At 40.6% G+C, this 144,179-nt stretch overlaps 1 protein-coding gene across 1 annotated transcript; it reads left to right on the forward strand.

Moving 5' to 3' along the window:
• Positions 1–22,504: 22,504 nt before the first annotated feature.
• Positions 22,505–118,569, forward strand: ABHD10 (abhydrolase domain containing 10, depalmitoylase). The gene is made up of 5 exons (XM_053706819.1): positions 22,505–22,635; positions 34,754–34,937; positions 60,827–60,938; positions 92,121–92,258; positions 117,952–118,569. The coding sequence occupies exons 1-5, from the start codon at positions 22,551–22,553 to the stop codon at positions 118,291–118,293; spliced, it is 861 nt and encodes a 286-aa protein (XP_053562794.1). The 5' UTR covers positions 22,505–22,550; the 3' UTR covers positions 118,294–118,569.
• Positions 118,570–144,179: the final 25,610 nt, after the last annotated feature.

The following is a 144,179-nucleotide window of genomic DNA, read 5'->3' on the forward strand; positions in this document are numbered from 1 at the left end:
ATAGATGATAAAGAACACAAACATCTCTTTTGATGGCTGTCTCGTTGAATAAACGAATGAAAGCAATATGTTTTCCTACATAAGATATTTTGTGGCAAGTGCAAATCCATGAATATTGTCCATCTTGTTTAATATGTTTGTCAACAATATTTTCCTTTTTAGAAATAATGACTGTGTTGTGTTTAATTTTCTACATATCTAATTCCTAAAGATGCGCTATTGTATTTGAATCAAGTAATCAATATGCATTGAACTTTATCATATGATAAATATATGAGATGCCTACTTATTCTAGATGTTATGTCTTGGTATTTTTTATTAAAGGGACATTATACACTCATTTTTTCAACACATATATGTTTTTTCTATCTATTTCTATATTCCTTAAATTTATAATGAATGTATAGTTTTGCTTATGTTTAAATAACATTGCTGTGATTTTCTGACTCCTACCCAAGCATCAAAGTTTGATGTGAGTACCATCAGCTACCTTCTCCAGCTTGCTCCTGTTTGTGTAAAGAGTCTTTTCATATGCAAAGGAAGGGGGATTGTCTTATTTCCCACTTGTAATGGGCTTTCAAGCTAACTTTTCAACATAGCTAAACAGATTTTCTAAGTAAGTCTTTAAACCATCTTTATGGATTTTGATATGTGGTGATCTTGTTCTTATAGTAGTGTCTATTGCATGCAGTTCTCTGAAAATGATTGTATACTGTCCCTTTAATGTAAATGCTCAGTATTGTTTCATGCATGAGTTCCACATTGTTTAATCTCCAAATATATTAGTCAGCATATATTTCTAAAGTAACTCGCAAAAGGACCTGAAACTATATTCCTTCTAAATGAAATGTCTTTCTTAAATAATTCAAACACAATAATGTCTCTTTAAAAAATTAGACTTTATTTAACACGTCAATAGAAATATGGCATACAGGCTTAGTATCCTATTCCAATATTTTCTTGTTTGAACAAGTACATGTAGATATACCAACAATCCCTAAGGATTAGTATATGTTAGCATATGTTCTTGTTTAAAGGGATAGTCAAGTCAAGAAAAACAGTAATGATTTTAATGTCCAAAAATGCAATTTTTCCAAAAATATATCTCAAGCATTTATCACCAATTTATCTTGTTATTCATAGTTGATAGCTAAACCTAGGAGGTCCATCTGCTCATTTCTTAGCGCTTGAAAAATGCATCTAATCTGAATTCATTTTGACCACTACAGGGAGTGCAGAATTATTAGGCAAATGAGTATTTTGACCACATCATCCTCTTTATGCATGTTGTCTTACTCCAAGCTGTATAGGCTCGAAAGCCTACTACCAATTAAGCATATTAGGTGATTTGCATCTCTGTAATGAGAAGGGGTGTGGTCTAATGACATCAACACCCTATATCAAGTGTGCATAATTATTAGGCAACTTCCTTTCCTTTGGCAAAATGGGTCAAAAGAAGGACTTGACAGGCTCAGAAAAGTCAAAAATAGTGAGATATCTTGCAGAGGGATGCAGCACTCTTAAAATTGCAAAGCTTCTGAAGCGTGATCATCGAACAATCAAGCGTTTCATTCAAAATAGTCAACAGGGTCGCAAGAAGCGTGTGGAAAAACCAAGGCGCAAAATAACTGCCCATGAACTGAGAAAAGTCAAGCATGCAGCTGCCAAGATGCCACTTGCCACCAGTTTGGCCATATTTCAGAGCTGCAACATCACTGGAGTGCCCAAAAGCACAAGGTGTGCAATACTCAGAGACATGGCCAAGGTAAGAAAGGCTGAAAGACGACCACCACTGAACAAGACACACAAGCTGAAACGTCAAGACTGGGCCAAGAAATATTTCAAGACTGATTTTTCTAAGGTTTTATGGACTGATGAAATGAGAGTGAGTCTTGATGGGCCAGATGGATGGGCCCGTGGCTGGATTGGTAAAGGGCAGAGAGCTCCAGTCCGACTCAGACGCCAGCAAGGTGGAGGTGGAGTACTGGTTTGGGCTGCTATCATCAAAGATGAGCTTGTGGGGCCTTTTCGGGTTGAGGATGGAGTCAAGCTCAACTCCCAGTCCTACTGCCAGTTTCTGGAAGACACCTTCTTCAAGCAGTGGTACAGGAAGAAGTCTGCATCCTTCAAGAAAAACATGATTTTCATGCAGGACAATGCTCCATCACACGCGTCCAAGTACTCCACAGCGTGGCTGGCAAGAATGGGTATAAAAGAAGAAAATCTAATGACATGGCCTCCTTGTTCACCTGATCTGAACCCCATTGAGAACCTGTGGTCCATCATCAAATGTGAGATTTACAAGGAGGGAAAACATTACACCTCTCTGAACAGTGTCTGGGAGGCTGTGGTTGCTGCTGCACGCAATGTTGATGGTGAACAGATCAAAACACTGACAGAATCCATGGATGGCAGGCTTTTGAGTGTCCTTGCAAAGAAAGGTGGCTATATTGGTCACTGATTTGTTTTTGTTTTGTTTTTGAATGTCAGAAATGTATATTTGTGAATGTTGAGATGTTATATTGGTTTCACTGGTAAAAATAAATAATTGAAATGGGTATATATTTGTTTTTTGTTAAGTTGCCTAATAATTATGCACAGTAATAGTCACCTGCACACACAGATATCTCCCTAAAATAGCTATAACTAAAAACAAACTAAAAACTACTTCCAAAACTATTCAGCTTTGATATTAATGAGTTTTTTGGGTTCATTGAGAACATGGTTGTTGTTCAATAATAAAATTAATCCTCAAAAATACAACTTGCCTAATAATTCTGCACTCCCTGTATAGGGCATTTTTTTTGCATTTTCATATAGAAAACATTGAGCTCATGCAGTATAGGTACCCTGGATTGATCAGTGATTAGTTGAAATGGCGGTCTGTCAAAAGAACATAAATAAGTGGCATAGATACAAGGTTAATCACAGAAGTAAAATATGTATTTCTCTAAGTGTTGTTTTTCCAAACTTGATAATGCGTAATAAAGTGTTTTCATTGTAAACAACAATAATGTTATGACTGTCCCTTTAAGCTGTGTTGTTGGCATTCAAACAGTGATATGCCATCATGTATAATTGTAATGTAAAATAGCCCCTCTGATTGTAGCAGATGGACTGTCATATGTTTCCTCCAATGCACCGCTATCACCTTGAATCCTGCAATCTCTGTATGCAGTCTGTTTTTTAGCTCCAAGAAATCTTTAGAGCGAGTAAAGGGCAAAGCGGGTTTTTCGGAAACAGAGGTAATGTTCAATGTCCAATGTCTAAAAAACAGACTGCATACAGAGATCGCAGGATTCAAGGTGATAGCGGTGCATTGGAGGAAACATATGACAGTCCATCTGCTACAATCAGAGGGGCTATTTTACAGGCGTATTTTACTATATAAGAGTAGGGGGCGCCCTAAATTGCAATTATAACAATGGTAAGATATAATTCTATTGTATACAGATTTCTAGCAATCAGATCAGAACAATCAAATGTGAGATACAATAAAAAATAATAAAAAATAAAATAAAATATAATGCCACAAAATATAATGTAACAATTTATACAGCAAGTGAGAGACACTTGATATTAGTTGTAACAGTTCAGATTACTTAATAAAAAGTCACTGTGAGGAGGACAGAAATTATAGAGGCAGCAATCTGTAGAGAATCCGGCCGGGATCCTAAGAAGATGATCTAAAAAACATAAGAGAGACAGATGCGCCACATGGCCCAATATTGTTTGTTCAGCGGGGTAGATATATTCTAGTGGTACCAATATTAACTCACAATCTAGGAAGCACTCCAGTTAGTGCAGCAGGAGCAGTCTGGGATTAGTCACAGTCACCCAGCAGACCGACCTCTAGGGCAGAGTGGTATGTTTCTGTGATGGAAATACAAGCAAACACAAACGTGCCTATATGGCCTAGTACTGTTTGAACCAGAGGATGATGTTGTGTATATTTGAAAATATACTCACAATTTGTATAGCATCTTCATTGATGCTAATCAGGCAGGAAGGGGTCAATACAGTCACCCAACAGACTATGGCAGGTTCTCACAGCAGGCAGAGCAGCAGAGATCCCAGGGATCAGATTAGGTCCAAATGATACACAATAGCAAGTGTTTAAATAAAAGGTTGATACTTTACTTGATAAAACAAATAAAAACAAGCGACGCGTTTCTCAGCACACAGGCTGTTTCCTCAGGCTTATAAAATGTAACTAAAACACTTGCTATTTATAACAAACAATTGTAACAACCTAATTAAGCACACATGTTTGGGGGAGTGACAGAGAGCAAATCCCTATGGTAACATCCTATCACAATTCACTATGATGAGTGGTAAATACGATACAGTAAATAACTAACTTAGCATAACCTTCTAATACAAAAAAATCCTCAGAGATCGTACATGTTTTGTCTCTTATGAATATATCAAACTCACACAAATTAGGAGATCCTATTGGGCACCAATTAACCCAGTGGCGATTTTTTGATTCCCTATGCGATTTTAATAATGTTACTTATATAAGTTCATTTTATTAGGCCGTGTAAGCTAAGAGAATTTGTATTTACCATTAGGATATATTACCTTGATCTTGTATAAATACAGATGTTTGTTTGTATTTAATTCCTTTTCGGCGTTCCCTAATGGAGTCTGCGCATGCGTATGCGCTCATCTATCGGTCATTGCATGGCAGGAGCGCATGCGTGTAATGGAGTCAGACACATTGGGTCTAGCCAATGAGATAGAATCCAACCTCGGGCCAATCAAATGGTGGATATCCCATCATGTGATATGCCCGATTCAGTCCTTAGAATATATATTATAGATCGGAGCAGCGGATAGCAGGTCCAATCCAAGACAATAGAGGCGGAACTGTTAAAGACAGTCTGTCAGAAACTAATTAACACTAAAGTCCGTGCATTCATATAGGGCTAAGATGTACAGATCAGAGATATATAATTCGTGATAGTCAGTTACTACTATATTTATTGAGTCACTGATCACATGACCAACTCATAATAACAACCAGTCAGCGGTGGGTATTGTAGCCTATCAAATTGATAAATGACCATGGTGTGTCAGTAGGGAACAAAGTCTGTAAAGATGTGTCAAATGTTGTTGGTATGAATGTTGGAGAGCGACACACGCTCTCCGAGAGGCTCCAGATTGTTGAGCTTAATACAGTAATAAATTAAGGTGTTTGTTCCTAGCCATCAAACTCGATAACAGCATTGGTGACAATTTAATTTTTTGAAGTCAGAATGCTATTAAACTATAATGTAAACATAAAAGTGAAATGAGATATATAATGAATGTTTATAACAAGTGAAAATTGTAACTCAAATAACAATTCCTAAATAAATGCAAGTCATGCAAGGATTACCTAATAGCCTGCTATTAGATGATAAATTTAGTAAGCCACATCTTTGAAAATTATATAAGACATGTTGGAAAAGAGTTGTTTAAATAGCAGGTATAAACATATTATAAAAAATGGATTATTCCTAATAAATATTAGGAACACTTAAGTGATAATAGTGACTAATGTGGACCATATAGATTCTCATGGTGCCATGGTGTAGGAACATTACTAATAAGTGGTGGGGACTAGTGTATATAAATGTAACTAGAGTTGGTGATAGTAACTATAGTTAAGTGTTCGAAGTAATATAGGTAAGCTTTTAGGCTAATATGTGTTAAGTGTTAATATTTTGTTAACACCCTTCTTGTGAATACTATAATGCATAGATATAAATGCACAATCAGTCAATTTTATACATAATAATTTGTGAAAAACATAATAATAAGTAAGAACATATGTGAATTGTGTGTCAAAAATGAACCGTAGTAGTGAAGAAATAAAGAATAAAAAAAGATAGGATAGAAATGACCCTATTAGATTAATTTGTAGGTTGATATATAGAAATCTAATGGCCAGGGTTATCAGACTTACAGTAATAGAGAAGAAATCAGTCCTATTTGGGCAGTTCAAGCTGTATCTTGAGCCTGAATGGATTACTGGGTTCACATAGTCAGATATTAAATGCAGCTAAATCTACACATTCGTTAAGCCCATCTGGTGCCAACGTGTGTAATTTATGTATCCAGTAGGTCTCTCTACGACGCAAACTGAGGAATGGATTATGACTATTTCGAGAGATTTGCTCAATAGGTATTATTGATAGTGTTTTTGCACTACCTTTATGTGCAAAAGCACAATGTCTCGAAAGGCTGTGTTTCAGATATTTTCTCTTAATGTTGTAAGTGTGTTCACTCCAGTGTTTCTTAATAGCGCGACTCGTACGCCCTACATATTGAGCCCCACATAGGCAACTCACCAAATAAATGACATAGGTTGATTCACAAGATAGCCTCTTGTTAATTTTGAAATGTTCTCCTGTCTGATGAGAGGAGAAAAGATTAGTACCACTTTTAACAATTTTGCACATATTACATTTGCGCTTCATGCACTTGAAAATTCCATTTTGAGGGACAAAATTGCCCAAAAAGGTCTTTCTTTGGCCTATTCGATGATTGGAGAAGACAGCCTTATCTCTTACGATCTTGCTAGGGGCTAGTTTGTTTTTGAGGGTGGGTGCCCTTCTATAGACTATCCTAGGCTTAGACGGGATGAGTTTTCTAAGATGTGGATCATCACAAATGATGGGCCAATGTCTTATTATGATTTTCTGAATCTCGCGATAGTTACTGTTGAAACCAGTAATAAGCCTGAGGAAACAGCCTGTGTGCTGAGAAACGCGTCGCTTGTTTTTATTTGTTTTATCAAGTAAAGTATCAACCTTTTATTTAAACACTTGCTATTGTGTATCATTTGGACCTAATCTGATCCCTGGGATCTCTGCTGCTCTGCCTGCTGTGAGAACCTGCCATAGTCTGTTGGGTGACTGTATTGATCCCTTCCTGCCTGATTAGCATCAATGAAGATGCTATACAAATTGTGAGTATATTTTCAAATATACACAACATCATCCTCTGGTTCAAACAGTACTAGGCCATATAGGCACGTTTGTGTTTGCTTGTATTTCCATCACAGAAACATACCACTCTGCCCTAGAGGTCGGTCTGCTGGGTGACTGTGACTAATCCCAGACTGCTCCTGCTGCACTAACTGGAGTGCTTCCTAGATTGTGAGTTAATATTGGTACCACTAGAATATATCTACCCCGCTGAACAAACAATATTGGGCCATGTGGCGCATCTGTCTCTCTTATGTTTTTTACAGGCGTATTTTAACCATAATCTTGTAAGTGCATATTGTGTAAGCGCTTATATGTGTTATTAAAATTCTTTCACTTGAATCGGAGGATGCGCTTTTTCTTTTTTTCTTAGATTACATTACTCTTCATCTGGAGCACAAGAGGCAACAGATTAAAAAGCAGCACCCGGCACAAGTTTGCATAAAATAGGAAATCTGCCTGCAGCGTCTAGTATCTCCTTGAGATCCACTAACAAGGAAAGGAAATGAACTCAAGTGAGCTGTGATAAAACATAATAATATCAATCTGGACAGACCCACCTTTTTTATTTCAGGTTGTATATCTTCATATTAATTAAGGAATATTATATACAGTATAGAATTTTTTATATGTGTATACATATTGGTTTATATATGAGCCTAATCTTATTCAAGTGTCAATAAGTTGCTCATTATACCTTTGAGCTTTATATAAGTAACAATTATTCTTACTTACTGTATACATCTAATTGTATATTATTTGGGATTATCTGTGTGACCTACGTAGAGCGCCTATATATTTATCTTGTATTATGTATAATTGTAATGGTCATTTTGTTTGAGATTAGGGAAACAGTTTGGACATAACATCACAGAAACCAAATAAATGTGTTAAGTATACAGAAAAACCACTTGCACACTCACCCAAACCAACTCTCGCTCACTACCGCTCTCTCACTATCTCACACTACCACTAACTCACTATCTCACACTAACACTAACACTAACTCACACTACCACTAACTCACACTAACACACACTACCACTAACTAACTCTCACAATAGCACTAACTCACTCTCTCACAATAACACTAACTCACACTACCACTAACTAACTCACACTAACACACAATACCACTAACTCTCACAATAACACTAACTCACTCTCTCACAATAACACTAACTCACACTACCACTAACTAACTCACACTAACACACATTACCACTAACTAACTCTCACAATAACACTAACTCACTCTCTCACAATAACAGTAACTCACACTAACACTAACTCTCACAATAACACACTAAATCTCTCTCCTCTCTAATGTCCCAAAACCCTCCAGCAACATAGTCAAAGAACCCATGCTTGTGGCGTGCTTATATACCCTATGTAAATGTTTAATGATGTACCGGTTTGCATGGTAAATTATGTCCAGGTGTGCTTTGTTAGTAATTAGTATGTGTGCAATGTGTATTAGTTATGTGAATTTGCGCATGCTCATATTGAGTTAGTATTTGTGGAATGTGTATAATGCAATGATGTCATAGTGATCGTTTTGCATAACATTGTCCAAAAGTATTACGTGTAAATATAAATGTTGATTTGTGATTGTGTCGTATTTGTGAAGTGTTGTAAATGTTTGTTTGTACTGATATTCCGTAATGTTAAATGTTTTGTTTGTGTATGAGTGTGCAATTGTTTTTTCGTGTTGTTTTGTTCAGTGTTGCAGGATCATAAGGTATATCTGTATTCCTCGTTTAGTGTAATTTTTTAAAAAAATATTTATTTCCGATTGTGAATGTGTAATGCATCTGTGCTATGTTGCGTGATTGTTGTTAGTACATTTGCTGAGTGTTTTTGTTGTGCATTATGTGGTATACGTAATATGACAGAGCAGTGCGTATTTCTCGCGAGATTGAGTGTTAGCTGAAAAATGCGTGGTTCTTTGATTTCTCATTGATCTCTATGGGAGACTGTTTAACGCAGGCGTTAATACGCGTATAAAATAAATGCGGTAGTCGTGTTACCGTGACGCGTTAGGAGGTTGTTTCGAGACTCATAATACCTATGTTAAGAAAAGTGCGCTAAGGAAATAAAAGACGCGTAACTAACGCACCCCTTCTAACGCAAAACTCGTAATCTAGGCGAAAAGTAGTAAAAACAGTTGAGGGACAGATGGTCTATACCTTTTCCCTTAGAGTGGCTGTATATCCCCATTGCTCCCCCCTTTTTACAGTCTATACCCGATACCAGCATTGAAAGTGACAGAACATACAGTTTATTAGAAATTTGCGCTCAAAGTGGTTGTGCTCAGTTACACATAGCACACGTTAAACTCTGCAATCAGGAATCAGACGACCCATGTAAAGGGGAATACCTGTCTGTAGCTACATAAACAGGCCAAGACTTTATTGAAGAGCTAGTAAGGACAACTTACACTCAAGGGTCATCGGAAGCTAAAACAAGTGTCATTTCCCCGCATATCGCCAAAATGGCGGTGAGAAATAAACCCAAAGGGGATAAAACCACAAAGACAGTAGACCCTGGAGGGAACAAACTTAATGCCTTTTTAAAACCCATGAAGGAGTAAATGCTGGTATCATGGATACAACTATGCCGGATAGTGCAGACAGATTAGACTGCATCCTACAAAGTGCAGAAGATCAGGTTACACCAGTCAATAAAGCAGACCTCAGTTCCCTGCCCACAAAAGATGATCTCACTTATTTCCTGGCTTAAGTTAATAAAGCTATAAAGGATGGATTAGCAGAAGTGAAACATGAGGTTAATGCATTGGGACATAGAGTACTCCAGCTACAAGAGCAGGTTGAAGAGACGTCTAAAACCTCAGACAACATGGCAATGGCGATAGAACAGCAGAACACTGCTATACTGCAATTGCAAGCGCAAGTTGAAGACCTCAACAATAGAGGTCGTCATCAAAATCTGCGCATCAGGGGTGTACCTTAAACTATCCAACCTGCCCAGATACCGACATATCTTCAAAATCTGTTTAAACACCTTCTAGAACTGAAAACAGATGACAACATACTGATAGACAGGGCCCACAGAGCTTTAAGATATAAACCTTCCCCGTCAGCCCCTCCCAGAGATTGTCCTATGCTGTCATAAAATCTCGGATAAAGAAAAGATACTGCAAGCAGCGAGAAAGAAGTCGCTTAATGTTAGCAAAGCGCAAAGAGGCATGATATCTAACCCTCCATCTCTCAGAGCTGGACATCCCATACAGATCGGGGTTACCATTTGCTATAAAAGTTATAAAGGAGGACAAAACTTAAACTTACAGGGACTCTGAGGACTTGGAAGTCTTTTGCAAGCAGTTAGAAATACCTCAGCCATCACTCCCATCACTGAAAGACAACACTAAAAGTGGTAGAAACCAAAAGAACCTCCCACCTAAACCACAATGTCCAGAATGGTCATCAGTCCCTAAGAGAAGAAAGAACACAACAACATCTACTTCAAACCAAAAGGGAGGTGATGTTTGGCCATTCACAAGTGAACTGCTGCCTGAGAGGGCACAAGAACTCATTATGTGTTACAGGTTCAAGTTTGTATTTAGTATGTAGTTTATAGTATTCGATGTGGTATTGTATTGTTTTGTTATATAGCTAATATGATACCCCCCCCCCCCGACATGATTCGTCCCCGAGGCGAGGCTGGTTGGTATCCGGCCAGATGCTTGACAACTCCATACCTGTAGTATTAAGGTTACTTGTACTCTTATTTCCAGGGTTGCAACACATCTCAATTTTTTAACTAAGATGGAACAAACAGTGGTTGCTGTAATTACCCGGAAAACTGTTTTAATTATGTTTTGTCTAGTGGTTAATTTTGTTTTTCTATTTGTCATCATTGTTACATCAATTAAAGCATTGCCATGTCATCTCATCTCTTGTCTTCCTCCCTGTTTTCTACCTTTCTCCTGGTTTCCTTGTAGGGGCATATAACACTCTCGTCTGCTCATCAACATTGGGTAAGATCCATGCTACATATGCAACTTATACACCCACACACTCACTTATGACTGAGACAACACTTAGTGTCACAAAACACGAAAGGACTTAATTCGCCCACAAAGCGATCAATAGCTCTTCACAGCTTTGCTAAACATAACAATTCAAATATCTTTGTACACGAAACTCATTTATTAATGACGGCTGAACCAAAATTTTCTTCCAAGATTCACCCCTTTAGTTTCTTTAACTCCCACACCACCTAAAAAAATGGAGTGGGCATTCTCATACATAAAAAATATTCACTTTAATCTGCAGAATAAAATAACAGACGAGGACGGAAGAATAGGCACCCTAATAGTCCAATTACCCTGGTGAATGTCTATGCCCCAAACAACAATAAATCTAGATTTTTCCTACAATTATTCAAACTGGTTTCTGACAACAAAAAAGGAACACTGATACGTAATATGACAGAGCAGTGTGTATTTCTCGCGAGATTGAGTGTTAGCTGAAAAATGCGTGGTTCTTTGATTTCTCATTGATCTCTATGGGAGACTGTTTAACGCAGGCGTTAATACGCGTATAAAATAAACGCGGTAGTCGTGTTACCGTGACGCGTTAGGAGGTTGTTTCGAGACTCATAATACCTATGTTAAGAAAAGTGCGCTAAGGAAATAAAAGACGCGTAACTAACGCACCCCTTCTAACGCTCCCCTTCTAACGCAAAACTCGTAATCTAGGCGAAAAGTAGTAAAAACAGTTGAGGGACAGATGGTCTATACCTTTTCCCTTAGAGTGGCTGTATATCCCCATTGCTCCCCCCTTTTTACAGTCTATACCCTATACCAGCATTGAAAGTGACAGAACATACAGTTTATTAGAAATTTGCGCTCAAAATGGTTGTGCTCAGTTACACATAGCACACGTTAAACTCTGCAATCAGGAATCAGACGACCCATGTAAAGGGGAATACCTGTCTGTAGCTACATAAACAGGCCAAGACTTTATTGAAGAGCTAGTAAGGACAACTTACACTCAAGGGTCATCGGAAGCTAAAACAAGTGTCATTTCCCCGCATATCGCCAAAATGGCGGTGAGAAATAAACCCAAAGGGGATAAAACCACAAAGACAGTAGACCCTGGAGGGAACAAACTTAATGCCTTTTTAAAACCCATGAAGGAGTAAATGCTGGTATCATGGATACAACTATGCCGGATAGTGCAGACAGATTAGATTGCATCCTACAAAGTGCAGAAGATCAGGTTACACCAGTCAATAAAGCAGACCTCAGTTCCCTGCCCACAAAAGATGATCTCACTTATTTCCTGGCTTAAGTTAATAAAGCTATAAAGGATGGATTAGCAGAAGTGAAACATGAGGTTAATGCATTGGGACATAGAGTACTCCAACTACAAGAGCAGGTTGAAGAGACGTCTAAAACCTCAGACAACATGGCAATGGCGATAGAACAGCAGAACACTGCTATACTGCAATTGCAAGCGCAAGTTGAAGACCTCAACAATAGAGGTCGTTATCAAAATCTGCGCATCAGGGGTGTACCTTAAACTATACAACCTGCCCAGATACCGACATATCTTCAAAATCTGTTTAAACACCTTCTAGAACTGAAAACAGATGACAACATACTGATAGACAGGGCCCACAGAGCTTTAAGATATAAACCTTCCCCGTCAGCCCCTCCCAGAGAGATTGTCCTATGCTGTCATAAAATCTCGGATAAAGAGAAGATACTGCAAGCAGCGAGAAAGAAGTCGCCTATCACATTTGGAGAAGATTCAATTCAGGTCTATGCAGATCTCAGCGCCTTAATGTTAGCAAAGCGCAAAGAGGCATGATATCTAACCCTCCATCTCACAGAGCTGGACATCCCATACAGATGGGGGTTACCATTTGCTATAAAAGTTATAAAGGAGGACAAAACTTAAACTTACAGGGACTCTGAGGACTTGGAAGTCTTTTGCAAGCAGTTAGAAATACCTCAGCCATCACTCCCATCACTGAAAGACAACACTAAATGGTAGAAACCAAAAGAACCTCCCACCTAAACCACAATGTCCAGAATGGTCATCAGTCCCTAAGAGAAGAAAGAACACAACAACATCTACTTCAAACCAAAAGGGAGGTGATGTTTGGCCATTCACAAGTGAACTGCTGCCTGAGACGGCACAAGAACTCATTATGTGTTACAGGTTCAAGTTTGTATTTAGTATGTAGTTTATAGTATTCGATGTGGTATTGTATTGTTTTGTTATATAGCTAATATGATACCCCCTCCCCCCCCGACATGATTCGTCCCCGAGGCGAGGCTGGTTGGTATCCGGCCAGATGCTCGACAACTCCATACCTGTAGTATTAAGGTTACTTGTACTCTTATTTCCAGGGTTGCAACACATCTCAATTTTTTAACTAAGATGGAACAAACAGTGGTTGCTGTAATTACCCGGAAAACTGTTTTAATTATGTTTTGTCTAGTGGTTAATTTTGTTTTTCTATTTGTCATCATTGTTACATCAATTAAAGCATTGCCATATCATCTCATCTCTTGTCTTCCTCCCTGTTTTCTACCTTTCTCCTGGTTTCCTTGTAGGGGCATATAACACGCTCGTCTGCTCATCAACATTGGGTAAGATCCGTGCTACATATGCAACTTATACACCCACACACTCACTTATGACTGAGACAACACTTAGTGTCACAAAACACGAAAGGACTTAATTCGCCCACAAAGCGATCGATAGCTCTTCACAGCTTTGCTAAACATAACAATTCAAATATCTTTGTACACGAAACTCATTTATTAATGACGGCTGAACCAAAATTTTCTTCCAAGATTCACCCCTTTAGTTTCTTTAACTCCCACACCACCAAAAAAAATGGAGTGGGCATTCTCATACATAAAAAATATTCACTTTAATCTGCAGAATAAAATAACAGACGAGGACAGAAGAATAGGCACCCTAATAGTCCAATTACCCTGGTGAATGTCTATGCCCCAAACAACAATAAATCTAGATTTTTCCTACAATTATTCAAACTGGTTTCTGACAACAAAAAAGGAACACTGATACTGGGGGGCGACTTAAATATCACTTTAGATCCCAAGCTAGATGCTTCCACAGCTAACCCACTAACACAAACAAGGCCACCAAACGGGGTCCTCAACTGTTTATCACAGTTAGGATTAATAGATATCTGGAGAGTAAAACACACATTACAAAGAAATGACACCTTCTACTCCCACCCATGGTCAGTTTACACATGGATAGACTACCTGATGATAGACACGAACCACCTTTCTTTAGTCAAAGATTCTGATATCCAACTAACCCCTTGTTCTGACCATTCATTAATATGCATTGACTTACAATGGCCCAACCATCCCGTCACTCCATTTATTTGGAGAATGGACGATTCCCTTCTACATTACCCGCCCACTATAGAAGCCCTCACAAAGTCTTTGCAAGAATATTTCCTCATCAATGCCACCCCTGGCACCAACCCAGGCATCATTTGGGAAGCTCATAAAGCGGTCTTGAGAGGGGAATGCATTAAACACTTTGCGTTCAGGAAGAAAACATACAACTGCACAATTGAAGCCCTGACCACTCAGCTTAACAAATACATAAAACTACACCTTCAGACCTCACAACATTAAAAAAATTATTAGGGACCAGGCAAAACCTCAAAAACATATTAGCAAAAGAAGTCCAAAGACGGGCCCTTAGTGTCAGGAAATTATACTCATATGAAGGTAATAGATCAGGTCCCCTCTTAGCCAAGCTCTTAAAAGCTCAAACTTTTAAATCTCAGAAACACAAACTAGCTACAGCAGATAACCAATGCATATATGATAGTAAGCAGATAGCTAACCATTTTAGCACATTTTACTCCAACCTGTATAATCTCAACACAAAGGGCGCATTTGAACAACTGGAACAAATGCGAGAATATATAGGAAAAGCGGACTTACCTAAATTGCAGTCCTCTCAGAGGGATACCTTGGAAACACCAATATCCCTCACTGAAGTGCTTAACGCAATTTCAGGGCTTACCCACAGGTAAAAGATGGCTTTTCAAGCGCATACTACAAATCATTTAGAAGCCTTCTGGCCCCACACCTGTTGCACTTATTCCACGAGTTGGATGACAATTAGTCCCTTACCCAGGAAATGTTAGTGGCACACATTTTGTTAATTCCAAAACCAAACAAGACTACCACAGACCCGGGTAACTACAGACCTATCTCCCTCCTTAATACAGATGTCAAAATCCTGGGCAAGATACTAGCCAACCGAATCAATAAAATACTACAAAGCCTTATCCACACAGACCAAGTTGGCTTTGTCCCTGGAAGGGAGGCAAGGGATAATACCATAAGGGCGATCACCCTGATCTCTTACCTCAAACTTAACAAAATTCCATCAGTCCTTATGGCGACAGATGCAGAAAAAGCATTCAATCGCATAAATTGGAAATTCTTAAAAGAAACTTTACCGTCAGAAGGATTTGGCTCCTAAATGATATCACGCATATTTAGCCTATATGCACATCCCACAGCCAAAGTCAAAGCGAATAAAATGCTGTGTGACTCCTTCCACATGTGAAACGGCACGAGACAGGGTTGCCCCCTGTCACCCATTTTGTTTATCCTTTCCATAGAGGTTTTGGCTGCTCTTGTCAGACAAAATCCTGAGATAGAAGGAATTACCATCGGGCCAAATAATTTCAAAATAGCCATGTATGCGGATGACATACTGTTCACAATTTCAAACCCTCTTTCCTCCATCCCAAAAGTTCGGTAGATTATCAAATTTTTCAGTCAATAAACAAAAATCGGAGATGTTGAATATATCCCTTCCACTAAGTACCTTCCAATCTATTGCAGCCATTTGCCCCTTAAACTTAAAAAAAAACAATCCCTAAAATACTTAGGCATTCAGCTTTCACAGAGCATCCCACAACTCTTTGATGACAGCTACCTCACACTTTCCCATAAGATACAACAGGACTTGCATGCATGGGCGGCCAAACCAATCACATGGTGGGGATGCACAAAGTGTGTAAAAATGACTACTCTGCCCATGATCTTGTACCTGTTTTAAACACTCCCCATCCCTAAATGGTGGATGCGGAATCTGTTGGCGCTCTACAAATAACCGATAATAATAATAATGTAACAACTGCAGAAACACATTCATTTATTTATAGGTGGAAAAATTAGACCAAGGATCTGTAGAGATAGTATGTATAGGGCATACGGAAATAGAGGGTTGGGCTTACCTTGCATAGCAGATTACCTTGATGCAATAACCCTTCAACATTTGTTGTACTGGCATAGATCCAAGGACTCTAAGGCATGGGTAGCGATAGACTCATGTCAGAGAGAGAGAGTGCATATCTGTGAGTCAGATAGCCTGCCCTCAGCATGGCTTACATATAGGTAATACAAGCATATGTTTGGTCTAAACTAAAAGTATTACTAGTGACTACATGATTTTTAAATGTACTGGCCATTTTAATGCATTTTTGTCTATTTCTATTGACGCAAAGATGTAAAGCTGTAATGATAGGGCTGGGGACACTAGCTGATTATATATATATATTTTTATATATTCCTCAGACATACAAAATCAGAAATATTTTGTATGCCTGAGGAAGGGGCTAAACCCCCGAAAACGTTCACATATTTGGAATAAATGTCTGAAAAGTCCTGGCGAGTGCACTCTCTTCTTTGTTCTATATCATATATATATACATAAAAATTTGATTTCATATTGAATTTGAGACTGTGAGAAGCCACACCCAAGACATGCCCCAAGACACACCTTCTCCACCCCCATTTAAAAAGTGTCCAGGAATCTTCTGGGCAAAAGGTGGCAACCCTAATCCCACCCCCTGATCCCTCCCAAACAGCTCTCTTCCCTCCCCCACCCCACAATTGTCCCCAATTGTCTCCCAATATATAAAAAAAAAAGTGTGTGTGTGTTTTATAAAAAAAAAATATATATATATTTTCTGCAGTGTAGGATCCCCCTTACCACCCAACCTCCCTGAGGCCCCCCAAACAGCTCTCTAACCCCCCTCTCACTATTTGGTGCCATTTTGGGTACTGGCAGCTGTCTGCCAGTACCCCCTTTTCAAAATAATGTGCCCATTACTTATATAAATATTTATTTTTCTGTAGTGTAGCTGCCCCCTCAATACCTCCTCCCAGATCCCTTTTTTAAAACATAATTTCCCCCCTCCCTCTCCCTACACCCGCTCCCAACAAGACTTCAAGGCACATAAGTGCAGATCGCAGGTGCACACGCACACACGCATGCACACTCCCGCACGCACTGGGGACTGATCCGACACTGCTGGCCAGAAGTTAGCCAGTGATAGGCCGCCCACCCGCCTCCCTGCAGCTGCTCCTACCCACCAACGAGCTGTCTGCCAGTACCCACTTTTCAAAATAATGTGCCCATTACTTATATAAATATTTATTTTTCTGTAGTGTAGCTGCCCCCCTCAATACCCCCTCCCAGATCCCTTTTTTAAAAAATCAATTCCCCCCTCCCTCTCCCTATACCTGCTCCCAACAAGACTTCAATGCACATAAGTGCAGATCGCGGGTGCGCACACACACACACACGCGCACCCACCCCCATGTGCACTCCCGCACGCACTGGGGACTGATCCAACACTGCTGGCCAGAAGTTAGCCAGCGATGGGCCGCTCACCCGCCTCCCTGTAGCTGCTTCCACCAACGATCGGCACCATCGCTGGCCGATGCAGAGAGGGCCACAGAGTGGCCCTCTCTGCATCGGTGTACCAAAAAAAAGGTATTGCAGTGATGCCTCAATATCGAGGCATCACGGCAATACCTTTAAAGCTGATCACTTCCAGCTGCTTGAAACCCCTGAGGACGTGCCAGGAACATCCTTGGTCGTTAAAGGTATTTTTTTGTAGGACAATTCTGCCACGTCCTCGGTCGCGAAGGGATTAAACAACTTTCTAATTTACTTTTATCATCAAATTTACTATTTTCTTTTGTTATTCTTAGTTGAAGGCTAATACTAGGTAGGCTCATATGCTAATTTCTAAGCCCTTGAAGGCCGCCTCTAATTTGAATGCATTTGACAGTTTTTCACAGTTAGAGGGCATTAGTTCATGTGTTTTTATAGATAACATTGTGCACATGCACATGAAGTTATTTAAGAGTCAACACTAATTGCCTGAAATGCAAGTATGTCAAAAGATCTGAGATAAGGAGGCAGTCAGCAAAAGCTTAGATACAAGGTAATTACAGGGGTAAAAAGTATATTTCTATAACAGTGTTGGTTATGCAAAACTGGGGAATGGTAAATAAAGAGATTATCTATATTTTTAAACAATTACATTTTTGGTGTTTACTATCCCTTTAAGCATAATAAGGATACCTGAAGTAAATATACTAGGAACACTGAATTAGCAGTCTGTGGTACACTGCAGCTGATACTGAAACACAGAATGACCAAATAGGAAAAGAAAAGCACAACAGATATAGGAGGGGTGCAAATCTGTCAGACTCCACACAAAGTCTCTAATCCAAAATATCCAAGTCTAATAAAACAGCAGCACTAACCACTTCTTCATAATCCACGGATTTATTAAGACACCAAGGTGCAAAAAAAGGACAAAGCTTCAAACATGACTAAGGACTAGATGTCCAAAATGTTGTCCCTTTTTTGCACCTTGGTGTCTTAATAAATCTGTGGATTATGAAGAACTGGAACACAGAATGCCAGACCTCAGGACAAAGTCGTAAGACAATGTATCCCAGCTGAGTTAGACAAAAGGCCCACAACAGGGTATCAGTGAATGGAAAGCAAGTTTGAGCTAATACTGTGCATATACCAGAACAACATTATAACCTGTTAGAGATAAACCTAACTCTGTAAGGGTATGCACAAAAATATTGATGATTGGACATTGAAGCAAGAGCAGTCCTTCAAAACAGGGTGCTCAAATGATAAGGGTCCTATATTGGATCTGGAGTCAGAATGATGATATTACACGATACATTGTTTATGGTCCCAACGGGTAATCTAGTGTTCTACTAGTCCCAACAAATTCTAAAGCAGTGTGTACTAAGTAAATAGATAGTTCTAAACAGAAAGGTTTTCAGGCTGCAAATACTGGATATAAAAGTAATGTACTATAAAGGGATAGAAAGGTAAAAAAAAATAAAAATGCAAGGGTGCATTTCAATTTGAAATATAAACATATTTGCATATATTTCTATTAGCAAAATGCTTCTAGTAAAAGTCATTACTGTTTTTCAGGGAGGTTTGTATTTGATATTCTGAGTCAGTGAGTGAAGGTGATGGAAATGTATCTGTATTAACATAGTAGATAAGGTTGAAAAAAAGACTGAAGTCCATCGAGTTCAACCTATACAAATCTAAAATACTTACAAAAAGCTCCAGTTAAGCTTAAATAACCCCATTAAAATGTGACCCATTTAATACTAGCAATCATATCCATGAATTTTGTTTGTATACAGAAACTTATCCAGACTATTTTTAAATGTATCTATGGTATTGGCATTCACTACCTCCTTTGGTAATGAGTTCCACAATTTTATTGCTCTCACAGTGAAAAAACGTTTCCGTTGCAGGAGATTAAATCTCCTTTCCTCCAACCTTAAATTATGACCTCTTGTCAGAAACAATTTTCTTGGAATAAACAGAGCTTCTGCCATCTCTGTATATGGGCCTTGAATATATTTATATAAAGTAATCATGTCACCTCTCAAGCGCCTTTTTTCTAAAGAAAACAGACCCAGTTTGGCTAGCCTCTCCTCATAGGTTAATTTCTCCAATCCCCTTATTAGCTTTGTGGCCCTTCTCTGAACTTTTTCTAGTTCTGCAATATCTTTTTTAGCAATTGGTCCCCAGAACTGCACTCCAAACTCAAGGTGAGGTCTTACCAGGGCTTTATATAATGACAGAATTATGCTTTCCTCCCTTGAATCAATACCTCTTTTAATACATGCTAGTATCTTATTAGCCTTTGAAGCCGCTGCCCTGCATTGTGCACCCATCTTTAGCTTGTTATCTATTACTACTCCCAAATCCCTTTCCTCCTGTGTTTGGCTAAGTCTTGTCCCATTTAAAAAATACGTAGCCTGCTTATTTTTACTTCCAAAATGTAGAACCTTGCATTTTTCCGTATTAAATCTCATTTTCCATTCACTTGCCCATAGTTCTAATTTTAGCAAATCCCTTTGTAAAGACAGTTCGTCCTGCTCTGACCTTATGACCTTACTTAACTTAGTATCATCTGCAAAAATAGAGATGTCGCTATTTAATCCTTGCTCCAAGTTATTTATAAAAATATTAAAAAGAACAGGGCCCAGTACTGATCCCTGGGGGACGCCACTGATTACCTTTGTCCAATCTGAGTATGATCCATTTACTACTACTCGTTGCTCCCTATCTTTTATCCAGTTATTTATCCATGAGCTAACATTTTCAGCTATTCCCAGTCCCTTAATTTTGTGCATTAATCTCTCATGTGGCACTGTATCAAATGCCTTTGCAAAATCTAAGTATATCACATCCACTGATTCCCCTTTATCTATATTTTGACTTACTTCCTCGTAGAATCTAATTAGATTAGTTTGACATGATCTATTTCTCCTAAAGCCATGCTGATTAGAACTCATAATCTTGTTTACACGAATATGCTCATCAATATAATCCCTTATAATCCCTTCAAATATCTTCCCCACTATTGATGTCAGACTAACTGGTCTATAGCTTCCTGGATCATCCCTGCTTCCCTTTTTGAAGAGTGGCACCACATCAGCTTTACGCCAATCCTGGGGTATCATGCCTGAGGATAATGAGTCTTGAAAAATTAAGAGTAAAGGTTTGTCTATAACAGTGCTAAGTTCCCTTAACACCCTTGGGTGTATTCCATCTGGGCCTGGAGTTTTATTTACCTTAATATTTTCCAGTTTTTTCCTGATATCCTCTTAACAAAACCCAGTTAGTGGTATGGACTGGCATGTTCTATTATGTTCAAAAGTATCATTCAATGGTTCTTCTCTTGTGTATACTGAAGAAAAAAAATGGTTTAGTACCTCAGCCTTCTCCCTGTCATTATTTATCATGCTACCCTCCACACATTTTAATGTACCTATATTATCCTTCTTAGATTTTTTGCTATTTATGTACTTAAAGAACCTTTAAGGGTTAGACTTAGAATCCTTAGCAATTAATTTTTCATTTTCAATTTTGGCTAATTTGATTGCTTTTTTGCATGCTTTGTTACATTCCTTATAAATATTGTATGCTGAGTCTGTACTATTTTCTTTTAATAATTTAAATGCCCTACGTTTTTTCCTAATTTCTCTTAACACATTTTTATTTAGCCATAATGGCTTTGTTTTTTTATTTTTACTTTTATAACCATATGGTATGTGTTGATACACATAGGAGAGGGAAGATGGCTAACTCAGGAGGAAACTATAGATCTGATATTTCCCTGGTCGATCCATTCTCTCATTTATCTGGGTATGGTTTAGAGCAGTGTTTTTCAACCAGTGTGCCGTGGCACACTAGTGTGCCTTGAGAGATCCTCAGGTGTGCCACGGCAGACTGACAACAGTGTGACATATTTTTTTAAATTTTGCTTGTGCTTGTTTTTTACTCCCAGTACAGGGGTGTCCTTGAAATATTGGGAGGTATGTGACAGGCATCATTTACAACCATGTCATATTGACATTCATTCACAGACAATCATTATGATTGTTTGTGAATGAATGTCAATGTCACGTATAGTTTTATAGGAGGCATGGCATCACAGCACAATACAATACATACAGTATGTGTGTGTATATATATATATATATATATATATATATATATATATATATATATATATATATATATGCTACAATGTGTGATTTTTTTAAAAAATTTTGGAATGGTAGTGTGCCACAGGATTTTTTTAATGAAAAAAAGTGTGCCACGGCAAAAAAAAAAAGGTTACAAATCACTGGTTTAGAGTTCCATCCTGGATGCTGAGGATCATATTCATTTGGCTTTAAGTGATTGGTAATAACCATACTTTATATTCACTACCTCTTTTTGAAGCAACCTCTGCGTGGCTGAGGAAGTATTCAAAGATTCTCTAGTACGTGTGTATTGTGCGAGAAATTCTTCTACTCTCATGTCTCATCTGCGACTGGCTGCTTGCTACTAATTTTCATCTCTGAAGAACTTGTGGAACTAAAAGTCACCTTGTGAGAGAACGACTACAATTCCCACAGACCTCTGTATGAATGGCCAATCAAATTGCAGATAGATATATGGTTTCTTAATACTAGTTGAAGTCCGTTCTCTCGTTTTGTAAAATACGAAACCGTACAATAGATAGAAGTTATTTATTTTAATACAAAATCAAAATCTGCATTTCCAGCAAAAATGTGATCAGGAGACTAGGCTTTCTTCTCCCTATATTACAGTGGGAAATCATGTGATATGATAGAAACTCAGGTCTCGCGTGGCTTTGCTAGCTGCTTGCTGCTCAACACCCATGGCGACATCAGTATTCAGGCGGCGCAGTATACGGGCGCTCACAGTTACCCTGCACGGTACTAGGATATTGCAAAGCCCTGCTGGTGAGCTACACTGTGAGCTACATATACTTATATACCGGTACTATTTGTACTTTAGAACAACCGCTATTACATAATAGCACAAACCGCGTGAAAAAAAAACAACTTTTTTTGAACCTTGGTTTTACTCTGTAGCGTGTTGTAATGTCATGTAATTAACAATAATTAGTTACCAGAACAATTATTGGTAGACACATTTGTTAAAAGCTTCCACTAACATGTTTTTTTCTATTATCGATTTTCAGTGCCATTACCTAATATTGGAAATACTGTACGTGATCACTAGTGGGTGAACTTGGTTCTACAGTTTTTAAAACATTTTTGTAGTTATCAAGAAATAAGTCACTTTTGCAATGCTTTAGTATTGGTAATGAATAATTGTTGTGTACTAAAGGGCCATAATAATTTAAAAATTAACTACTCTTATTCGTTAGAATAATTAACATAATTTTTACTGTAATTCGTTTTCAGTAACAAAGCTATCATACGCATCTTTTGCGTATCTTGGCCACAGACAACAAGGCTAGGCACTGTCATATAGTATAAAATGCATTATTTCAAACATGTATGCAAAACTGAAGGTGTATTTCTGTCCCTTTAAATGTACACACATACAGTTATTCACTTGCCCAACACACCCAAATTCTTCTAAATTCTTGTTAAATTTATGAAACTAATCTGATTCAGGTGTTTTTTTGTGTAAAGGAGACATGGGTCTGACAGGGGATTACTGTTATTGTACAAAAAAAAAAGGATCTATCCAAAACTTATGAATTTATGTCTAATTTACAGAAACAAGTTACATTTATCATCATAATAGTTTGTATGAAACAGGCAGATGAGAGATACCCCTATTGCTCTCTGTCCTAGCTTGTTCAGTTACACAGAAAAACATACTGACCAGTAAATGTATGGAAATAGACACTTTTTATTTTACAAATAATTGGCTGTTCAAAGTCTGATGCAGCTCCAGCCCGGTAAAGGAAGACGTGGAAAAACATGGATTGTCAGATTCAGATTAAAGTGAATGTCAAGTTTGATGAATCAGTGCCCTGTTTTTAAAAACCATATTAAAAACAGGGGCACTTTCATTCATCAAACTTTACATTTCACTTGTTTTCTTAAAATACCTTTTAATCTTGAAAGCCGCTCCAGCGCTTCCCCTGCCCATCGCAAGCCTCTTCATATATCAAAAATGACGAATCTGGCTTCCTCCAATCACGACGTTGCCTCAGGCAATGATTCCCCTGGGGAGGAAGCCGTGATTGGAGGATGCCTTATTCGTCATTGCTGATGTATGAAGTGACGAGTGGCAGGAGGGGGAATTGCAGGAGCGGCTTTCAAGATTAAAAGGTATTTTAAGAAAACAAGTGAAATAGAATGAAAGTGTCCCTGTTTTTAATAAGGTTTTTAAAAACCGGGCACTGGTTTATCAAACTTGACATTCACTTTAATTTCCTCTGTTTCTAGCATTCTACCAAGTTAAAATCTCTTTGTGGAGTTCCATCCTGTACAGCTGGAACATTTGAGGATACAGCCAGAGACGTTGATTCTGAATTAGGACTATGCAGGTCAATCTTTACATCAAAATCATACAATTTTTAAATAGGAATTTTGAAAGGTTATTGGTTGAATTGAATGTTTTCTCCTGATCTATACCTTGGATTCAAAAGGGCATTTGCAGCTACTTTGAATGCAGGATCTCTAGAATTGTAAAACAGTGTGGGTTTCCTTTTCTGTTCTGAATTATGAAATTATTTATAGATATATATATATATATATATATATATATATATATTTTAAGGTATCTTTACTTTGATTCATTTAGCTGGTCCTGAATTTGCCTTACCGTTGCTAGGATTACCATGCTTTTTTGATTCTCTTTCATGAGTTGTTTTTTTTTTTTGTTTGTTTTTTCAGGTCATTTTGAACCTCCCTTTTTATTCTTTAACAGTATTTTGCATTTCTCGGTCATTTAATTTTTATTTCATTGCCTCTTTAATGGACATTTCTTTCTCGTAAATCGAATCTAGTGTATGGTGTTGCATATTGAATATTGTCTCCTTTCCTGAACTCACTCAAGTAAAAACTACCAACTGGAAAAGTAGTTTGTCTCTGCCATGTTATAACTGCAGATCTTTGTTTGAGTTGTTCCAAGTTGGTAAACATTAGGCATGTGCATACATTTGGAATATGGTCCTGTGCATGCTGAATTTAGTTATTATTACACAGATATTTATGTTTTACACTTTAACACATATATCCTGCAATGAAAATAGCTAAATGCTGCCGCCATATTTGGCATTCATTTGTAAAAGGAATTCCAAATTTCTGCACGTGCCTTATAAACATTGACAGTCTCTACCAAAGCAATGATTTCTGCTACTCTATGCACGAGTTTACTGTTAGGATAGCTATTGCCACAAAGCATCTTGTTTAAAAAAAAAAAAAAAAAAAAAAAATGGGTGGAGGAGCCAGCACTCGAGCCGTTCAGTTGCACCATCACTGAGCTCTAAATTCGTTAAAAGGCCCCAATATAGTTTTAAGGGGAAATACTCATACCCCGCTAATATCCAGCTCAAGAGAACAAGGTAAACCTACCGACACCTTTTTCCCTCTTTAAATTGGGGACGGATCACCTCCCATGGCTGTTGCATGGCGATTGTCGTGGTTAAGGCCTATACACCTTTACGGATCCAGATAATCCAGGCACCTGCATGAAGTCCCACTACAACTGGCTGAATTCCCCAGCTCCTCGTATCTTCTGCTTGCACGTTAAGGTTGCATAACAGTCGTGCGTCATAGCGCAAAGATATTGGCACAACATCTGGGCCCTACATGGTGGAAATACAGACCTCGCCCAAACATCTGATCCAGTTACTGAGGCACTGAGCCTTTGGATACCTCTTGCCTCCTAGGCGAATTACCATCCACAATCTCTTGCACTGCGACGATTACGGTTGAGACCTACACACCATTTCAAGCCTAACTGTTTCAGAGATCCTAAGGAGGTCCTGCTGGAGGGATTGTTTTCCCTTGCCCTCTAAATCCTCCTACCCAACATCTCCTGGGCCCAAAAACTGAGTCCTGCTTTTAAAGGATCGTCATAAAAGAGGTACAGTTGGGGCATAGAGATCACAAGGGCAACGCTAGACATAATTCATTGGGACATTTAAAATAAGCCAAACAAGGAATACCCACGGAATAGGGCTGTTATTCACTTAAGCCAAACTTTTTCACCTTACTTTTTACCACCAACACTGCAGGCCTACTGACATAGGCTTTGCACGCACAGTAAAATGTTAAATTACTCCACATGGAGGAAAACTATCTTTGAACCCTTGAGCGAACGCTAACATGCAGGGCTAAAGTGGCAGTGAGGGGGGATGGTGGGGTGAATTGTTGCAAGCACGGAGCTGCAACTTAATTAAGCAATCTCACTCATAAATTGAAAATCTGTTTGTGTGAACTCCCAACATACATCCTATTGTGGTGCCATACAAATCGCAATTTCTCAATCTCAAAGGAAAAAAGAATAAAGGAGCCAATCAAGTGAAACGTACTGTCATAGATCATTTTAATACCTCCTCTGCTACTTCACTCTTTGCACCTGAAGATGGCACATCTCCACTCTCTAGCCATGAAAATACTCCGTTAACTGAATCCGCAATACATGATCTGCAAACACTGGAACAGAGCTCTGTATCCCCAGCTCTTATCTTAAACTCATTAAAGTCTCTCTTGGACTCCCACCATGCATCCTTTTCTGAAAAACTGACATCTTCCATAGCAGACCTTCGCAAGGATCTCTCTACTACTAGCGAAAGATTGGACACCTTAGAGCGTAAACAGGACGATGTAGTGGTTGATCAGTCGCTCCTTTTTAAGTTACGCTCAGAATTTGGCAGTGCAACTTTCTGACCTTGAGGATAAAATTGCGGACCTCGAAAATAATCCCACTGTAACAATCTAAGAATTAAAGATATACCAGAAGAGGTATCAAACTCAGATCTCCATAACTTTCTTTTGGAATTTTTCACGGCATTGGCACCCCCACACACATAGACTGAAAACCTGATAACAGAGCACACGGGGTTCCTAGGCCAAGAGGCCTTTCTGCAGAAGAACCCAGATATGTGGTGGTTCGACTACATTTTTATACATAAGGAGAGAATACAGAGAGCATGCCTCAAAAGGCGACTTACCTGAGAAATTCAACCACCTAAAAGTCTTTTTTCAGATCTAGCACCCTGAACACTACAACAGAGACAGGCTTTTGGTGAAATAACCCAAACGCTGAGACAACACAATATACGTTACAGATGGGGATTCCCCACAAAATTATTCATCTCCAAAGATGAGCATACTTTTGTCATCTGACATTCCTCAGGGACTAAAGATGTTGCAGACCTTAAATCTTCAACCTCAAGATACTATAGTCTATTGAGTGTGCACACTCCTGAGCTTATCTTTCTGATTTTTATTAAAGGATAACAATAAAAAAATGAAAATTTGATAATAAAAGTAAATTGGAAAGTTGTTTAAAAAGTTATGTTCCACTTGAATCATGAAAGAAAATTTTTGTTTGTGTCCCTTCATTAGCTAATATTAATTAAACCAGTGTTTGCTGCACAAATCATTATGAAATCAATTAACATTACATTATGCAATTAGCTTGCACATTAGATAGCTTAAATAGCATTTTTAAATACAAAAAAATATTTTAATTTTTGTTTTTAAATTGCACTGCCCCCACCTCCATAATGCTTCCTTACTGGCAACATTTTCAGTGGAGAACAGAGTAATGTATGCAAAAGAGATGCTTTAAAATGATTAAAACTTATTTTATTAGCACAGTTTACAGGGTTTTTCAAGATCAGGTATACCCCTCTTGAAAGCAAATTAGATAACAGAAATAGACTAAAACGTTGTTTAAAATTGTATGTTTTATGTCCCTTTAACAAAATTGCTGTTATTGTTTTTCTAATTTGATCAGTTTTGCTAATTCAGATGGTGGCTCTTCAAAAGATTGATTTTGCGTCTATAACTTATTTATGGGTATCTATTGTTTGTTTCAAGGGATGTAGGTTACAAAAATCAGAACATAAAGATGGGAGACTGCACAAAATAATTTAATAATAAATATTCAATGTTATTTATTGATACTCAGATTTGGAGGTTACAACAATCATTTAGCCCCATCTATTGGATGATGATCTGTTTTTTAGAAAGCTAAATCAGGAACACGAGACACAGGTCACTGTTTATGCGACTAGAATATTTTTATTTAATTATTTGCAAAGCTCTGTCAAATTCTGGAGCTCTTGGTACATAATGACACACAAAAAAAGGAAAATACATACGTAATACAGAACAAAGGACATTTAATACCTGCTGGAGTGTATTAAATTGTTTACAAATATTTCCTTTACCCTTATATTGACATTTTGAAATAGTTGATTTAGCCTGTGGTATCCCCACCTATTCTGAAAGTTTCTGGCCTTAGGTCCAAGCTATAGACAATCTGTGTAAACACAGCCAGCAGAAGAAATTATACTCCCAGTGGGGTATAGAACAGATAAGGTAATAAAATGTTATTGGTCTTTTTGGTTTATGGACAGATATAAGATGAAGCACGTATATGTACACAATGTTATAAAGTAATGAGATCTAATTATACCTACAAGCTCAAAACACAAAACCAGCTAATTCATATACACAAACCTTAAAAAGCAAATTTTCATACATTTTTATACTCTGCAGCTGGTAAAAAAAGTAATTAGAAACACATTAAGGGAAAAACAATTTCACAGTATACTGTCCCTTTAAGAGGAGGAGGTCCCTGTATTGAGGGACTTACAACCCTAACAAACTTTGACCCGGTTTCCATTGCTGTTGTACACTGGTGGTAACATAAAACTTTCCCCATAGGGGTCAATTTATCAAATACGATCAGGTTGATTGACGCCCCTGCTAGCGGCTGCGAATCTGCAGGGGGCGCTATTGCTGTCGGCATTTATCGATGTGCAGCAGACATGATACGCTATATCGTATCATGTCCGCTTGCACTATAATAAATTGACCCCCATAGACTTTAGTGGAGATACTTAATTTTACATCCGGTTTACAACAGCAATGGAAACGAGGCCTTTGTTTTTTTTTATATATCCCTCTAGATAAGTTGATGTTTCTGCTCTCTCCAATCACAACATGAATAAGGAATATTATACATAAAACCATGAGCAAAATCGTTATAATTTACATTAAATTGTACACATGTTTATAATGAGCAAAACGCTGATCATAAAAAGGGACATAAAACCCCAAATTTTTCTTTCATGATTCAGATGGAATTTTAAACAACTTTCCAATTTACTGCAGGTAGGTAAGTTCAGGAGTGTGCACGTGTCTGCAGCTGTTTTGCAACAATGTTATACATTGGCAAGAGCACTAGATGGCAGCACTATTTCCTGTCATGTAGTTCTCCAGACATGTGCACGAAACCTATCTAGATATCTCTTCAACAAAGAATAACGAGAGAACAAATTATATTTGATAATAGAAGTAAATTGAAAACTTTTTTTTTAAAATTGTATTCTCTATCTAAATCATGAGAATAATTTTGGGTTTCATGTCCCTCCTTTTAAGAGTACACTTTTCCTCTCAGGTTGGTTCCTCTCATGACCCTTTGCAGAAATATTTTAGAAGAGAGTTGAACGATTCCTGACCAGTCTCTCCTTGGATGATACAAGTTTTTTTTGGGAATATGGTGCCTTCATAAGCATTATGTAAATAGTACAGTTTCCAAGAGCTACATAATAGACATTTATCAGATCTTTCTTCAGGACTCTTTCTGTGACAGGTCCCTTGAAATATAGAGAGAGAAATCTTTTGGAACTTATATATTTGTACTGCTCAGGATCAGGGTGTAAGGTTTTATTGGGTAAATAATACTACTGAGATAGGGCACTGGAGTGGGTTAGGGCAAAAAGTCCAGTAAGTAAACGGCAATAATTAAGTAAATTGGCAGAGAAAAATAGTACTTATAAATTAGCACCCTTGCCTCTAAATAAGAAAAAACATAATTTATGTAAGAACTTACCTGATAAATTCATTTCTTTCATATTAGCAAGAGTCCATGAGCTAGTGACGTATGGGATATACATTCCTACCAAGAGGGGCAAAGTTTCCCAAACCTCAAAATGCCTATAAATACACCCATCACCACAGCCACAAATCAGTTTAACGAATAGCCAAGAAGTGGGGTGATAAGAAAAAAGTGTGAAAGCATAAAAAATAAGGAATTGGAATAATTGTGCTTTATATAAAAAAATCATAACCACCACAAAAAAGGGGGGGGCCTCATGGACTCTTGCTAATATGAAAGAAATGAATTTATCAGGTAAGTTCTTACATACATTATGTTTTCTTTCATGTAATTAGCAAGAGTCCATGAGCTAGTGACGTATGGGATAATGACTACCCAAGACGTGGATCTTTCCACGCAAGAGTCACTAGAGAGGGAGGGATAAAATAAAGACAGCCAATTCCGCTGAAAAATAATCCCATACGTCACTAGCTCATGGACTCTTGCTAATTACATGAAAGAAATGCTATTATGCAAAAATAGTGGCCATAAATAAATAGTCACCCTCGCTGACAAGTAAACTGAAAGCAGACTATGTTGCAATTTAAATTATTTAATTGCCAAGGTTCAAAAATAAATAAAACAAAACAAAATTTGATAATAATGATACAGTACCCCCATAAAGCCTAATTAATATACATGTGACCTAATACGTAGGATAACTCAATTGTTACTCAGAACATCAAAACTCTAATAGAGCTACAACATTAAGAACAAGTCTTAATAGCACAATAGTATCAACGTTCATAGCGATACTTGCTACAAAATTCCTGTAGGTTCACTTGATGAGCTGATGTAAAAAGTTCCTCCATAGAATCATTCAAGCTGGGAAGTCCGGTGCAGTCTGCTTGATGTTATGCTGTGAAGGAGCTTAACAACTTTAACTGAGCAGCTAATAGGAAAACTTCGCTTTTTAAACCTCCCGCCTAGCTCCGTGAGATACTAGACTATGTGGGCCGCCTCTAGACTTATGCTATCTCAGTAGCGGGTTAAACCGCTTGACCGGAGGTAGTTGAGAGGTCGAAGAGCTTCCGATTTGCCCTACTGGACGAGTCCTCCGGGCTATTATGTGGCAGTTAATGAGGTAACCTGGTAGCGTAGTATCCAGAAAGCCTTCAGCATGTCAGTGAGAGTTAAATGCTCCAGAAACGGTTGTTTTTTTCTTCTTACGTGGTCTTGTGTGCCCGGCCAATATTTAGGAAATGTGGGAGTATCCAAAAGCCTATGATCGTTTCACCTGTGCGGCTTCGTCAGGGCATGTTGATTGGCTGATACCTTTCGTCCATAAATAGCAAAACTTTATTGTAAGTTTTTTTTTTCCCAATCTCTTCACTGTACTTAAAAGGGAGGTCGGTTTATATTCTAGTTCTGGACTTGAAACAGCTATAAAATAGGGCTGCAACTAACGATTATTTTCATAATCGATTAGTCAGAAGATTATTATTTGATTAATCGACTAATCGGATAACAAATAAATGTTTCCTATATTTTAAATAAAATCCATATACAGAGTGTTACAAATATAAACTTCAGACTAAAACTTTACATTAACACAACTGTTGGTCTAATTTTTTAATCAGCAGAACAATTTTTTTATAATTAAGCTAAGCAAAACAAAACCACAAACTGTTTGAAAAGAGGTAGAACTAGTAAAAGACTATCACTGTTTAGAACATTCTGTTATTCACTATTTCAGAAACTTTGCATTGAAATGCAAAAAAGTCAACATGTTCACATGTTTCTGGCTGAGGCTGGCTCTCTTTTTTGCAAGCTATTTTGCCTGCAGCAGAGAAGAGGCGCTCACTGGTGTTGAGATGCCGGAGATGCATAAGTAGGGTTTTGCCAATTTCACCAAGGTGGGATATTTATTTTTGTTAGCTCTCCATCAAGGGGCCTCTTAACAAAGTAAGCCTGGACTTCATTCTGACATAAAAATACCATTGCATATAGATATTCAAGAAAAACAACCAGCTATAAGGTTAGGGGGAAAATATCTAGTACACTCTTAAAATAACAGATATATAAGTATAGAGGTTGAAAATTTGGTACATATTCCAATTAAATTAAAAAAAAAAAAAGGCAAGAGGGCTAAAGATTATATATCAATAACAGGACAAAGCCTTACACATTTATCTAGCGAGTACATATTTCAGCAATAGCAAGCTTAACATTGTGCAAACAGTTAATAGTGACATAAATTCATAAAACAAATGCCATCAATCTAGGGCTAGGTTTAAATAAAAAGCTGGGCGCTATATCGTGCAAAGCACAGTCCCATATCACCTGATTTAATATAAACAATACAAATTATGACTTTTATTTCTGGGTTGCACATAAGACAAGAGTAGTTGTAAACTTAAAAATCAAAACTTATAGTTTCCTGAAAAAGTGAAACGTAAAATGTCTGTAGACATCCTTTAGGCTAAGGGCATAACCATAAAACACAATACCATGTGCAGGAGCTCATATGAGTAAAGTAGCTGGTGCTGTGCACAGACCAACTAATTGCAAACCAACTAATCAATTATGAGATTTGTTGACAACTATATTCGTAATCGGTTATTATCAATTATACCGATTAGTTGTTGCAGCTCTACTATAAAACTTTATGAAGGTTTCTCATACCAAAATAGAACCTAATTATTCTGTTGTTATTCTGGAACTAGGTCAGTTCATGACTAATAAGTCTGCATTTCACATTTTGGTATCAAGGGACTGCTTGATGGTGATGGGCCTAATAATGTCTACTCCATAAAGTAATTTTTTTTAATTTTTTTTTATGTAGTATTTCACATGGACTCCAGTGTTCTCCCCAGACCCTTTTTAATGGGTGCACTACCCGGCTGATTTTAGCCAATATTAAGCTAAAATGAACTAATATTAAAATTTCACAATGTTTATTGCTCAAATTATTATTAAATAAATGTATGTTAGTTAAAACCTGCAATCATTTTGTGCTTTGATTAGCAGAAAATGTTATAATAGTATTACACTGCCCCGACCTGGCTACTTTTATTATGCCACCGACTGGCTACATTTCCTGTGGAGAACACTGAACTCTCTAGACATATAACAGAATTCATATCTTCTGTCCTGAGATTAGTAAAACAGTAGTAGGCCAAGAAATGTGTTGCAAATATTGATTTAGTGGATTGGATGTTTTGATATTTTTTTCCTTCTTGTATCTTGCAGTGTAGACACATTCTTTGCATGACCTATTTTTCTTGTAATTTTGCATTATTAACTTGTACTTTTTCTTCTCTTCTCAACCGAAGGGCTAAAAGTGCATTTACCTATACTAAAGTTTATTGCGATTTTCTGTATAAAGGAGAATGCTACATTGTGTTTTGCAGGAATTGCTTACACTAATGCCAATGCTCATTTATTTGTAGCTCCTGATTAGCCATGTTAAAGGAGACACGACGCAAGACTTGACAAGGGTTTTCATAGCGTTAAACAAACTGCAAACCTTGTCTGAAAAATAATTTTATTTTAATTGATTTTAAAACCTTTATTTGTGTGCAGATCTTTCATAACCTTGTGTCTCAACCTGTACCTGGGGGTAACTGGAGTATGGACAAGAAGTACTCGGGGACTTCCCCTTTTTCTTATTTTTTGCCCTGATGTGGCTAAATTTAAAAACTTTAAAAATTTAACAGACTGTATTTCCCTTCCTGGGCTGATAAGCTATTTTCTCATTGTGTGTGTGTTTTGTGGCTGTTTTCTTTGTAAGTTGCTTTCTTTATTATTTGTTGCTCTAGTATTTCTAAAGATATCTGGTATCAACAATTGCCACTTGTTTTTGTAACCTTAATATTAGTCTTACAGTTGGGAGTACTTAGAGTAAAAATAGAAACCTTTAGGGGTATATGATGCAGAAGATGGTGAGAAACAGTGTTTTACAACACATCAGTCAATTTGTGATATACAATTTGAGTAAAAAAAAAATACTATAATTAGAACAGTGGGAGCAAGTAGTGGAAGACACAAATGAGGTGATTAGAGGCACGCAACAGCAACATAGGATTGTATCACAAACCATATTTTTTCCAACTAGTAGGAATGCAAAATAACTTGTAAATAATGTCTGGATATACACTTTTGGGAATCCATTTAGAAAGACACTATAATTTTAAATTTAATAGCAGCAGCTTTTTGTTTCTGGGCGAAGTCACATAATAAAAGATAATTACTATGCGTAGTTTTATTTTCTAATAAAGGTGACAACTCATAGGTATCTTTAGTTTAAGACGAAAGATCTGAATTATTGAATATGCACTTTATTTTAGATGTGTATGCAAAGAACTGCCTATATTACCAGATGTTAAAGTGACATAAATCCAGTGCAAAATAAAGGTTTTAAAATAATTGAACACTGTAATTTTACAAAAATTTGCAGATCAAGAGCTATCCAGTGATACACCCCTTGAAAAGAATGGTGAAATCCATGTTCTGGTCTCCTTTGTTGTGGCTGATTAGTAGATAAGTGCAGAATTCGTTATTCAGATATTCTTTTGTCAAACAAATTCCAAATATGACTCTGTGGTAGCATTTTAGAAAATTGATTGTGGTAGCATATTAGAAAATTGATTGTCCATCCCCCTAACAGTAGCACCTTCTGATCTTTTGTGTGGACCTCTTTGGCAGCCTTTATTAGCACTCTGGATTTTTAAAGTCTATAACTTATCTGATCTACATTTGACTAGATGATGATAACCCCAGTTTCATCTGGTCTTCAAGAGGTAAGAGAGGAGGAGGGGACAGGGAAAATGGAGCTGATGTGAAAGGATAGATGGAGATAAGCATAAAGCTTAAGGGACGGCACAGTCATTTGTTTTCCTTTGTTGCAAGTGGACCAGACATGCGAAATTGCTAATGTATAAGTTTCGACTCTGATGTCTCACATGTTAAAGGTTTATTTACTCTGAACAATTTAAAATGCTCTTTTTCCTTTATTTTTATTTTTTTTATTAGCATGCAGACAAAAGTCATCAATGCAGAATCTCATGCGTCAAGATTTGCCCAAGCTGGCTTACGTGAAGTTAAAAGGCAAAAGTCCAGGAGTCATTTTCTTACCAGGCTTTGCATCAGATATGTCTGGGCAGAAAGCACTAGCACTTGAGGACTTCTGCAAGTCTCTTGGACATTCGTTTATCAGGTAATTTTATTTACATTGTTTTGTACATTTTGGTATGAACCAGTTTATACGTTATTCAGATAGAGCATGCAATTTTTAACAACTTTCCAAATTACTTCTGTTAACAAATTTGCCTTGTTCTTTTTGTATTCTTTATTGAAAACCATACCTAGGGAAACTAAGGAGCAGCAATGCACTACTGTGGATCTATCTGGTGATTGGTGGCTGTATGTAAATGCCTCTTGTCAGTGGCTCACCAGATGCGTTCAATTAGCTCACAGTAGTGCATTGCTTCTTCTTAGCCCACTCCTCAACAAAGTATATTAAAGGGCTTAATAAAGCTGAGGCTGTGAGTATTTTAGATAAAAAGAAAGATTCAAGCACAAGGGGTCATGATCTCAAGCTGAAGGGTAGTAGATTCAGGAGTAATTTGAGGAACACTTCTTTACAGAAAGAGTGATTGATTCATGCAATAAACTTCCACAAGAAATGGAAATGACAAACACTGTGGGGGACTTTAAGAAGCCCTGGAATAAGCATAAGGTTATCCTACAAACTAATAAGTTTATACTTTTATGAAATATGAGGCAGACTTGCTGGGCCTATGGCTACTACCTGCCTTAAAAATCTATGTTTCTATGAATAAGCAAGAAAATTAAGCAAATTTTGATACTAGAAGTAATTTGTTTTAATTTTCAGACTCTATCTGAGTCATGAAAGGTTTAATTTTGACTTTACTTTCCCTTTAACATATGTATTTTATATTTCCTTTAAGAGACAAATAAAATGTTTTGTTGTAAATGTCATCAATTATATTTCTTCACTCGATTCAATAGAATCATTTTAAAAATAAAATTAGCCCTGCCTACTATTTGCTTGACAGAAACAGGGCAACACCCACTCCAGAAGACCTGTACCACCCTGGTTCTCTTATGACTTTCTTGAGTACAAATACAGTGAGTAGTTTGGCTACAGGATATAAGTAAAATCCAATGATTTATTGAAATAAATTTAAAGAAACTGATGGATTTTGTAATTTGTATCAGTGGATTTTCTAGACATCCAGTGCTGCGTTAAAATATGAAGTGGTTGGCTAAAAGTTAGGCTTCTGCTTCCCGAATAGAAGATTCATTTTGGAGATTGCCCCCTAAAGTGAGATTAAAGGGCATATTAGTGCAACAGTAAAATGCTGTAATTGGAGCGTTTTACAGTTGCTCTACTGCATGCCTCTAACTCTGTTTTTACTGGCCAAATAGGGGTTGAATACATAGTTAGTCTGTGTCCAGCTCAGGAGCAAGTTTACTACATTTCTGTAGTGGTTTAAAGAGACAGCCTTCTTGATATTTGTTTGAAAAGATAGATAACACCTTTTACTATCCATTCCCCAGCTTTACATAACCAACATTGTATATTAATATACTTTATGACCTCAAAGACTACCTGTTTCTAAGCCCCTGCTGTCCGCCTCTTATCTCAGTGATTTTTTCAAGATTTTTACAATCTATCTTACACTACTGTCACTTAGTGCTAGTTCATGTGTACCATATAAATAACATTGTGCTCACTCCCATGGAGAATAATGGGTTCACAAGAACCAGCACTAAATGGCTAACATGCAAAATTGTAAAAAGCTTAAAAAATAAATAAGAAGCACTGAGATGAGGGGCAGTATGCAGAGGCTTAGATACAAGGTAATCATAGAGGTAAAAAGTATATCAATATAACCATGTTGGTTATGCAAAACTGGGGAATGGGTAATAAAGGGATTATTTATCTTATGCTGATGGTGTGTATATATAGGTGTTTATACGTGTGTTTTTGTGTTTATATGTGTATATATGTTGGACAAATGGCACAGATAGACTTGCTTAACACAGGATTGCCACAACCTTCAGTTTTGTAGAGCAATATCTGTGAAGCGCAATAAAGTAAAACGCAATAAAATGAGGTATGCCTGTATTTATATGTGTGTGTATATGTATGTATATATATATATATGTGTGTGTGTGTGTGTGTATATGTATGTGTGTATGTATGTGTATATATGTATATGTGTATATATATTTTATTATTTATTTATTTTTAAATCTGTAAATTAGGTACTGGCAGACATTGCAAATAAGGGTTGCAAAATAATTATTTATGAAAAGCCCTAAACTGCATACTAGCAGTCTGTCAGCCAGTATCTAAGATGGTGAGGATGGGAAGTGTCGGGTCGGAGGGTAATCTCTACACTACAGCTAAAATTAACCTTACAAGATTAACCCCATCACTGCCGGGAATAATAGAAGTGTGGTGGGTACATGCAATTAGCGGCCTTCTAATTACCAAAAACCAATGGCAAAGCCATGTATGTCTATTGCTGAACAAAGGGTATCCCAGAGAAGCTTTTACAACCATTTGTGGTATGTAAATAATTTCAGTAAAAAAAAACAAAGTTTGCGAAAAAGTTAATGATTTTTTTTCTTTATGATTTCATTTGGCAGTGAAATGGTGGCATTAAACATACTAAAATGGACCTAGATTAATACCTTGGGTTGACTACATAAAAATAATCTAGAAAAAACTATGTCTCTATTTCTGTTTAAATTGAGTGATAGCAAAAATACAAAAAATTCTCCAGTTTTTTGGGCAAATTCTTTGTTGAAATTCCCGGTAGCTAAGGGGTTAAATAATTTTCCAAGTAGAATCACTGGCTGTGTCTATTAGTCTTTTTCAGTTTACCATAAGTAATTGGGCAGAACAGAGCTTATGAACTGATCATTTGTTTTGCTGGTGGACTTTAGCACCACTTTTTAGACTTGCTCCGTTATTGTGTGTAGCAACAGTGCTCATCAAAATATATTGCAAGAGAAAATGATTTGAATAGGTTTGTGATATTGTTGGCTTGCATAGGCTGTATTTTGTTCAGTTTAGTAGTATCTCTGCTCTCAGTAATATTTTGTATTTATTCTATATTCAGTAATTTAAAAGAGTGCTTTTTATCCTCTATTTTTTGTAATAATGTTTTATTCTGTTGTGCATAACTGCATTATTATTATTATTATTATTTATTTATTTGTATTGTGCCCCAAAACTCTGTAGCCCTGTATTCTAACAAGCTATAGGGTTTTTACTATTGCACATGCTAGCTTTATACAACATGGAAAATGTTGTCTTTAATAGATGTAACACCTTTTCATTTCGTTACATTATATTATACTAGTTGATAAGCCCCCCAAAATAAAAACACCCCCTAATCTAAGAATAAACTACCAATAGCCCTTAAAAGGGCATTTTGTAGGGCTTTGCCCTAAAGAAATCAGCTCTTTTACATTAAAAATAAACAAAGTCCCCCCTAACAGTAAACCCCCCCCACCAAACCCCCCACAATAAAAAAAAAAAAACTAACACTGATAAACCTAAACTACCCCTAAACATTGCCCCTAAATGGGCATTTGTATGGGCATTGCCCTTTAAAGGGCATTCAGCTATTTTTCACTGCCCTTAAAAGGGCATTCAACTCTTTTGCAAATTGCCCAATAAACCCTAATCTAAAAAAGCAACCCCCCCCAAATAAAAAAATAAATAAAGCCCCAAAAAGGTACTCACGGTTTCAGAAGTCCGGCGGAAAAGGTCTTCTTCCAGACGGGTCCATCAGCTTCTTCCACAGTGAAGGTGGAGCGGAGGTCCAAATCGGTCTTCCTAGATGTGGCGATCCTTGGCGGTGGTCATCTGTGGTGGCGTCGGTGGTCCGCTGCATCGTTGGTCTTTGGCAGCATGGAGGCTCTTCGGCAGCATGGAGGCTCTTCATCCGATGTCTGTCGTATACTGAATATTGAATGCAAGGTACCGCAATCAATATGGGGTACCGTGCATTCCTATTGGCTGAATTTTTCAAAACAGCCAATAGGATTAGAGCTACTGAAATCCTATTGTCTGTTCAAATCAGCCAATAAGATTTCAGTAGATCATCCTATTGGCTGATTTTGAAAATTTCAGCCAATAGGAATGCAAGGTACCCCAATAAATATGGGGTACCTTGAATTCAATCTTCAGTGTGCGGTGGACGATCGCATGAAGAGGAACCTCCACGCTGTCACCGAGGATCGCCACTTCTGGGAAGACCACTCCAGACCTCCCGCAACGCCTTCACTGTGAATTAAGATGATGAATCCGCCTGGAAGAAGACCTTCTCCGCCGGACTTCTGAAACCATGAGTACCTATTTGGGGCTTTAGTGTTAGTTTTTATTTTGGGGGGGGGGGTTGTTTTTTTTAGATTAGGGTTTATTGGGCAATTTGCAAAAGAGCTTAATGTCCTTTTAAGGGCAGTGAAAAAGAGCTGAATGCCCATACAAATGCCCCTTTAGGGGCAATAGGTAGTTTAGGTTTATTAGTGTTAGTTTTTTTTATTTTGGGGGGTTTGGTAGGTGGGGGGTTTTACTGTTAGGGGGGACTTTGTTTATTTTTAATGTAAAAGAGCTGATTTCTTTAGGGCAATGCCCTACAAAAAGCCCCATCTTAGATTAGGGGGTGTTTTTATTTTGGGGGGGGGGGCTTTTTTATTTTCTTAGGGATTGGGTTTAATTTTGGATAGTGTTGTTTATTATTTTTTGTAATGTTAGCCTTTTTTATTTTCTGTAATTTTTATATTAATGTAATTTTTTTTTTTTTACATTTTATTTTAATTTTAATGTGTATTTTTTTTTTAAATGTAACTAAGGGGTTAATGTAGGGGGCTTAGCCATTTAAATTAGTTTTTTGTGTTGTGGGGGTTGGCGGTTTAGGGGTTAATAGGTCAATTAGGTTTAATGCGTTGTGGGGGTTGGCGGATTAGGGGTTAATAGATGTATTTGATAGTTTGCGATGTTGTGGTTGGCGGGTTTAGGGGGTTATTTTTGTTTAGTGTTTTTTTTCTTAATACTTTGTGCAGGTGTTTTTTTTTAAATAAAAAAAAAATGTATTACTTTTTGTGGGTGTGTTTTTTGTTTTGTTTTGTAATGCTCGCTTGCCTTCGCTGCATCCCGGTGGATTCCGAAAATGGAAAGAATCCACCTTTTGGTTTATTCTTTCACCACCCTGCCATTTTCGAAATTCACCTGGATGTAAGGGGGAAGTGGGAGAGGTTTTTAAGCCTTTAGCTGGGGTGTCTTTGCCTCCTCCTGGTGGCCAGGTTCAGTATTTCCCTACAGTAAGAAATGATGCTGTGGACTCTCCTCATATAGAAGGAAATGAAATTATCTGGTAAGCAAAATTTGTTTTTTTTGTACCTTTTTTCAACCTTTACATTTCTGTCTCTTTCTAAGCCCCTACAGGCCGCCTTTATCTCAGTGTATTTTTATAGCTTTTCACAGCAAGGCAGTGCTAGGTCATATGCGCCATATGGATAACATTATGCTCACTCCTGTGGAGTTACGCATGAGCCAGCACTGATTGGCTAAAATGCAAGTCTGTAAATAGCACTGAGATAAGGAGGTCAAAAAGTGTAAATATAACAAAACTAAGCACATTTTCTTAATGTGAAAGTTTTTTTGTTTTTTTTTAATTTGCATATTTTATTTAAATCCTGAAAGTTTAATTTTGACTTGAGTGTCCCATTAACTTGCGCAAAGCGGTCAAACACACAGAAGTGCCACTCGGGACCCACAGAGCACTGCTGGTCCTGAGCAGAAGCCGCCTCTGATCAGCAGCACTAGCCGTATGACGTGTAACTAGCACTGCTTATTGGAAATCCATGTGTTTTTATTTCAGTAGACCCAGCTGATTCAAACACTACCATTTTTTTATGTTACTGTATATTTTTGTGAAAATGTTAATTTTCAATGTTGTTGTAAACAATAGTGTGTGTGTTTGTTTGTTTTTTTAACTCTAAAAAAGGGGTCATCATATAAATAAGGGCCTTTTGGTATAATTATGTAATTTTGATATACACACAGGGGGGTTCCCATGAGCCTCTACTCATATAAATGCACATGTATTTGTGCCAGGGGATCACTATTACCATAGTTATCACTTGGCTATTAAAATTTATAAAGGGCTTTATTTTAAAGAGGGTTTCTCCAACATTGATGTGTCCGGTCCACGGTGTCATCCATTACTTGTGGGATATTCTCCTCCCCCACAGGGAAAGGCAAGGAGAGCACACAGCAAGAGCTGTCCATATAGTCCCTCCCAGGCTCCGCCCCCCCAGTCATTCTCCTTGCCGCTCTGAGTCGTCAGACCTCCACCCGGAGGTGTTTGCCCAGTTGACCCAATTATGGGGCATTCCAGACATGGATCTGATGGCGTCTCGTCAGAACTTCAAGGTTCCTTGCTACGGGTCCAGATCCAGGGATCCCAAGGCGACTCTAGTGGATGCATTAGTGGCGCCTTGGACTTTCAACCTAGCTTATGCGTTTCCACCGTTCCTTCTCATCCCCAGGCTGGTAGCCAGGATCAAACAGGAGAAGGCCTCGGTGATTTTGATAGCTCCTGCGTGGCCACGCAGGACTTGGTATGCAGACCTGGTGAATATGTCATCGGCTCCACCATGGAAGCTACCTTTTGAGACAGGATCTTCTAGTACAAGGTCCATTCGAACATCCAAATCTAGTTTCTCTCCAGCTGACTACTTGGAAATTGAACGCTTGATTTTGTCTAAGCGTGAGTTTTCGGATTCTGTGATAGATACTCTGGTACAAGCCAGAAAACCTGTGACTTGAAAGATTACCATAAAATATGGAAAATATATATCTGTTGGTGTGAATCCAAGGGATTCTCATGGAGTAAGATTAAAATTCCTAGGATCCTTTCCTTTCTCCAAGAAGGTTTGGATAAGGGATTATCAGCGAGTTCTCTAAAAGGACAGATTTCTGCTTTATCTGTCTTGTTACACAAACGACTGGCAGCTGTGCCAGATGTTCAAGCTTTTGTTCAGGCTTTGGTCAGGATCAAGCCTGTTTACAGACCCTTGACTCCTCCCTGGAGTCTAAATTTGGTTCTTTCAGTTCTTCAAGGGGTTCTGTTTGAACCCTTACATTCCATAGATATCAAGTTGTTATCTTGGAAAGTTCTGTTTTTGGTTGCTATTCTTCTGCTAGAAGAGTTTCTGCATTATCTGCTCTGCAGTGTAATCCGCCCTATCTGGTGTTCCATTCAGATAAGGTTGTTTTGCGTACTAAACCTGGTTTCCTTCCAAAGGTTGTTTCCAACAAGAATATTAACCAGGAAATAGTTGTGCCTTCTTTGTGTCCGAATCCAGTTTCAAAGAAGGAACGCTTGTTACACAATTTAGATGTAGTCCGTGCTTTAAAGTTCTATTTAGAAGCAACAAAGGATTTCAGACAAACGTCTTCTCTGTTTGTAGTTTATTCTGGCAAGAGGAGAGGTCAAAAAAGCTACTGCTACCTCTCTTTCCTTTTGGCTGAAAAGCATCATACGATTGGCTTACGAGACTGCCGGACAGCTCACTCTACTAGGGCTGTGGCTTCCACATGGGCCTTCAAGAACGAGGCTTCTGTTCATCAGATATGTAAGGCAGCGACCTGGTCTTCTCTGCACACTTTGTCCAAATTCTACAAATTTGATACTTTTGCTTCTTCGGAGGCTATTTTTGGGAGACAGGTTTTGCAAGCCGTGGTGCCTTCTGTTTAGGTAACCTGATTTGCTCCCTCCCTTCATCCGTGTCCTAAAGCTTTGGTATTGGTTCCCACAAGTAATGGATGACACCGTGGACCGGACACACCAATGTTGGAGAAAACAGAATTTATGCTTACCTGATAAATTACTTTCTCCAACGGTGTGTCCGGTCCACGGCCCGCCCTGGTTTTTTAATCAGGTTTGAAGAATTTCTTTCTCTATACACTACAGTCACCACGGCACACTATAGTTTCTTCTTTATTTCTCCTAACCGTCGGTCGAATGACTGGGGGGGCGGAGCCTGGGAGGGACTATATGGACAGCTCTTGCTGTGTGCTCTCCTTGCCTTTCCCTGTGGGGGAGGAGAATATCCCACAAGTAATGGATGACACCATGGACCGGACACACCGTTGGAGAAAGTAATTTATCAGGTAAGCATAAATTCTGTTTTCTGTGCTTTAAAACAAGCAGACATAGGGGTCTCTAGAAAACCCCTCATTTAAAAAATAACAATGTATGGGGTTTCTAAAGCTTAAGGGAGCTGAGATCGAGGGGTTTGAATACCATTATATACAGTACAAATGCATACAACAGCACATGTATAATAAAGGCAATGCAATAGCTCTTACTCTGAATTTGAAATGACTGGTAGATGAATTTATTTTTTTCCTTACAAATTTCAAAATTGACTTCAGTTTGCTGCCCTTTCTGTATCATGTGACAGCCATCAGCTTATTTCACTCATATATGTGTGCACATGCTCAGTAGTAGCTGGTGCCTTTAGAAAGTGTGCATATAAAAAGACTGCACAATTTGATAATGGAAGTAATTTACCAGGCCACTTGGCCACCTTGTATGGTTGGTGTATGGAGGAGCGTAATTTGCTCTAGTGCGGATGACAACCGTGTTGTGCTTAAAGGGACATTCCGGTCAATATTTAAATGTACATAGATTAATTATATCTTTGAATAGAAACATATTTGCAATATACATAGCAATAAGGATAGCTAGATATTCTTAGTGCAACAACAGTTTAAGCACTGCAGCTACTCAGAGCACCAGTGGGGCTTGTATCATGTTGGCAACAAATTGAGCAAGTTTATATGGTACAAGCATGTTAGGTTCTCTGAGCAAGTGCTGTGTTTAGAATGCTGGTGCACGGTGCATACTTAAAGGGACACTGTACCCACATTTTTTCTTTCGCAATTCAGATTGAGCATGACATTTTAAGCAACTTTCTAATTTACCCCTTTTATCAAATTTTCTTCATTCTCTTGGTATCTTTATTTGAAATACAAAAATGTAAGTTTAGATGCCGGCCCATTTTTGTTGAACAACCTGGGTTGTCCTTGCTGATTGGTGGATAAATTCATTCACCAATAAAAAAGTGCTGTCCAGACTACTGAACCCAAAACAAGCGTAGATGCCTTCTTTTTCAAATAAAGATACCAAGAGAACAAAGAAAAATTGATAATAGGAGTAAATTAGAAAATTGCTTAAAATTGCATGTTCTTTCTGAATTACAAAAGGAAAATTTTGGGTCCAGTGTCCCTTTAAATATACTTTTAAAAAGGCTATAGCTTTTATTAGAAACATTTTGCTAATACATGTTCATTACAAAAATGCTTTGTTTCAAAAGTGAAATGCATCCAATTTTGGGTGGAATGTTCTCTTAATCAAACAGTAAAGTCAAAATTAAACTTTCATGATTCAGATAGATCATACAATTTTCCAATTTAATTCTATTATCAATTTTGCTTAGTATCCTTTTCTGAAGAGTACATTTAGGTAGGCTTATAGGGTTTCTATATGGTATCAGTATTCTGCATTGTTGCAAACGCTGCTGCAATAAAGTGCTAAAGATATGTGCAGATAAGTCCTGAGCGTTTATGAGCCTCCTACATTTACGTGATACTAAGAGAACAAACCACATTTAAAAAAAAAAAAAAAGTAAATTGGAAAGTTGTTTTAAAATTGCAAGTTTTAAAACCATGAAAGTTTAATTTGTACTTTTTATGTCCCTTTAATAATAAATGTATCAAATACAAGTATCTAAAGGAACAATGTAGTAGTCACATAAAATATGTGACCAGTATGCAAGGTAAAAAAAAAACACATAACAGTAATATCCAAAAATCATTAGAAAATGTTTTGTCTGTGTGTGTTTATATATTTCAAGGCTCCTCTTTCTGTGTGGGTATAACAAAAAATAATAAATATATATATATATATATATATATATATATATATATAATGCACCAAAATTTCGGCCGAAAATGGCATCCAGTCCACGGGTTCATCCATTACTTGTGGGATATTCTCCTTCCCAACAGGAAGTTGCAAGAGGACACCCACAGCAGAGCTGTCTATATAGCTCCTCCCCTAACTGCCACTCCCAGTCATTCTCTTGCAACTCTCAACAATATAGGAAGTATAAGAGATATGTGGTGACTTAATGTAGTTTTTACCTTCAATCAAGAGTTTGTTATTTTTAAACGGTACCGGCGTCGTACTGTTTTACTCCCAGGCAGAAATTAGAAGAAGAATCTGCCTGGAGGTTGATGATCTTAGCGGTTTGTAACTAAGGTCCATTGCTGTTCTCACGCATAACTGAAGAGTATGGGAAAGACTTCAGTTGGGGGAACGGTCTGCAGATTACCTGCTTTGAGGTATGTTCAGTATATTTATTTCTAGAGAGATGATAAGATCTAGAAAATGCTGACAGAGCCTTGTATAATTGAGGTAAGCCTGATGCAGTGATTTAACAATGACTGGGATCATGCTTACAAAAAAGTGTAATATTCATGTTAATACTCATATTTCTTAGGGACAAAACGTTTACATGTTATATAGAAAGAACGTTTTTTTTCTCTGAGGGTGATAAATCGTTTTTTTGGGGCCTAGTTTCCACATGGCTAGTCAGATACTCCTACTCCTAGGAGTATTTTCTTAAGGCCCTCTGACATCGAGTGCATGGTGGGAGGGGCCTATTTTCGCGCTCTAGATGTACAGTTCATATTCAGACTGAGACATCCAGCTTCCCTAAAGGAGTCCTCTGGCATCTGAGGACCACTATAGAGGGCTTATTTCTTCCCTAAATCGTATTTGAGGGCAAGGTGTTTAACTGTTAACGTTTTTTAACGTTTTTCAAATCCGGTTTGGGGCCTAAAGGGTTAATCATCCATTTGCAAGTGGGTGCAATGCTGCTTTAGTCCCTTATACACACTGTAAAAATTTCGAAGAGTTTACTACTTTTTAACACTGTTTTGCAGTTTATGTCTTAGTTTTTTTCTCTTTAAGGCACAGTACCGTTTTTGTTTTCCAAGCTTGCTGGTCTCATTACTAGTCTGTTAAACATGTCTGACATAGAGGAAACTCCTTGTTCAATATGTTTAGAAGCCATTGTGGAACCCCCTCTTAGAATGTGTACCAAATGTACTGAAATTTCTATAAATTATAAAGACCATATTATGGCATTTAAAGATTTATCACCAGAGGTTTCTCAGACTGACAAAAGGGAGGTTATGCCATCTAGCTCTCCCCACGTGTCAACCTATAACTCCCGCTCAAGTGACGCCAAGTACATCTAGCACGTCCAATGCGTTTACCTTACAAGACATGGCGGCAGTTATGACTAATACCCTCACAGAGGTATTGTCCAAACTGCCAGGGTTACAAGGAAAGCGAGACAGCTCTGGGGCTAGAACAAATACAGAGATTTCTGACGCTTTAGTAGCTATGTCCGATATACCCTCACAATGCTCCGAAGCCGTGGCAAGGGAGTTGCTGTCTGAGGGTGAGATTTCAGATTCAGGGAAGACGTTACTTCAGTCCGAATCTGAAATGGCAGCCTTTACATTTAAGCTTGAACACCTCCGCTTATTGCTCAGGGAGGTTTTAGCGACTGGATGACTGTGACCCCATTGTAGTTCCAGAGAAATTGTGTAAAATGGACAAATACTTTGCAGTGCCTGTTTACACTGATGTTTTTCCAGTCCCTAAGAGGTTTTCGGAAATTATTACTAAGGAATGGGATAGACCAGGTGTGCCGTTCTCTCCCCCTCCTGCTTTTAAAAAGATGTTTCCCATAGATGTCGCTATACGGGACTCGTGGCAGACAGTCCCTAAGGTGGAGGGTGCTGTTTCTACCCTAGCTAAGCGTACAACTATCCCTGTCGAGGACAGTTGTGCTTTCTTAGATCCTATGGATAAAAAATTATTAAGAAAAATTTTATCCATCAAGGTTTTATTCTCCAGCCTCTTGCATGCATTGCCCCAGTTACTGCTGCAGCGGCTTTTTGGTTCAAGTCTCTTGAGGAGGCTCTACAGGTGGAGACCCCGTTAGATGATATTTTAGACAGGATTAAAGCTCTCAAGTTAGCTAATTCCTTTATTTCTGACGCTGTTTTTCATCTAACCAAACTAACGGCTAACACTTCAGGTTTTGCCATTCTGGCGCGCAGGGCGCTATGGCTAAAGTCCTGGTAAGCAGATGTTACTTCAAAGTCTAAGCTTCTTAACATCCCCTTCAAAGGACAGACCCTATTCGGGCCGGGCCTGAAGGAGACATTTCTGATATTACTGGAGGAAAAGGTCACACCTTTCCTCAGGATAGGTCCAATAAATTAAGGACCAAACAGAATAATTTTCGTTCATTTCGAAACTTCAAGAGTGGCACAGCTTCAGCTTCCTCTAATGCAAAACAAGAGGGAAATTTCGCCCAGTCCAAACCAGTCTGGAGACCGAACCAGGCTTGGAACAAGGGGAAGCAGGCTAAAAAACTTGCTGCTGCCTCTAAGACAGCATGAAGGAGTAGCCCCCGATCCAGGACCGGATCTAGTAGGGGGCTGACTTTCTCTCTTCGCCCAGGCTTGGGCAAGAGACGTCCAGGATCCCTGGGCTTTAGAGATTGTTTCCCAGGGATATCTTCTGGACTTCAAAGCTTCATCTCCAAAGGGGAGATTTCATCTCTCACAATTATCTGTAAACCAGATAAAGAGAGAGGCATTCTTACATTGTGTTCAAGACCTACTGGTTATGGAAGTGATCCACCCAGTTCCAAGGGAGGAACAGGGGGCAGGGCTTCTATTCAAATCTGTTTATAGTTCCCAAGAAAGAGGGAACTTTCAGACCAATCTTGGATCTCAAGATCCTAAACAAATTTCTCAGGGTCCCATCTTTCAAGATGGAGACTATCCGAACGATCCTCCCTATGATCCAGGAGGGTCAATATATGACTACCGTGGACTTTAAGGATGCTTATCTCCACATTCCGATTCACAGAGATCATCATCAGTTCCTCAGGTTCGCCTTCTTAGACAGGCATTACCAGTTTGTGGCTCTTCCCTTCGGGTTAGCTACGGCACCATGAATCTTTACGAAGGTTCTAAGGTCCCTACTGGCGGTTCTAAGGCCACGGGGCATAGCGGTGGTTCCTTACCTAGACGACATTCTGATACAGGCGTCGACTTTTCAAATCGCTAAGTCCCATACGGACATTGTTCTGGCCTTTCTGAGGTCTCACGGGTGGAAGGTGAATGAAGAAAAGAGTTCTCTCTCCCCTCTCACAAGAGTTTCCTTCCTAGGAACACTGATAGATTCAGTAGAAATGAATTTTTTTCTGACAGAGGTCAGGTTATCAAAGCTTATAACTTCCTGCCGTGCTCTTCATTCCACTTCTTTGCCGTCAGTGGCTCAGTGTATGGAAGTAATCGGCCTAATGGTAGCGGCAATGGACATAGTTCCGTTTGCCCGCCTACATCTCGGACCACTGCAACTTTGCATGCTTAATCAGTGGAATGGGGACTACACAGATTTGTCCCCTCTGCTAAATCTGGATCAAGAGACCAGGGATTCTCTTCTCTGGTGGTTATCTCGGGTCCATCTGTCCAGGGGAATGAGTTTCCGCAGGCCAGAGTGGACTATAGTGACGACAGATGCCAGCCTTCTGGGCTGGGGCGCAGTCTGGAACTCCCTGAAGGCTCAGGGTTTGTGGACTCAGGAGGAAGCCCTTCTTCCGATAAACATTCTGCAACTGAGAGCGATATTCAATGCTCTTCAGGCTTGGCCTCAACTAGCTACGGTCAGGTTCATCAGATTTCAGTCGGACAATATCATGACTGTAGCCTATATCAACCATCAGGGGGGGAACAAGAAGCCCCCTGGCCATGTTGGAGGTTTCAAAGATAATTCTATGGGCAGAGGTTCACTCTTGCCATCTCACAGCTATCCATATCCCAGGAGTAGAGAACTGGGAGGCAGATTTTCTAAGTCGGCAGACTTTTCATCCGGGGGAGTGGGAGCTCCATCCGGAGGTATTTGCCCAGCTTATTCAACTATGGGGCAAACCAGAACTGGATCTGATGGCGTCTCGTGAGAACGCCAAGCTTCCTTGTTTCGGGGCCAGGTCAAGGGATCCCCAGGCAGCGCTGATAGATGCTCTAGCAGTGCCCTGGTTCTTCAGCCTGGCTTATGTATTCCCACCATTTCCTCTCCTCCCTTGTCTGATTGCCAAGATCAAGCAGGAGAGGGCTTCGGTGATTTTGATAGCACCTGCGTGGCCACGCAGGACTTGGTATGCAGATCTGGTGGACATGTCATCCTTTCCACCATGGACTCTGCCGCTGAGGCAGGACCTTCTACTCCAAGGTCCATTCAAACATCCAAATCTAATTTCTCTGCGACTGACTGCTTGGTGATTGAACGCTTGATTTTATCAAAACGTGGTTTCTCAGAGTCGGTCATTGATACCTTAATTCAGGCTCGAAAGCCTGTCACCAGGAAAATCTATCATAACATATGGTGTAAATATCTTCATTGGTGTGAATCCAAGGGTTACTCGTGGAGTAAGGTCAGGATTCCTAGGATATTATCTTTTCTCCAAGAAGGATTGGTGAAGGGATTGTCTGCTAGTTCCTTAAAGGGACAGATTTCTGCTCTGTCTGTTCTTCTGCACAAGCGTCTGGCAGATGTTCCAGACGTTCAGGCGTTTTGTCAGGCTTTAGTTAGAATCAAGCCTGGGTTTAAACCTGTTGCTCCGCCATGGAGTTTAAATTTAGTTCTTAAAGTTCTTCAAGGGGTTCCGTTTGAACCTCTGCATTCCATAGATGTCAAGCTTTTATCTTGGAAAGTTCTGTTTTTGGTAACTATCTCTTCGGCTCGAAGAGTTTCAGAGTTATCTGCCTTACAGTGTGATTCCCCTTATCTGATCTTCCATGCAGATAAGGTAGTTTTGCGTACCAAACCTGGGTTTCTTCCTAAGGTGGTATCTAATAAGAATATCAATCAGGAGAGTTGTTCCGTCACTGTGTCCTAATCCTTCTTCAAAGAAGGAACGTCTATTACAAAATCTTGACGTGGTTCGTGCTTTAAAGTTTTATTTACAAGCTACTAAGGATTTTCGTCAAACATCTGCATTTGTCGTCTACTCTGGACAGAGGAGAGGCCAAAAGGCTTCGGCATCTTCTCTTTCTTTTTGGCTGAGAAGCATAATCAGTTTAGCTTATGAGACTGCTGGCCAGCAGCCTCCTGAAAGAATTACAGCTCATTCCACTAGAGCGGTAGCTTCCACATGGGCTTTTAAAAAATGAGGCCTCTGTTGAACAGATTTGTAAGGCGGCGACTTGGTCTTTGCTTCATACTTTTTCTAAATTCTACAAATTTGATACTTTTGCTTCCTCGGAGGCTATTTTTGGGAGAAAGGTCTTGCAGGCAGTGGTGCCTTCCGTTTAAGTGCCTGCCTTGTCCCTCCCTTCATCCGTGTCCTAAAGCTTTGGTATTGGTATCCCACAAGTAATGGATGAACCCGTGGACTGGATACACCTTACAAGAGAAAACAAAATTTATGCTTACCTGATAAATTTCTTTCTCTTGTGGTGTATCCAGTCCATGGCCCGCCCTGTCACTTTAAGGCAGGTGTTTTTTATTTTTAAACTACAGTCACCACTGCACCCTATAGTTTCTCCTTTTTTCTTGCTTGTCTTCGGTCGAATGACTGGGAGAGGCAGTTAGGGGAGGAGCTATATAGACAGCTCTGCTGTGGGTGTCCTCTTGCAACTTCCTGTTGGGAAGGCGAATATCCCACAAGTAATGGATGAACCCGTGGACTGGATACACCACAAGAGAAAGAAATTTATCAGGTAAGCATAAATTTTGTTTTTTGGTTATTTCGTTTTTTTTGCCTTTTATTTTCGGTAAAATTATTGTGTAGCCTATTTCAAATTTGATGCCAGCTTAGAGCTGCTATTTGAGTTCACTACTTGACTTACTGTTTTGCATATAATAATAGTTTTCTAGGACTATACTTTATTTTGATAATTGGTAAAAAAAAATAAAAAATGGTTAAATCTGATTCTGTCACACAGAACTAAATAAAGAATAATACTAGCGATGCACCAAAATTTGTGCCGCCAAAAATGTGCAATTCCAATTTCAGCCCAAAGAGGACCAAAATGGCTAAAAATGTACAGCCCTCCCCTGTTCTATTGAGTTAAATATCTATCCTTAGCATAAGGTGAGCAGCACAGCACTGGCATGGTTCACAGAGCACACACATAAGTACTGTTCTGAATACAGTTTTCAAAGGAGGATAAGTAACATGTTTATAAACACTTGATATTATCAGACACAGCCCTAAGCACACACAGTGAATATGTAAGCCTTATATACAGTGCTCATACATCAGCCTCTTGTGCGTAGACATTCTATTCGCCTGAGGCAAATATGCGGGCACACTAAATATGCATAAGCACCAAGCTCGCACACAGTTGGTACAAATTAGCACCCACCAGACAGTGTATACAAAAAAAACCACAGTAACTTTCTATAACCACCTTGTATGTAAGGTCGTAGCTAAGTCCGGTGGTCCTGGTGATAGGTGACAGGCAGACTCCATTTGGGGCTCCAGACATATAGTCTGACGGGTCAGTGGGAGACCCAAACCAGGAACTAGGCGGAGATACGATGAGAGATGATCAGGTGCAGCCACGCCTATCGCACGGCTAACTACACCCAAAAACAAAAAACACATGTCCACCTCGTACTGTTGTCTGGCTATAACCACGCTCTCCCTTGTAGAGCTCCACCAGTTTCACTGCAGATCACGACTTACGGTACAAGTGACCACGCCCATTTGTTGGAGCTTTCCCGCCTACAATCTCAGCTACACACACATTGTAGTTAAAAAAAGAAAAAAATAATTTCTGTTTCGGTTTTCGGTATCTGTTTCGGTCCAGAATGTTCATTTTGGTGCATCCCTAATAAATAAATAAATAAATAAATATATATAATATAATATAAAAAGTCTACACACCCCTGTTAAAATGTCAGGTTTCTGTGATGTAAAAAAAATGAAACAAAGATAAATCATTTCAGAACTTTTTCCGCCTTTTAATGTGACCTATAAACTGTACAACTCTATTGAAAAACAAATTGGAATCTTTTAGGTAAAGGAAAAAAAATAAAAAAAAAATAATATGGTTGCATAATTGTGAACACCCTTAAACTAATACTTTATTAAAGCACCTTTTGATTTTATTACAGCACTCAGTCTTTTTGGGTACGAGTCTATCAGCATGGCACATCTTGACTTGGCAAGATTTGCCCACTCTTCTTTGCAAAAACACTCTAAATCTGTCAGAATGCGAGGGCATCTCCTGTGCACAGCCCTCTTCAGATCACCCCACAGATTTTGAATTGGATTCAGGTCTGGGCTCTGGCTGGGGGCCATCCCAAAACTTTAATCTTCTTCTGGTGAAGCCATTCCTTTGTTGATTTGGATGTATGCTTTGGGTCGTTGTCATGTTGAAAGATTAAGTTCCTCTTCATGTTCAGCTTTCTAGCAGAAGCCTGAAGGTTTTGTGCCAATATTGTCTGGTATTTGGAACTGTTCATTATTCCCTCTACCTTGACTAAGGCCCCAGTTCCAGCTGAAGAAAAACAGCCCCAAAGCATGATGCTGACACCACCATGCTTCACTGTGGGTATGGTGTTCTTTTGGTGATATGCAGTGTTGTTTTTGCGCCAAACATATCTTTTGGAATTATGGCCAAAAAGTTCAACTTTGGTTTCATCAGACCAGGACACCTTTTGCAACATGCTTTTGGGAAACTTCAGATGTGTTTTTGCAAAATTTAGCCGGGCTTGGATGTTTTTTTTGTTGTTGTAAGAAAAGGCTTCCGTCTTGCCACTCTACCCCATAGCCCAGACAAATGAAGAATACGGGCGATTGTTGTCACATGTACCACACAGCCAGTACTTGCCAGATATTCCTGCAGCTCCTTTAATGTTGCTGTAGGCCTCTTGGCAGCCTCCCAGACCAGTTTTCTTCTCGTCTTTTCATCAATTTTGGAGGGACAACCAGTTCTTGGTAATATCACTGTTGCACCATATTTTCTTCACTTGATGATGACCGTCTTCACTGTGTTCCATGGTATATCTAATGCCTTGGAAATTCTTTTGTACCCTTCTCCTGACTGATACCTTTTAACAATGAGATCCCTCTGATGCTTTAGAAGCTCTCTACGGACCATGGCTTTTGCTGTAGGATGCGACTAACAAAATGTCAGGAAAGACCTACTAGAACAGCTGAACTTTATTTGGGTTTAAAGGGCCAGTAACCCCACCAAATAAGGTTATATAACAATGCACACAGTGCAGAATTATATAACATTAGCCAAGCGCCACGTTTCTAAAGCAGAGTATAGCAACGATATTTACCTACGAAAATCTATTTTTCAGAACGGCGCTTCTGGTCTGTTTTTAGCTAAGCACATCAGGCACGCTGTCTAGTCACAGCACACCCGATCGCGCTATTAAACTGAATTTAGCTCGCTCCCGCTCGGGTATGGTAGCGAGAGCGAGCTACAATTAGTTTAATGGCGCGATCGGGCGTGCTGTGACTAGACAGCATGCCTGATGCGCTTAGCTAAAAAACAGACCCGCTCAGTAGAGCCAGATGCGACGTTCTGAAAAATAGATTTTCGTAGGGTAATATCTTTGCTATACTCTGCTTTAGAAACGTGGCGCTAGGCTAATGTTATATAATTCTGCACTGTGTACATTATTATATAACCTTATTTGGTGGGGTTACTGCCCCTTTAATCAGAGGCACTTTAAATGATGACAGGTGTGTACTGACTCCTATTTAACATGATTTTGAATGTGATTGCTTAATTCTGAACACAGCTACATCCCCAGTTATAAAAGGGTGTTCACACTTATGCAACCATATTATTTTAGTTTTTTATTTTTATTTCCCTTTACCTAAAAGATTTCAGTTTATTTTTCAATTGAGTTGTACAGTTTATAGGTCACATTAAAGGTGGAAAAAGTTCTGAAATGATTTATCTGTCTCATTTTTTTACAACACAGAAACCTGACATTTTAAAAGGGGTGTGTAGACTTTTTATATCCACTGGTATATATGTGTATGTGTATGTGTATATATATATATATATATATATATATATATATATATATATATATATATATATATATATATATATATATATATATATATATATATATATATATATATATATATATATATATATATATACACACACACACAATTAAATAGCTACATGAATAGATAAGTGTATATATTTTTAGTGTGTGCGCGTGTGTCGGACCTACTTATAAGGGCACTCTCCCAAAAATGTTTTGGGGCACCCCCGAAGCTAACTCGTTAGTAAGCAACATTAATATACATGCTGCTACTCTGTATAATAATTTGAGGATGGATAGATAGACCTGCACTAATAAAAGGCTCCCATGCATTAGGTGTGTGCAGAATATGTACAATCCTATGTATAGACTGTCTGTCTGCTATGGGCCCCCTCCAGCACGTTCCACTGCACATGCTGCACAAATGGTAGTTCTGCCTCTGTATAGAGAGATATAGATGGACAATAGCTCAGCTCTTCAGAACAAATTGTGTTAATCCAATGTCCGAGAATTTTCTTACTGGTTTTTAAAGGATGCAGTACGAGATTTACAAAATATTACTCCTCCTATCCTTGAAATATAAAGTATTACTACTTTTTATGTATTTATTGTTGATTCCAGTCAGTGAGCAATCAGTCTTTAAAGGGACAGTAAAGTCAAAATTAAACATTCATGATTCAATTGCATGTAATTTTAAATACTTTTCCAATTCTGTTGGCTAATGTTCTTTATTTCTCTTGGTATCCTTTGTTTAAGAATATGTGCACGTGTCTTTAGCACTCTATGGTAGCGGTGTTTGCAACAAAGTTTTTAGTAATGTTATACAAAGCTGCAAACCCTGCCATAGAGTGTTAAAGACACGTTCTTACTCCTGAGGTCCGGTAAGGCCACCTAGGTTTAGGCTTCAACAAAGGATACCAAAAGGGAAAAAAAGGAACTTTGATAAAAGAAGTAAACTGGAAAGTTGTTTTAAATAAAATTGTACGTTTTATCTGAAATAGGAAAGAAAAATGTGACGTTATTATCCCTTTAAGGCCCAGTTATACACAAACATACACTTTCTATTAGCTTCAAAATCAAAAAACGCTTTATCTTAACCTTTTTATGCAAACAATATTTGTAAGCTATGTAAACGTTTTTGTTTCTCCAACATTGGTGTGTCCAGTCCACGGCGTCATCCTTACTTGTGGGAATATCTCTTCCCCAACAGGAAATGGCAAAGAGTCCCAGCAAAAGCTGTCCATATAGTCCCTCCTAGGCTCCGCCCACCCCAGTCATTCTCTTTGCCGTTGCACAGGCAACATCTCCACGGAGATGGTTAAGAGTATGTGGTGTTTAGTTGTAGTTTTTTTTTTATTCTACTATCGAGAGTTTGTTATTTAAAAATAGTGCTGGTATGTACTATTTACTCTGAAACAGAAAAAGATGAAGAGTTCTGTTTGTGAGAGGAAGATGATTTTAGCAGCAGTAACTAAAATCGTTTGCTGTTTCCACATAGGACTGTTGAGATGAAGTAACTTCAGTTGGGGGAAACAGTTAGCAGACTTTTCTGCTTAAGGTATGATTAGACATATTTCTAACAAGACTGTGTAATGCTGGAAGGCTGTCATTTCCCCTCATGGGGACCGGTAAGCCATTTTCTTAGTCTCAAACAGAATAAAGGGCTTAATATGGGCTATAAAACTGGTAGACACTTTTATGGGCAAAATCGATTGCTTTATTTGGGCATTTTATACATGTTTATGTTTGAAATTCACACTTATAAGCTTGGGGAACGTTTTTTAACGTCAGGCACTGAGTTAGACACCTTTCTAGTCAGGAAGGGCCTTCCCAGTTGTTGGCTGAGCCTCATTTTCGCGCCATTACTGCGCAGTTACTTTTGAGAGCAAGACATGCAGATGCATGTGTGTGGATCTGAAAGTAGTTGGAAAGGTTCCTAGAAGGCTTCACTTGGTATCGTATTACCCCCTGGGTTTGGTAAAGTCGCAGCAAAGGCTGTAGCTGGGACTGTAGAGGGGTTAAAACTGTAACCGGTTTCTTTATTTTAAGGGTTAAAGCTCTGAAATTTGGTGTGCAATACTTTTAATACTTTAAGACACTGTGGTGAAAATATGGTAAATTTTGAACAATTCCTTCATACTTTTTCACATATTCAGTAATAAAGTGTGCACTGTTTAAAATTTAAAGAGACAGTAACGTTTTTGTTTTAAAACGGTTTTTGTACTTTATTGACAAGTTTAAGCCTGTTTAACATGACTGTACCTTCAGATAAGCTATGTTCTATATGTATGAAAGTCAATGTGTCTCCCCCTTCAAAATTGTGTGATAATTGTGCCATAGCGTCCAAACAAAGTAAGGACAGTACTGCCACAGATAGTAAAGTTGCCCAAGATGATTCATCAGATGAAGGGAGAAGACATAGTTCTACATCATCTCCTTCTGTGTCTATGCCAGTTTTGCCCACGCAGGAGGCCCCTAGTACTTCTAGCGCGCCAATGCTTATTACTATGCAACAATTAACGGCTGTAATGGATAACTCCATAGCAAATATTTTATCCAAAATGCCTGCATATCAGAGAAAGCGCGATTGCTCTGTTTTAAACACTGAAGAGCAGGAGGGCGCTGATGATAATTGCTCTGTCATACCCTCACACCAATCTGAAGGGGCCATGAGGGAGGTTTTGTCAGATGGGGAAATTTCAGATTCAAGTAGAATTTCTCAACAGGCTGAACCTGATGTTGTGACATTTAAATTAGAGCATCTCCGCGCACTGCTTAAGAAGGTGTTATCTACTCTGGATGATTGTGACAACCTGGTCATTCCAGAAAAATTATGCAAGATGGACAAGTTCCTAGAGGTTCCGGTGCACCCCGACGCTTTTCCTATACCCAAGCGGGTGGCGGACATAGTGAATAAGGAGTGGGAGAAGCCCGGCATACCTTTTGTCCCCCCTCCTATATTTAAGAAATTATTTCCTATGGTCGACCCCAGAAAGGACTTATGGCAGACAGTCCCTAAGGTCGAGGGGGCAGTTTCTACTCTAAACAAGCGCACTACTATTCCTATCGAGGATAATTGTGCTTTCAAAGATCCTATGGATAAAAAATTAGAGGGTTTGCTTAAAAAGATTTAAAAAAAAAAAAAAGTACAGCAAGGTTACCTCCTGCAACCCATTTCTTGCATTGTTCCTTTCACTACAGCAGCGTGGTTCTGGTTCGAGGAACTAGAAAAGTCGCTCAGTAGAGAGACTCCGTATGAGGAGGTTATGGACAGAGTTCACGCACTCAAGTTGGCTAATTCTTTTATTTTAGATGCCGCTTTGCAATTAGCTAGATTAGCGGCGAAAAATTCAGGGTTTGCAATTGTGGCGCGCAGAGCGCTTTGGCTAAAGTCTTGGTCAGCGGATGTATCTTCCAAGACATAATTGCTTAATATCCCCTTCAAGGGTAAAACTCTCTTTGGGCCAGAATTGAAAGAGATTATCTCAGACATCACTGGGGGAAAGGGCCACGCCCTCCCACAAGATAGGCCTTTCAAAGCCAAGAATAAGTCTAATTTTCGTTCCTTTCGCAATTTCAGGAACGGACCGGCCTCCAATTCCGCATCCTCTAAACAAGAGGGTAATGCTTCACAAACCAAACCAGCCTGGAAACCGATGCAAGGCTGGAACAAGGGTAAGCAGGCCAAGAAGCCTGCTGCTGCTAACAAAACAGCATGAAGGAGTAGCCCCCGATCCGGGACTGGATCTAGTAGGGGGCAGACTCTCTCTCTTTGCTCAGGCTTGGGCAAGAGATGTTCAGGATCCCTGGGCACTAGAAATAGTCTCTCAGGGTTATCTTCTGGAATTCAAGGAACTACCCCCAAGGGGAAGGTTCCACATGTCTCTCTTATCCTCAAACCAAATAAAGAGACAGGCATTCTTACATTGTGTAGAAGACCTGTTAAAAATGGGAGTGATACACCCAGTTCCAACGGCGGAACAGGGAATGGGATTTTACTCAAATCTGTTTGTAGTTCCCAAAAAAGAGGGAACTTTCAGACCAATTCTGGATTTAAAGATCCTAAACAAATTTCTCAGAGTTCCATCGTTCAAAATGGAAACCATTCGAACGATTCTACCTACAATCCAGGAAGGTCAATTTATGACTACCGTGGATCTAAAGGATGCGTATCTACATATTCCTATCCACAAGGATCATCATCAGTTCCTAAGGTTCGCCTTTCTGGACAAACATTATCAGTTTGTGGCCCTCCCATTCGGGTTAGCCACTGCTCCAAGGATTTTCACAAAGGTACTCGGGTCCCTTCTAGCGGTTCTAAGACCAAGGGGCATTGCAGTAGTACCTTACTTGGACGACATTCTGATACAAGCGTCGTCTCTCTCAAAGGCAAAGGCTCACACAGACATCGTTCTGGCCTTTCTCAGATCTCACGGATGGAAGGTGAACATAGAAAAGAGTTCCCTGTCTCAGTCGACAAGAGTTCCTTTCTTGGGAACAATAATAGATTCTTTAGAAATGAGGATTTTCCTGACAGAAGTCAGAAAGTCAAAACTTCTAAACGCTTGTCAAGTTCTTCATTCTATTCCACGTCCTTCTGTAGCTCAGTGCATGGAAGTAGTAGGGTTGATGGTTTCAGCAATGGACATAGTTCCTTTTGCGCGAATTCATCTAAGACCATTACAACTGTGCATGCTGAAACAGTGGAATGGGGACTATACAGACTTGTCTCCAGTGATTCAAGTAGATCAGAAGACCAGAGACTCACTCCGTTGGTGGCTAACCCTGGACCACCTGTCCCAGGGAATGAGCTTCCGCAGACCAGAGTGGGTCATCGTCACGACCGACGCCAGTCTAGCAGGCTGGGGCGCGGTCTGGAAATCCCTGAAAGCTCTGGAACTGAGAGCGATATTCAATGCTCTCAGGGCTTGGCCTCAACTAGCAAAGGCCAGATTTATAAGATTCCAATCAGACAACATGACGACTGTTGCTTATATCAATCATCAGGGGGGAACAAGGAGTTCCCTGGCGATGAGAGAAGTGACCAAAATAATAAAATGGGCGGAGGATCACTCCTGCCACCTATCTGCGATCCACATCCCAGGAGTGGAAAACTGGGAGGCGGATTATTTGAGTCGTCAGACATTCCATCCGGGGGACTGGGAACTTCACCCGGAGATCTTTGCCCAATTAACTCAATTATGGGGCATTCCAGACATGGATCTGATGGCGTCTCGTCAGAACTTCAAGGTTCCTTGCTACGGGTCCAGATCCAGGGATCCCAAGGCGACTCTAGTGGATGCACTAGTAGCGCCTTGGACCTTCAACCTAGCCTATGTGTTTCCACCGTTTCCTCTCATTCCCAGGCTGGTAGCCAGGATCAAGCAGGAGAGGGCCTCGGTGATCTTGATAGCTCCTGCGTGGCTACGCAGGACTTGGTATGCAGACCTGGTGAATATGTCATCGGTTCCACCATGGAAGCTACCTTTGAGACAGGATCTTCTTGTACAGGGTCCATTCAAACATCCAAATCTGGTCTCCCTCCAGCTGACGGCTTGGAAATTGAACGCTTGATTCTATCAAAGCGTGGGTTTTCAGATTCTGTGATAGATACTCTGGTTCAAGCCAGAAAACCGGTAACTAGGAAAATTTACCATAAAATATGGAAAAGATATATCTGCTGGTGTGAATCCAAGGGATTCTTATGGAATAAGATCAAAATTCCTAAGATCCTTTCCTTTCTACAAGAAGGTTTGGATAAAGGATTATCAGCGAGTTCTCTAAAGGGACAGATTTCTGCTTTATCTGTCTTACTACACAAACGACTGGCAGCTGTGCCAGATGCTCAAGCATTTGTTCAGGCTCTGGTTAGGATCAAGCCTGTTTACAGACCTTTGACTCCTCCCTGGAGTTTAAATCTAGTTCTTTCAGTTCTCCAAGGGGTTCCGTTTGAACCTTTACATTCCATAGATATTAAGTTGTTATCTTGGAAAGTTTTGTTTTTGGTTGCTATTTCTTCTGCTAGAAGAGTTTATGAGTTATCTGCTCTGCAGTGTTCTCCGCCCTATCTGGTGTTCCATTCAGATAAGGTTGTTTTGCGTACTAAGCCTGGTTTTCTTCCAAAGGTTGTTTCCAACAAAAATATTAACCAGGAGATAGTTGTACCTTCTTTGTGTCCGAATCCAGTTTCAAAGAAGGAACGTTTGTTACACAATTTAGATGTAGTCCGTGCTCTAAAATTCTATTTAGAAGCTACAAAAGAGTTCAGACAAACATCTTCTCTGTTTGTCGTCTATTCTAGTAAAAGGAGAGGTCAAAAAGCGACTTCTACCTCTCTTTCCTTTTGGCTTAAAAGCATCATCCGATTGGCTTACGAGACTGCTGGACGGCAGCCTCCTGAAAGAATCACAGCTCACTCTACTAGGGTTGTGGCTTCCACATGGGCCTTCAAGAACGAGGCTTCTGTTGATCAGATATGTAAGGCAGCGACTTGGTCTTCACTGCACACTTTTGCCAAATTTTACAAATTTGATACTTTTGCTTCTTCGGAGGCTATTTTTGGGAGAAAGGTTTTGCAAGCTGTGGTGCCTTCTGTTTAGGTAACCTGATTTGCTCCCTCCCTTCATCCGTGTCCTAAAGCTTTGGTATTGGTTCCCACAAGTAAGGATGACGCCGTGGACCGGGCACACCGTTGGAGAAAGTAATTTATCAGGTAAGCATAAATTCTGTTTTTTATATGCATGAATTAATTAATTTCTTTTAAAAAGAACATAGGATGAGAAATTACAGTATTTTATGGGTTTTTGTTTTTTACTTTTTTGGATCACATGCTTTCCAATCTGTTTTGATGCTTGTTTAATTTGATCAGATTTGATTACACTGGATGTGGAAGTTCTGAGGGCGATATAAAAGAATGCACTATTGGAAAGTGGAAGAAGGATGTGCTTTCTGTGCTTGATGACCTGTCGGAAGGGCCTCAGGTAACGTTCTTTAGGAATGTAATTTCAAGATGAGCATGGCTTATGAATGTCAGTCTTAGTAAAGGCAAGAAAAAAAATCTCATAGTAAAAGACAACCTACACAATTCTAGTTTTAGAATATAAGTGCAAAAAAGAAAATACTCTGCTAGAGCATTTTATTATTGCTGTGTTGCTTTGCGTACAAACAGGTTAAACAAATATTTAAAGGGACATCATTTTTTTTCCCTTCATGATTTAAATGACACACACTCTCTTACAAGACACACACGTTGTGACCCAGTAATGCAGTGCTTTCCAAACTGTGTGTCGGGACACGTTAGTGTGTCAGCGACAGTGTGTAGGTGTGTCCCTGCTTCTGACTTTCCTCCTGCATGCTACACATATCACGTAGTTGACACGTGATTGATACCTAATGGGTCACAGATCATCTTAACCTATTGGCGCAGCTTAGCGGGAACTGAAACTATTCCCATTGGTAGGACATTGGCTCCTAACTGTACGTGTAGTCTCCTCAATCGGCTTGTGACTGCATGTGTAGTCAATGAGTGGGACAGCAGTGTGTTTGCAGCACGGGCAGTCGTCAGGGCAACTTGCAGAGCTCTGAGGGCAGCAGCCTAAACGCTGAGCTGAAGTCAGTTTTTTTTTTTTTTTTTTCCCAGCTAGCTCCCAGTAGTGCAATGCTGCTCCTGCTCTTGATATATGGATAGAAAGTTGAAACTTAAAATGCTCGATGATGAAATATGAGTGTCTTTATCTAATATTCCACGAAATATTCAGAAACTGTGTTCATCCCATCAACCTCATACATCCCATTAAAATAGTAAGAAGCTATTGGTGTTAAACCTTATTTTAATTCTTGCACATACATACTGTTACTTGTAAATACATTTCGTTATTATATGTTATGTATGTGTCCGTATTTCTAACCTCCTGTTTGCTAGTACAACTGAATTACTGTGTTGCAAAATGATGTAGGTCTAAAAAGTGTGTCACCAACTTGAAAAGTTTGGAAAGCTCTGCAGTAATGGGTCCCAACCTGTGGTTTGAAGAACCATGCAATTTTAAACATCTTTTCTAATTTGCTTTATAGTATTTGTATCCTTTGTAGAAAAGCATATTTAGGTTGGCTCAGGAGCAGCAATGCACTACTGGGTGCTAGCTGCTGACTGGTGTCTGAACATATGTCCTATACCTGTTGTCATTGGCTCACCTGATGTGTTCAGATAGCTCCTTCAACAAAGGATAGCAAGAAAATGAAGCAAATTTGATAATAGAAGTAAATTGGAAAGTTGTTTAAAAGTGTATGCTCTGTCTGAATCATGAAAGAAAATGTTTTGGCTTAATATCTACCAATCTTAAAAACACAGTTTTTAAGCAGAAAATATAAACTTTAAAACACACGTTTTGCCTATAGGATAATTCAAGGCTCTCCCAGTACAAAAATGCCAATATAATTTCAAGGCCTTACACCAATATCATACAATTAAATAATATTTGATCTCTTATAAAACAAGAGTTATAAATTAGTTTGTTGTTGGAATTTGCCTATCTGTATTTTAAATCTAACAACGTGTCTAACACTTTTATAAGAAGTTTTAAAGGTAGCTGCCATACAAAAACATTCATACAGTCATTTGAAAAAGAAAGTACACCCTCATTGAATTCTATGGTTTTACATATCAGGACATAACACTAATCTAGTCCTTAGCAGGTCTTAAAGTCCGGTAAATTCAACCTCAGATGAACAACAACACATGACATATTACACCGTGTCATGATTTATTTAACAAAAATAAAGCTAAGTACACTTAATTCAGTAGCTTGTAGATCCACCTTTAGCAGCAATAACTGGAAGTTATCATTTTCTGTATGACTTTATCACTCTCGCATTGTTGTGGAGGAATTTTGGCCCACTCTTCTTTACAACGTTGCTTCGGTTCATTGACGTTTGTAGGCATTTTTTTATGCACATCTCTCTTAAGGTTCTGCCACAGCATTTCAATCTGGACTTTGACTGGGCCATTGCAACACCTTGATTCTTTGTTTCTTCAGCCATTCTGTTGTAGATTTGCTGGTGTGCTTGGGATTATTGTCCTGTTGCATGACCCAATTTTGGCCAAGCTTTAGCTGTTGGACAGACGGCCTCACATTTTACTCTAATACTTTGGTATACAGAGGAGTTCATGGTCGACGCAATGACTGCAAGGTGCCCAGGTCCAGTGGCTGCAAAACATGCCCAAATTATCACCCCTCCACCACTATGCTTGACAGTTTGATATGAGGTGTACATGCTGATATGCTGTGTTTGGATTTCGCTGTGTATTATGGCCAAACCAGTGTTATATTGATAATTGAGAGATTATCTATGGGGAAAGTTTGCATACCGATATAGGTGTATATTTGCATACTTATCAATTCATGTAGCTATTTAAATATAGGTGTGTGTATTTATGTGTGTGTGTGTATGTATGTATGTATATATATATATATATATATGTGTGTGTATGTCTATGTGTGCATCTCTCTCTCTCGAGAGAGAGAGAGAGAGAGAGAGAGAGAGAGAAAGATATATATATATATATATATACACGCATATATACATGTATATACACACAAACATATATATTTTATTTGCAGGAGTTCATTGGAGTGAAGCAACAGGTGCCATGGAACTTAACAACTAATCGCAGACCACTTAATCAATGAGATTCGTTGACAACTATTTTTATGATCAATCTTACTGATTATTTGTTGCAACCCTAATATAATATATATTTCTTTCCTAAGATGTGGTGAGTCCATGGAATCATAAATTACTGTTGGGAATATCACTCCTGGCCAGCCGGAGGAGGCCAAGAGCACCGCAGCAAAGCTGTCAAGTATCACTCCCATTCCCACAATCCCCAGTCATTTTCTTTGCCTTCAGTGCAAGGAGGTGGTGAAGTTAGGTGTCTGCAAAAGATTTTTCTGCAATCAAGATTTTTTTATTTTTTTTTAAAGCCAGAGTAGGTTTGCTCTGTTCTTTCCTACCAAGTTTTGGGTCTAGCTGTAATCAACGTTAGTCTCTTCAGTAGGGCAGTGGTAGCTTTCAAGCAGTTAGGAAATCGCAGTGAGGCCCACCTCACAAGTTCCTAACAGGTTGCTGCCCTTGTGTAGAAAGCCGGAGTAGGTTTACTCTGTCCTCTCGTTTTCACAGGTCTCTAAGGAGTGGCTTCCTCTCATGCCGGGTGAGCTGTCCTCCTGCCGGACAGCAAGAGGTGCAGGTAAGGGCCATTTCTCTTGTTAAGTGTGTTCAGTCCACGGGTCATCCATTACTTATGGGATATATTCTCCTTCCCAACAGGAAGTTGCAAGAGGATCACCCAAGCAGAGCTGCTATATAGCTCCTCCCCTCACATGTCATACCCAGTCATTCTCTTGCAAGTCTCAACAAAGGAGGTTGTGAGAGGAGATAGGAGTTTTTTACTTAATTATTCTTCAATCAAAAGTTTATTATTTTAAAATGGCACCGGAGTGTGCTGTTTTTTCTCTCAGGCAGTATTTAGAAGAAGAAAATCTGCCTGCGTTTTCTATGATCTTAGCAGACGTAACTAAGATCCACTGGCTGTTCTCGCACATTCTGAGGAGTGGGGTAACTTCAGAAAAGGGAATAGCATGCGAGGTCCCCCGCAAATGAGGTATGTGCAGTATAATATTTTCTAGGAATGGAATTGACTAAGAAAACACTGCTGTTACCCATATGATGTAAGTACAGCTTTTAATGCAGTAGTAGCGACTGGTATCAGGCTGATAAATGTATGCGCAGTTGAGTTATTTTCTAGGGACTAGAATTTGACTGAGAAAATACTGTTAATACTGAAATAAATGTATGAGCCTTAACTGCAGTAGAAGCGACTGGTAGCAGGCTTAGTGATAACTTTGCATAACACTGGAAAAGTTGTTTTTAAAACGTTTACTGGCATGTTATTCGTTTTGTGAGGTACTTTGGTGATAAATCTTTTTGGGCATGATTTTTTTCCATATGGCTAACATTTATTTCTGCATAGAAACCGTTGTAACAGGTCTCCCACTGTTGTAATATGAGTGGGAGGGGCCTTTTTTTAGCGCCTTGTTGCGCAGTTAAAATTCTAGCACAGTCTTCCTGCTTCTTCCTCCTTGATCCAGGACGTCTCCAGAGAGCTCAGGGGTCTTCAAAATTCATTTTTGAGGGAGGTAATCAGTCACAGCAGACCTGTGACAGTGTGTTTGACTGTGATAAAAGCGTTAAATCTGAAATTGATTATCCGTTTTTTGGGAATTTGGGGGTTTAATCATCCGTTTGCTAGTGGGTGCAATCCTCTGCTAAATTCATACATTTACTGTTAAATTTGTTGGTTATAACTGAATTAGTTCATTGTTATTTCAACTGTGACAGTTTTTTTGTGTTTTTAAAAGCGCTGAAGCGTTTTTTTCTATTGCTTGTAAATTTATTGAAAGATTTTTTCCAAGCTTGCTAGCCTTCATTGCTAGTCTGTTTAAACATGTCTGATACAGATGAATCTACTTGTTCATTATGTTTAAAAGCCAATGTGGAGCCCAATAGAAATATGTGTACCAATTGTATTGATGTTACTTTAAATAAAAGTCAGTCTTTACCGGTAAAGAAATTATCACCAACAACGAGAGGGAAGTTATGCCGCCTAACTCTCCTCACGTGTCAGTACCTTCGCCTCCCGCTCAGGAGGTGCGTGAGCTTGTGGCGCCAAGTACATCAAGGCCCTTACAAATCACTTTGCATGATATGGTTAATGTTATGAAAGAAGTATTATCTAATTTGCCTGAGTTAAGAGTCAAGCGCGATAGCTCTGGGTTAAGGACAGAGCGTGCCGATGATACGAGAGCCATGTCCGATACTGCGTCACAATTTGCAGAACATGAGGACGGAGAGCTTCATTCTGTGGGTGACGGATCTGATCCGGGGAGACCGGATTCAGAAATTTTAAATTTAAGCTTGAGAACCTCCGTGTATTGCTAGGGGAGGTGTTAGCGGCTCTGAATGATTGCGACACGGTTGCAATCCCAGAGAAATTATGTAGGCTGGATAAATACTATGCGGTGCCGGTGTGTACTGACGTTTTTCCTATACCTAAAAGGCTTACAGAGATTATTAGCAAGGAGTGGGATAGACCCGGTGTGCCCTTTTCCCCTCCTCCGATATTTAGAAAAATGTTTCCAATAGACGCCACCACACAAGACTTATGGCCGACGGTCCCTAAGGTGGAGGGAGCAGTTTCTACTTTAGCCAAGCGTACCACTATCCCGGTGGAGGATAGCTGTGCTTTCTCAGATCCAATGGATAAAAAATTAGAAGGTTACCTTAAGAAAATGTTTGTTCAACAAGGTTTTATATTACAGCCCCTTGCATGCATTGCGCCCGTCACTGCTGCAGCGGCATTCTGGTTTGAGTCTCTGGAAGAGGCTATTCGCACAGCACCATTGGATGAGATTATGAACAAGCTTAGAGCCCTTAAGCTAGCTAATGCATTTATTTCGGATGCCGTTGTGCATTTAACCAAATTAACGGCTAAGAACTCCGGATTCGCCATCCAGGCGCACAGAGCGCTATGGCTTAAATCCTGGTCAGCAGATTTAACTTCTAAATCTAAATTGCTTAATATTCCTTTCAAAGGGCAAACCTTATTCGGGCCCGGCTTGAAAGAAATTATTGCTGACATTACTGGAGGTAAAGGTCACACCCTTCCTCAGGACAGGGCCAAATCAAAGGCCAAACAGTCTAATTTTCGTGCCTTTCGTAATTTCAAGGCAGGAGCAGCATCAACTTCCTCCGCTCCAAAACAGGAAGGGACTGCTAATCGTTACAGACAGGGTTGGAAAGGCAACCAGTCCTGGAACAAGGGCAAGCAGGCCAGAAAACCTACTTCTGCCCCTAAGACAGCATGAAGAAAGGGCCCCCTATCCGGAAACGAATCTAGTGGGGGGCAGACTTTCTCTCTTCGCCCAGGCTTGGGCAAGAGATGTCCAGGATCCCTGGGCGTTGGAGATCATATCTCAGGGATACCTTCTAGACTTCAAGACTTCTCCTCCACAAGGGAGATTTCATCTGTCAAGGTTATCAACAAACCTAATAAAGAGAGAGGCATTTCTACGATGTGTACAAGACCTCTTAGTAATGGGAGTGATCCACCCAGTTCCGCGGACGGAACAAGGGCAAGGTTTTTACTCAAATCTGTTTGTGGTTCCCAAAAAAGAGGGAACGTTCAGACCAATCTTAGACCTAAAGATCTTAAACAAGTTCCTAAGGGTTCCATCGTTCAAAATGGAAACTATTCGAACCATCCTACCCATGATCCAAGAGGGTCAGTATATGACCACAGTGGACTTAAAGGATGCCTACCTTCACATACCGATTCACAAAGATCATTATCGGTACCTAAGGTTTGCTTTTCTAGACAGGCATTACCAGTTTGTAGCTCTTCCCTTCAGGTTAGCTACAGCCCAGAGAATTTTTACAAAGGTTCTGGGCTCGCTTCTGGCGTTACTAAGAGCGCGAGGCATAGCGGTGGCTCCGTACCTAGACGACATTCTGATACAAGAGTCAAGTTTTCAAAATGCAAAGTCTCATACAGAGATAGTTCTAGCATTTCTGAGGTCGCATGGGTGGAAAGTAAACATGGAAAAGAGTTCTCTGTTACCACTCACAAGGGTTCCCTTCCTAGGGACTCTTATAGATTCTGTAGAGATGAAGATTTACCTGACTGAGTCCAGGTTATCAAAAATCCTAAATGCTTGCCGTGTCCTTCATTCCATTCCAAGCCCATCAGTAGCTCAGTGCATGGAAGTAATCGGCTTAATGGTCGCGGCAATGGACATAGTGCCATTTGCGCGCCTGCATCTCAGACCGCTGCAACTATGCATGCTAAGTCAGTGGAATGGGGATTACTCAGATCTGTCCCCTTTACTAAATCTGGACCAGGTGGCCAGAGACTCTCTTCTCTGGTGGTTGTCAAGGGTTCATCTGTCCAAAGGAATGACCTTTCGCAGACCAGATTGGACGATTGTAACAACAGATGCCAGCCTACTAGGCTGGGGCGCAGTCTGGAACTCCCTGAAGGCTCAGGGATCGTGGACTCAGGAGGAGAAACTCCTCCCAATAAACATTCTGGAATTAAGAGCAATATTCAATGCTCTTCTAGCTTGGCCTCAGTTAGCAACAATGAGGTTCATCAGATTTCAGTCGGACAACATCACGACTGTGGCTTACATCAATCATCAAAGGGGAACCAGGAGTTCCCTAGCGATGTTGGAAGTCTCGAAGATAATTCGCTGGGCAGAGTCTCACTCTTGTCACCTGTCAGCGATCTACATCCCAGGCGTGGAGAACTGGGAGGCGGACTTTCTACGTCGCCAGACCTTTCATCCGGGGGAGTGGGAACTTCACCCGGAAGTATTTGCTCAACTGATTCTTCGTTGGGGCGAACCGGAGCTGGATCTCATGGCATCTTGCCAGAACGCCAAGCTTCCTTGTTACGGATCCAGGTCCAGGGACCCGGGAGCGGTGCTGGTAGATGCACTAGCAGCCCCTTGGGTTTTCAACATGGCTTATGTGTTTCCACCTTTTCCGTTGCTACCTCGACTGATTGCCAGGATCAAACAGGAGAGAGCATCGGTGATTCTGATAGCGCCTGCGTGGCCACGCTGGACCTGGTATGCAGACCTAGTGGACATGTCGTCCTGTCCACCGTGGTCTCTACCTCTGAGGCAGGACCTTCTAATTCAGGGTCCTTTCAACCATCCAAGCCTAATTTCTCTGAGGCTGACTGCATGGAGATTGAACGCTTGATTCTATCAAAGCGTGGTTTTTCGGAGTCTGTTATTGATACATTAATACAGGCTCGGAAACCTGTTACCAGAAAAATTTACCATAAGATATGGCGTAAATATTTATATTGGTGTGAATCCAAGAGTTACTCATGGAGTAAGGTTAGGATTCCTAGGATATTGGCTTTTCTACAAGAGGGTTTAGAAAAGGGTTTATCCGCTAGTTCATTAAAGGGACAGATTTCTGCTCTGTCTATTCTTTTACTCAAACGTCTGGCAGAGAATCCAGACGTCCAGGCCTTTTGTCAGGCTTTGGCTAGGATTAAGCCTGTGTTTAAATCTGTTGCTCCTCCGTGGAGCTTAAACTTAGTTCTTAAAGTTCTTCAGGGTGTTCCGTTTGAACCCCTTCATTCCATTGATATTAAGCTTTTATCTTGGAAAGTTTTGTTTTTGATGGCTATTTCCTCGGCTCGAAGAGTCTCTGAGTTATCTGCCTTACATTGTGATTCTCCTTATCTGATTTTTCGTTCAGACAAGGTAATTCTGCGTACTAAACCTGGGTTTTTACCTAAGGTTGTTTCTAACAGGAATATCAATCAAGAGATTGTTGTTCCATCATTATGTCCTAATCCTTCTTCAAAGAAGGAACGTCTTTTGCATAATCTGGACGTAGTCCGTGCCCTGAAGTTTTACTTACAGGCAACTAAAGATTTTCGGCAAACTTCTTCTCTGCTTGTCGTTAATTCTGGACAGAGGAGAGGTCAAAAGGCTTCGGCCACCTCTCTCTCTTTTTGGCTTCGTAGCATAATACGTTTAGCCTATGAGACTGCTGGACAGCAGCCCCCTGAAAGAATTACAGCTCATTCCACTAGAACTGTGGCTTCCGCCTGGGCCTTTAAGAATGAGGCCTCTGTTGAACAGATTTGTAAGGCTGCAACTTGGTCTTCACTTCATACCTTTTCAAAATTTTACAAATTTGACACTTTTGCTTCTTCGGAGGCTGTTTTTGGGAGAAAGGTTCTACAGGCAGTGATTCCTTCTGTTTAATGTTCCTGCCTTGTCCCTCCCATCATCCGTGTACTTTAGCTTTGGTATTGGTATCCCATAAGTAATGGATGACCCGTGGACTGAACACACTTAACAAGAGAAAACATAATTTATGCTTACCTGATAAATTTATTTCTCTTGTAGTGTGTTCAGTCCACGGCCCGCCCTGTCTTTTTTTTGAGGCAGTTCTAAATTTTAATTAAAGCTCTAGTCACCACTGCACCCTATAGTTTCTCCTTTCTCGTCTTGTTTTGGTCGAATGACTGGATATGACATGTGAGGGGAGGAGCTATATAGCAGCTCTGCTTGGGTGATCCTCTTGCAACTTCCTGTTGGGAAGGAGAATATATCCCATAAGTAATGGATGACCCGTGGACTGAACACACTACAAGAGAAATAAATTTATCAGGTAAGCATAAATTATGTTTTTCTGTTTTTTTATGGGATAAAGAACACTGGCACTCATTGAGCATAATCCACACTTTATTGGGACTTAGTTGCTGTTTTAAGGATCAGGACTCATAACGGCAGGGAGCAGGCACTGTATGGGCAAGACTTAGAGGAGGTGATTCAATTGCGAACAGTGTTTGGGTTCTATCACTGGTAGCTCAGTAGGGGTATGTTTTTACTGGGGCCCGTTTAGGTAAACCGATGGGTAAAGGTCCTCTCGTGTGAACAGTCACTTTTTAACAGACGGTGCAATGCATTAATGGCCGCCAGGACCACCTCTGACATACTTTAGGAGGTGGGTCCTTTTGCTGAGGCGTTATTGCTGGCTAAGCCTGTGCTTTTGATTTGATTACGGCGCAGTTTACAGTGCATGCTCATTCTTCCCTGCTATGTTTTCCGGAGCTGCTGTGCGCAAAAAAGTAGCCGCTGTTAGTCCGAAGTGCAAAGGGGGCAGGTAGGCACCTCAGTAATACGCTGATGTGTAGAGGTGAAAATAGAGGTTTTAACTTTTTAATTTATCTCACAAATCTGGGCACTTAAAGGGACAGTCTACACCGGAATTTTTGTTTAAAAATATAGATAATCCCTTTATTACCCATTCCCCAGTTTTGCATAACCAGCACAGTTATATTAATATATGTTTTACCTCTGTGATTACCTTGTATCTAAGCCTCTGCAGACTGCCCCTTATCTCAGTGCTTTTGAAAGACATGCAGTTTAGCCAATCAGCGCAGGCTCCTAAATAACTCCATGGGAGTGAGCACAATGTTATCTATAGAAATCAGTTTGAGCCTAGCTAGGCTTAGCTTTTCAAAAATACCACCAAGGGAACAAAGCAAATTTGATGATAAAAGTAAATTGGAAAGTTGTATAAAATTGCATGCTTTGTCTGAATCATGTTTAATTTTGACTAGCCTGTCCCTTTAAGTTTATTTCATAGCTTTGGCTTACAAACTTTAACGTCAGAAGTTTCTCATAGTGTTATTTTGATACGAAGGTTCTTAAAGAGACAGTGTTAAAAAAAATAAAAATAATAATAATATATAGATCTGTCAATTTTATTGCAATATGGACAAAGAGTTGGTGCCTTCTGCTGAATGCAGGCCTTGTCTAGATACCCAAGTAGAACCTCCTTTGCCCTTTTTGTTCTTCGTGTATTGAAATAACATTCATGTATAAAGAGACTTTTTGTTGCTAAGCCACCTCCCTCTCAGGTTGATGCTGGTCAGGCAATGCCGCAGCTTTCTCCTCAAACGTCCCAAGCTATAGCAATGTGACATGCAGTGCCCTGCGGTTCCTCGCAATCTCCTGGAGAAGTGTATATTTGCATGCAGAAATTGCTGCCCATGTATCCTCTGCGGTATCTGAGGCGCTAGCTGCCATCCCCATGCTTCAGGGAAGACGCAAGAGGAAAAATCAGAGAATCCGATAGTAAGGTTTCTGATCCAGTACAGGCTAACCAAGTTGCTCTCATAAGTCGGAAGAGGAGGATACTTCGGTAGCCTCTGAGGGTGGAATCTCAGATTTGGATAGTATAATTCCTTCTTCTGATGCTGAACAGGTTTCCTTCAGATTCAAGCTTGGACATCTTTGTGTTTTGTTAAAGGGGGTTTTGGCTACTTTGGATGACTCTGATACTCCTGTTGTTGTCAACCCTAAGAAATCTAGCAAATTAAATAGATACTTTGATGTACCCTGCCCTGGGGAGGTGTTTCCAGTGCCAGACCGTGCTACGGAGATTATTGCCTGAGAATGGAAGAGACTTGGAATTACTTTTTTATCCCCTCCAGTCTTTAGGAAGATGTTCCCGGTGGCCGACTCCATTAAGGAGTCGTGGCAGTCGGTCCCCAAGGTAGAAGGGGCAATCTCTACATTGGTCAAGAGGACTACTATTCCTATTGAGGATAGTTGATCATTCAAGGACCCTATGGACAAGAAGCTGGAGGCTTCTTAAAGTAGATGTATATTCATCAGGGTTTACAGTGGCAACCGGCGGTGTGTATTGCTACAGTGTCAAGTGCTGCAGCATATTGGTTTGACGCTTTGTCTGAGTCCCTCCAAGCAGAGAATACTTTGGAGGAGATACAGTATAGGATAAAGGCTCTTAAGTTAGCCAATTCCTTTATCACTGATGCTTCTTTACAGGTCATTAAATTGGGGGGCAAAATATCTGGTTTCGCAATATTGGCGCTTAGGGCGCTATGGCTGAAATCTTGGTCAGATGATGTTTCTTCTAAATCTAAGCTTTTGGCGATTCCTTACAAGGGAAAGACCTTGTTTGGGCTGGGTTTGGCAGAAATTATTTCTGATATCACGGGTGGTAAAGGATCCTTTCTGCCTCAAGACAGGAAGAACAAATCGAAAGGACGTCAGAGTAATTTTCGTTCCTTTCGTAACTTCAGAGGTAAGTCTGCCCCCTCCTCTACTAAGCAGGAACAATCCAAGCCTTCTTGGAAACCTAGTCAGTCTTGGACAAGGTGAAGCAATCTAAGAAGCGTGCAGCTGAATCTAAGTCAGCATGAAGGGTTTGCCCCCGATCTGGGATCGGATCAAGTGGGGGGCAGACTCTCATTTTTCTCAAGCGTGGATACGAGATGTCCCAGACCCGTGGTCTGTGGTTATAGTATCCCAGGTTTACAAGTTAGAATTCAAGACCTTTCCTCCCAGGGGCAGATTCCACCTCTCAAGATTATCTGTAGACCAGATAAAAAGAGAGGGGTTCTTAAAATGTGTACAGGATCTTTCCCTCCTGGGAGTGATAGTTCCAGTCCCAATACAGGAACAGGGTCTAGGGTTCTATTCCAACCTGTTTGATGTTCCCAAAAAAGAGGGAACGTTCAGGCTTATTCTAGATCTAAAGTTCCTCAACAAGTTTCTCAGAGTGCCGTCCTTCAAAATGGAGACACTCCGTTTCATTCTTCCTCTAGTACAAGAGGGTCAGTTCATGACTACCATAGACCTGAAGGTTGCGTACCTCCACGTTCCCATTCACAGGGATCATCACAAATTTCTTCCATTTGGCTTCGCCACAGATCCCAGAATTTTCTCAAAGGTCCTGGGGGAGCTCTGCTCGCAGTAATTCGGTCTCGGGAATTGCAGTGACACCTTATCTGGATGACATTCTGGTTCAGGCGCAATCTTTTCAATTAGCAAAATCTCACACAGAGATCTTGTTGTCTTTTCTTCGTTCCTACGGATGGAAGGTGAATTGGGAAAAAAGTTCCAAGGGTGGTCTTCTTAGGAACTATTATAGATTCCCTATCAGTCAAAATATTTGACGGAAGTCAGAAGAGCCAAGATTCTTTCCTCTTGCCTATCTCTTCAGTCTGCTGTATGGCCATCAGTGGCCCAATGTATGGAGGTAATTGGTCTGATGGTGGCTTCCATGGACATAGTTACCTTTGCTCGATTCCATTTGAGAGCTCTACAGTTATGCATGCTCAGTCAATGGAACGGGAATTATGCAGACCTATCTCAGAGGATAGTTCTAGATCGAGCGACAAAAGACTCTTCCGTGGTGGCTGTCTTAAGAACATCTGTCTCAGGGGACATGCTTTCGAAGACCCTCATGGGTGATTATGACCACGGACACCAGCCTGATGGGCTGGGGAGCAGTCTGGGACTCATTGAAGGCGCATGGGCTGTGGTCTCAGGAGGAGTCTGCTCTCCCCATAAACATATTGGAGCTGAGAGCGATGTTCAATGCCTTGATGACTTGGCCTCAGCTGGCTTTAGCCCGGTTTAGCAGGTTCCAGTCAGACAACATAACCTCAGTGGCTTACATCAAACACCAGGGGGAAACTCTGTGTTCCTTAGCCTTGAAGGAGGTGGCTCAAATCATTCGGTGGGCGGGAGCTCACAATTGCTGTCTATCTGCCATCCACATTCCAGGAGTGGACAATTGGGAAGCGGATTTCCTAAGCTGACAGACTTTTCATCCTGGGGAGTGGGAACTCCATCCGGAAGTGTGCTCCAGGTTAACCATCAAATGGGGGTTAACGGAATTGAATCTGATGGCATCTCGACAGAACGCCAAGCTTTCAAAGTACGGTTCTAGGTCAAGGGATCTTCAGGCCTTCCTGATAGATGCTCTGGCAGTTCCTTGGAACTTCAGGTTAGCATACCTTATCCTCCGTTTGCTCTCCTTCCAAGAGTCATTGCTCGGATCAAGCAGGAGACGGCGTCTGTGATTCTAATAGCTCCTGCGTGGCCTCACAGAATCTGCTATGCATACCTAGTGGAAATGTCGTCTCTACCGCCGTGGAGACTTCCTCTGAGGAAGGATCTTCTACTTCAGGGTCCTTTTCTTCATCCAAATCTCATTTCTCTGAAGCTGACTGCTTGGAGATTGACCGCTTAATTTTATCTAAGCGCAGATTTTCCGAGTCGGCCATTGAGACCATGATTCAGCCTCGTAAGCCTGTTACTAGAAAGATTTACCATAAGATATTGCGTAAATATCTTTATTGGTGTGATTCCAAGGGATACTCTTGGAGTAGAGTCAGGATTCCAAGAATTTTATTCTTTCTCCAGGAAGGTTTGGAGAAGGGTTTTTCTGTCAGTACTCTGAAAGGTCAGATTTCTGCTCTGTTTTGCTGCACAAGCGTCTGGCGGACATGCCAGATGTGCAATCTTTTTGTCAGGCCTTGGTCAGAATCAGGCCTGTGTTTAAATCTGTTGCTTCATCTTGCAGCCTTAACCTTGTTCTTAAAGTTTTGCAACAGGCTCCGTTTAAGGCAATGCATTCCATAGACATTAAGTTGTTATCTTGGAAGGTTTTGTTTCTTACTGCTATCTCTTCTGCTCGGAGAGTTTCGGAACTCTCAGCTTTGCAGTGCGGTTAGCCTTAAATCATATTTCATGCAGATAAGGCTGTTATTCGTACCAAGTTTGGTTTTCTTTCTATTTGCAGGCGACTAAGGACTTTCGCCAGTCTTCTGCAATGTTTGTTTTTCTGGGAAACGCAAAGGTCAGAAATCTCCCGCTACCTCTCTTTCTTTCTCTCTGGTTGAAAATAATTATTCGTTTGGCGTATGGACTGCTGCACAGCAGCCCCCTGAGAGAATCACTGCTCATTCCACTAGGGCATTTTTGAAAGCCCAAGAAGTAGAGATTTGCAAGGCTGCAAATTGGTCCTCTTTGCATGCTTTTTCCAAATTTTATAAATGTGATACTTTTGCCTCGGCTTCTTTTGGGAGAAAAGTTCTTCAAGCGGTGGTACCTTCTGTTTAGGTCCCCTGTCTCCTGTCTTGTCCCTCCCTAATCATCTGTGTCCTCTAGCTTGGGTATTGATTCCCAATAGTAATGGATGATTCCGTGGACTCACCATATCCGATAAGAGAAACCTTTATCAGGTAAGATATATATATATATATATATATATATATATATATATATATATATATATATATATATATATATATATATATATATATATATATAATCAGCAGAGCGCTCTGTGAATACCTTTCACTTGGCGGGAAGGCTAGCAGAGGTCTCCATAGAGTCAGTTTTCACTTGGCTGCACAGCGAAGAGGCAGATGATCTGAATCATCTCTTCTTGTGGTAGCAAGGAACTGCATACTTTGGAGGAGCAGGACCTTCATTTTCTAGTGGCGAATATCGATTCTCTGGTCACCGGATGGGTAAGTTTCTCCAGCAGAGCTGGGGGAATAGTGGTGCCTGTATTTTCTGCTTATTTCTTTGGATCCCTGCATATTAGTGGGAATTTTTTTTAAATTGTTAGGTTGATTTTAATAGTTTAGTGTTGAACCAATAACCTTAAGGACAATGGATTCTGACAAAAATGTATCCTTAACTTTTGATAACTGTCTACTGTATATTGTGTTGAGGCTCAGGTTATTCCTCCTGTGCAATTTTGTTCCACATGTTTAATTTAAATAAGATGTTACTTTTATAAAAATAAAGATACTCTCTCAGTGCTATCTATCTCTCAGGATATTGCTGTCTAGGACATGCCTCCGCTTTCTCCTCAGACGTCCCCGTCTTTCGAGGTTACACAAGCAATGCCCTGCGGTGAGGCAGATTTCTCCTGTCAAGATTATCTGCAAACCAGGTAAAGAGAGAGGCATTCTTAAACTGTGTCAAGGATCTCACTTTTCTAGGAGTAATTGACCCAGTTCCTCTGGCGGAACAAGGTTGAGGATTCTATTCCAACCTATTCATGGTTCCCAAAAAGGAGGGAACTTTTCGACCCATTTTAGACCAACAAATTTCTCAGGGTTCCGTTCTTCAAAACTGAGACTATCCGTTCTATTCCCCCTTTAGTTCAGGAGGGTCAGTACATGACTACCATTGACCTGAAGGACGTGTATCTTTATGTTCCTATCCACAAGGATCATTTACAATACCTGCGGTTTGCCTTTTTGGACAAACACTTCCAATTTGTTGCCCTGCCTTTCGACCTAGCCACTGCTCTCTAGGGGCAGTGGCCTGATCTCAAGGAATCGCGGTGGCACCATACCTGGACGATATCTTGGTTCAGGCGCCATCTTTTCATTTAGCAAGATCCCATACGGATTCTCTGTTGATTCTCCCCTCTCACGGGTGGAAGGTGAATCGTGAAAAGAGTTCCTTGGTGCCAAATACCAGGGTATGTTTTTTGGTAATGGTCATAGACTCTATCTCCATGAAGATTTTCTTAACGGAGGTCAGAAAATCCAAACTTCTTGCTGTCTTTCTCTTTAGCCCTCTGTCCGTCCATCTGTGGCACAGTATATGGAAGTAATTGGTCTAATGGTGACTTCCATTGACATTATTCCTTTTGATTGTTTCCATCTGAAAACTCTACAGTTATGCATGCTCAAACAATGGAACGGAGACCACTCAGATCTCTCTCAGAGCATAGTCCTAGACAACCTGACAAGAGATTCTCTGTCCTGGTGGCTCTCTCAGGAACATCTGTTCCAAGGCACATTCTTTCTGAGACCATCTATCCTAGAGACCATCTATCCTAGAGTTGAGAGCAATCATTGTATTGATAGCCTGGCCTCAACTGAGTTTGGTCCAGTTTATCAGATTTCAATTGGACAACATAACTTCAGTGGCGTATATCAACCATCTTGGAGGAACACAGAGTTACTTAACAATGAGGGAGGTGACTCGCATTCTTCAGTGGGCGGAGTCTAACAATTTGTCACATTTCTGCCATACACATCACAGGTGTGGACAACTGGGAGGCGGATTATCTGAGCAGGCAGATGTTTCACGCAGGGGAGTGGACTCTTCATCCGCAAGTATTGTCAATGATAACCCTCAGGTGGGGAGTTCCGGAGTTGGAACTGATGGCGTTTCGTCTAAACGCCAAGCTTTCAAAATACGGATCAAGATCAAGGGATCTGCAAGCAGCTCTAGTAGACGGTTCCGTGGGAATTTGGTCTAATTTACCTGTTTTCTCAGTTTGAGCTCCTTCCTCATGTGATAGCCCGTCTCAAACAGGAACAGGCTTTATTGATTCTAATTGCTCCAGCTTGGCCTCGCAGGAATTTGATTTGCGGATCCTGGTGAAGATGTCGTCCTTTCCCCCCGTGGAAATTGCCTCTGAGGGAAGGACCTTCTACTTCAGGGTCCTTTTCTACTTCCAAACCTAGATTCTCTGAAGCTGACTGCTTGGAGATTGGACGCCTACTCTTGTCTAGACAAGGTTTTTCTGAAAAGTTTGATACCATGAATAATACAGGCTCGGAAACTGATAATTCACAAGATATACCATAAGGTGTGGCGCACATACCTTTACTGGTGTGAATCTAGGGGTTTTCCTTGGAATCAGGTGAGGGTTCCCCGCATTCTGTCTTTTTCTCCAGGAGTGTCTGGAAAAGGGTTTGTCGGCAAGTACTCTGAAGGGTCAGATTTCTGCCCTTTCGATTCTATTGCATGGACCAGTGCTTTCCAAACTTTTCATGTTGGTGACGCACACTTTTTAGACCTACATCATTTCGCCACACATTAATTCAGTTGTACTAGCAAACAGGAGGTTAAACTAACTTGTTATAAGAGATAAGGACACATACATAACAGTATGTATGTGCAAGAATTGACAAAAAAGTTTAATAACACCTATAGCTACTTACTATTTTAATGGGATGTATGAGGTTGATGGGATATTTGGTGGAATATTAGATAAAGACACTCGCATTTTTAAGCTTCCACTTCCTATCCATAGTACTAGGAGCTAACTGCAAAAAAAACATCTGACTTCAGCTCAGCATTTAAGCTGCTGCCCTCAGAGCTCTGCGAGCCTGACTATTGCCCGCACTGCAAACACACTGCTGTCCCACTCACTGACTACACATGCAGCCACAAGCCGAATGAGGAGACTACATGTGCAGTCAGGAGCCAATGTGCCGCCAATGGGAATAGTTTCAGCTCCCACTGAGCTGCGCCAATAGATTAAGATGATCTGTGACCCACTAGGTATCAATCACGTGTCAACCATGTGATATGTGTAGTAGGCAGGCGGAAAGTCGGAAACCCCCCAAAAATTAAAAAAATTAAATTAATAGAAGTTACCGGTGAAGCAGGGAAACACCTACACACTGCCGCCGACACACTGTGTCACGACACACAGTTTGGAAAGCACTGGCATAGACGTTTGGCCGACTTACCAGATGTTCAATCTTTTGTTCAGGCCCTGGTCAGAATCAGGCCTGTGTTTAAACCCTGTTGCTCCTCCGTGAAGCCTTAATCTTGTTCTTGGGGTTCTGCAGCATGCGCCGTTTGAGCCTATGCATTCTGTTGATATCAAGTTATTGTCTTGGAAAGTTTCTTCTAGCCATTTCTTCTGCTCGTAGAGTCTCAGAGCTTTTGGCTCTACAGTGTGACCCCCCCCCTTATCTTATTTTCCATGCGTATAAGACGGTCCTTCATACCAAATTGGTTTCAGACCGTAATATCAGGAAAATGTCGTTCATTCATTCTGTTCTAATTCTTCTTGTCAAAAGGAACGTATGTTGCATAATCTGGATGTAGTTCGTGCTCTGAAATTCTATCACCAGTCTACTAAGGATTTCTCCTGTTAAGTGTAGTCAGTCCACGGGTCATCCATTACTTATGGGATATTAACTCCTCCCCAACAGGAAGTGCAAGAGGATCACCCAAGCAGAGCTGCTATATAGCTCCTCCCCTCTACGTCACACCCAGTCATTCTCTTGCACCCAACTAATAGGATGTGTGAGAGGACTGTGGTGATTAAACTTAGTTTTTATATCTTCAATCAAAAGTTTGTTATTTTAAAACGGCACCGGAGTGTGTTGTTTTTCTTCTCAGGCAGAATTTGAAGAAGAATCTACCTGAGTTTTTCTTGTATGATCTTAGCGGACGTAACTAAGATCCATTTGCTGTTCTCGGCCATTCTGAGGAGTAAGGTAACTTCAGATCAGGGGACAGCGGGCAGGTTCACCTGCAAAGAGGTATGTTGCAGTATATTATTTTCTAAGGAATGGAATTGACTGAGAAAATACTGCTAATACCGATATAATGTAAGTACAGCCTTAAATGCAGTAGTAGCAACTGGTATCAGGCTGATATGTATGTATGTTTACACTTAAGTATTTCTGGGGAATGGCACTTCACTGGGAAAATACTGTATGCATATAACTTTTAGCCTAACTTGCAGTGTGAACGACTAGCAGCAGGCTTTTAATGACATTTCATAAATTAGATTTTAAACGTTTGCTGGCATGTTAAATCGTTTAATTATCTGAGGTACTTGGTGAAAAATTGTTTTGGGCATTATTTTCCACATGGCTGTCGTTTGTTTTAAATTAAAACAGTTTACTGAGCTTCCCTCACTGTTGTATTGTGAGTGGGAGGGGCCTATTTTGGCGCTTTTACTACGCATCAGAAATTCAGTCAGTCTGCCTTTTTCTCCCTGCATGATCCAGGACGTCTCCACAGAGCTCAGGGGTCTTCAAAACTAGTTTTGAGGGAGGTAATCACTCACAGCAGACCTGTGAGACTGTGCTTTGACTGTGATAAAAACGCTTATATTTTCAATTGTTATACGTTTTTTCTGATATTAAGGGTTAATCATCCATTGCTAATGTGTGCAATCCTTTGCTAAATTTATGCTTTTACTGTGAAAATTTGGTTTCTATAACTAATCCGGTTCATTGTTATTCAACCGTGACAGTTTTTCTGTGCTTCTTAAAGGCACAGTAACGTTTTGCATATTGCTTGTAAATTTAGTTGAAAGTATTTCCAAGCTTGCTAGTCTAATTGCTAGTTTGTTAAACATGTCTGACACAGAGGAATCTCTTTGTGCAATATGTTCAAAAGCCAAGGTGGAGCCCAATAGAAATTTATGTACTAATTGCATTGATGCTACTTTAAATAAAAGTCAATCTGTACATGTTAAGCAACATTCACCAGACAGCGAGGGGGAAGTTATGCCGACTAACTTGCCTCACGTGTCAGTACCTGCATCTCCCGCTCAGGAGGTGCGTGATATTGTAACGCCAAGTACATCAGGGCGGCCATTACAAATCACTCTACAAGACATGGCTAATGTTATGACTGAAGTTTTGTCTAAATTGCCAGAACTTAGGGGTAAACGAGATCACTCTGGGGTGAGAACAGAGTGCGCTGATAATGCTAGGGCCATGTCTGATACTGCGTCACAATTTGCAGAACATGAGGACGGAGAGCTTCATTCTGTGGGTGACGGATCTGATCCAAATAAACTGGATTCAGACATTTCAAATTTTAAGTTTAAGCTGGAAAACCTCCGTGTATTGCTAGGGGAGGTGTTAGCGGCTCTGAATGATTGTAACACAGTTGCAATCCCAGAGAAAATGTGTAGGTTGGATAAATATTTTGCGGTACCGACGAGTACTGACGTTTTTCCTATACCTAAGAGGCTTACTGAAATTGTTACTAAGGAGTGGGATAGACCCGGTGTGCCTTTCTCACCCCCTCCTATATTCAGAAAAATGTTTCCAATAGACGCCACCACACGGGACTTATGGCAAACGGTCCCTAAGGTGGAGGGAGCAGTTTCTACTTTAGCTAAGCGTACCACTATCCCGGTGGAGGATAGCTGTGCCTTTTCAGATCCAATGGATAAAAAGTTAGAGGGTTACCTTAAGAAAATGTTTGTTCAACAAGGTTTTATATTGCAACCCCTTGCATGCATTGCGCCTGTCACGGCTGCGACAGCATTTTGGTTTGAGTCTCTGGAAGAGACCCTTGACTCAGTGCCATTAGATGAGATTACACACAAGCTTAAAACCCTTAAGCTAGCTAATTCATTTATTTCTGATGCCGTAGTACATTTAACTAAACTTACGGCTAAGAATTCCGGATTCGCCATTCAGGCACGCAGAGCGCTGTGGCTAAAATCCTGGTCAGCTGATGTAACTTCTAAATCTAAATTACTTAACATACCTTTCAAGGGGCAGACTTTATTCGGGCCCGGTTTGAAAGAAATTATCGCTGATATTACGGGAGGTAAAGGCCATGCCCTGCCTCAAGACAGAGCCAAACCTAGGGCTAGACAGTCTAATTTTCGTGCCTTTCGTAACTTCAAGGCAGGAGCAGCATCAACTTCCTCTGCTCCAAAACAGGAAGGAGCTGTTGCTCGCTACAGACAAGGCTGGAAACCTAATCAGACCTGGAACAAGGGCAAGCAGGCCAGAAAACCTGCTGCTGCCCCTAAGACAGCATGAAGTGAGGGCCCCCGATCCGGAAACGGATCTAGTGGGGGGCAGACTCTCTCTCTTCGCCCAGGCTTGGGCAAGAGATGTCCAGGATCCCTGGGCGTTAGAGATCATATCTCAGGGATATCTTCTGGACTTCAAAGCTTCTCTTCCACAAGGGAGATTTCACCTTTCAAGGTTGTCAACAAACCAGATAAAGAAAGAGGCGTTTCTACGCTGTGTACAAGACCTTTTACTAATGGGAGTGATCCACCCAGTTCCGCGGTCGGAACACGGACAAGGGTTTTACTCAAATCTGTTTGTGGTTCCCAAAAAAGAGGGAACCTTCAGACCAATATTGGATTTAAAGATCCTAAACAAATTCCTAAGAGTTCCATCGTTCAAAATGGAAACTATTCGGACAATCTTACCCATGATCCAAAGAGGTCAGTACATGACCACAGTGGATTTAAAGGATGCTTACCTTCACATACCGATTCACAAAGAACATTACCAGTATCTAAGGTTTGCCTTCCTAGACAGGCATTACCAGTTTGTAGCTCTTCCCTTCGGGTTGGCTACGGCTCCAAGAATCTTTACAAAGGTTCTGGGCTCTCTCCTGGCGGTACTAAGACCGCGAGGAATTTCGGTAGCTCCGTACCTAGACGACATTCTGATACAAGCGTCAAGCTTCCAAACTGCCAAGTCTCATACAGAGTTAGTACTGGCATTTCTAAGGTCGCATGGGTGGAAAGTGAACGAGGTGAAGAGTTCTCTCTTACCACTCACAAGAGTTCCCTTCTTGGGGACTCTTATAGATTCTGTAGAAATGAAAATTTACCTGACAGAGGACAGGTTAACAAAGCTTCTAAATGCTTGCCGTGTCCTTCATTCCATTCAACACCCGTCAGTGGCTCAATGCATGGAGGTAATCGGCTTAATGGTAGCGGCAATGGACATAGTTCCTTTTGCACGCCTGCATCTCAGACCGCTGCAATTGTGCATGCTAAGTCAGTGGAATGGGGATTACTCAGATTTGTCCCCTACGCTGAATCTGGATCAAGAGACCAGAGATTCTCTTCTATGGTGGCTTTCTCGGCCACATCTGTCCAGGGGGATGCCCTTCAGCAGACCAGACTGGACAATTGTAACAACAGACGCCAGCCTACTAGGTTGGGGCGCTGTCTGGAATTCCCTGAGGGCTCAGGGATCGTGGACTCAAGAGGAGAGTCTCCTTCCAATAAACATTCTGGAATTGAGAGCAGTTCTCAATGCCCTTCTGGCTTGGCCTCAGTTAGCAACTCTGAGGTTCATCAGGTTTCAGTCGGACAACATCACGACTGTGGCTTACATCAACCATCAGGGAGGGACAAGGAGTTCCCTAGCGATGATGGAAGTATCAAAGATAATTCGCTGGGCAGAGTCTCACTCTTGCCACCTGTCAGCGATCCACATCCCAGGAGTGGAGAACTGGGAGGCGGATTTCCTAAGTCGCCAGACTTTTCATCCGGGGGAGTGGGAACTTCATCCGGAGGTCTTTGCCCAAATACTTCGTCGTTGGGGCAAACCAGATATGGATCTCATGGCGTCTCGCCAGAACGCCAAGCTTCCTTGTTACGGGTCCAGGGACCCGGGAGCGGTCCTGATAGATGCTTTGACAGCACCTTGGACCTTCAGGATGGCTTTTGTGTTTCCACCCTTCCCGATGCTTCCTCGTTTGATTGCCAGAATCAAACAGGAGAAAGCATCGGTGATTCTAATAGCGCCTGCGTGGCCACGCAGGACCTGGTATGCAGATCTAGTGGACATGTCATCCTGTCCACCTTGGTCTCTGCCTCTGAGACAGGACCTTCTAATTCAGGGTCCTTTCAAACATCAAAATCTAATTTCTCTGAAGCTGACTGCATGGAAATTGAACGCTTGATTTTATCAAAGCGTGGATTTTCGGAGTCAGTAATTGATACCTTAATACAGGCTAGGAAACCTGTTACCAGGAAGATTTACCATAAGATATGGCGTAAATACTTACACTGGTGCGAATCCAAGAGTTACTCATGGAGTAAGGTTAGGATTCCTAGGATATTGTCTTTCTCCAACATAGGTGTGTCCGGTCCACGGCGTCATCCTTACTTGTGGGATATTCTCTTCCCCAACAGGAAATGGCAAAGAGCCCAGCAAAGCTGGTCACATGATCCCTCCTAGGCTCCGCCTACCCCAGTCATTCTCTTTGCCGTTGTACAGGCAACATCTCCACGGAGATGGCTTAGAGTTTTTTAGTGTTTAACTGTAGTTTTTATTATTCAATCAAGAGTTTGTTATTTTAAAATAGTGCTGGTATGTACTATTTACTCAGAGACAGAAAAGAGATAAAGATTTCTGTTTGTATGAGGAAAATGATTTTAGCAACCGTCACTAAAATCCATGGCTGTTCCACACAGGACTGTTGAGAGTTATTAACTTCAGTTGGGGGAACAGTGAGCAGTCTCTTGCTGCTTGAGGTATGACACATTCTAACAAGACGATGTAATGCTGGAAGCTGTCATTTTCCCTATGGGATCCGGTAAGCCATGTTTATAAAGATCGTAAATAAGGGCTTCACAAGGGCTTATTAAGACTGTAGACTTTTTCTGGGCTAAATCGATTCATTATTAACACATATTTAGCCTTGAGGAATCATTTTATCTGGGTATTTTGATATAATAATATCGGCAGGCACTGTTTTAGACTCCTTATTATTTAGGGGCTTTCCCAAATCATAGGCAGAGCCTCATTTTCGCGCCGGTGTTGCGCACTTGTTTTTGAGAGGCATGACATGCAGTCGCATGTGAGAGGAGCTCTGATACTTAGAAAAGACTTTCTGAAGGCGTCATTTGGTATCGTATTCCCCTTTGGGCTTGGTTGGGTCTCAGCAAAGCAGATACCAGGGACTGTAAAGGGGTTAAAGTTAAAAACGGCTCCGGTTCCGTTATTTTAAGGGTTAAAGCTTCCAAATTTGGTGTGCAATACTTTTAAGGCTTTAAGACACTGTGGTGAAAATTTGGTGAATTTTGAACAATTCCTTCATGTTTTTTCGCAATTGCAGTAATATAGTGTGTTCAGTTTAAAATTTAAAGTGACAGTAACGGTTTTATTTTAAAACGTTTTTTGTACTTTGTTATCAAGTTTATGCCTGTTTAACATGTCTGAACTACCAGATAGACTGTGTTCTGAATGTGGGGAAGCCAGAATTCCTATTCATTTAAATAAATGTGATTTATGTGACAATGACAATGATGCCCAAGATGATTCCTCAAGTGAGGGGAGTAAGCATGGTACTGCATCATTCCCTCCTTCGTCTACACGAGTCTTGCCCACTCAGGAGGCCCCTAGTACATCTAGCGCGCCAATACTCCTTACTATGCAACAATTAACGGCTGTAATGGATAATTCTGTCAAAAACATTTTAGCCAAAATGAACACTTACCAGCGTAAGCGTGACTGCTCTGTTTTAGATACTGAAGAGCATGACGACGCTGATAATAATGGTTCTGAAGGGCCCCTAACCCAGTCTGATGGGGCCAGGGAGGTTTTGTCCGAGGGAGAAATTACTGATTCAGGGAACATTTCTCAACAAGCTGAACCTGATGTGATTACGTTTAAATTTAAGTTGGAACATCTCCGCATTCTGCTCAAGGAGGTATTATCCACTCTGGATGATTGTGACAAGTTGGTCATCCCAGAGAAACTATGTAAAATGGACAAGTTCCTAGAGGTCCCGGGACTCCCAGAAGCTTTTCCTATACCCAAGCGGGTGGCGGACATTGTTAATAAAGAATGGGAAAGGCCCGGTATTCCTTTCGTCCCTCCCCCCATATTTAAAAAATTGTTTCCTATGGTCGACCCCAGAAAGGACTTATGGCAGACAGTCCCCAAGGTCGAGGGAGCGGTTTCCACTTTAAACAAATGCACCACTATTCCCATAGAGGATAGTTGTGCTTTCAAAGATCCTATGGATAAAAAATTAGAAGGTTTACTTAAAAAGATGTTTGTTCAGCAGGGTTACCTTCTACAACCTATTTCATGCATTGTCCCTGTAGCTACAGCCGCATGTTTCTGGTTCGATGAGCTGATAAAGGCGGTCGATAGTGATTCTCCCCCTTATGAGGAGATTATGGACAGAATCAATGCTCTCAAATTGGCTAATTCTTTCACCCTAGACGCCACTTTGCAATTGGCTAGGTTAGCGGCTAAGAATTCAGGGTTTGCTATTGTGGCGCGCAGAGCGCTTTGGTTGAAATCTTGGTCAGCTGATGCGTCTTCCAAGAACAAGCTACTTAACATTCCTTTCAAGGGGAAAACGCTGTTTGGCCCTGACTTGAAAGAGATTATCTCTGATATCACTGGGGGTAAGGGCCACGCCCTTCCTCAGGATCGGCCTTTCAAGGCAAAAAATAAACCTAATTTTCGTCCCTTTCGTAGAAACGGACCAGCCCAAAGTGCTACGTCCTCTAAGCAAGAGGGTAATACTTCTCAAGCCAAGCCAGCTTGGAGACCAATGCAAGGCTGGAACAAGGGAAAGCAGGCCAAGAAACCTGCCACTGCTACCAAGACAGCATGAAATGTTGGCCCCCGATCCGGGACCGGATCTGGTGGGGGGCAGACTCTCTCTCTTCGCTCAGGCTTGGGCAAGAGATGTTCTGGATCCTTGGGCGCTAGAAATAGTCTCCCAAGGTTATCTTCTGGAATTCAAGGGGCTTCCCCCAAGGGGGAGGTTCCACAGGTCTCAGTTGTCTTCAGACCACATAAAAAGACAGGCATTCTTACATTGTGTAGAAGACCTGTTAAAAATGGGAGTGATTCATCCTGTTCCATTAAGAGAACAAGGGATGGGGTTCTACTCCAATCTGTTCATAGTTCCCAAAAAAGAGGGAACGTTCAGACCAATCTTAGATCTCAAGATCTTAAACAAGTTTCTCAAGGTTCCATCGTTCAAGATGGAAACCATTCGAACTATTCTTCCTTCCATCCAGGAAGGTCAATTCATGACCACGGTGGATTTAAAGGATGCGTATCTACATATTCCTATCCACAAGGAACATCATCGGTTCCTAAGGTTCGCATTCCTGGACAAGCATTACCAGTTCGTGGCGCTTCCTTTCGGATTAGCCACTGCTCCAAGGATTTTCACAAAGGTACTAGGGTCCCTTCTAGCTGTGCTAAGACCAAGGGGCATTGCTGTAGTACCTTACTTGGACGACATTCTGATTCAAGCGTCGTCCCTTCCTCAAGCAAAGGCTCACACGGACATTGTCCTGGCCTTTCTCAGATCTCACGGATGGAAAGTGAACGTGGAAAAGAGTTCTCTATCTCCGTCAACAAGGGTTCCCTTCTTGGGAACAATAATAGACTCCTTAGAAATGAGGATTTTTCTGACAGAGGCCAGAAAAACAAAACTTCTAGACTCTTGTCGGATACTTCATTCCGTTCCTCTTCCTTCCATAGCGCAGTGCATGGAAGTGATTGGTTTGATGGTAGCGGCAATGGACATAGTTCCTTTTGCGCGCATTCATCTAAGACCATTACAACTGTGCATGCTCAGTCAGTGGAATGGGGACTATACAGACTTGTCTCCGAAGATACAAGTAAATCAGAGGACCAGAGACTCACTCCGTTGGTGGCTGTCCCTGGACAACCTGTCACAAGGGATGACATTCCGCAGACCGGAGTGGGTCATCGTCACGACCGACGCCAGTCTGATGGGCTGGGGCGCGGTCTGGGGATCCCTGAAAGCTCAGGGTCTTTGGTCTCGGGAAGAATCTCTTCTACCGATAAATATTCTGGAACTGAGAGCGATATTCAATGCTCTCAAGGCTTGGCCTCAGCTAGCGAGGGCCAAGTTCATACGGTTTCAATCAGACAACATGACAACTGTTGCGTACATCAACCATCAGGGGGGAACAAAGAGTTCCCTAGCGATGGAAGAAGTGACCAAAATCATTCTATGGGCGGAGTCTCACTCCTGCCACCTGTCTGCTATCCACATCCCAGGAGTGGAAAATTGGGAAGCGGATTTTCTGAGTCGTCAGACATTGCATCCGGGGGAGTGGGAACTCCATCCGCAAATCTTTGCCCAAGTCACTCAGCTGTGGGGCATTCCAGACATGGATCTGATGGCCTCTCGTCAGAACTTCAAAGTTCCTTGCTACGGGTCCAGATCCAGGGATCCCAAGGCGGCTCTAGTGGATGCACTAGTAGCACCTTGGACCTTCAAACTAGCTTATGTGTTCCCGCCGTTTCCTCTCATCCCCAGGCTGGTAGCCAGGATCAATCAGGAGAGGGCGTCGGTGATCTTGATAGCTCCTGCGTGGCCACGCAGGACTTGGTATGCAGATCTGGTGAATATGTCATCGGCTCCACCTTGGAAGCTACCTTTGAGACGAGACCTTCTTGTTTAGGGTCCGTTCGAACATCCGAATCTGGTTTCACTCCAGCTGACTGCTTGGAGATTGAACGCTTGATCTTATCGAAGCGAGGGTTCTCAGATTCTGTTATCGATACTCTTGTTCAGGCCAGAAAGCCTGTAACTAGAAAGATTTACCACAAAATTTGGAAAAAATATATCTGTTGGTGTGAATCTAAAGGATTCCCTTGGGACAAGGTTAAGATTCCTAAGATTCTATCCTTCCTTCAAGAAGGATTGGAAAAAGGATTATCTGCTAGTTCCCTGAAGGGACAGATTTCTGCCTTGTCTGTGTTACTTCACAAAAAGCTGGCAGCTGTGCCAGATGTTCAAGCCTTTGTTCAGGCTCTGGTTAGAATTAAGCCTGTTTACAAACCTTTGACTCCTCCTTGGAGTCTCAACTTAGTTCTTTCAGTTCTTCAGGGGGTTCCGTTTGAACCCTTACATTCCGTAGATATTAAGTTATTATCTTGGAAAGTTTTGTTTTTAGTTGCGATTTCTTCTGCTAGAAGAGTTTCAGAATTATCTGCTCTGCAGTGTTCTCCTCCTTATCTGGTGTTCCATGCAGATAAGGTGGTTTTACGTACTAAACCTGGTTTTCTTCCAAAAGTTGTTTCTAACAAAAACATTAACCAGGAGATTATCGTACCTTCTCTGTGTCCGAAACCAGTGTCAAAGAAGGAACGTTTGTTGCACAATCTGGATGTTGTTCGCGCTCTAAAATTCTATTTAGATGCTACAAAGGATTTTAGACAAACATCTTCCTTGTTTGTTGTTTATTCCGGTAAAAGGAGAGGTCAAAAAGCAACTTCTACCTCTCTCTCTTTTTGGATTAAAAGCATCATCAGATTGGCTTACGAGACTGCCGGACGGCAGCCTCCCGAAAGAATCACGGCTCATTCCACTAGGGCTGTGGCTTCCACATGGGCCTTCAAGAACGAGGCTTCTGTTGATCAGATATGTAGGGCAGCGACTTGGTCTTCACTGCACACTTTTACCAAATTTTACAAGTTTGATACTTTTGCTTCTTCTGAGGCTATTTTTGGGAGAAAGGTTTTGCAAGCCGTGGTGCCTTCCATTTAGGTGACCTGATTTGCTCCCTCCCTTCATCCGTGTCCTAAAGCTTTGGTATTGGTTCCCACAAGTAAGGATGACGCCGTGGACCGGACACACCTATGTTGGAGAAAACAGAATTTATGTTTACCTGATAAATTACTTTCTCCAACGGTGTGTCCGGTCCACGGCCCGCCCTGGTTTTTTTAATCAGGTCTGATAATTTATTTTCTTTAACTACAGTCACCACGGTACCATATGGTTTCTCCTATGCAAATATTCCTCCTTAACGTCGGTCGAATGACTGGGGTAGGCGGAGCCTAGGAGGGATCATGTGACCAGCTTTGCTGGGCTCTTTGCCATTTCCTGTTGGGGAAGAGAATATCCCACAAGTAAGGATGACGCCGTGGACCGGACACACCGTTGGAGAAAGTAATTTATCAGGTAAACATAAATTCTGTTTTTCTACAAGAAGGTTTAGAAAAGGGTTTATCTGCAAGTTCCTTAAAGGGACAGATCTCAGCTCTGTCCATCCTTTTACACAAACGTCTGTCAGAAGTTCCAGACGTTCAGGCTTTTTGTCAGGCTTTGGCTAGGATTAAGCCTGTGTTTAAGACTGTAGCTCCACCGTGGAGCTTAAACTTGGTTCTTAACGTTTTACAGGGGGTTCCGTTTGAACCCCTTCATTCCATTGATATCAAGCTGTTATCTTGGAAAGTTCTGTTTTTAATGGCTATTTCCTCGGCTCGTAGAGTCTCTGAGTTATCAGCCTTACATTGTGATTCTCCTTATCTGATTTTTCATTCAGATAAGGTAGTTCTGCGTACTAAACCTGGGTTCTTACCTAAGGTAGTCACTAACAAGAATATCAATCAAGAGATTGTTGTTCCATCATTGTGCCCTAACCCTTCTTCAAAGAAGGAACGACTCCTGCACAATCTAGACGTAGTCCGTGCCCTGAAATTTTATTTACAGGCAACTAGAGATTTTCGCCAAACTTCTTCCCTGTTTGTCGTTTATTCTGGACAGAGGAGAGGTCAAAAAGCATCTGCTACCTCTCTATCCTTTTGGCTTCGTAGCATAATACGTTTAGCCTATGAGACTGCTGGACAGCAACCTCCTGAAAGGATTACAGCTCATTCTACTAGAGCTGTGGCTTCCACTTGGGCCTTTAAGAATGAGGCCTCTGTTTAACAGATTTGCAAGGCTGCAACTTGGTCTTCTCTTCATACTTTTTCCAAATTTTACAAATTTGACACTTTTGCTTCTTCGGAGGCTGTTTTTGGGAGAAAGGTTCTTCAGGCAGTGGTTCCTTCCGTATAAAGATCCTGCCTGTCCCTCCCGTCATCCGTGTACTTTAGCTTTGGTATTGGTATCCCATAAGTAATGGATGACCCGTGGACTGACTACACTTAACAGGAGAAAACATAATTTATGCTTACCTGATAAATTCCTTTCTCCTGTAGTGTAGTCAGTCCACGGCCCGCCCTGTTTTTTTATGGCAGGTCTAAATTTTAAATTATACTCCAGTCACCACTGCACCCTATAGTTTCTCCTTTCTCGTTTGGTTTTCGGTCGAATGACTGGGTGTGACGTAGAGGGGAGGAGCTATATAGCAGCTCTGCTTGGGTGATCCTCTTGCACTTCCTGTTGGGGAGGAGTTAATATCCCATAAGTAATGGATGACCCGTGGACTGACTACACTACAGGAGAAAGGAATTTATCAGGTAAGCATAAATTATGTTTTTCTTAAATCTTCTGCTCTTTTTGTGGTGTTTTCTGGCTATCTTAAGGGCCAGAAGGCTACTTCAACTACTATTTCTTTCTGGTTAAAGGAGTATCATTCGGTTGGCCTATGAGACAGCTGTACAACAGCCTCCTTAGAGGATTATGGCTTATTCGACCAGGGCTGTCTCTTCTTCCTGGGCATTAATAAACAAAACTTTGGTGGAACAAATCTGTAAGGCGACCACTTGGTCTTCGTTGCATACATTTTCCAAATTCTACAAATTTTACGTTTTTGCCTCTGCTGAGGCCTCTTTTGGGAGGAAAGTTCTTCATGCGGTGGGGCCTTCTGTTTAGGTCCGCCTGTCTTGTTCTCCCTTTCATTCTGTGTCCTCTAGCTTGGGTATTGGTTCCCACTAGTAATTAGAAAACAAAATGTATGCTTACCTGATTATTTTCTTTCCTGGCATGGAGAATCCACGACCCGCCCTTATATAAATTTTTAGACGGCTTCTGTGACACACATTCACTAAATCATACTCACAAGACAGATGTGTTTTTAAAATTTAATGTGCAGAGCAGCAGACTTTTTTTTTTTTTTTTTATGTCTTTTTTCTTTTATTAGATTATCATTAAATGTCAAGTTTTATACATTCCTTTTGAATTGACAATTGACTAAAATCTGCCCTGAGAAAATGGGAAAATAATTTGTCTGTGGCAATGTGTGTGTGTGGGGAAACGAAGCATCATAATGATGATTCCTGTCATAATCTGTTCTCCCACAAATTATCTAACAGCAAATAATCTTTTTACGTGGAGGTTATTTAAATCTGAAAACTTTTATTTGTATAGTAACACATGATTTGTTGTGAAATGCTTTTTTGTGCAAAAAAGAAAATGTCTAAAACTTGAAAGATGGGATGAATACATTGAATGCATACTGAAGTATTTTTTTTTTCTTGTTAAACTAAATTGATTTTGTATTATTTATTCCAGATATTAGTTGGGTCAAGCATGGGAGGATGGCTTATGCTCCATGCTGCATTGGCACGTCCAGAAAAGGTAGCGGCTCTTGTTGGTGTTGCTTCTGCAGCAGATCATTTTGTCACTGTTTACAACCAACTTCCTGCTGAGGTAATTAAACATTACTGTGTACAGTTCTGGAGACGAGGGCTACTAAAATGGTACATGGTCTAAAATATAAAACGTACAAAGAAAGACTCTGACCTAAATATGTATAGTTTATAGGAGAGAAGGGAAAGAGGTGACCTGATAGAAACCTTCAAATATATGAAGGGGCTTAATAAAGTGGATGCTAAAACCATTTTCTACAAAAAAATAAATGCCAAAACATGGGGTCACAATCTTAAGTTAGAGGGTAGCAGATTCAGGTGAAATGTGCAGAAGCATTTTTTTTTTTTTTTTACAGAAAGACTGGAGGATTTATGGAATAAACTACCAATTGAGGTGGTAAACACAAAGACTGTAAAGGAATTAAAACAAATGCCTGGGACATGCATAAGGCTATCCTAAGAAAAAAGTAATATGAGTAGACCTGATGGGCCCTTTTGGTTCTTATCTACTGTCAAATTCTATGTTTCTGCCTTTATAAATGATGTTTTATAGCTTTCGCTGCTGTCAATGTATATGGTTGAGAAGTGAGGAAGTTTTACGATTTCAAATTTTATGATTTTTGGAAAGTATTAGCCTAGATTTACACATTATTCATTAGTTGGAGTCTGAAACATAGTGAAATTTAACTAACATTTTAAATTCGCACTAAAATCAGAGTAAATCCTGTTTTTATTATTTGCAGTCTATCACCTAGATTACGAGTTTTGCACTATAGAGGGTGCGAAACGAACGCAACAAAAGTTGCGTTATTTCACCCTCCATAGCGCTGCCATTAAAAGTTTTAGAAAAGCCGCCTTGTGCGTGCAATATGGTGGCGATGAGCTCCATACCGCACAAAATACAAGCGCTGCTTTGACATGCTTGTGCGTGCTTTCCCCAAAGACCTCAATGGGGAGAGAGTGTTAGTTTTTTTTCTAACGAGTTTTTATTCTAGCAACCTGCGATCGCGGAATGAAAAGCTCCATAACGCAGCCCCATTGATGTCTATGGGGAAAAAAGTTACCCAACACCCTAACATAAACCCCACGTCTAAACACCCCTAATCTGCTGTCCCTGACATCGCCAACACCTACATAATGTTATTGACCCCAATCTGCCGCTCCCGATATCGCCGCCACTATAATAGTTATTAACCCTTATTCCCCCGCACCTTAACATCACCCACACTATAATAAATGTATTAACCCCTATTCCCCCGCACCCCAACATCGCCCACACTATAATAGTTATTAACCCCTCTATTCCGCCGCTCCCCGACATCGCCACCACTAAATAAAGTTATTAACCCCTAAACCAACAGCCCCTATCCTAACTATTATACTAAAATTAAAATAACTATTAATTAAATAAATTAAATTACACATTTAAAAAAAAACTAACACTACTAAAAAAAAATCTACAATTGCAAAAAATAAAAATACTAAATTACGAAAAATAGCACAAAATTATCCAAAATAAAAACTATTACACCTAATCTAATAGCCCTATAAAAATAAAAAAGCTCCCCCAAAGTAAAAATAAAAACCCTAGCCTACAATAAACTACCAATAGCCCTTAAAAGGGCCTTTTGTATGACATTTCCCTAAAGAAATCAGCTCTTTTACCTGAAAAAAAATACAAAGACCCCCCCAACAGTAAAACCCACCACCCAACCAACCCCCAAAATAAAAAACCTAAGCTACCCATTGCCCTGAAAAGGGCATTTATATGGGCAAGAAAAAGAGCTGAATGCCTTTTTAAGGGCAATGCCCATACAAATGCCCTTTTCAAGACAATGGGTAGCTTTAATTTTTTTTTTTATTTTTTTTTATTTTGTGGGGTTGGTTGGGTGGTGGGTTTTACTGTTGGGGAGGGTCTTTGTATTTGTTTTCAGGTAAAAGAGCTGATTTCTTTAGGGCAATGTGTAATTGTGTGATTTGGTGTAATTGTTTTTATTTTGGATAATTTCATTTTATTTTAAATAAAACTCTTTATTTTGTTCCAAGATGCATAACAAATACATAAATCCATCTTACATGTACCAGAGAAAAAAAAAATCTGTTTAACACCTGGATTTTGTAACTCCAGAGTCTGAGGGAGAGGGATCAAGAGTTGGTTACATCTATTACCGGAGTCTTTTTCAGCCCCTACATAGGCTTCCCTCTTTGTAGTGTCTCCCCGATTGGGATTGGAACATCTTCTTTAAATAATAAAAATTACATATTTATGCAAGAACATACTAATAAAAGAAAAAAAATAACCAATCAACAACGATAAAAACAGTAGTTTGTGGTCATGGTCCAGCTCTGTCCTGGGGATTCTGAACCTTTATCTACTTTAGGCTGCCATTGGCGAGGAGAAGAGGCCGGAGAATCTGGTGCCTGAATATCCTCTCTACAGATGTTCCCTACTTGTTCCATGCTCGTCTAGTTATGTCGCTATTCTCTAGACAACATGTCTGAAATTTATATATTACCCTGTGTTATCCAATAAAACCAAGTGTTCTGGAACTGACTTCTGGATCCCTGCTATAATTTCTGACATCTTATAAATATCTTGTATCTTATCTAGGACTTCCTGCCAAACAGGGGAACCCGTTTTCCAATATCTGGCAATACAGACCCTAGTGGCTGTGCACATGATTTTGATAAGTCTGTTTATGTTTGAGTTATATCTAGGTCAATCCTGGTTTAGTAATGCAGTTGTTATGGAGAGGGAATATGGTTCATTAAGCATGTTGCGTAAGAGTACATTAAGTTGATCCCAAATATGTTTTATTATAACGCATTCCCACCACATGTGGATATAAGTCCCCACTTCTCCACACCCTCTATAGCAATAGATAGTGTTGTCCCTGGCAAAGTGAGATGATCTTGTAGGAGTGAGATGCCACCTAAAGACAGTCTTAATACTATTTTCCTGTAGATCTGCACTGAGTAGTCCTTTACAGGACTGAAATAGAAGCTGATTCCATTCGTCAATCTGGAGGACCAACTGTGTGTCTGTTTCCCACTTTGTGAGGAAAGTTGCTTTAGTGGAGTTTTTTTTTGCTCTGAATTGTAAGATATAGTTTGGATATGGTGCCTTTTCCCCTGTTGGGAGATCTACAAGTCTCCTCAAGAATAGTAAATGTGTATTGTGGTTGTGTTGCACCATATCTGTTGATGGCTGACGAGATCTGTAGATAAAGGTACCAATGTAATTTATGTGTTTGGAGTTTTTCCCTGAGGCTATTGAATGTCGCCAAGAGTCCTCCCCTAACAAAATCTGCTACTCTGTACAACCTTTTGTTCGCCCATTTACCTATTATTCTATGAGTCACAGCTGGCATTAACGTTCTGATCGGTCTGATCCGTGAGTTGGTAGGGATTAGGTCTAATTGTTTTCCTAATGAGTCCCACTGTGTCATAGTGTCTGAAGTTATTTGTGATCTATATGTGTTGTGGGTTATTCTGTCTCTCTGATTCCATATCACATCATCTGTGTAACTGTAACGCAACAGGTCGAACTCCAATCTTGTCCAGACAATATATTGATCTATCTTGTGGAAGAGTGTGGCCTGAGCTAATCTAGCCGCACGATAATAGGCCCTTTAAATTTGGTAGTCCCCCCCCAGTTGTCTGTAAAGTCAATGTCTGTGAGGCTATTCTCGCCTTCCTATGTCATCTAACGAAGGCGATAAGATCTTTTTGTAACTTCTGTAGATCTATCCTAGGTATCTTACCAGGGAGGGCTCTAAAAATATATTATATTCTAGGGAGAACATTCATCTTGATAGCTGACAAACGCCCGTACCATGAGAGAGTGTGCTTTCTCCATGTGTTCAGATCCTTTTTTATTTTTTGGAATAGGGGAATATAAATTCGTGGTATATGAGTTATATGGGGTCGCTAGCTTAATTCCTAGGTATGTCAGTGTGTTCTTGGTCCATCTAATTTCGAAATTGAGTTCAATAAGTTTTTGTGTGTGGGGTATCGCAATAGATAGTGCCTCGCACTTGTCTTTGTTTATTTTATAACCCGAGATGTCTGAGAAGTCTTGTAAAATTTTATACAGGATAGTTAAGGAGCCCATAGGATTCGTCAATGTTAGCAACACATCGTCTGCGAATAATGATAGTTTATACTCTGTGTCTTTAATTTTGACCCCTGACACCTCGGGAGAATTTGTCAACCGACGCCAGTGGTTCCATACACAAAGCAAATAGTAGTGGGGATAGGGGGCATCCCTGCCGAGTGCCGCCCAAAATGTCAATTTCTCCAACATAGGTGTGTCCGGTCCACGGCGTCATCCTTACTTGTGGGATATTCTCTTCCCCAACAGGAAATGGCAAAGAGCCCAGCAAAGCTGGTCACATGATCCCTCCTAGGCTCCGCCTACCCCAGTCATTCTCTTTGCCGTTGTACAGGCAACATCTCCACGGAGATGGCTTAGAGTTTTTTAGTGTTTAACTGTAGTTTTTATTATTCAATCAAGAGTTTATTTTAAAATAGTGCTGGTATGTACTATTTACTCAGAAACAGAAAAGAGATGAAGATTTCTGTTTGTATGAGGAAAATGATTTTAGCAACCGTTACTAAAATCCATGGCTGTTCCACACAGGACTGTTGAGAGGAATTAACTTCAGTTGGGGGAACAGTGAGCAGTCTCTTGCTGCTTGAGGTATGACACATTCTAACAAGACGATGTAATGCTGGAAGCTGTCATTTTCCCTATGGGATCCGGTAAGCCATGTTTATTAAGATTGTAAATAAGGGCTTCACAAGGGCTTATTAAGACTGTAGACTTTTTCTGGGCTAAATCGATTCATTATTAACACATATTTAGCCTTGAGGAATCATTTAATCTGGGTATTTTGATAAGTTTATATCGGCAGGCACTTTTTTAGACACCTTTCTCTTTAGGGGCTTTCCCAAATCATAGGCAGAGCCTCATTTTCGCGCCGGTGTTGCGCACTTGTTTTTGAGAGGCATGACATGCAGTCGCATGTGTGAGGAGCTCTGATACATAGAAAAGACTTTCTGAAGGCGTCATTTGGTATCGTATTCCCCTTTGGGCTTGGTTGGGTCTCAGCAAAGCAGACACCAGGGACTGTAAAGGGGTTAAAGTTAAGAACGGCTCCGGTTCCGTTATTTTAAGGGTTAAAGCTTCCAAATTTGGGGTGCAATACTTTTAAGGCTTTAAGACACTGTGGTGAAATTTTGGTGAATTTTGAACAATTCCTTCATATTTTTTCGCAATTGCAGTAATAAAGTGTGTTCAGTTTAAAATTTAAAGTGACAGTAACGGTTTTATTTTAAAACGTTTTTTGTACTTTGTTATCAAGTTTATGCCTGTTTAACATGTCTGAACTACCAGATAGACTGTGTTCTGAATGTGGGGAAGCCAGAGTTCCTTCTCATTTAAATAAATGTGATTTATGTGACAATGACAATGATGCCCAAGATGATTCCTCAAGTGAGGGGAGTAAGCATGGTACTGCATCATTCCCTCCTTCGTCTACACGAGTCTTGCCCACTCAGGAGGCCCCTAGTACATCTAGCGCGCCAATACTCCTTACTATGCAACAATTAACGGCTGTAATGGATAATTCTGTCAAAAACATTTTAGCCAAAATGCACACTTATCAGCGTAAGCGCGACTGCTCTGTTTTAGATACTGAAGAGCATGACGACGCTGATAATAATGGTTCTGAAGGGCCCCTAAACCAGTCTGATGGGGCCAGGGAGGTTTTGTCTGAGGGAGAAATTACTGATTCAGGGAACATTTCTCAACAAGCTGAACCTGATGTGATTACGTTTAAATTTAAGTTGGAACATCTCCGCATTCTGCTTAAGGAGGTATTATCCACTCTGGATGATTGTGACAAGTTGGTCATCCCAGAGAAACTATGTAAAATGGACAAGTTCCTAGAGGTCCCGGGGCTCCCAGAAGCTTTTCCTATACCCAAGCGGGTGGCGGACATTGTAAATAAAGAATGGGAAAGGCCCGGTATTCCTTTCGTCCCTCCCCCCATATTTAAAAAATTGTTTCCTATGGTCGACCCCAGAAAGGACTTATGGCAGACAGTCCCCAAGGTCGAGGGAGCGGTTTCCACTTTAAACAAACGCACCACTATACCCATAGAAGATAGTTGTGCTTTCAAAGATCCTATGGATAAAAAATTAGAAGGTTTACTTAAAAAGATGTTTGTTCAGCAGGGTTACCTTCTACAACCAATTTCATGCATTGTCCCTGTCGCTACAGCCGCGTGTTTCTGGTTCGATGAGCTGGTAAAGGCGGTCGATAGTGATTCTCCTCCTTATGAGGAGATTATGGACAGAATCAATGCTCTCAAATTGGCTAATTCTTTCACCCTAGACGCCACTTTGCAATTGGCTAGGTTAGCGGCTAAGAATTCTCGGTTTGCTATTGTGGCGCGTAGAGCGCTTTGGTTGAAATCTTGGTCAGCTGATGCGTCTTCCAAGAACAAGCTACTTAACATTCCTTTCAAGGGGAAAACGCTGTTTGGCCCTGACTTGAAAGAGATTATCTCTGATATCACTGGGGGTAAGGGCCATGCCCTTCCTCAGGATCGGCCTTTCAAGGCCAAAAATAAACCTAATTTTCGTCCCTTTCGTAGAAACGGACCAGCCCAAAGTGCTACGTCCTCTAAGCAAGAGGGTAATACTTCTCAAGCCAAGCCAGCTTGGAGACCAATGCAAGGCTGGAACAAGGGAAAGCAGGCCAAGAAACCTGCCACTGCTACCAAGACAGCATGAAATGTTGGCCCCCGATCCGGGACCGGATCTGGTGGGGGGCAGACTCTCTCTCTTCGCTCGGGCTTGGGCAAGAGATGTTCTGGATCCTTGGGCGCTAGAAATAGTCTCCCAAGGTTATCTTCTGGAATTCAAGGGGCTTCCCCCAAGGGGGAGGTTCCACAGGTCTCAGTTGTCTTCAGACCACATAAAAAGACAGGCATTCTTACGTTGTGTAGAAGACCTGTTAAAAATGGGAGTGATTCATCCTGTTCCATTAGGAGAACAAGGGATGGGGTTCTACTCCAATCTGTTCATAGTTCCCAAAAAAGAGGGAACGTTCAGACCAATCTTAGATCTCAAGATCTTAAACAAGTTTCTCAAGGTTCCATCGTTCAAAATGGAAACCATTCGAACAATTCTTCCTTCCATCCAGGAAGGTCAATTCATGACCACGGTGGATTTAAAGGATGCGTATCTACATATTCCTATCCACAAGGAACATCATCGGTTCCTAAGGTTCGCATTCCTGGACAAGCATTACCAGTTCGTGGCGCTTCCTTTCGGATTAGCCACTGCTCCAAGGATTTTCACAAAGGTACTAGGGTCCCTTCTAGCTGTGCTAAGACCAAGGGGCATTGCTGTAGTACCTTACTTGGACGACATTCTGATTCAAGCGTCGTCCCTTCCTCAAGCAAAGGCTCACACGGACATTGTCCTGGCCTTTCTCAGATCTCACGGATGGAAAGTGAACGTGGAAAAGAGTTCTCTATCTCCGTCAACAAGGGTTCCCTTCTTGGGGACAATAATAGACTCCTTAGAAATGAGGATTTTTCTGACAGAGGCCAGAAAAACAAAACTTCTAGACTCTTGTCGGATACTTCATTCCGTTCCTCTTCCTTCCATAGCGCAGTGCATGGAAGTGATAGGTTTGATGGTAGCGGCAATGGACATAGTTCCTTTTGCGCGCATTCATCTAAGACCATTACAACTGTGCATGCTCAGTCAGTGGAATGGGGACTATACAAACTTGTCTCCTAGGATACAAGTAAATCAGAGGACCAGAGACTCACTCCGTTGGTGGCTGTCCCTGGACAACCTGTCACAAGGGATGACCTTCCGCAGACCAGAGTGGGTCATTGTCACGACCGACGCCAGTCTGATGGGCTGGGGCGCGGTCTGGGGATCCCTGAAAGCTCAGGGTCTTTGGTCTCGGGAAGAATCTCTTCTACCGATAAATATTCTGGAACTGAGAGCGATATTCAATGCTCTCAAGGCTTGGCCTCAGCTAGCGAGGGCCAAGTTCATACGGTTTCAATCAGACAACATGACAACTGTTGCGTACATCAACCATCAGGGGGGAACAAGGAGTTCCCTGGCGATGGAAGAAGTGACCAAAATCATTCTATGGGCGGAGTCTCACTCCTGCCACCTGTCTGCTATCCACATCCCAGGAGTGGAAAATTGGGAAGCGGATTTTCTGAGTCGTCAGACATTGCATCCGGGGGAGTGGGAACTCCATCCGGAAATCTTTGCCCAAGTCACTCAACTGTGGGGCATTCCAGACATGGATCTGATGGCCTCTCGTCAGAACTTCAAAGTTCCTTGCTACGGGTCCAGATCCAGGGATCCCAAGGCGGCTCTAGTGGATGCACTAGTAGCACCTTGGACCTTCAAACTAGCTTATGTATTCCCGCCGTTTCCTCTCATCCCCAGGCTGGTAGCCAGGATCAATCAGGAAAGGGCGTCGGTGATCTTGATAGCTCCTGCGTGGCCACGCAGGACTTGGTATGCAGATCTGGTGAATATGTCATCGGCTCCACCATGGAAGCTACCTTTGAGACGAGACCTTCTTGTTCAAGGTCCGTTCGAACATCCGAATCTGGTCTCACTCCAGCTGACTGCTTGGAGATTGAACGCTTGATCTTATCGAAGCGAGGGTTCTCAGATTCTGTTATCGATACTCTTGTTCAGGCCAGAAAGCCTGTAACTAGAAAGATTTACCACAAAATTTGGAAAAAATATATCTGTTGGTGTGAATCTAAAGGATTCCCTTGGGACAAGGTTAAGATTCCTAAGATTCTATCCTTCCTTCAAGAAGGATTGGAAAAAGGATTATCTGCAAGTTCCCTGAAAGGACAGATTTCTGCCTTGTCTGTGTTACTTCATAAAAAGCTGGCAGCTGTGCCAGATGTTCAAGCCTTTGTTCAGGCTCTGGTTAGAATCAAGCCTGTTTACAAACCTTTGACTCCTCCTTGGAGTCTCAACTTAGTTCTTTCAGTTCTTCAGGGGGTTCCGTTTGAACCCTTACATTCCGTTGATATTAAGTTATTATCTTGGAAAGTTTTGTTTTTGGTTGCAATTTCTTCTGCTAGAAGAGTTTCAGAATTATCTGCTCTGCAGTGTTCTCCTCCTTATCTGGTGTTCCATGCAGATAAGGTGGTTTTACGTACTAAACCTGGTTTTCTTCCAAAAGTTGTTTCTAACAAAAACATTAACCAGGAGATTATCGTACCTTCTCTGTGTCCGAAACCAGTTTCGAAGAAGGAACGTTTGTTGCACAATTTGGATGTTGTTCGCGCTCTAAAATTCTATTTAGATGCTACAAAGGATTTTAGACAAACATCTTCCTTGTTTGTTGTTTATTCCGGTAAAAGGAGAGGTCAAAAAGCAACTTCTACCTCTCTCTCTTTTTGGATTAAAAGCATCATCAGATTGGCTTACGAGACTGCCGGACGGCAGCCTCCCGAAAGAATCACAGCTCATTCCACTAGGGCTGTGGCTTCCACATGGGCCTTCAAGAACGAGGCTTCTGTTGATCAGATATGTAGGGCAGCGACTTGGTCTTCACTGCACACTTTTACCAAATTTTACAAGTTTGATACTTTTGCTTCTTCTGAGGCTATTTTTGGGAGAAAGGTTTTGCAAGCCGTGGTGCCTTCCATCTAGGTGACCTGATTTGCTCCCTCCCATCATCCGTGTCCTAAAGCTTTGGTATTGGTTCCCACAAGTAAGGATGACGCCGTGGACCGGACACACCTATGTTGGAGAAAACAGAATTTATGTTTACCTGATAAATTACTTTCTCCAACGGTGTGTCCGGTCCACGGCCCGCCCTGGTTTTTTAATCAGGTCTGATAATTTATTTTCTTTAACTACAGTCACCACGGTTTCATATGGTTTCTCCTATGCAAATATTCCTCCTTAACGTCGGTCGAATGACTGGGGTAGGCGGAGCCTAGGAGGGATCATGTGACCAGCTTTGCTGGGCTCTTTGCCATTTCCTGTTGGGGAAGAGAATATCCCACAAGTAAGGATGACGCCGTGGACCGGACACACCGTTGGAGAAAGTAATTTATCAGGTAAACATAAATTCTGTTTTTGCTAGATTAGAAACCTGCCGCACTAACTATCGCTGTCGGTGTCGAGTATATACCTTTCATTGCTTGAACAAAAGGACCTTCGAACCCCATCTCCGACAAAACTCTAAACATATATGGCCAATCTATTCTATCGAACGCCTTCTCCGCATCCAGCGAAAGGAGCAGAGAAGGCGTTCCCATTTTTTCTAGGAATTCCGTCAGGACGATAGTTCTCCTGACATTGTCCGGAGCCTCTCTCTCTGTGATGAACCCCACCTGGACCGGGTATATCAGTTTTGGGATTATTGTCTTAAGTCTGTTTGCTAGGATCTTAGTGAGTATTTTAATATCCTGGTTAATTAAGGAGATTGGTCTGTAGCTTTGAGGTGATTTTGGATCCTTCCCCTGTTTAGGTAATACTACTATTTTTGCCCAAAGAGTTTCTGTTGGTATCTCCCGTCCTTCCATAACATCATTACAGAACTGTCTTATATGTGGGATTAGTGTGTTTTTAAATTGTTTGTAATATTCTCCCGTTTGGTCCCGCTGCCTTGCCCGGTTTGAGTTCTTTAATTACATTGGGAATTTCTATAGAGTTTATTTCTGCGTTTAATATCTTTCTGTCTTCATCACTAATAGTGCTCAATGTTGCTGTTTGTAAGAACTGGTTTAATAACTGTTGTGTGTGGGGGTTGTGTTCTACCTACTTCCCGTCGTATAATTGGGCATAATATGAGGCAAATTTGTTCGCTATGTCGAAAGGGTTTGAGGTGAAGGAACCGTCCTGTTGTCTTAGCTTTGGTATTGCATTAGTTTTTATCCTCTCTCTTAATTTATATGCTAGATATGTCTGGCTTGTTGGCATATAGGAAATAATTCACTTTTAGTCTTTGAGTGGCTCTGACTGCTGCATCATTTTAGAATTTTAGACAGAATCTGCCTTTTTGTTTGAAGTAGCTTAAATACAACTTCAGATGCCGTCTGTTTATGCTTAGTTTCTAATGCAGCTATTTCTGTCTGTAGTTTATTCCTTTGAGAGTGCGCTGCTCTGAGTCTTGATTTCTCCTTAATGAGGAAACCCCTAATGGCCGGTTTATGTGCCGCCCATGTATATGTAGGATTTTCATTTGTGCCCTTGTTATGGTGCCAATATTCCTCTAGAGTCTTAAGTGTTTTATTGTGTGCATCTGTGGATTTGAGCGTGGTAGGGTCGTAAGTCCAGGAGCGTTGTCTCTGAAATTGAATTATACCCTCTAGGTTAACCTGAACTATAGAGTGATCCGACCACACACAAGGGTGGATCTTGGACACGGTCACATTAGGGATCAGAGTCTAGCTGACTAAAATATAATCCAGTCTGGAATAAGATTTATGTGCGTGTGAGTAGTACGTATGATCTTTTGTCACCCCGTAAAGAGCCTCCCAGGAGTCTATCAAATTATGTGGTGCTAGTGAGCTTCTCATCCCTTTGGCCATAGCGTTGTCTGTATTGTTTACTGGTAAGATCAGACCCTCCCTCGTCTGTGTGAGATTGAAGCATAATGTTGAAGTCTCCCGCTAAGATTGTGCGTGTTTGTGACCATTGTGTTAAGAGATGTGATATATGGGAGAAGGAGGAGCTTTGCTTCTCATTCGGTGCATATACGTTGCATAATGTAACTTGGGTGTTGTGTATGCTACCCCTAACTATCAAGAATCTCCCCTCTGGGTCTGAGATAATTTCCTCCGTTGAGAACTGAAGAGAGGAATGTATTAGTATAGACACCCCCTTTTTCTTTGTGTTGAGGTAGAATGATAGTGGAGTGGATATTGCCTACTCCAGAACTTGGGTATCACGGATTCTGTAAAATGGGTCTCCTGTAAAAATATAACCTTTGCATTGAGTTTCTGATATTGTTGTAGAGCAGTTCTGCGCTTAGTGTTAGTGTTAAGGCCCCTAACATTATGTGTTATCACTATTATGTCTGTGTTCATGTTGTATTATGTGAAAAACAGAATTTATGCTTACCTGATAAATTACTTTCTCCAACGGTGTGTCCGGTCCACGGCGTCATCCTTACTTGTGGGATATTCTCTTCCCCAACAGGAAATGGCAAAGAGTCCCAGCAAAGCTGGTCACATGATCCCTCCTTGGCTCCGCCCACCCCAGTCATTCGACCGACGGACAGGAGGAAATATATATAGGAGAAACCATATGATACCGTGGTGACTGTAGTTAGAGAAAATAATTCATCAGACCTGATTAAAAAACCAGGGCGGGCCGTGGACCGGACACACCGTTGGAGAAAGTAATTTATCAGGTAAGCATAAATTCTGTTTTCTCCAACATTGGTGTGTCCGGTCCACGGCGTCATCCTTACTTGTGGGAACCAATACCAAAGTTTTAGGACACGGATAAAGGGAGGGAGCAAATCAGGTCACCTAAATGGAAGGCACCACGGCTTGCAAAACCTTTCTCCCAAAAATAGCCTCCGAAGAAGCAAAAGTATCAAATTTGTAAAATTTGGCAAAAGTGTGCAGTGAAGACCAAGTCGCTGCCTTACATATCTGGTCAACAGAAGCCTCGTTCTTGAAGGCCCATGTGGAAGCCACAGCCCTAGTGGAGTGAGCTGTGATTCTTTCAGGAGGCTGCAGTCCGGCAGTCTCATAAGCCAATCGGATAATGCTTTTAAGCCAAAAGGAAAGAGAGGTAGAAGTCGCTTTTTGACCTCTCCTTTTACCAGAATAAACAACAAACAAGGAAGATGTTTGTCTGAAATCTTTAGTAGCCTCTAAATAGAATTTTAGAGCACGGACTACGTCCAAATTGTGTAACAAACGTTCCTTCTTTGAAACTGGATTCGGACACAAAGAAGGTACAACTATCTCCTGGTTAATATTTTTGTTGGAAACAACTTTCGGAAGAAAACCAGGCTTAGTACGCAAAACCACCTTATCTGCATGGAACACCAGATAGGGCGGAGAACACTGCAGAGCAGATAACTCTGAAACTCTTCTAGCAGAAGAAATTGCAACTAAAAACAAAACTTTCCAAGATAGTAACTTAATATCTATGGAATGTAAAGGTTCAAACGGAACCCCTTGAAGAACTGAAAGAACTAGATTTAGACTCCAGGGAGGAGTCAAAGGTCTGTAAACAGGCTTGATCCTAACCAGAGCCTGAACAAATGCTTGAACATCTGGCACGGCTGCCAGTCTTTTGTGAAGTAAAACAGATAAAGCAGAGATCTGTCCCTTTAGAGAACTTGCAGATAATCCTTTCTCCAAACCTTCTTGTAGAAAGGATAGAATCTTAGGAATTTTTATCTTGTTCACACCAACAGATATATTTTTCCATATTTTATGGTAAATTTTTCTAGTTACAGGCTTTCTAGCCTGAATCAGAGTATCTATTACAAAATCTGAAAACCCACGCTTTGATAAAATCAAGCGTTCAATCTCCAAGCCGTCAGTTGGAGGGAAACCAGATTCGGATGTTCGAATGGACCCTGAACAAGAAGGTCCTGTCTCAAAGGTAGCTTCCATGGTGGAGCCGATGACATATTCACCAGGTCTGCATACCAAGTCCTGCGTGGCCACGCAGGAGCTATCAAGATCACCGAGGCCCTCTCCTGATTGATCCTGGCTACCAGCCTGGGGATGAGAGGAAACGGTGGGAATACATAAGCTAGGTTGAAGGTCCAAGGTGCTACTAGTGCATCTACTAGAGTCGCCTTGGGATCCCTGGATCTGGACCCGTAGCAAGGAACCTTGAAGTTCTGACGAGACGCCATCAGATCCATGTCTGGAATGCCCCATAATTGAGTTATTTGGGCAAAGATTTCCGGATGGAGTTCCCACTCCCCCGGATGGAATGTCTGACGACTCAGAAAATCCGCTTCCCAATTTTCCACTCCTGGGATGTGGATCGCAGACAAGTGGCAGGAGTGATCCTCCGCCCATTGAATTATCTTGGTTACTTCTTTCATTGCCAGGGAACTCCTTGTTCCCCCCTGATGATTGATATATGCAACGGTCGTCATGTTGTCTGACTGAAACCTTATGAATTTGGCCTTTGCTAGTTGAGGCCAAGCTCTGAGAGCATTGAATATCGCTCTCAGTTCCAGAATGTTTATCGGGAGAAGAGACTCTTCCCGAGACCATAGACCCTGAGCTTTCAGGGATTCCCAGACCGCGCCCCAGCCCACTAGACTGGCGTCGGTCGTGACAATGACCCACTCTGGTCTGCGGAAGCTCATTCCCTGTGACAGATTGTCCAGGGTCAGCCACCAACGGAGTGAATCTCTGGTCTTTTGATCTACTTGAATCATCGGAGACAAGTCTGTATAATCCCCATTCCACTGTCTGAGCATGCACAGTTGTAATGGTCTTAGATGAATTCGTGCAAAAGGAACTATGTCCATTGTTGCAACCATCAATCCTATTACTTCCATGCACTGCGCTATGGAAGGACGAGGAACAGAATGAAGTACTTGACAAGAGCTTAGAAGTTTTGATTTTCTGACCTCTGTCAGAAAAATCCTCATTTCTAAGGAATCTATTATTGTTCCCAAGAAGGGAACTCTTGTTGACGGGGACAGAGAACTTTTTTCTTTGTTCACCTTCCATCCGTGAGATCTGAGAAAGGCTAGGACGATGTCCGTATGAGCCTTTGCTTTTGACAGGGACGACGCTTGAATCAGGATGTCGTCCAAGTAAGGTACTACTGCAATGCCCCTTGGTCTTAGAACCGCAAGAAGGGACCCTAGTACCTTTGTGAAAATCCTTGGAGCAGTGGCTAATCCGAATGGAAGTGCCACAAACTGGTAATGCTTGTCCAGAAAAGCGAACCTTAGGAACTGATGATGTTCCTTGTGGATAGGAATATGTAGGTACGCATCCTTTAAATCCACGGTAGTCATAAATTGATTTTCCTGGATAGTAGGTAGGATCGTTGGAATAGTTTCCATTTTGAACGATGGTACCCTGAGAAATTTGTTTAGGATCTTTAGATCTAAAATTGGTCTGAATGTTCCCTCTTTTTTGGGAACTATGAACAGATTGGAATAAAATCCCATTCCTTGTTCTCTTATTGGAACTGGATGTATCACTCCCATCTTTAACAGGTCTTCTACACAATGTAAGAATGCCTGTCTCTTTATTTGGTTTGAAGATAATTGAGACCTGTGGAACCTTCCCCTTGGGGGTAGTTCCTTGAATTCCAGGAGATAACCTTGAGAAACTATTTCTAGCGCCCAAGGATCCTGAACATCTCTTGCCCAAGCCTGAGCAAAGAGAGAAAGTCTGCCCCCCACTAGATCCGGTCCCGGATCGGGGGCTATCCCTTCATGCTGTTTTGGTAGCAGTGGTAGGCTTCTTGGCCTGCTTACCCTTGTTCCAGCCTTGCATTGGTTTCCAGGCTGGTTTGGGTTGTGAAGTATTACCCTCTTGCTTAGAGGATGCAGAATTAGAGGCTGGTCCGTTTCTGCGAAAGGGACGAAAATTAGGCTTATTTTTAGCCTTAAAAGACCTATCCTGTGGGAGGGCGTGGCCCTTTCCCCCAGTGATGTCTGAAATAATCTCTTTCAAATCAGGTCCAAATAATGTTTTACCTTTGAAAGGAATGTTAAGCAATTTTGTCTTGGAAGACACATCCGCTGACCAAGACTTTAGCCAAAGCGCTCTGCGCGCCACGATAGCAAACCCTGAATTTTTCGCCGCTAATCTAGCTAATTGCAAAGCGGCATCTAAAACAAAAGAGTTAGCCAATTTAAGTGCGTGAACTCTGTCCATAACCTCCTCATACGAAGATTCTTTACTGAGCGACTTTTCTAGTTCCTCGAACCAGAAACACGCTGCCGTAGTGACAGGAACAATGCATGAAATTGGTTGTAGAAGGTACCCTTGCTGTACAAAAATCTTTTTAAGCAAACCCTCTAATTTCTTTTCCATAGGATCTTTGAAAGCACAACTATCTTCGATAGGAATAGTAGTGCGTTTGTTTAGAGTAGAAACCGCCCCCTCGACCTTGGGGACTGTCTGCCATAAGTCCTTTCTGGGGTCGACTATAGGAAATAATTTCTTAAATATAGGGGGGGGAACAAAAGGTATGCCGGGCCTTTCCCACTCTTTATTTACTATGTCCGCCACCCGCTTGGGTATAGGAAAAGCGTCGGGGGGCACCGGAACCTCTAGGAACTTGTCCATCTTACATAATTTCTCTGGAATGACCAAATTGTCACAATCATCCAGAGTAGATAACACCTCCTTAAGCAGTGCGCGGAGATGTTCTAATTTAAATTTAAATGTCACAACATCAGGTTCAGCTTGATGAGAAATTTTTCCTGAATCTGAGATTTCTCCATCAGACAAAACCTCCCTCATGGCCCCTTGAGATTGGTGTGAGGGTATGTCAGAACAGTTATCATCAGCGTCCTCTTGCTCTTCAGTGTTTAAAACAGAGCAATCGCGCTTTCTCTGATAAGTAGGCATTTTGGATAAAAGATTTGCTATGGAGTTATCCATTACAGCCGTTAATTGTTGCATGGTAATAAGTATTGGCGCACTAGATGTACTAGGGGCCTCCTGTGTGGGCATAACTGGTGTAGACACAGTAGGGGATGATGTAGTATCATGTTTACTCCCCTCATTTGAGGAATCATCTTGGGCAATATCATTATCTGTGGCATTACTGTCCTTACTTTGTTTGGACACTATGGCACAATTATCACATAAATTTAAATGGGGAGACACATTGGCTTTCATACATATAGAACATAGCTTATCTGATGGTACAGACATGTTAAACAGGCTTAAACTTGTCAACAAAGCACAAAAAACGTTTTAAAATAAAACCGTTACTGTCACTTTAAATTTCAAACTGAAAACACTTTATTACTGAATATGTGAAAAAGTATGAAGGAATTGTTCAAAAATCACCAAAATTTCACCACAGTGTCTTAAAGCATTAAAAGTATTGCACACCAAATTTCAGAGCTTTAACCCTTAAATTAACGGAACCGGAGCCGTTTTCAAATTTAACCCCTATACAGTCCCAGCTATATGCTTTGCTGAGACCCAACCAAGCCCAGAGGGGAATACGATACCAAATGACGCCTTCTAGAAGCTTTTTTAGTGATTCTTAGATCCTCACACATGCATCTGCATGCCTTGCTCTCCAAAAACAACTGCGCAGTAATGGCGCGAAAATGAGGCTCAGTCTATAACTAGAAAGGCCCCCAGACTAAAAAAGGTGTCCAACACAGTGCCTGCCGTTTTTTTAAACGTTCCCCAAGATTATAATGCCAATTATTAGCTAGAATCTGCATAATATGCCCCAATAAAGCAATCGTTTTAGCCCATAAAAATGTCTACCAGTTTTTAAGCCCTTTATTCTTTTATATTTGACTAAGAAAATGGCTTACCGGTCCCCATGAGGGGAAATGACAGCCTTCCAGCATTACATGGTCTTGTTAGAAATATGGCTAGTCATACCTTAAGCAGAAAAGTCTGTTTCCCCCAACTGAAGTTACTTCATCTCAACAGTCCTGTGTGGAAACAGCAATCGATTTTAGTTACTGTCTGCTAAAATCATCTTCCTCTTACAAACAGAAATCTTCATCCTTTTCTGTTTCAGAGTAAATAGTACATACCAGCACTATTTTAAAATAACAAACACTTGATAGAAGAATAAAAACTACATTTAAACACCAAAAAACTCTTAACCATCTCCGTGGAGATGTTGCCTGTGCAACGGCAAAGAGAATGACTGGGGTGGGCGGAGCCTAGGAGGGATCATGTGACCAGCTTTGCTGGGACTCTTTGCCATTTCCTGTTGGGGAAGAGAATATCCCACAAGTAAGGATGACGCCGTGGACCAGACACACCAATGTTGGAGAAATTCGTGTCTTCATCTGAATTGCCCCAGTACCTTTTCCTAAGTCTATCCCATCCGCTTTATACTCTCTAATTTGCCACAGGAATCTCGTTATTTTGTGTGTAAACAGTCTTCCCCTTCTCTCGCCAAAGACAGAGCTGACCACATCTGTATAATAATGAACAAAAATAACATTAACATAATAACAAAACCACAGGTGTAATACCTGTCCTAATATGAAAAACAAAAAAAGATAAATGAATTTTACCTTATTTACCATTTCTTACTTCCTGGCAGATAACATTCAGCATACTATAATCATTTGTTAAGGGTAAACATCGCTACCCTCTCATTGAAATTTACGGTTCCCTCCTTTTCAGCTTGTCGGCATTCTAACATTGCCACTTATCCTCCCCTCACCCCTCAAAAATCTCTGCGTGGCTCTTGTTTGAAATTTGAGAATATTCAACATATCACATTTAGATTAATAATTATAACTACAAATACAAGACTTTCTGTCCATTCCCCTCTCTCTTAGTGTATGGAGAGGTCAGTCCCATAGTTCAGGTGTATGTCCCTGAGTCTCTTAGTGTTCCTTTATAAAACCTTTCACCCCTCCTTTAGCTTAACAGTCTTATTATTCTCTAGAAATAGGGAACCAGTGTCTTAATTGCTGAAAAGCTTGTAGGTCAGGTTAGGCTACGAAAGTCAGGTTTCCTGTACTTATCTGGCTTGTTGTCGGATGAAGATCTGTACTTCTTCTAAATTGGCGTGCTCGTAGAGTTATTGCATTCAGTCCTTTAATTTTTTCCTTGTCACTCTAGACCAGGTTGGATTTTTGTTGGAGTTGTCTTTTTGAGTGTTGTTTCCTCCGCTTTCTCTTGTCCCTATAGATAGGTCAGGGACCGCCAGTTTCAAGTAGGAGCAAACCTCTGGTATATCTTGTTGATCTTTGAGCGTCAAGGTTTTCCCCTCGTGGAATATTTGCAGCAAGAATGGGAAGCCCCAGCGATAGTTGATCTGATTTTTTCTTAGTATCTGTGTCAGTGGTCTTAGGGATCGTCTCTTCTGTAACATTCTCACGCAGAGGTCTTGATAGAACTGTACTACTGAACCCTGAAATTTAAAAGTCGGGTTCTTTCTTGAGGCTTGTAATATGGCTTCCTTTTCAGGAAAGCACAGCAGCTTGGCAATCACATCCCTTGGCGGCTTTTCTCCTTTAGGCTTCGCCTTAAGGGCCCTGTGCGCTCTCTCTATTTGAAAGTTGTTTTCCTCTGCATGGCCTGTAATTGCTTGGAAAAGTTGTTTGAGGTATTGCGGAAGCTCTGGGGGAGTTATGGATTCCGGGATTCCCTTCAGCCTGATATTGCATCTGCGACTTCTATTCTCCATGTCTTCCATTTTTTCTTGAATAGTGTCGAGTTCTTGTTGTTGCGTCTCAACTTGTTGAGAGAGAGCAAGCAAATCCTCTTCTTTTTTTATTTTCGCTATCTTTTCGCTAGAGTTGCTACCCTAGTACCTAGGTCTTGGATGTCATGTTTGAGTTCTGCTAGACTGTTTGTGACTGTAGCCTGAATAGCATCCATCTTCTCCCACATCTTTTCAAAATATACATTTATATCTTGCTTTGAGACTAGAGATTTAATGTCTGCTTTCGTTACCGGTGTTAGGTCTTCCTTATCCGTTTGCATTATTGTCTCATTGTCAGAGTCTCCCTCCAAAGTCTCTTCCTATGTATAGTTTATTTTTTCATTTCTGTGGGGCTTAAAGAACAGGGAAGTAGCTGTGTTTTTCCCCACTATAGGATTTTTGTTATTCTTCCTAGCTGCCATATATATCAATAAAGTGGGTTGCCTCTTGAGAGTAGCAGATCTGTGTATCTCAATGCTCAGCAGTATATATTTGAGAAACTTCCTCCAGATCCAAATCAGACTCTTTAGCTGTACGAGAGGGTCACAGGGCCCCAGACAGGGTCAGATCGTTTTTATATCTGTAGCCAACATTCTATTTTGTAAGTTTCCTCCTCCTCCCCATGTGGTGTTTCTGTCTATGTGCCCTACCTGTGTAGTAAAATTGTAGGTTTCAGGCCCAACGCCACATGTTGCCTATTAATGGCCTTTTAGTCCAGGAGTTACTGGGCAGCTTCCGCTGTTTTTATGTTTCACCTCAGGCCAAGGGTTCAATACAAATTGTCTCCGCGTATTTTATTAGTGTCTCTGTGTCGGCATTTATAGTGCCAGTCTAACTTTGCTGTGGGAGGTAGCTGCGTGTTCACTTTAAGCCCTAAGGAGCGTAATTCCCCCAAACTTAAATACCACTGTTTAAGAAGCAGTCTGACTCAGCCCCAGAGTTTCTAACGTTTTACTTCCCATCCGTTGCGCCGCTGATGTGCTGTATGTGCCCGATCGTGTGCACTGATCGTCCCCACATGGTGCCGCAAGATGGCCGCAGGTGATGTCTTCCCGGGAGATAGTTCCCAATTGTGCTCCTTCGTACCTCTCTCCCCCAGCGCGTCAGACCTCACAATTCGGGTCCCTCAAGGTAGCCTGCTTGTCTCCGGGTCCGGTATATATGCTTTCACTGCATTTTAGGCTGAATTATAGCCTTATCTTTCTGCCTTGTAGCGGAGCTCACTAGCTATGCGTCCGTCTTCATTGGCAGTCAGACTCCGCCAGTTTCATTTTATTTTTTGTAATTTAGTCTTTTTTTTTTTTTATTATTGTAATTGTAGATTATTTTTTTTTTAGTAGTTAGGTTTTTTTAATGTGTTATTTAATTTATTTAATTGATAGTTATTCTAATTTTAGTATAATAGTAATGTTGGTTTAATATATAGTTTAAACTTAGGTTTTTTTTATTTCACAGGTAAGTTTTTATTAATTTTAAGATAGGCATCTTGTAATTTTAATTTAAAGTTAGGGGGTTGTTGGGTTTAGGGGTTAATAGTTTTAATTTAGTGTTTTGCGATGTGGGGGGCTGGCAGTTTAGGGGTTAATAGGTTATTTAGTGGCAGTGATGTGGGAGGCCAGAGGTTTAGGGGTTAATAACTTTATTATAGCGGCAGAATAAGGGTTAATAAATTGTATTAGTGGCAGCAATTTAGTGAGCAGCAGATTAAGGGTTAATAACTTTAATTTAGTGTTTGTGATGCGGGAGGCCCTCGGTTTAGGGGTTAATAGGTAGTTTATGGGATTTAGTGTACTTTGTAACATGTTAGTTATGAGTTTGTGTAACAGTTTTGTTGCGTAAAACTCATAACTACTGGTCTCAGATTGCGAAACGGATTATGTTGGTATCGTGTGTAACGCAAGCTTTTTAGCCTCACCGCAAAACTTGTAATGGCAGCGCTATGGAAATCCCACACAAAAACGTCATTTTTTTTGAGTGCGCGACTGACGTTGCGTTACAGGCTAAAATGCTTGCAGTACAGCTTTCGACAAGACTAGTAATGACTGTTACGGTTTCAACTCTGAAATTACCATTTTTTCAGCGTTAATACACAAACGCAAAACTTGTATTCTAGGTGTATATAAGGTAGGGTCTCTATGCAAAAGATCTCTATCTATTACCATGATGACATTTATAACATTTTATTAAAATTTCAAATTTAAAAAGTTAATTAATAATGTGTGTATACTTTTTTTCATTTTTAATAAAAAGAAAAAAAAAGAAAAATAAATAAATATATATATCTCTTGTAAAGGTGTATCCAGTCCACGGGTTCATCCATTACTTGTGGGATATGCTCTTCCCCTAACTGCCACCCCCAGTCATTCTCTTGCAATTCTCGACAAAGGAAGTATCAAGAGATATGTGGTGACTTAGTGTAGTTTTTACCTTCAATCAAGAGTTTGTTATTTCAATCAGCGTTGTACTGTTTTACTGTTTTACTCTCAGGCAGAAATTGGAAGAAGAATCTGCCTGGAGGTTGATGATCTTAGCGGTTTGTAACTAAGGTCCATTGCTGTTCTCACACATAACTGAAGAGTATGGAAAGAAAACTTCAGTTGGGGGGACGGTTTGCAGATTACCTGCTTTGAGGTATGTTCAGTATATTTTTTTATAGAGAGATAAGGTCTAGAAAATGCTGACAGTGCCTGGTATATTTGAGGTAAGCCTGATACAGTGATTTAACAACGACTGGGATCATGCTTACAAGATAAGGGTAATATTCATGTTAACTCATATTACTTAGTGTAAAAACGTTTGCATAACTTACAAATTACCAGTTTGTGGCTCTTCCCTTCGGGTTAGCCACGGCACCAAGAATCTTTACGAAGGTTCTAGGGTCCCTACTGGCGGTTCTAAGGCCACGAGGCATTGTGGTGGCTCCTTACCTAGACGACATTCTGATACAGGCGTCGAATTTTCAAATCGCCGAAGTCCCATACGGACATTGTTCTGGCATTCCTGAGGTCTCATGGGTGGAAGGTGAACGAAGAAAAGAGTTTTCTTTCCCCTCTCACAAGAGTTTCCTTCCTAGGAACTCTGATAGATTCAGTAGAAATGAAGATTTTTCTGACAGAGGTCAGGTTGTCAAAGCTTCTAACTTCCTGCCGTGCTCTTTATTCCACTTCTCAGCCGTCAGTGGCTCAGTGTATGAAAGTAATCGGCTTAATGGTAGCGGCAATGGACATAGTTCCGTTTGCCCGCCTACATCTCAGACCACTGCAACTTTGCATGCTCAATCAGTGGAATGCGGATTACACAGATTTGTCCCCTCTGCTAAATCTGGATCAAGAGACCAGGGATTCTCTTCTCTGGTGGCTATCTCTGGTCCATCTGTCCAGGGGAATGAGCTTCCGCAGGCCAGAATGGACTATAGTGACGACAGATGCCAGCCTTCTGGGCTGGGGCGCAGTCTGGAACTCCCTGAAGGCTCAGGGTTCGTGGACTCAGGAGGAAGCCCTCCTTCCGATAAACATTCTGGAACTAAGAGCGATATTCAATGCTCTTCAGGCTTGGCCTCAGCTAGCTGCGGTCAGGTTCATCAGATTTCAGTCGGACAACATCACGACTGTAGCCTATATCAACCATCAGGGGGGTACAAGGAGCACCCTGGCGATGTTGGAGGGTTCAAAGATAATTCTATGGGCAGAGGTTCACTCTTGCCATCTCTCAGCTATCCATATCTCAGGAGTAGAGAACTGAGAGGCGGATTTCCTAAGTCGGTAGACTTTTCATCCGGGGGAGTGGGAGCTCCATCCGGAGGTATTTGCCCAGTTGATTCAACTATGGGGCAAACCAGAACTGGATCTCATGGCGTCTCGTCAGAACGCCAAGCTTCCTCGTTACTGGTCCAGGTATCCCAAGCCAGCGCTGATAGATGCTCTAGCAGCGCCCTGGTCCTTCAGCCTGGCTTATGTGTTTCCACCATTTCCTCTGCTCCCTCGTCTGATTGCCAAGATCAAGCAGGAGAGAGCTTCTGTGATTTTGATAGCTCCTGCGTGGCCACGCAGGACTTGGTATGCAGATCTGGTGGACATGTCATCCTTTCCACCATGGACTCTGCTGCTGAGGCAGGACCTTCTACTTCAAGGTCCTTTCAAACATCCAAATCTAATTTCTCTGCGTCTGACTGCTTGGAGATTGAACGCTTGATTCTATCAAAGCGTGGTTTTTCGGAGTCGGTCATTGATACCTTAATTCAGGCTCGAAAGCCTGTCACCAGGAAAATCTATCATAACATATGGTGTAAATATCTTCATTGGTGTGAATCCAAGGGTTATTCATGGAGTAAAGTCAGGATTCCTAGAATCTTATCCTTTCTCCAAGAGGGATTGGAGAAAGGATTGTCTGCTAGTTCCTTAAAGGGACAGATTTCTGCTCTGTCTATTCTTTTGCACAAACGTTTGGCTGAGGTTCTAGACGTTCAGGCATTTTGTCAGGCTTTAGTTAGTTAGAATTAAGCCTGTGTTTAAACCTGTTGCTTCGCCATGGAGTTTAAATTTAGTTCTTAGAGTTCTTCAAGTGGTTCCGTTTGAACCTTTGCATTCCATAGATATTAAACTTTTATCTTGGAAAGTTCTGTTTCTGGTAGCTATCTCCTCGGCTCGAAGAGTTTCGGAGTTCTGATTCCCCTTATCTGATTTTCCATGCAGATAAGGTAGTTTTGCGTACCAAACCTGGGTTTCTTCCTAAGGTAGTATCTAATAAGAACATCAATCAGGAGATTGTTGTTCCTTCATTATGTCCTAATCCTTCCTCAAAGAAGGAACGTCTTTTACACAATCTTGATGTGGTTCGTGTTTTATTTACAAGCTACGAAGGATTTTCGTCAAACATCTGCTTTGTTGTCTACTCTGGACAGAGGAGAGGCCAAAACACTTCGGCAACTTCTCTTTCTTTTTGGCTGAGAAGCATAATCCGCTTAACTTATGAGACTGCTGGCCAGCAGCCTCCTGAAAGAATTACAGCTCATTCCACTAGAGTGGTGGCTTCCACATGGGCTTTTAAAAATGAGGCCTCTGTTGAACAGATTTGTTAGGCGGCGACTTGGTCTTCGCTTCACACTTTTTCTAAATTCTACAAATTCAATACTTTTGCTTCTTCGGAGGCTATTTTTGGGAGAAAGATCTTACAGGCAGTGGTGCCTTCCATTTAAGTTCCTGCCTTGTCCCTCCCTTCATCCGTGTCCTAAAGCTTTGGTATTGGTATCCCACAAGTAATGGATGAACCTGTGGACTGGATACACCTTTACAAGAGAAAACAAAATTTATGCTTACCTGATAAATTTATTTATCTTGTGGTGTATCCAGTCCACGGCCTGCCCTGTCATTTTAAGGCAGGTGTTTTTTATTTTTAAACTACAGTCACCACTGCACCCTATAGTTTCTCCTTTTTTCTTGCTTGTCTTCGGTCGAATGACTGGGGGTGGCAGTTAGGGGAGGAGCTATATAGACAGCTCTACTGTGGGTGTCCTCTTGCAACTTCCTGTTGGGAAGGAGAATATCCCACAAGTAATGGATGAACCCGTGGACTGGATACACCACAAGATAAATAAATGTATCAGGTAAGCATAAATTTTGTTATATATATATATATATATATATATATATATATATATATATATAATAAAAAGTACATTATTTTCTATGTGAAGAACATAGGAATGGAAAATATGCCTAACACGCATCGGGGTTCGCGATTTAGATCTAACGCGGTGTTGGCTTAGCACACATGAAGAATTGCTAACTTCAATACTGTATTAAATATTATAAATATCTGATAATGTTAATGTAAAAATATATATATTATTTACAATAATAAAAATAATACATTTTAATAATAAATTAAAATTTTCTGTATGTGAAAAACATTGGAATGTGCACTTCATAACTTTTAGGTTAGCGTGCATTTTTGTTTGTTTTTTTTTCTTCTGCGCTATCTATTGACTTCTATGGGGAGAATACGTTAACGAGGTTGCGATATTTGGTTAGCGTGGGTCGCCTTTTGCTCGCCTAGAAACTGTTTACTTTACACATTCAAGTTGTACGTTATCCGACACGCACAAAAAGCTTCTGTCTAGCAAAGTTTACTCTCGAGTACATTGTATGATATGCTGCAAGTGCAGGAGCTTTTGAGAATGATTGCAACTATATTAGTTTCTAGTTATAGTTAAACAAAGGCCAGTGTAAAGTTGTATTGCACAGCATTTAGTTATGTGGAGATGGTGTACACTAGCAATTCAAGAGTGACTATCTTAGACGGTAAACACAACATACTGTAAAATGTAATTTGCAGTTTTGTTTTCTTTGTAGGAAAAGAAGGCTGTTGAAGAAAGCGGTGAATTGAAATTACCCTCGAAATACGGTGAACAAGGCTTTTATAGCATTCCACATTCCTTTATTAAAGAAGCAGAAAACCACTGTTTGTTAAATAGTCCCATTGCTATTACTTGCCCTGTTCGTCTCATCCATGGATTGAAAGATGAAGACGTCCCATGGCATGTGTCCATGCAGATCGCTGACCGTATTCTCAGCACAGATATAGACATTATTCTTCGGAAGCATGGTCAGCATCGGATGAGTGAGAAGGATGACATTAAACTTCTTGTCTATACTGTTGACGATTTAATAGATAAGCTGACAACTCTGAGATAGGCTGGTGCCTTAACCAACCAAATGATTCAATGTTAGACAATATCCAGGTCTTCCTCTTCTAAAGAGTATTTGAAACTAGAAAAACACCTTGGCGTTTTCATTTTATAATTAGTATTAAAAATGTACTAAACATTATTTACTTCTTTCCTACTGTTGTTCTTACATAACTGTGATTTTTTTTTTTTTTATTTGATTTGTACAGAACCAGATCTTTATATAGACTATAAACCTAAATATTTGTTCACTGGAATAAAACAAAATAAATATCTAACATTATTTGTTGAAATTTCTGTTGATTCATTAAATGTTTTGGCATGTTCATGATCTTTAAACAATTCATGTTTCTGTATGCGCTTGCCTAATGTAAAATCAAATCTTAAAGGGACATAAAATAGCACAAATAAAATGTTCTAAGAGAGAATTTAGTTTCACCATTGCTTGAACTATGGGCCTGATTCTCTAAATCTCTCTGGTCTGGTGAGCCTCTATAAAAAGCTTTGTTAGAGTATTCCCTGAAGGGCCTTGTAGTACTAACAGCAATTTTTACATACCCTAATTTCTCATTGTATGCAAGCGGGAAACATGCTTGCAAGTGTTTAAGAATCAGGCCCCATCTATACAGAGGGAGTTAAAATCAACTCTGGACCAAAAATACACCACTAGTCTGAAGCTTAAAGTGAATGTCAATTTTGTTAGCCCTGCTGCCTCCTAATGCTTCTTTTACACTTAGGGATTAAAATTGCTATGTTTTTTTAAAAGTTTTTTTTAGCATTAATTATATATTTTACTAACCTAACTTGTTGGAGATTTCGATGTTCCTCCTCCCACCCGGCACTTCCGTCTTGGTCGCATTGTGATGAATAGAGCGGTCTCACCCGCTCTATATGTATGTGTGATACGCTCACTTGTGGAGCAATTGTCTTCTGCGCATGCGTTAAAATCAGTCACACTTAGTATGCATATGCGTTTAAACCCGGCATTAGTATGCGCATGCGTTTAAATCCGGCATTCTGGTTTATTGCTCAATTGACAATTGTGTGGCATAGAGCATGTGTGTCCCGTGAATGCGCATTGCTTTAGAATGGGGAGAACATTTTTCTTTTTTTTCTTTTTTTTTTTCTTTCTTTTTTTTACTTTTTTTTTTTTAAATATGTTTTTATTAGTTTTTGAACAAAAGAAAATCTTGGCAATTACAAACTCTGTAGGTAGTTTGCCTACACAAAGGACAATATTACATCAAAATATAGGACCACAATATAGTCCAACGAAGTATACCATATTTCACTGGATCTTATTTCATATCTACATTGTTACCAGTTCCTGGCGACTCATGGACCCGGAAAAAAAAAGGGGGGGGGAGGAGGGAGGGAAAAAGAAAAAAGGGTGGACTGGAGTGATCCCCCTCTCACCGACACCTTAATCAAATGACCATGTTCTTGGGAACACTCCTACCTGTATCTGTTGTACAAACCACTCGGACTTCTTAAAGACTGCCACTATTTGCCTTTGAATGGCTAAGGGGAGAGATAGAATCATCAACTTCCATTTGATAAAAAATTGCCGTAATTGTTTATTATTGCTAGTTTTTATATTATACTGTTCTAATATTATTTGATACTGGGCTTTCCTGCAAAATTCAGACTACTTAAGGTCACTCCCACTCTTCCAGTTAGCGAAGATCACATTTCTCCCTACTAATATCATTGTATTCAAGAATTTGTGGTTAATTTCAGGTTTACTGTGTCTATATAGAAAAAGTACCTCAAACTGTGAAAACTCCACCTGAACTCCCATAACCTTGTTACACCAATAATTAACTTTGTTCCAGAATTTTATTACTTTAGGGCACTTCCATAAGCAGTGAGTTAAATCTGCCTTTTCTTGTCTGCATTTGGGGCACTCCCCTAATGCTAAAGTACCACTCCATATAGATACTCGGGCAGGAGAAACATATGCCATATTCAGTAATTTAATATGGGATTCCCACCAGGTGACTGAAATCGTTGCCTTCATTGATAACCTAACACTGGTGGTAATCCACTCTTTTTCTACTAGCGGTAGCACCTTGGCCCATTTCCCAACTAGTCTGTTCGTATGGACTTCCCCTTGGGTATTAATTAAAATTTTATATATTTGTGAAATTCTGTTGACCCCATCAGTATAGGATTGAATAACTCTACCTAATTCCCCCCTTTCTAATTCCGTCCCCGTTTCGGTTCTTAAATTCGCAATCCAGTGACATACTTGTAAGTAGGCGTAAAAAGATGTTTTTGCTAGATTATATTTACCGTTCAACGCCTCAAAAGATCTTACTACCAGCTTGTTCTCCTGGCATAATTGGCCAAGGGAATGTAGACCAGCTTGAGCCCATGTGGAAAAAACCGACATGTTCAAACCTGGCGCAAAGCTTGGATTTCCTATTAGTGGGAGAAAAAACGACTTACGAAAGTTATTCTTAGTTCCTATGCACACTTTCTGCCACGTCCTCACAACATTTTTAATGGTGACATATTGCGTTATATTGGCCGGCAGTTTTATCACTGGGTTATGTAAAATTGCTTTCAGATCGAATGGGGAGATCAGATGCGACCCCAGGTCATACAGTGTATCATATCCTTTCTCAGTGATCCAGTCTAGCGCGAACTTACACACAGCTGCATAATTGTAGATTCTAATATTTGGACATGAGAGGCCTCCACAGTATTTTGGGAGTGTTAGGGTTGCAAATGCTATTCGTGGCTTTTTCCCTCGCCAGATAAAATTATTGAAAGCCCTCTGTAGCGTAAGAATATCTTTGTTATATAGTAACAATGGGAAGTTTTGAAGGAAATATAACAGTTTAGGGAATATAATAGCCTTTATAAGCATGATTCTGGCCGAGATGCTCAATGGTAAATTGGACCAGATTTGTACTTTATCTTGTATTTCTTAATGCATTTAGGAAAGTTCAGTCCATACCACTCCCTAGGGTTTCTACTCAAGCGTATACCCAAATACTGTATGCACGAAGTTTCATGGAATGGGTGGGGTATTACCTGGGCTTGTTTGTATATCCATAACAATTCCGATTTATCGTTATTAATCCTGTAGCCCGAAAAGGAGCCAAAGAGCTGAAGTATAAATAGAACCTGTGGTATGGACTGGACTGTGTTGCTTAGAAATAGTAGAAGATCGTCCGCAAAAAGAGAGAGCACCATGTCTTGAGAGCCTATTCTAATCCCTTTCAACTCCTATCTTAAATAAATTGCCAGAGGTTCTAGGGACAAATTAAAAAGTAATGGAGATAACGGGCAACCCTGCCGTGTCCCTCGCCCCAAGGGAAATCTATCTGATGCTTCGCCATTTACTATGATTGCTGATAATGGATTTTTGTAAATTCTCCGTATAAACTGATGGAATACCCCTGTCAGTCCGAATCCCTCTAATGACTTAAAAAGGTGGTCCCACCCAATCGAGTCGAACGCCTTTTTGGCGTCGACCGTGAGAATTTCAAGATCGGGTTTAGAGTTTGTTGTGTCTTGTAAACTTTGTTTGCAAAACAATCCAGAACCAGCTGAACTTTACGTATATTTTTAACTGGATTGCGTCCTGTCATGAATCCTGACTGGTCTGGATGTATAATGTAGTGTAGACAATTTTTAAGTCTATTAGAGATAATAGCCGTCAGCAATTTATAGTCCTGGTTTAGGAGGGAAATAGGTCTATATGATGGTGTGCTAGGATCTTTTCCCTTCTTTAAAATCAGGACTACAATTGTGGCTGTAAACAATGAGGATTGTAATTTATTCCCAATAAAATAATCATTAAATAACACGTGTAAAAGGGGGAGAATTTGTTCTCGCAGGAGTTTATATAATTCGGCTGACAAAGCATCAGGGCCTGGGGATTTGCCTCCTTTGAGGTTAGTTATAGCATCTGATATCTCTTTTATTGAGATTGGTTCATTCAATATTTGTAGATCTTGTTTTGAAATCTGGGGTAATTCAATCTTCTGCCAAAACTTCTCTTTATTATCTTGTTCTATTGCACTAGGAGAATATACCTTTTGATTGTAATCTAAGAAGACTTGTCTTATTTCTGAGCTCTTGGTTGATCTCATAATCAATAACTGGAATAAAATTTTTCTGGTGTCTAATTTTCGTGATTTTGGCTAATATTTTAGCCGAAATGCCCTGACTCCCCGCGAAGAAGGCATTTTGCTTCTGGTCCTCTACTACCATCTTTTGTTTAAGAAAGAGATCACGTTCCCATCTAACCTTTTTGTATTTGTTCCAATTAAGTATTGATACATCCTGAATATAGCGCGTATATGCATTTTTAAGTGTATTAGCTAGTTGTTCCTCTCTCTGTTCCCTTTTCTTCTTGATCCTAATTAGATATGCTTTTATTTCACCTCTAAGGACCGCCTTTGCAGTTTCCCAGAGAATTTCAGGTTTATTCAGATAGTCTTTATTATGGTCAAAGAACTCTCTCCATCTTTCTTGCAACCACGCCCTAAATTTAATATCCTGGTCGAGATATTGTGGAAAAAAGAAACGCGAATTACTGCTCCGGGTAGAGGCCCTGTACTGAATCTCCAATGAGATGATTGCATGATCAGTTAGCGTAATGTCTGATATCCGATTTTATATCGGACTTCATCAATTGACTAGAAACTAAAAAGAAGTCTATTCTGGAAAAGGATCTGAATGACCTGGACTCGCACGTAAACCCCCTCCGATCTGGGTGTTGAAATCGCCAGACATCCTTAAGTGCCAGCTTCTGACAGAACTTATGCAGTATCTTGGTTTCCCTGATCTTTTTGTCCGTCGACCTGCTATTAAATCTGTCTGAGATGTGTTAGAAGGTCATGTTGTAGTCACCAACTACTATTATATTTTTGCAGACAAACTGAAACAGTTTCAATCCTAATATTTCCCAGAAGTCTCTGTCTGTTTTGTTGGGGCCATAGAGATTACAAAAAACATAGTATTTTTTTATTTATTTCAATTTCTAAAATTTGATACCTTCCATCTGAGTCATTATATAATATTATAATTTGGTATTCTAAATGCTTATTGAGCAGTATAGCCAATCCTCTTTTCCTTTGACTATAGGGTGTGAATAGGACCTCCCCTACCCACTTGGTTTGCAATTTAACAGCTTCTGTTGGGGGGAGGTGGGTCTCTTGGATAAAGGCTAAATCCGGTTTATAGGAACCAAGAAGTTTTATCATTAATTTCCGTTTAATAGGTGAGGAGATCCCCCCTATATTCCAAGATAATAGATTAAGTTTATTCATCTCTATTTATCGGGCTATTTGTTAGGTCGCGGTGAGGGAGGGGGAAAAGAAAAGGGAAATAATTTATACATGTGGGGGAGTCCCGAGTCCCAGCAGCCAAATTAACAATACCCCAGTACCAACACTTATCCAAGTGTCTAATAAAATTATCATGTCTCATTGTTTGATGGGGGGCCTGTGCTCCCCCAACACTACTAGGCGAAGTTACACTCCCATTTTTCAGCATGGATAAAGAAATAAAAAAAGGAAAAAGCAAACATCAAAACACAGAAAACATGAAAGAAACAGCATTCTCAACATTAGAACTAACATCTTTCCAGTGATTAAGCATCTCGGCCTAAGGCGCCTGATAACATTACTGTACCCCATTCTTTTGACAGTAGGCCTTAATTTCTTCAACTTTCGAAAATGTGAGTATGACGCCATCCTTCTCCAGCACAATTTTGGCCGGATACAACAGTCTTGCCTTCAAGTTGGCATTGATAAGTCTGGAGCAGTATGGCGCCATTTCCCTCCGCTTTGTTTGTGTTTCTATCGAGAAGTCCTGAAACAGTAGTAATCTCGTCTGACCTACCTTGATTCCATTATTCTTACGATACAATCTTAGAATGTGTAACTTATCTTGAAAGTTTCAAAATTGTATTATTACTGGTCTAGGCTTATATACAACATCAGATTTGTCACGTACTGGCCCTAATCTGTGTGCTCTTTCTACTGGGATCACTAAATTTTCTATGTGACTGCCAACCATTTGTGGGAGTGTGGTAGAGGCAAATTTTAAGAGATCAGAGTATTCTGCCGTTTCAGGGAGCCCAATAACCCTACGGTTATTGTGCCGCGACCTGTCCTCCAGATCCTCTAATTTGGCTTGCAGTGTATGTAGGATCTTGTCTTGTGTCTCATTTATCTGTTCCTGGGTGGAGAGTTTATCCTCCATGTCAGAGACTCTCGTTTCCAGTTCCAGGAGTCTAGGGGAAAATTGCTTGACTTCTGTCGATAAGTTACTTATTTCTTGTTTCAGAACATCAAACTGACGCATTAACAGCTCAGATATTTGATGTAGGAGTGTTGCAGTGTCAATACTACTTAGATTTAAATCGCTACAGGCCTCCGGCTCACTGGGCTTGGTCCTTTTGTCCTTCTGTTTGGGTTGCATCGCTGGTGAATTAGATTTAGAGTGGGACATATATTTGTCCATGTGTAAGGGAACAAGAAGCTTTGTTCCAGTTAAGCGTGATAAAAAGTGGATCCAATTAAAGTGACTATGTAGTAGTGTGGAGAATCCAAAGAGTGAGTGGAAAGTGAAAAGGGTGAGGGGGAAATGGGGAGACCCGTAAAAGAGGGAGGAAAAGACCCTGCCAAGGCCAAAACGAAACAACCCCAGTGACTCTAAGTAAGTGAAATTTGTCGCGTTACCACCCAAAATCGGGACCTGGATATTGGGACCACCTTAGACAATTAGTCTGAATACACCAGCGGATTTATCCGTGGCCTCTAACTAGATATTCAGCTTTAGCAGCAGAACCTCAAAAAACAACTCTAATTTGTTGGATTATTCTATACCCTACAGATAGTAGACCTAAGACTTCTATACACTTGTTCCAAGTCTTGATGGCCTAAAGCCTTATAGTTTATAACAAGCTAGAGGATTCAGAATCCACCTAGACAATTATGTTTTAAACCTCACGTTCTTATTTATGGAATTTCTGGGAGAAGACACTCCCCCAGAAGTGCACTATTTAAATGCCAAAACACCCTATCCAGATTGATATACTCAGGCTCGCGGCTTATGTCTGTTTGATCTCTATCTATACAGTCTGCTACCGTCAGGTACAAACACCCTCTTTAATTGGGCCCTTAAACCAGTATAAGGTACTTTATCATTGCATATTTTAACTCGCATTTAGATATTCATATCCCTAAAGAGGAAACACACAGAAAAAACAGATGCAGGTATTCAACACCTGCAAAGCCTAAAAAGAGTAAGGTTATAGTCACACCAACTGCCTGCGGTATCTTCTGTATTAGTTGGCAACAAATACAATATATGGAGTTAGATGGCTGTCAGTCCAATTATAAACAGCATCAACTAGAGTCCATCTGATAAACATAGGCCTTTATATGGTACTCAGGATCACACCCTGACCCTAGCCAGTTATTGGCCCACTGATAAATGTGTATCCTGTCTCTGAGTCAAGAGTTACCTCCTGGTTGCTAAATATACCAGGGTATGCCAATATCTCTTTTCCTGGTAAACTTGAAAGGAGTCTATGGCTCCCAGCTCCCCGCAGTAGAGAGATGGCTTTCCCAGCTCCTGATGAGACTTGCCCAGTCCGTACCGGCCCAGGTTACTCTAATATATAGTAGGGGGAGGCCCTCAAAAAGTCCCCAATATAGCTCTAGGCCCAACGTTATAATAGGTCTTATCTTCAGTGTAAACTTGGTGTAGCTCAAGACCAGAAAATATTCTGGACCTCCTTATCCTAGATACCAGGCTAGGATTTGATTGAAGTGGTTTAGGTTGCCCAAAGTGAGTCTATGTTGGGGGCATATTGCCTTCTATAGGGCTCAGGCACACCATTCAACTGACCTAGAGATGTTGGCCCCAGTCAATTAAGTGCTAGCAACCGCACCTCTTCTTAGTGGGTACAATGAATTCTTAACAAAGATCCCAATTGCACCAGCCCTCTAGGCTCGGCAGATCTTGTAAGCCCCAAATATCACAGTTAAGCTTAAACATGTATATCACTCGCGTATCTTGCTGCCTCTTGTCCTTGTGTATTTTTTTTTTTTTCCTTTCTGGTTATATGGAGGGTTGCCCGCCTGCCTGAACAGCTTGTTACCCTCCGTCCTCGTAGAGAGTGGCTAGAGTCGTCTGGAATAGGCAGTCCCCAGGCACTTAGCTCATCAAATCCGCCACTAGCCCTGTTGCTCAACCGTCCTGTATTAGCTGGGCTTTAGGCCAGGGGTCGGAATAGATACAGAACTGTATTGAGGATTTATTGCCTTCCGCGGCAATTGTGTGCACCTTCTGTTCTGCTGGCGTCTCCTGCAGCTCCTAGTGAGGCCGATCCAATATCCCTCACTGCCCGCTCCTGCACAGCCTCAGCGGTGATAGCTGTAGTCGGCCAACGCCGACCGGCTTCACTGTCTTGCACTCACCAGGTATAGCCACTTAGTGCACCGGCCTGCATACAAGACTGTATTAAAGATGTATTGTCTTCCGCGGAGATATTGTGCGCCTTTTGTTCGGCTGGCGTCTCCTGCAGCTCCTGGCGAGGCCACTCCAGTATACCTCACCGCGGCAATAGTGTGTGCCTTCTGTTCTGCTGGCATCTCCTGCAGCTCCTAGTGAGGCTGATCCAATATCCCTCACTGCCCGCTCCTGCACAGCCTCAGCGGTAATAGCTATAGTCAACAGACGCCGACCGGCTTCTCTGTCGTGCACTCACCAGGTGTAACCACTCAGTGCATCGGCTCGCTACACCGTCTGTTCCTCAGGACTCTATGCGGGGTAGATATTCTTGTTAGGCTCCTCTGTTGTCACCGGCTCTCCTCAAACGGGTGCAATCATGTAAAGCAGTAGTTGCAGCGTATAACTCAAATTCTGTTATGAACTGATCTTTTATTCTCCTTTCCTTTCGAGTCTGATGCTGCGCCCTAGCCGACAGAGCCTCTAGGCAAAAAGTTAGGCTTCTCGGCGGCCACTATCGCTATCCAAACCAGAGAATTTCGGGTCAAGGATTCTGGACGCCTGGGGTCGTTGTAAACCTGCTCTTTCCCTTAGAGCACAGAGCTAGCTTGCCCTCTGCTAGTTACTCCCCTACCGGAAGCCCTGAACATTTTCTAACGCATGCGCAGAAGAAGCGCATGACGTATCTAAAAAGGGGTTGAACGTTCCGGTGGGGGGGGGGGAGCGGATTTGCAAGACTAGCTGATAAATCATTTTCATATTGAGGGACAATAGGGCGGGCGGAGGAAGCACGGAACTAAATAAAACATAAAAAGGTATAATTTACGCTTCTTTTAGAACATTGGGGAAAAACATGAATTAAAGTCCCCCTAATTTGATTTGATTAACAATATTGCGTTAAGCACTAGAGGTGACTTTGCATTCACTTTAACACGATTTCTGAGACAATCAGGGACAGCATATATAACAAGCGGGCAATCGCCTGCAGTGGTCAACACAGTATTGACAGTATGTTGCTGCTAATCTGGAGCTGATTTTAGCTAAGTTTAAAGGGATATAGTAAACACCTTGTAATTACAAAACATTTTATTTGTATTTCTATAGAATAACGATATCCATTTTTAAAACAAGTTAAATATGTTTTTTACTGAAGTCCACTAGGAGGAGGCAAAACACCCAACATAACAGGGCTTTTTAATCCCTACCACTTTCCCATTATCTCTCAGTCAATTTTATTACAAGACCAGAGACGAATATTTTGCATTACTTTTAATTTACTGCTCTGACAGCTTTTTAAAGTATACAGTGAAAACATTAGTAAACATAAAACATGTGAAACAGAGAAAACAAAAAAACCAATAAGGACAAAGCCATGGATGTAGAAGATGATATCAGCCAATCAGCATACTCATAATGTCCATAAACAGTCCAGAGTGCACCAATACCTCCCTCTTTCTTTTTGCTGCTCTGAAAGATAAGTACCTGTGTGATGTTCTCATAATAAATTGATATTTGAGTTATTAGATTTTTAAAATTGTATTGCCATATTTCTCTTTTTGTTTTTCTCTTTTACTCTTTATGTATTTTTATTATTATTTCCTGTTATATTCTCTTACATGCGCGTTTTTTCTTTTTGTGGGAATTATATTTTCCCTTTGTTTCTCTTAAATGTTTTTACAGTCCCTTACCTTTCCCTGCTATTCGTTGGTTAGCTGCTTTCATTAGGACCAAGTTTTTCTGTTTCAGCTCAGTTTCCATTTTCCCTTCTGTGGTACTGAGTGAGGTCGCCATTTTGTTCCGCCCCTTTTTCCCACCTCCTCCCTCATAGCCTGAGGTCGTTACTGTGAGTTTGAGCTTTTTTTCCCCTGGGTGGAGTTGAAATTTAATCCAGTTTCTCTATAGGATATGTTAATCACACCCATAGCCTATTCAGCAACATTGTAAGCTTAAAGTTTTTCTCTGTGGGTTATTTATTTCTGACTTTTCTAGAAGCACTTTTATTTTCTACCTCTGTGTATCACTATTTCTTTATATTTACAGATTGACGTTTGTTCAAATCTTACAATATTGTTGTGCTGCTTTATTTTAATACTGCTATATATTTTAAATTTTAATCCCCAAAATTTTTATCTTTTAAACTTTGCTTTTATTTTTTTCCCCATTTTTTTTTCTGCGGTCTCAAGATTTCTCATGAGGAGAATAATCCAATTAATCCTGACCCCTCTTTGCAAAATATTATGGCATCTATGCAGTCCTTTATGAGAAAGATGGACAACAAAATGAATAGTTTTGTTGCTAATTTTCAGTCAGATCCTCCTCAAATACATAAAAAACACACTTCTAAAACTAAACATCTGATAGTCTGCTTAAGACAGACAACCCTCATAGCTTATTACCAATAAGCACCTGTACTGTTAGCCGGCAGTCATCCGGCCCCAGAACTTCTAAATGTGTTGAGAGTCACAATTCAGAGGGTACTTTTCCTGATGCTTATTCTAAAAGAACTGGTCTAAAAAGACAAGCATCAAAATTTTTACAAACTCTCTCTGAAAATCTTTCCCCCTCTTCCGGTGAGGGGTAATTTTCAGATGAATATAAATATAACAATTGTCAATCCTCTGATAATAATTCAGATTATTCTGATTTCAACAACTTTATTAAATTTAAAAGACGTAAAAAATCTTTGCCTGTTAATGATTCAGAAATAGTTTTTCTAGATTCCCTTGGTAAACCTAGATCTAAACCAGAGGAGGTTAAGCATCCCAGATCCTCTGGGTGGTTTCCCTCCTCAGGTGTTGCAGAATATATTGATTTTTATTTAAGGCATCCCTTATTGCAAGAAGTTCGTAGTAAACTTCGTGCCGAATGTCCTCGCCCCTCCCTCCCACGTAACTCCTCTGTCACTCCTGACATTGACCCCCAAATTTTAAAATTCCTGGGTTCTCCTGGATCTAGCATTAAACGAGGATCTGACAAATTACTTAAATCTTGTCAAGACAAGCTTTTAGATTATTTCTGGCCCCTTGTCAAAGTTATTTTAGTTGGCTGAGGATTCTGTTATAAATAATTCTACAATTGATCCTCAAATCATCATAGAGTATATTCAAAGAGCCTTTGTTTTATTAGGCAATGCCAATACTGCTATAGCTTGCGAACGCAGAAGGTCCATTCTGCGCAGTCTAGACCTGAAATTATCTGATTTCGCCAATAATGAGACATCTACAGACCCTTATGGCCTTCTCTTCGGAGAGGTATATCTCAAAAAACTCAGTGACTATACTAAAACTTTTTCTAGTTTATCTAAAACTAAAGCCACTGTAAAGAAGACCCTCTACCAAAATCCACGCCCTCTTTTTGATAGGGCCGGAAAAAGGGGTCGTTTTCCCGGCCGTCAACCCTTCATCTCTAGACCCCAATTTTATCAGCTTCAGCAGCAACAACAATTTGTCTCTCCCTTCTTCCCCACAAGAACCTGCTTCTGGCCCAGAGGTGCAAGATCAAGAGGTCGCTTTAGAACCCCTTCAGATCATTTCTATTCTTCCCCCGTTTTCTCTTTTTTCTTCCAAATTGGTCTCTAATAACTTCAGACCCCTGGATTCTTTAGACTGTCTCTGGAGTCCTAATAGATTTTATTTCCTTTCCCATCCAAATTGTTCACCCTCGTCCAATTTTATTTCCAAGTTCAGATCGTCAAGCAATAGATTCAGAGATTTCATCTCTAATTTCAAAACAAGCTGTCGAACTCGTTCTTGTAGACAAAGACAGCTACATAAGCAATATTTTCTTAGTAAAAAAGAAAAATGGCCAATTTCGACCAGTCATCAATCTGAAAACTCTAAATCATTATGTAACTTAACATTTCAAGATGGAGGGTATCCATCTTCTGAGGGACTCTTTACTGGACAAGGATTGGCTTGTTTGATTAGACCTCAAGGATGCTTACCTTACCGTTGCTATACATTCTTCCCACAGGAGATTTCTTCACTTCTTCTGGAACCAAACTCTTTGGCAATTCATCTACCTTCCATTCAGCCTTTCATCCGCTCTGTAGATATTCACGAAAATTCTGAAACCAGTCATAGCCTGGCTAAGATTCAGAGGAATACGCCTGATAGTTTATCTGCACAACATTCTTATCATGAATCAAGTCCCCTCCACTCTTCTTATTCATTTGAACATCACTTGTTCCCTTCTGGAGAATTTGGGATTCATAATCAACAAAGAAAAATTCTCCCGTCTCAATCCATTGTTTTCTTGGGATTTCAAATCAACACTTTAGACTCCACCTTAAGTCTCCCATTAGAGAAATTGAAGAACATCAAGAAAGAGATTTCCTCTCTTTTGAAGAAAACTTGCTTTCCTCTTTGCTTATTAGCCTGTATCATCGGTCTACTCTCCTCTTCCATTCAAGCCATCTTTCCAGCCCCTTTACATTATCTGGCTCTTTAACGCTTGAAAATATCTCACCTTCAAAGAGGTTTTTCTTATCAGCATCGGATTTCCTTATCCCCAGAAGCCAAAGAAGAGCTCATCTGGTGGATTCAAAACATAGAGGCATGGAACAGCAAAGCAATCTTCGGTTCTGTTCCAGATTTTGTCATAGAATCGGACGCAAGCAACTCCGGCTGGGGAGCGCGTTGTGGTTCCACAATCACAGGTGGCAAATGGACCCTTGTAGAATCCACTCTTCATATCAACTGCAAAGAACTTCTGGTGGGATCCTTTGCAATTCATGAGTTTTATCAAGTCCAACCTTCCTACTTCGGTTCTTCTTCGCATTGGACAACCTTTCGGCAGTTCGATATCTAAATCGTTTAGGAGGCACAAAATCAAAACCTCTATCAGATCTTACAAAAAATTTCATTCACTTTTGCCTCGACAAGAATATTTCTGTTTCTGCAGAATTTATTCCGGGTCTATCCAATCAGGCTGCAGATTGTGGTTCTCGCTATTTGAAGGACTCCAGCGATTGGAAATTGGACAGGAGTATTTTCCTAAAGATTTCTTCTCTCAGGGGCCCTTTCCTTCTCAACCTTTTTGCCTCTCGTTCCAATTTTTAAGTCGGACCCTTTTTCAGCTGGAGTCGTGTACGCTTTCCTTCAAGTGTGGCCCGTTCAGGAGCTTACGCTTTCCCCCCCTTTTCTATGATTGCTCGGACTCTGGCTTATATCCGCAGGAACCCGATATCTCTTTTCCTGATCATCCCCCTGTGGCCATCCCAGCCTTGGTACTCTTCTCTTCTGGAACTCTTTCCTTCCATCCCTACTTATTCCTTCCATCACTCATCTCCTCCTAGATCCCCTGGGATTCCCTCATCGCCTGTTGCTTTCCAAATCTCTAACTCTTGTTGCTTGGATGCTTTCAGAGGATCTTGGTCTCTCGATGGACTTTCGGACCAAGCTTGATCTTTATTACAAGACTCTTGGGCTCCTGGAACCAAAAGATGTTATCTCTCAGCTTGGTCCAAGTGGTCTGGCTGGTGTGTCCAGAGGGAATTGGATCCCTTTTCAGTTCCTTTGAATTTCATTTTAGATTATTTCTCTTTTCTTTTTGATGCAGGTCTTGCCTATAGATCTATCAATATAGCTAGTTTAGCTATCTCTGCTAGACACATCCTGATTAATAATACCCCTGTTGAGAAAATCCATCAGGTCTGCAGACTTCTCAAAGCAATTCGTATCCAAAAACCTCCAACTTCTAAATACTCTTTCTTTTGGGATGTACATTTGGTTTTGTCCTTTCTTAGAAATTGGCCTTCTAATGGCCTTCTTTCTCTCAAACAGCTCTCAGCTAAACTTGCCACTCTTCTCTGTCTTCTCTCTTTTTGCAGAGTTTCTGATGTTCGTGCCATTGATATTAATTCTCAAATGTTTTCTCCTTTTGGTGTCACCTTTATCCTTTCTAAAAAAACTAAATGTCTTTCTCAATCTATATTTTATCCTTATTTCTCTGATCATCCTAAGTTGTATGTTGTCCTTTGGCTGAAAGAGTATTTGTCTCGTACTCAACCTTTACGTCTTTCTTCTTCTCAACTTCTCATCTCTTTTGTTTCCCCTTTCAAACCTGTCTCCTCTACTTCTATTGCCAGGTGGGTAAAATGGATTCTGCTTCTTTCTGGTTTGGAAGAATCTTTCTCAGCTCACTCAGTTTGTGGAGCTTCTGCCTCTAAAGCCTTGTTAAAATCCTCTTCCCTCCAAGATATTTTAAATGCAGCTGACTAGTCTTCAGACTCCACCTTTAGACAATTTTATTTTAAACCTATTAATAACGCTGCTTTTTCTTTAATTTCATGATCTTTTTTTTTGCTTTAAACTAGCAAAATATGAGTCTCTGGTCTTGTAATAAAATTCCGATTATCTTAGCTTTAGTGTAGCTATAATCTAGATTTTATTAAAGACACAGAGACAAATATTTCCCCACCCTGGCAATCTTTCTGTTCCCTCCCAGTATTAAAATGATATTTGATTTGTTTATTAATATATATTTTTATTTCCAGCATCCACCTCTCAAAACGTCTCCAACTGATTTGGATTCTCCTATCACTCCTCGAAATCTTCGTCATCTATTCAAAATTCTCCTTCAGCCTAGACAGATTCCCAGAAGAATCCTCTCCTGCCTCAACCTCAAGTTTCTCCATCCTGTCTTCTGAATTATTTTGATTTTCTGTTATTGGTTGTTCATGTTCCAGTTGTTATGGTGCTGTAATATGTTCCTTCCTTCTTTAATGTCATTTTTACCGATTCGCATCAAACAAGAAAGAGGAGGTATTGGTGCACTCTGGACTGTTTATGGACATTATGAGTATTCTGATTGGCTGATTTCATCTTCTACATCCATGGCTTTGTTGTTTCACATGTTTTATGTCTACTAATGTTTTCACTGTATACTTTAAAAAGCTGTCAGAGCAGTAAATTGAAAGTAATTAAAAATATTTGTCTCTGTGTCTTTAATAAAATCTAGCTTATAGCTACACTAAAGCTAGGATAATCTGAATTTTCTTTCATAAGAGTAGAGTCCATAAAGCCATAACGTGTGTGAGATTGAATTACCACCTCTGGGAAGAGGCAAAGATCCCCAGCAACAAGAGCTTTTTATCTCTCCCTCCTTTCAGCACCACTCAATTGTGTTCTTTGCCTCCCAGGAGTGTAAGTGAAGATAGAGGTGTTCCAGTTCTTCACTTTCGTATTTTTTTTTTTTTTTAATAAATGATTTTTATTAGTTTTTCATTATATTGACATTGGTGATCAATAACAATTTAGAGATGAGGGAATAAAAATAAGTTACATGTAAATGTAATAAACTGGCAATAATCTCAACGTTCTCATATGTTCCATCCATCTGCAAGAGACTTATCAGTCTATTGACGGGAGCTTCAGAGATGGGATGACGTTGTTAGGTTATAAAGTTCTCCTGATGGAGTAGGCAGAGTCTTTCTTAAAATAAGGTCCAAAGATGGGTGCTCGATGAGAGTAAAGCTGCTGTGTAATATATTAGTTATGAGGGCATCAAGTTTGGTAATGTATATTTCGTATTGGAGGGATATATCCATTAGGGAATATCAGAAAGAGAAATGTAAAGGGGTTACTCGGGTCCTCAAAATTATTTTTTTTCTTGGCAGTGAGAGTCCACAAATCTATTCATTTACCTACGGGAAATACTTTACCTGGCCACCAGGAGGAGGCAGACACCCCAACAAGGCTTTACATATCCCTCCTACTTCCTCTACCCTCTCAGTAGTTCAAGCGAGGATAAAGTAAGGTAGAGAGATACTAGGGGTATTGAGGTGCCAAAAGACTGCCATCAGTACAGATATCAAGGAGGGTTCTTGGACTCACTGCTAAGAAAGAGAAAAATGTATCGGCGGGTAAGCATAAATTACATTTCTTTCTAATGGCAGAGAGTCCACAATTTCAATTATTACCACCAGGAGGAGGCAAAGCCACCCCAGCCAAAGCTGTAAGTATCCCTCCTACTCCCCCAATAATTTGCCTCGTCTACAGGAGGTAGGCAGAGAATGGTGCTCTGATGAAGATTGGATTTAATGTTTCTTAATGGATTGTTTCCTGCAAGAAAGGATGGGAGAATTTAGTAGCCATGCAATCCTCTTAGTAAGAGTTTTGATAAAAGTTAGCTTCTGGGTGTCACAGGGAAGCTTCCCTTGCCTCCCTCCAGTCACTGATGCTAACCCCCCTGCAGGCATCCGGTGTTAGTTAAACGTCTTTTCTTCTGTTAAGTGTGATCAGTCCACGGGTCATCATTACTTCTGGGATATTACTCCTCCCCAACAGGAAGTGCAAGAGGATTCACCCAGCAGAGCTGCATATAGCTCCTCCCCTCTACGTCACTCCCAGTCATTCTCTTGCACCCAACGACTAGATAGGATGTGTGAGAGGACTATGGTGATTATACTTAGTTTTATATCTTCAATCAAAAGTTTGTTATTTTAAAATAGCACCGGAGTGTGTTATTATCTCTCTGGCAGAGTTTGAAGAAGAATCTACCAGAGTTTTTGTTATGATTTTAGCCGGAGTAGTTAAGATCATATTGCTGTTTCTCGGCCATCTGAGGAGAGGTAAACTTCAGATCAGGGGACAGCGGGCAGATGAATCTGCATAGAGGTATGTAGCAGTTTTTATTTTCTGACAATGGAATTGATGAGAAAATCCTGCCATACCGATATAATGTCATGTATGTATACTTTACACTTCAGTATTCTGGGGAATGGTACTTCACTAGAATTACACTGTAAGAAATACATAAAGCTGTTTAATAACTAGAGATTATGTTTAACGTTTTTGCTGGAATATAAAATCGTTTTCATTTACTGAGGTACTGAGTGAATAAATGTTTGGGCACTATTTTTCCACTTGGCAGTTGCTTAATCTGTTTTTCTGACAGTTTCTGTTCTCCCTCACTGCTGTGTGTGAGGGGGAGGGGCCGTTTTTTTGGCGCTTTTACTGCATCAAATATTTCAGTCAGCAACTCATTGTATTCCCTGCATGATCCGGTTCATCTCTACAGAGCTCAGGGGTCTTCAAAACTTATTTTGAGGGAGGTAATTTCTCTCAGCAGAGCTGTGAGAATTATAGTTTGACTGAGATAAAAAACGTTTATTCTGTAATTTGTTTCCTGCTTTCAGAATTTGTTATCTTTGCTAATGGGATTAAACCTTTGCTAAAGTTGTGTTGTTTACAAGGATTGAGGCTATAACTGTTTCAATTTATTAATTTTCAACTGTCATAGATCTTCTGTGCTTCTTAAAGGCACAGTACGTTTTAATATTATTCTAATTGAATTGTATTTCCAAGTTGCAAGTTTATTTGCTAGTGTCATTTGTTGCAATGCCAAAGTGGAGCCCAATAGAAATTTATGTACTAACTGTATTGATGCTACTTTAAATAAAAGTCAATCTGTACAAATTGAACAAATTTCACCAAACAACGAGGGGAGAGTTATGCCGACTAACTCGCCTCACGTGTCAGTACCTACATCTCCCGCTCAGAGGGAGGTGCGTGATATTGTAGCGCCGAGTACATCTGGGCGGCCATTACAAATCACATTACAGGATATGGCTACTGTTATGACTGAGGTTTTGGCTAAATTACCAGAACTAAGAGGTAAGCGTGATCACTCTGGGGTGAGAACAGAGTGCGCTGATAATATTAGGGCCATGTCAGACACTGCGTCACAGGTGGCAGAACATGAGGACGGAGAACTTCATTCTGTGGGTGACGGTTCTGATCCAAACAGACTGGATTCAGATATTTCAAATTTTAAATTTAAACTGGAAAACCTCCGTGTATTACTAGGGGAGGTGTTAGCGGCTCTGAATGATTGTAACACAGTTGCAATACCAGAGAAAATGTGTAGGTTGGATAAATATTTTGCGGTACCGACGAGTACTGAGGTTTTTCCTATACCTAAGAGACTTACTGAAATTGTTACTAAGGAGTGGGATAGACCCGGTGTGCCGTTCTCACCCCCTCCGATATTTAGAAAAATGTTTCCAATAGACGCCACCACAAGGGACTTATGGCAAACGGTCCCTAAGGTGGAGGGAGCAGTTTCTACCTTAGCTAAGCGTACCACTATCCCGGTGGAGGATAGCTGTGCTTTTTCAGATCCAATGGATAAAAAGTTAGAGGGTTACCTTAAGAAAATGTTTGTTCAACAAGGTTTTATATTGCAACCCCTTGCATGCATTGCGCCGATCACGGCTGCAGCGGCATTCTGGATTGAGTCTCTGGAAGAGAACATTGGTTCAGCTACTCTGGACGACATTACGGACAGGCTTAGAGTCCTTAAACTAGCTAATTCATTCATTTCGGAGGCCGTAGTACATCTTACTAAACTTACGGCGAAGAATTCAGGATTCGCCATTCAGGCACGCAGGGCGCTGTGGCTAAAATCCTGGTCAGCTGATGTTACTTCTAAGTCTAAATTGCTTAATATACCTTTCAAAGGGCAGACCTTATTCGGGCCCGGGTTGAAAGAGATTATCGCTGACATTACAGGAGGTAAAGGCCATGCCCTGCCTCAGGACAAAGCCAAAGCCAAGACTAGACAGTCTAATTTTCGTTCCTTTCGTAATTTCAAAGCTGGAGCAGCATCAACTTCCTCTGCACCAAAACAGGAAGGAGCTGTTGCTCGCTACAGACAAGGCTGGAAACCTAACCAGTCCTGGAACAAGGGCAAGCAGACTAGGAAACCTGCTGCTGCCCCTAAGACAGCATGAATTGAGGGCCCCCGATCCGGGATCGGATCTAGTGGGGGGCAGACTTTCTCTCTTCGCCCAGGCTTGGGCAAGAGATGTTCAGGATCCCTGGGCGCTAGAGATAATATCTCAGGGATACCTTCTGGACTTCAAATACTCTCCTCCAAGAGAGAGATTTCATCTGTCAAGATTGTCAACAATCCAGACAAAGAAAGAGGCGTTTCTACGCTGCGTACAAGAGCTCTTGTTAATGGGAGTAATCCATCCAGTTCCACGATCGGAACAGGGACAGGGGTTTTACTCAAATCTGTTTGTGGTTCCCAAAAAAGAGGGAACTTTCAGACCAATCCTGGACTTAAAGATCCTAAACAAATTCCTAAGAGTTCCATCGTTCAAGATGGAGACTATTCGGACAATTTTACCTATGATCCAAGAGGGTCAGTACATGACCACTGTAGATTTAAAAGATACTTACCTTCACATACCGATTCACAAAGATCATTATCGGTACCTAAGGTTTGCCTTCCTAGACAGGCATTACCAGTTTGTGGCTCTTCCATTCGGATTGGCTACAGCTCCAAGAATCTTCACAAAGGTTCTGGGTGCTCTTCTGGCGGTACTAAGACCGCGGGGAATCTCGGTAGCTCCATACCTAGACGACATTCTGATACAAGCTTCAAGCTTTCAAACTGCCAAGTCTCATACAGAGTTAGTGCTGGCATTTCTAAGTTCACATGGATGGAAGGTGAACGAAAAGAAAAGTTCACTCGTTCCACTCACAAGAGTTCCCTTCCTGGGGACTCTTATAGATTCTGTAGAAATGAAGATTTACCTGACAGAGGACAGGCTAACAAGACTTCAAAGTGCTTGCCGCACCCTTCATTCCATTCAACACCCGTCAGTGGCTCAATGCATGGAGGGAATCGGCTTAATGGTAGCGGCAATGGACATAGTACCCTTTGCACGCTTACACCTCAGACCACTGCAACTGTGCATGCTAAGTCAGTGGAATGGGGATTACTCAGACTTATCCCCTTCTCTGAATCTGGATCAAGAGACCAGAAATTCTCTTCTATGGTGGCTTTCTCGGCCACATCTGTCCAGGGGGATGCCATTCAGCAGACCAGACTGGACAATTGTAACAACAGACGCCAGCCTTCTAGGTTGGGGTGCCGTCTGGAATTCTCTGAAGGCTCAGGGACAATGGAGTCAGGAGGAGAGTCTCCTGCCAATAAACATTCTGGAATTGAGAGCAGTTCTCAATGCCCTCCTGGCTTGGCCCCAGTTGACAACTCGGGGGTTCATCAGGTTTCAGTCGGACAACATCACGACTGTAGCTTACATCAACCATCAGGGAGGGACAAGAAGCTCCCTAGCTATGATGGAAGTATCAAAGATAATTCTCTGGGCAGAGTCTCACTCTTGCCACCTGTCAGCAATCCACATCCCGGGAGTGGAGAACTGGGAGGCGGATTTCTTAAGTCGTCAGACTTTTCATCCGGGGGAGTGGGAACTTCATCCGGAGGTCTTTGCCCAAATACTTCGACGTTGGGGCAAACCAGAGATAGATCTCATGGCGTCTCGACAGAACGCCAAGCTTCCTCGTTACGGGTCCAGATCCAGGGATCCAGGAGCAGTCCTGATAGATGCTCTGACAGCACCTTGGGACTTCAGGATGGCTTACGTGTTTCCACCCTTCCCGTTGCTTCCGCGATTGATTGCCAGAATCAAACAAGAGAGAGCATCAGTGATTCTAATAGCACCTGCGTGGCCACGCAGGACTTGGTATGCAGACCTGGTGGACATGTCATCCTGTCCACCTTGGTCTCTACCTCTGAAACAGGACCTTCTGATACAGGGTCCCTTCAAACATCAAAATCTAACTTCTCTGAAGCTGACTGCTTGGAAATTGAACGCTTGATTTTATCAAGACGTGGGTTTTCTGAGTCAGGTATTGATACCTTAATACAGGCTAGGAAACCTGTTACCAGAAAGATTTACCATAAGATATGGCGTAAATACCTATATTGGTGTGAATCCAAAGGTTAGGATTCCTAGGATATTGTCTTTTCTACAAGAAGGTTTAGAAAAGGGTTTATCTGCTAGTTCATTAAAGGGACAGATCTCAGCTCTGTCCATTCTGTTACACAAACGTCTGTCAGAAGTTCCTGACGTCCAGGCTTTTTGTCAGGCTTTGACCAGGATTAAGCCTGTGTTTAAAACTGTTGCTCCACCATGGAGTCTAAACCTTGTTCTTAATGTTTTTCAGGGCGTTCCGTTTGAACCCCTTCATTCCATTGATATAAAGTTGTTATCTTGGAAAGTTCTATTTTTAATGGCTATTTCCTCGGCTCGAAGAGTCTCTGAATTATCAGCCTTACATTGTGATTCTCCTTATTTGATTTTTCATTCGGATAAGGTAGTCCTGCGTACTAAACCTGGGTTCTTACCTAAGGTAGTTACTAACAGGAATATCAATCAAGAGATTGTTGTTCCTTCTTTATGCCCAAATCCTTCTTCAAAGAAGGAACGTCTACTGCACAACCTGGATGTAGTCCGTGCTCTAAAATTTTACTTACAGGCAACTAAGGAATTTCGACAAACGTCTTCTCTGTTTGTCATTTACTCTGGGCAGAGGAGAGGTCAAAAAGCTTCCGCTACCTCTCTTTCTTTTTGGCTTCGTAGCATAATTCGTTTAGCTTATGAGACTGCTGGACAGCAGCCTCCTGAAAGAATTACAGCTCATTCTACTAGAGCTGTGGCTTCCACTTGGGCCTTCAAGAATGAGGCCTCTGTTGAACAGATTTGCAAGGCTGCAACTTGGTCTTCGCTTCATACTTTTTCCAAATTTTACAAATTTGACACTTTTGCTTCATCGGAGGCTATTTTTGGGAGAAAGGTTCTTCAGGCAGTGGTTCCTTCTGTATAAAGAGCCTGCCTATCCCTCCCGTCATCCGTGTACTTTTGCTTTGGTATTGGTATCCCAGAAGTAATGATGACCCGTGGACTGATCACACTTAACAGAAGAAAACATAATTTATGCTTACCTGATAAATTCCTTTCTTCTGTAGTGTGATCAGTCCACGGCCCGCCCTGTTTTTAAGGCAGGTAAATATTTTTTAATTTATACTCCAGTCACCACTTCACCCTTGGCTTTTCCTTTCTCGTTGGTCCTTGGTCGAATGACTGGGAGTGACGTAGAGGGGAGGAGCTATATGCAGCTCTGCTGGGTGAATCCTCTTGCACTTCCTGTTGGGGAGGAGTAATATCCCAGAAGTAATGATGACCCGTGGACTGATCACACTACAGAAGAAAGGAATTTATCAGGTAAGCATAAATTATGTTTTCTTTGTGTCTCAGGTCCCTGTCAGACAGAAGACTTTGCTGTCAGACCTGGAAGTGCTGTGACTGCACCACAGCAGAAGACCTCTAAGGGTAAGTCCCAATTTCCCTTGTATGTGCCTGCTATGGCTTGTTGCCTCTCCTGGACATCAGTATGCAAACTGGTTTACTCAGGAAGGGGATTTATGTTCCTAGCTGAGTTTTTTTTTATTTTTATTATCTATGCCCAATTATCCTCAGAGTAGGTTTTAAGGCTGATAGTAATAATATGTGCAGGCAGCTGTGTACTTTGTCTTTTAGCCCCTATTAGGGACGGTATAGATATAAGTGATTTCCCAATCATAATGGAAACTATAGAAGCCGAATGTGCTCCTCGGACCTTGTTACATGACTGCTTTTATTCTCTCTGCGCTACTAAGTACACTGCGTTCATTTAATTATGCACAGTTACTGTGCTGATCCAGTTTGTTGCTAATGGCTATTTTAGACCTTGCCTTTAGGCTCTAGCTGGGGTTTCTCAGGCGTTATGCAGCACGGGAGGGTACTTTTTTTTTTTCCTCGCCACTTGCTTATTTCATTTCATGACTTAGGGAGCTTGGTTTCTTTCAATGCGGTACTCCTGTAAGCACAACAATTAATTTTTCAACTTATCAATGATGGCTTCCATCACTATTTGTTTTTAGTCTCCTCCATTGATACTACAATATTTGCTCTCTGAGCATCATATGTTAGGTTTAGGCGGCTAATGTTTGCTCTCCGGTGGTAATTGTTCCAGTATGCCCTGGATATCACCTTATTTCCTTCACTTTGAGGAAAATTGTGTTTTTATTAATTTTTATTCCGTTGCTTTCCTATGTATTATTTAAAGGGACAGTAAAGTAAAAAAAAATCTTTCATGATTTAAATCGGGCATGTAATTTTAAACAACTTTCCAATTTACTTTTATTACCAATTTTGCTTTGTTCTCTTGGTATTCTTAGTTGAAAGCTAAATCTAGGAGGTTCATTTGCTAATTTCTTAGACCTTGAAGACTGCCTCTAATTTGAAAGCATTTTGACAGTTTTTCACCACTAGAGGGCGTTAGTTCATTTGTTTCATATAGATAACATTGAGCTCAGGCACGTAAAGCTCCTAGGAGCCAGCACTGATTGGCTAAAAAATGCAAGTCTGTCAAAAGAACTGAACTAAAGGGGCAGTTTGCAGAGGCATAGATACAAGGTAATCACAGAGGTAAAAAGTATATTATTATAACTGTGTTGGTTATGCAAAATTGGGGAATGGGTAATAAATGGATTATCTACCTTTTTAAACAACAAAAATTCTGGTGTTTACTGTATTATATTAGGGTGTAATCTTGTTTATCCTGATGTGGCAATTACCAGTGCTGGACAGGTTTAAAGGGACAGTCTACACCAGAATTTTTATTATTTTAAAAGATAGATAATCCCTTTATTACCCATTCCCCAGTTTTGCATAACCAACAGTTATAATAATGTACTTTTAACCTCTGTGATTATCTTGTATCTAAGCCTCTGCAAACTACCCCTTTATTTCAGTTCTTTTGACAGACTTGCAGTTTAGCCAATCACTGCTTGCTCCCAGATAACTTCACGTGCACGAGCACAGTGTTATCTATATGAAATACGTGAACTAACACACTCTAGTGGTGAAAAACTGTTCAAATGTATTCTGAAAAGAGGTGGCCTTCAAGGTCTAAGAAATTAGCATATGAACCTTCTAGATTAAGCTTTCAACTAAGAATACCAAGAGAACAAAGCAAAATTGGTGATTAAAGTAAAATGGAAATATTTTAAAATTACATGCTCTATCTGAATCATGAAAGTTTATTTTGGCCTAGACTGTCCCTTTAAGCATTATCAAAATAGCTCATATTTTTTTTCCTTTTTTTTTTTAATTCTTTTTATTGAAGAGATTTCAGGCATATGTAGACAATTACATACAGATATTTCGACAATGTGTAAAGTCACACTTAATAAATTTAAAATAGACATTATCATAAAAGCACTTGGTACACAACACATGAAAACAGGAGACATTAGTTGCTGGCTTGTGATACAATTGTGTATGAGAAGAGGTAAATTTCCAAGATATGTGACAATTTGAATTATGAAAGAAGGGTATATGATGATATATAAAAATATATATGTATTGCATGTAGATACCAAGGTTTTCTCATTAGTTATTACCCAAGCTCTCTCATTTTTAATCTTAAAGTGACGGTAAACTTTGATTAATGAAAGCCCGTTTTTTAAAAATGCTATTGAAAACAGGGGCACTTTCATTTATCAAAGTTTAGAAAGCAGCTGTTTTGATTAAAAACTTACCTTTTATTCTTTTAACAGCTACACCAGTTTACCCCTCCTGGAAATCCTCTCTTCACACCTCAGCAATGACTAATCCGGCTTCCTCCAATCACAGCATGGCCTCAGGCAATAACCACCCTGGGGGGAAAGCTGTGATTGGAGGAAGCAGTATTAGTCATTGCTGACATGTGAAGAGAGGATTTCCAGGAGGAGTAAGCTGCTGTAGCTGTGAAAAGAAAACAATTTAAGTTTTTAATAAAAACGGCTGATTTGTAAACTTTGATGAATGAAAGTGCCCCTGTTTTTAATAGTATTTTTAAAAAACAGGATTTCATTCACCAAAGTTTACCTTCACTTTAATTGAACTAAACATACATACAAACTAAACAAAACAATTAGAATACCCTATGCATGTTCCATAAGAAGCCTGTGTGGCCCTGTTAGAACTTCAGAGTAAGATTCAGAATAGCTATTATATGCTTTTTATGATGAATATTAGAAAAAAAAATCTGAAGCCCAGAAATCAAGTCACTTGAGATGTTGTCTGAAATAGTGTAGCGCGCACTCGTTCTACCACTGCATAGAATGAAAATAGTATCAAATACCAAATCGAACACAGAATGGCCTTATATAAATTGAGATGTAGAGTATGGTAGTATGGTGCGAGTATGTGTATTTCAGGCTGATATGGGAGAAATAGCTAGAGTTTTGAGAATATTACAAAGTTACTAACCTTTTAAACAATAATAATTAAAGGGGAACATCAGTGTTATCACATTTACCAGTGCAGTTATAGTAGGAAGATGGTGGCTTAACTTTCAATTTATATCAGCAAAATGAAAAAGATTGTCATAATTGGGGTGGGCCTATATACATGGTAAGCAAGTGAGAACAGAATATTCCAACAAGGGGTATAAAGCAGATTGCACCAGAGCACTACATATAACAAACATGCAAAGGGAACCCCTATTACCTCAAGACAATGAAAATTAATAAAAGAAAACCTTAAAACATAAAACAATCAAACTTATA

Source organism: Bombina bombina, chromosome 3, assembly GCF_027579735.1.
Source record: "Bombina bombina isolate aBomBom1 chromosome 3, aBomBom1.pri, whole genome shotgun sequence".
Taxonomy (NCBI): domain Eukaryota; kingdom Metazoa; phylum Chordata; class Amphibia; order Anura; family Bombinatoridae; genus Bombina; species Bombina bombina.

Bases quoted from the DNA above. Each gene is read 5' to 3' on its own strand.
- ABHD10 (XM_053706819.1), top strand. From the start codon at position 22,551: ATGGCGACATCAGTATTCAGGCGGCGCAGTATACGGGCGCTCACAGTT. The intron at 22,636-34,753 runs GTGAGCTACACT...TTTTTTTATTAG, and splicing joins GATATTGCAAAGCCCTGCTG to CATGCAGACAAAAGTCATCA. The intron at 92,259-117,951 runs GTAATTAAACAT...TTTTCTTTGTAG, and splicing joins ACAACCAACTTCCTGCTGAG to GAAAAGAAGGCTGTTGAAGA.